General features: G+C 39.3%; 1 protein-coding gene and 1 pseudogene across 1 annotated transcript; both read left to right on the plus strand.

Annotated features, from left to right (window-relative positions):
* Positions 1 to 54,277: 54,277 nt before the first annotated feature.
* On the plus strand, positions 54,278 to 100,444 carry LOC149234950 (protein NRT1/ PTR FAMILY 7.3 pseudogene; annotated as a pseudogene).
* A 477-nt stretch (positions 100,445 to 100,921) lies between these two features.
* LOC149234951 (glycolate oxidase-like) lies at positions 100,922 to 102,073 on the plus strand. The gene is made up of 5 exons (XM_089368414.1): positions 100,922 to 100,950; positions 101,287 to 101,411; positions 101,495 to 101,532; positions 101,686 to 101,763; positions 101,945 to 102,073. The coding sequence occupies exons 1-5, from the start codon at positions 100,922 to 100,924 to the stop codon at positions 102,071 to 102,073; spliced, it is 399 nt and encodes a 132-aa protein (XP_089224540.1).
* Positions 102,074 to 144,179: the final 42,106 nt, after the last annotated feature.

The following is a 144,179-nucleotide window of genomic DNA, read 5'->3' on the forward strand; positions in this document are numbered from 1 at the left end:
GAAACCTTATTTCCGTAAGTAAGTTGGATAATTCTGGTTTTAGATGTATGTTTGGATCTGGCTGTTTTGATTTATATAAGAATACTGATAATGTTGGTTCTAGTATTCTAATTGATGGCTTATATAAATTGAAACTGAATGACACTTATGCGAATTCCTTGTTGAATGTAGTAAATAATGTTGGATGTAAACGTAGCAGGTTGAATGAAAATTCTGCTTTCTTGTGGCATAAACGACTAGGTCATATATCCAAAGAAAGAATGATGAGATTAGTAAGTAATGAAATTTTGTCAAATTTGGACTTTAGTGATCTAGAATTATGTGTGGATTGTATTAAAGGTAAACAAACCAAACATGATAAGAAAGGAGCCACTAGAAGCAGCCAGCTTCTTGAAATAATACACACTGATATTTGCGGACCTATGGACACTCCAGCCTTTAATGGAGAAAAGTATTTCATCACTTTCATTGACGATTTTTCCCGTTATGGTTATGTCTATTTGCTTCATGAAAAATCTCAATCTGTGAATGTCCTTGAGACGTTTGTAAAGGAAGTTGAGAGGCAATTAGATAAAAAGGTGAAAATCATAAGGTCTGATAGAGGTGGTGAATATTATGGTAAATATAATGAGTCAGGCCAGTGTCCAGGTCCATTTGCAAAATTCCTCGAAAGTCATGGCATATGTGCGCAATACACAATGCCAGGTACACCACAGCAAAATGGTGTAGCAGAAAGGCGCAATAGGACGTTAATGGATATGATTAGGAGTATGATGTCAGATTCTACACTACCTAAGAATTTGTGGTCGTATGCTCTCAAAACCGCTAATTATTTGTTGAATAGGGTTCCTAGTAAAGTTGTTCAAAAGACTCTTTTTGAGTTATGGACTAACAGGAAACCTAGATTAAGACACCTGCATGTTTGGGGTTGTCCAGCGGAAGCGAGAATTTATAATCCACATGAAAAGAAATTAGATTCTCGAACGATCAGTGGGTATTTTTTAGGTTACCCTGAGAAATCTAAAGGGTATGTGTTTTACTGTCCTAATCATAGTCCAAGAATTATAGAAACGGGTAATGCAAGATTCATTGAGAATGGTGAAGTCAGTGGGAGTACTAGAAGAGAAATAGTAGAAATAAAGGAAACAAGGGTAAATGTTACATTGCCTAGAATAGTTCCTCCATCTACTATTACTCCAAATGTTGTTCCAGCTGTTGTAGAACAGCATGATGATAATGAACAACATATAAATGAAGAAGTACTTCCTGAAGGAAATGACTTACATAATACTAAATATGCATGAACCACAACAAGTAGCATTAAGAAGACCTCAAAGAAATCGAAGGTCATATATTTCTGATGATTATGTGGTTTATATGCAAGAATCAGATTATGATATTGGAATCAATAAGGATCCAGTTTCGTTTTCACATGCTGTAGAAAGTAAAGAGTCAAAGGAATGGATTAATGCCATGAAAGAAGAAATGAAATCCATGCAACATAATGAAGTTTGGGATCTCGTTGAATTACCACATGGCTGTAAAAGAGTCGGATGCAAATGGGTTTTTAAAACCAAACACGACTCTAGTGGTAATATCGAACGGTATAAAGCTAGACTTGTTGCTAAGGGTTACACTCAGAAAGATGGTGTTGATTACAAGGAGACATTTTCTCCTGTTTCGAAAAAGGACTCACTAAGAATAATAATGGCATTAGTAGCTCATTATGATTTGGAGTTGCATCAAATGGATGTGAAAACAGCCTTTCTGAATGGAGATATTGATGAGGATGTTTATATGGATCAACCTGAGGGTTTTTCTGTAGAAGGTAAAGAACAATTGGTGTGTAAACTTAAGAAGTCAATATATGGGCTTAAACAAGCATCCCGACAATGGTATATTAAGTTCAATACCATTATTACATCTTTTGGTTTTAAGGAAAATACGGTTGATCACTGTATATACCTAAAGATCAGTGGGAGCAAGTTTATTTTTCTGGTCCTTTATGTTGATGACATCTTGCTTGCTGCAAATAATTTAAGTATATTGCATGAGACTAAGGAATTTCTCTCAACGAACTTTGAAATGAAAGATATGGGAGAGGCATCCTATGTGATTGGAATAGAAATATTCCGTGATCGATCACAAGGAATATTGGGATTGTCTCAGAAAGGATATGTCGAAAGGATTCTAGAGAGATTTGGAATGAGTAAGTGTTCACCTGGAATAGTTCCTGTACAGAAAGGTGATAAATTCAATCTCATGCAATGTCCTAAGAATGATGTTGAACGAAAGGAAATGGAATCAATTCCATATGCATCTGTTGTAGGTAGCCTAATGTATGCTCAAACCTGTACTAGACCAGATATCAGCTTTGCGGTCGGTATGTTAGGGAGGTATCAAAGTAATCCAGGAAGGGAACATTGGCAAGCTGCAAAGAAAGTTTTGAGGTACTTACAAGGCACGAAAGATTACATGCTCATGTATAGAAGATCCAATGAATCAGAGGTGATTGGATATAGCGATTCAGATTTTGCTGGATGCATCGATACTAGAAAATCAACTTTTGGTTACCTGTTTATGTTTGCTCAAGGTGCCATATCATGGAAAAGTGCGAAACAGACTGTCGTTGCTTCATCCACTATGGAAGCAGAATTTGTGGCATGTTTTGAAGCCACAATTCATGCATTATGGTTGCGGAACTTTATTTCAGGACTTGCGGTTGTCGACACCATTAGCAAGCCGCTGAAAATCTATTGTGATAACTCTGCAGCAGTATTTTTCTCAAAGAACGACAAGTACTCTAAAGGTGCCAAACACATAGATCTGAAGTATCTTGTATCTTGTTGTGAAAGATGAAGTTCAGAAACAAAGAGTGTCAATCATGCACATCAGGACAAAACTTATGATTGCAGACCCTTTGACGAAAGGGTTACAACCAAGACAATTTAAGGAACATGTTCAAAGAATGGGTCTTGGTTGTATTAATAATAATTGATGTGTGACATTCTGAGCTCTTTTATGTGTTTCTGATATACAATTATGTGTCTCTTGTTTTAATGAAGTAGTACGTATTTTATGTAATTTTAAACAAGAAAGAGTCTTATAAAGATATTATGTTTAATCATTATGATATAAGACATTATGTGGACCATTATGCTGTTTTATATAAATTATGAGTATGAATTGATGGATTGCTGGTATTGTAGTATATGGAAGGGAATGCATTGAATTAATAGTGCACAACTGCCATAACTCTCAGCAATTTATCATAGTATGATGTTCAACACTTAATATTATGAATAATCGGGTCAAGTGGGAGAATGTTAGAAATCTGCAGTTTCTAAATCTTAATGTGACCCGATTAAAAGCATTAAAGCATTAAAGCGTTAAAAGCATTAAAGCATTAAAGCACTAAAGCAGTTTCTAATATAAAGCATTAGATCTTAAGCGTTGAATTGGTATATGATGGACGTACCAGATTAGAGTTAAATAATATATAAAGAATTGGGTCCTTTCTCTCCCACACAAGAGTTGCATTCTTCTCCATCAAGAAGCACATAAAGGAAGTGAGGGCAAGAGGAGAGAAACCGAATTCTGAAGAAGAGGAACAGTCAGGAGTCAGAAGAAAACAGATGGCAGCCATTACATCTTCCCCTGTTAATCAAGGTATGTCATCTTAAACAATAGATCATATTAAGTTCTGTTTGTGAAATATTCGGTATTGATGATCTTTGGGTTGTTAATTGAATTAGTAGCTATATTTTACAGTCGGATCTGTGGCATATTCGATGTGGGTGAAGCACTCCTTGGAGGTGCGTGGATGCAATGTGAAACAAGTTGGGTGCATGGTTTGGCTCCACGAATGAGAGAGGTGGTCGATGGAAAATGTGTTGTTTGAGAAAAGTTCGTAGTTAGAGAATTAGGCAGTGTCAAAGTCCTAAGTGCCAAGGACAATGATGTGTATGGTTCATAAATTGCGGAATTCAGGTTGCATGGGGTTCATGCCATGAAAAAATGAGAACCGCTATGATATCTAGAGGAATGTGATTACTAGAGATGCTAGCAGTGTTTGAGATCATAGTGTTTTTCAATGGATTTATATGGCATACATTGAATCGTGTTTTTAAAGGGCTTCATCGTGGAAGGAAACGAGGTAGTATTAGTCAGCGAGAGAGAACATGCGAGCGCAGAGTATCAGAATGAAATGGATCGGAGTGCGGAGAGGATGGATTAATCTAATGTGAGGCATCCGTACCCGAGGTTAACCTAATGTAAGGCATCCGTACCCCTGGTTAACCATTGGTAAATTCTAGGTTAGACCTAGGTGATGGGTAGATGTTGGGTTAATAGATACCCTGGATAAAAACTCTAAAGGGGGTAAGTGCTAGAGTCAGTCGGGTTGTCTCACTTATAAATTCTAGATGGATTTAGTCAAGGAGCCCCAAGTCAAGTTTAAGGGGGAATTATTAGGTAAAATTGGCTCAGGGTTTAAGTCAAGGTTGACCTAGTTAAACAATTTTGGTTTCAGGCACATGGTATAGTGTACCCATGGTATTGATGGTATAGTGTACCCATGGTATTACTGCCCATGGTATTGCTTGTAATGGAACTTATAAAAGGTTGGGAATACTTCATTGTAAGGTAGGCTAGGGAGGTGAGTGGTGAAGGCTCACTTGTTCGGGTTGGCCAAAGTTTTGGCCAAGGCTAATGAAATTTCATTGGGTTGGGTTTTTCCCTGGAGTTAGGGTTTTCCGGATAAATAGTATGTGTTTAATTTTTATGTGTATTGTTGCTAGTTATTTTATTATTCCTCTCAACAAATCTTTGTAATTAATTTATGTTCTCCGTTAAATTCTTAATAGGTTGCCGACCATTTCAAGTTTAACATGTATGTATAATTCCTTACTTCCATTCAAAATATGGATAATGAGATGTTTTATGTGTGATGTATGAATATATGGTTAAACACTACCCATGGAGAGATTGTTGAGATTACTGCATATTCATGGTAATGAAATTTTTTAATATGCCTTTATGGTTAGGCTGAATTTATGGATCTATGTGATTGTTATTTTTCTTCAGGAATGCATATATGACTATGACTGGTTGCCTAAAGTGCCTCAATTCACTTATTATTGCAAGTTCTTTCACCTATTTGTTATGTCATTCACACCTATATATTTTTATATACTTGTATGTGATAATTTCATGACTATGCACATTTATGTATTATTGTAATGTCATGAGCTTCACAGATTAAATATGGTCGATAGTTTTCTGTGAAATTTAGCCTATGGTACCATCTCTCTGTTTTTCTCAAGATCTTATGCAATTATTTCTATTTGTGCCATCAAATTATTCTATGGTCATGGCATAATACTTTTGAAGGACAAGTTTTAAAATTTCGGTTCTTGTCCCTAGAATTTGGTCTTCTAGTTAAAGGATTTGCCTTAAGGAATTCTTTTAAAACTCTCTGAATTTTTCCTTCTTGAAATTTTGATAGAAATATTAACTTTGTATCCAGGTTTGGATGGTCCCTTGGTAGCATTTGTATCTGGGTTTAGATGGATGTCTTTCCAGACTGTGTATTCGAGTTGGATACCTTTTTTACCTCCCAATGAAGTTGCATCTGGATACACAAAGGGGGTGAATTTCAGTATAGTTTTATGGATCCATCTAGTAGTATGGGCATCTAGCTAGATAGGTAATGTACTCTTTGTAATGTACCATATTATAATTGAGCCATATTTTCATGAAAATTAGAATTATCTTGGGTGGGCCCCGCTTGGGCAGAACATAGGTGCAAGACCAAATTTCTCTGCAAGCAGATGTTTCATCCAAGATCAATAGAATCCAGTGGCAATGGATTTTAACACTTACAAAATGTCTTGGATAGAACCGGGGCCAGGTTTTTCATATAAATTGCATGTGACAAAAGGAATCTAGAATCTGAGGGTGGCAAGTGGTGCACACCCATATGGAGCCTTGGATGTCTGAGAAGCCTAATTTTTCATAACATAATTAAGACATCTAGAGATTTGGGGGTCTAGGGGTGTGTCAAAATTCGATAATGTGGGACACTTGAATTTCCATGGAACCGAATATAATGAGGAATAATTGTACAACACGATAAAGTTGGACTTGGTGGGACCCACTAGCATGGGATGATGGTGTAGGCCTTAGACTTTATAGAAATTATATAAGCAACTAGGTCAATTAGACTTTAAGCCTAAATCTACAGACAAAACCACCACAACCTCGATGGGTTAATAGACTATGTATATAACCAAAGGAAAGGGAATACCTTATAAAAACCATTGGGCATAAAATTCCTTTATGAATAGCCACCATAACCAAGCTAAGGCCCCTTCCTCACGAGATTTTTTTTTAAAATTACATACAAAAAATATGTTTGCTCCTCTCTTAGCATTGTTGACTCATTCAAAGTACTCACGTGACCTTGCTATGGGACCATATCCCTCATATTTAGATCTCAGAAAAAACTTCACCAAGCACACTTCTTCCTTAACAATTTTTCGACTTGAGAAATAGAACTCAAACATGGAATTGGTCTCCATTACTTGTCGCATCATTCATTGATCCAATTTTGGATCTTGGCTCAAAGTGGTTCTTGGCCAATCATCCAATGGAACTCTTTCAATATTTTCATCCCTAGACAGGAACCTTCGACGGGCATCTAGTTTCTATTCTCACTTCCTATCAATTGATGTGTTCTTGGCTACTCAAGGAAAATCCCTATCGATCGATCTTCTGAGAGGATACCTCTGATAAATCAGTCTTGTAATGTTGATAAGTGACAAAACCTCCTTTTGTCTCCTTCTACGGCCATTAACTAATGGACTCTTGTCGAAAGTTTTTTTTTTATTATTTTTTAAAGAAACTAATTCTTGCTTCCTTTAGATCTTCTAAGGAAACAAAGTCCAAGATGAAATTTTCCTCTATCAATGTAACCTTTCTTTGTCACATATACAACCTTCACAATTGTATTATTTTTTGAGTCATACAAAATCCACCACTGTCTCTAGTTACAGAGACTTCAATAAAATCCCATGGCGTGACACAATACCCCTACAGCATTATAATATATGTGCATGCATTCTAAAATAGAAACAACACGATTTCAATCAAGACAAATTCTATCCTAACAACCCACTCATTGAGGAGCCAACTCCTTTGGTAAAATATTTGATGTCTTAGTCAATTTGATTTTACAAATTTCCATGCACCATACTCCCAAGGAACAAAGAAATCATGGGCTCCTGCCTATGAGGTCTTCAACAGTTCTACCACTTTTATGTAGTAATGTGGCAGTTATCCAAGTTGCATCAGCTACTAGATGATCCTTCCACTTGACCAAATACTCGTAGTATTCCCTTCCCTTTGTTTTCATGATCAATCTCTTGTCCATTTTTTTCTCTAGTTGCAAAGGCTTTGTTGTTGGTAATGTCTTCTACCATTGAATTTGTTGATGTCCATTGTCATCTATTGTTTCCATGGTTTCATCAAGTTGATACTTGTGTAGATATACAACATTGAAGACAGGGAAATATCAATTCCTTGTGGTAACTCAATTTCATATGCATTGGCTAAAAATTTCCTAAGGATCTTACAACGACCAATTTTCTTCAATTTTAATTTATTATAGTTCCCTATAGGGAATCTTTATTTTCTCAAATGTGTTAATACTAAGCCTCCCACTTCAAATTTTTTTTCTCTCCTTTTCAAGTCTTCCCTAGTTTTATATTTGAGGATGATCTCTTGTAGTCTTTTTTATACCCACTCATGGATTTCCTGCATAGTTGTAACAAAATCCTCTCTTGCTGCACTCCTTTGTTCTTCTCTTCCCAAGTTTTTGAGCTCATGCACTCCTCTCATATGCATCCCATACATAATCTGAAAAGGACTATGACCAGCCCTTCTGTCTGGAGAATCATATAGGAAAATTCATCCTGGGTAAGCACCTAATCCCACTGTTTGGGATGGTCTCCATGTTACACTAAAAAATGTCACCTTGACTACTTACAGTTAGTATGGCTCAAATCAACAGTCATGCTACCCCTTTTAGGCAAGTCTCATGCCTCTGTTATCCATCTCAAACTCAAAGAAGAGAGAAAGTCTTGTAAAAACTATGTTTATCTCTGGGGTCGCAGGTTCTCTCTAGCCTTACCTGCGGGGACGCTGACCATGTTCACAAGAGCTGCGTCCATGGACGCTCTGTATGTTAAGGGACAGGTGCGTCCTTCTGTAAAAGGCAAAATGCGCGAGTTTTATCTTGAAAAAGTTACTTGTGGTTACTTCTAGAACCTTCTAGAGGTCGGTTTGATGAAATGGATGCGCCTCCAGTTGGTTCATGTATCTCTATTAAGAGGGAACTTATCCCATCAATAAGGGAGCTATCCCACCCAAAGAGGGGGATTATCCCATTGATGGTGGACCTGAATAACCTCTTTACAGCACTATAAATAAAGACATTGAGCCAGAGGGAGAAGAGGTTGGAGCTATACATTTTCTTTGGGTAAATGCTGCAGGATTTAGGTCTTCCATTTAGAACCTTTGTGAGGAGAGATTGTCTTTACTTGATTCTACTTGGAAGTGGGTGAGCTTTGTCAAAGTAGAGGAAAACCCTTGATGGACCCTGGGAGGAACTTGCACAACACCAAGGCCAGGTTGTAAGAGTTTCTTTGTTTCGTTATTAATACAAACTGGTTTATTTTTCTCAATAGCTTGTGTTAATGAGTTATTTCATGTGTTCCTTGGTCTGCATGTTGAATATATGTTTTGTTATATGAAATGCAAGTGCTTGGTAATGGTTTGATTGTTTGTGGTTGCAGGAATTGATGTGAAGGAGGAGCTCATCCGGATCGGCAAGGACGGACTTCAACAATAGCGTTTTGGAATAAGGTAAGCCTAAACACTTGTAGTTTTCATGTTGTAAAAGGTATATTTAGAGAAAGATCACTCCATTTTGTCTTGTTTGTCATTAGAATGTCTTAGACTTCTAGGAAGGTCAGCCGTGTCCGCACCCTTGATAGATTCCGTGTGACACTCCAACGAATCTTCTCATGATATTTCCCAAACTTATATTAACTACCTAATTTTGTGCATCAATGTGAGCGTGATAGGTTTAAATAAATCTCAACTATGTCCCTAAATTTTTCCAAAAATTCCTCCAAAAATGCCCCAAGAATATAGTGTCTCTATTTGAGACAATACTCTTGGGCAGTCCATGCAATCTCACTACTTCTCTGAAGAAAAAATTAACAACTTGGGTAGCATCGATGGTTTTATAACAAGGGATGAAATGGGCCATTTTTTGAGAATTTTTCCATCGCTACAAAGATTGCATTATTACCCTTTTGAGTTTTTGGTAAACCCAATATGAATTCCATACTTATTGAATCCCGCAACCTGTTTGGAATTGGTAATAACATGTACAACCCTATATTTTGACTTTTCCATTTCACATGATGCCAAACTCCATAGTTGTTCACCAATTTTTGTACGTCAATTCTCATTCTTGGCCTATAAGACCTCCCATATGCTTTTATTTGATTGAATTCTCCCTCATCGAGCACTTTGGAGCATATAGATGATTATTTTTTAACAATAATCCTTCTTGAAGCATGTAATCAAGCCATGAACTTTTCTCCTGAATCATTGGGTTTTTATAGGCCTTATAAGCTTCCCTAAAGTTTTTGTCTTCTTGATACAACTCCATAAAATCATATCCCATGACTGGCACTTGACTTTCCTGCAGTATCAAATTCCTCATGCTCAAAGCATCAACAATTTATTAGCTTGGCCACTAATATTATTTAAAACAAAAGTGAAATTTTGGAGATATTTGATCCATTTGACATGATTTTGGCTCAATTTTGGTTGTTGCATAATATACTATAGAGCATGATTATCCGTATACAAAACAAATTCTCCAAAATTGAGCCCTATGATACTATTGTATCCCCCTTATTGTTATTGTTGTGCCCATGTAACCCCCATGTTTTTATTGGTGTGCCCCATAGAAGCCCACCATTTTTATTGTTGTGCCCTTACATTATTATTGTTATGTAGGCTCTGATTATATTGGGACCCCTTAAACTCCTATATATACAAACGAGGTCTTGTCATTTGTATCATCCAAAAATTATTTATTTATGTAATGTAAAGGAGGTTTCCCCCTCAAAGAGGATAATTTTTAATTCATTTATCTATCTTTTTTTGAGTTGGTTGCATAACATTTGGTATCAAAGCTTTCGATTCTAGGGTTTCGCTTCTTCAAATAAGTCATCTTGGAATTTTCGTTATAAATTTTATTTTACGAGGCCTCAGAAGCTGAAATTTCGACCACGTAGAGATGAAATTATGGCGAACTCCATGTAAACATTTCAGATCTTGGTTCACTATATTTTCTGAGATATGATATGGGGAAATTAGGGTTTTTGTAGGATCCAAAATTATGTCTCAAATCGGTGACCTAGGGAAAATCGTAATAACTTTCATTTCATGAATCGATTAAATTTTGTAAAAAGTAGTTGAAATTTCATGTAATGTTTATTTTCATGTGTCAAGTTTAGGGTTGAAGGTTGAAACAGTGACACGTGGCATCCCGTACAACTTCCCTCTACTGAACTAGTCCATAATCAGGTCATTGTGGGAGATTTGGCATAAATATTTCTTGAAGAATCCAATATTGGTCAGACATGTGGGATTTGAAAGAAGACTTAGAGGGATACCACAGGAATAAATTTCGGAACTTGGAGATCCGAAATTACGGAGTTATAACCATTACAAGATCAAGCTCTTAAAAGCAAGATAAAGGCGTGTATTGTTTTTTCTTTAATTGCATAAATTTTGTTTGAAAAATCAATTTGATGTGATTCTAAGGGAATATTGAAGCATATATATCAGTATTGGGTTCTAATATTCCTCCTAAGAAAAATATTTATACACCCATTAAGCCCTTAGAAAGCTCTACTATGATGCATGAAGAGGAATAATTGCAGCATGATATATCAAAATTACGAGACCAAGTGCAACAAATTTCACTCTCACAAAGAGAAACCAAAGATGAACTAAAAGGTGACATGGATGGTTTAAAAGGCGACATGGATGGTTTAAAATGTGACAAGAATGATTTAAAAGCAGACATGGAAGGTTTGAAGGAAGGTTTGACAAATTTATTGCAAGAAAGGCTTCCCGGTGGTGACAAGGTAATCCATGAAAATCATGATGAGGACGAAAGGAATATGAATTACAATTTTAGAGACTCCAATGTGGGGTTTAAGAACCATAATGGTCCAAATACAGATATGAGGAAGCCTGATGGAAAGGATCCTGTAACATGGATACTATATATGGAGCAATATTTTGATCTACAGGATGTGCAACCCTCACAAAAGGTATGTATTGCATCTTTATATTTAGAACCCAATTAGTATGTATGGTATATGTGGATTTGTTCTCATAAACCACTTTTCACTTGGTCAATTTTAAAGGAGGAAATGATAGCACATTATGAAGATACAAAGAGAAACACCTACTTTACCCAATTGATAAATCTCAAACAAAAGGGTTCAATGGTGGAGCATGTTGAAGACTTCCAAAAATTGAATATTAGTGTAAACGATATTCCAAAGGAGAATAGGATTGGTATCTTCATAGGGAATTTAAAAGATAACATCTAACATGAGGTTCTCCTTCGGGACCCTAATTCATTGGAGAATGCATTTAGGGTGGAAAGAAAAGTTGAAATAAAAATTATGGCAACAAAGAAGCCTACCACTCACAACTATAAAGATGGAAGTGTTGTTTCTCCTAGTCTTCCACAACCTACAAGGTTGACACCACAATAATTGGACGAAAAAAGAGCAAAAGGGATATGTTATAGTTGCGATGGAAAATACACTAAAGGTCATAAGTGTGCTAAGAGGATATTATTCTACATAAGTTGTGAAGAGGAGGAACAAAAGGAACAAGAAACATCAAAAGAAGAGGATAATTTTCGGTTTTCCAAAAAAAGGTAAAATGTTTGGTTTGCCAACAAAATAAATTTTAGACAATTAAGACACCATGACTGTTACAACCTTTAGCCATTACAAGTCGGCATTATGAGGAGGTCTCAATGGAATTTATCATAGGTTTACCCAAGTCTGAAGGAAAGAGTGTCATCATCGTGGTAGTTGATAGACTTATCAAGTATGCACACTTTTGTGCAGTATCTCGTCCTTTTAAAGCTTGTACAGTTGCTACTACATTTATGGAAACAATTCAAAAGCTTCATGGAAATCCAAAGATTATATTAAGTGACATAAATCCCATTTTCACTGGAATCTTTTGGACGGAATTATTTTCTTGTCTTGGTACTGAATTAGCTCATAGCTTATCTTATCATCTTCAATCTGATGGGAAAACTAAAGTAGTGAACAAATGTATGAAAGGATATCTTCGTTGCTTTGTATCTGACAAACAAACACAATGGGTCAAGTGGTTACCTCTAGTTGAATGGTGGTATAGCATTTCCTTCCATACAACGACAAAAATGACCCCATTTATGGCCCTTTATGGATATCATCCAACATCCATCACATCATCTTTAAGAAAAAATTCTAAGGTTCAGGAAATGGAAGATCACATCAAGCATCAACAACAAGTTCTCCAACTCTTAAAGGACAACCTCACTCTGGCACAGAACCGAATGAAACAACGAGAAGATCAAAATCACAGTGAAAGAAGTTTTGACGTAGGTGACTAGGTATTTTTATGGCTACAACCATACAAACAAATGTATCTCAAGCAAGCTAAGAAGTATAATAAATTATCACCCAAGTACTATGGTCCTTATAAGGTGTTGCAAAAGATTGGTACTATGGCGTACAAATTGGAGTTTCCTGCATCTTCCCATGTACACCCAGTTTTCCATGTTTCGTGCTTAAAGAAGGTTATCAGTGTCAAGATTCTAGTTCAAACAGTGTTGCCATAACTTGATGAAGAAGTAAAAATTATATTTGATCCTAAAGTAGTCACAGAAACAGGAACCCAAAAACTACGGAATCAATCAATTTCAGAGTATCTCATTAAGTGGAAGAACTTACCTGCTAAAGATTCCACATGGGAGGATGAGAATTTTATACAGAAGCATCCAGAACTACTCAAGCATTTGAGGACAAAACTTTTTTGAAGGAGAGGGGCATGTTAGGTCCCTATAATACTAGTGTATCCCCCTTATTGTTATTGTTGTGCCCTTACATTATTATTGTTATGTAGGCTCTGATTATATTGTGACCCCTTAAACTCCTATATATACAAAGGAGGTCTTGTCATTTGTATCATCCAAGAATGGTTCATTTATGTAATGAAAAGGAGGTTTCCTCCTTGAAGAGGATAATTTTTAAGTCTTTGATCTATCTTTTTGTGATTTGGGTGTATAACATATCCCATGACATGTATTTGACTTTCTTGCATTATCAAATTCCTTATGCTCAAAGCATCAATAATTTTATTAGCTTGGTCACTAATATGCTTTGAAACAAAAGGGAAATTTTGGAGATATTTGATTCATTTGAAATTCTTTTGGCTCAATTTTGGTTGCTACATAATATACTATAGAGCATGATTATCCGTATACAAAACAAATTCTTTAGACACTAAATAATATCTTTGTTTCTTTAGTGCTTGAACCACATTGTAGTATTCTTTTTTATAAAAGTATATTTCCTTATTTACTTGTTAAATTTCTCACTAAAATAGGCTATGGGCTTATCCTCCTAGCTTAACACAACACTAATCGCTTCTCCACTAGCATCGCACTTCACTTGGAAAATCTTGTCAAAACCTGGCATGACCAACATAGGATGTTATGTGATCTTTTTCTTTAATAATTGAAATCCCCTCTCTACTTGAGTAGTCCATCGGAATGAGTATTTGTCCTTATTTATATTCTCCACAATTGGAGCACTCATTCTGCTAAAATTCTTGATAAACTTCGTATAAAAGGTAGCCAAACCATGAAAGCTTCTAACTTCAAAAATATTTTTAGGAGAAGGTCAATCAACAATTTCTGTTACCTTCTCAGCATACATCTTCAAACCATATTTAGATATGAAAAAACCCAAGTAAACAAGCTATGTCTTTAGGAATTAACACTTCATCAAACTGACGAGAAATTTCTATTGCTGCAATTTTTCTAATACATACCTCAAATGTCTCAAATCCTCTTCTTTGTACTAGCTATAAATCAAAATATCATCTAGATATACAATGGAAAACTTCCCTATTAATTTCTTTAACACCTTGTTCATCAATATCATAAAGACATTGGGTGCATTAGACAACCCAAATGGCATAACCAGCCATTCATACAACCCATCTTTAGTTTTAAAGGTTGTCTTCCAGTCATATCCCTCTTTAATTCTGATCTGATGGTTCCCACTCTTCAGATCAATTTTAGAGAAATATTTAGCCCCATTTAAGCAATCCAAAAAATTCATTTATGGGAGGTAAAGGAAATCGATACCTAATTGTGATCTTATTCAAAGTTTGTACACATGTGCCAACCATCATCTTTCTTAGGACTCATCACTATGGGAACTGCACATGGACTAAGACTTTCCTTGATCATTCCTTTATCTAACAACTCTTGCACTCTCTTTCTGATTTCTTCATTCTCCTTAGGGGCCATTTTGTATGCAACTTTATTTGGTAGACTTTCTCTTGGTATTAATTCAACATGGTGACTTATACTCCTCATACGTGGTAACTCATTAGGAAAGTCATATACTACAATGTCATTATACTCATTCAACATGCCTTGAATCTCAAAAGGGAAATCAATCACAATACTAGAAGTAATAATAACTCTCGGTTTAAAAATAAAAGAAAAATTTACCTTATTATCATCCTGTCACAAAACTTGTTTCCACTCAATAACAATGATTTGGAATCATTTCTCATTGATGTATCCTCTTCTTGCAATGGAAACAAGGTATGGTTTACATCATCCTTTTGTAATTTTTGAATGTTTTTTCTTCCAATCATGTATAACACTCTTTCAAATAGCCATGGTCTACCCAATAGAATGTGACACACATCCATGGGCATGATGTCACATAACATTTTGTCCTTGTAGCTGCGTATATGCACTTTTACCTCACACTTTTCACTTACCAATAGTGGATGACTCTTCTGAAGCCATGACACCTTATAGGGTTTTAGATGCTTCATCTTATTCAAACTCAACTTCTCCACCACTTCTGTAGAAACCAAGTTGTATTTACTACCACTACCAATCACCATCTTGCAAAATTTCCCTTGAACTTTACCAACAAACCTGAACAAATCCTTCCTATGAGTTGGTTCAACATCTTCCTTATCTAGTATCAACAACACTTTCTTGTGTTATAAATTAATTAATAGAGTAATATAGTATATAAAATGTCATGGAAACACAAATACAGAAACACATAAAACAAGAGAGACACATATATATGGGGTTCACCAAATTTGGACTACGTCCATAGAGAAATAGTCAGTCCTTCTTTTTATATTATCCAGCAAAATGAATAGATACAACCTACAGTAGATCTGATATAATTTCCTCTTTTCTCTGACACAGCCTCCTCCCTCTCTCTCGCTTTGAATAATCATGCACATTCATAATACAATTCCCTCATATAAACATGTTGGGTTGTGTTATATTCTTTCCATGACTAGCAACCCTAGTTAACTGGGGGGTTAGAGGGGGGGTGGTTAGCTCCCCTCTACGAGGTCCGAGGCAGTGCCTCAGGGAAAAAAAATTTGGACCCTATATTAGGTGGGTGGACCTACCTATGGTTTTGTGCATGGTCTTCACACATGGTTTTGGGCGCGATGGTTTTTGGTCCATGGTATCGGATGCTTCGGCATGTATATATATGTATTGTAACATTGAAAGGAAAATAATGAAAAATCAATCTGGTAGTCCTGGTTTTGGGATCCAGGGGGAATCTCTGTGTATATTTGTTTTATGTGTTATGCTCTCGCTATTGTTTATTTTATGTGTTTTAGAATTCGTATGCAGGTAATTTCTATACGGGGTTAAAACCTACAAAATTGAGGGTCTTCTTATAGGGAAAAAACTTAAATTAACATAAATTCTACCATCAGATCTTTCGCCTAATGAACAACCTAGATTGACTATGAAATTACAATATTTTACAAGGCAATTTTTCATCTATTTTTAGCTTCGGGGGCACTTCCCCCGAACCCCCACCATGGGGGGGGTCATAAAAGTTATCATCGCCCCCCTAGACACCTTTGATAATAATTAGACGAACAACATTTTCGCCCAATTAGGAACATGGATCCATCGTGAATGAAACAAAAACCTTTGAAAAATCAGGAAGATAACTAGGCTCCACACCCAACATCTTGAACAATAGAGACTCCCCTATCTCTGGCATATTTTCTATCTCTTGTACCTTTGGTTCCCCTTATTCTATTGGGGCAACAACAACGGTCCTTTGTCTTACATCTTTGTTCTCTGTAAATTCATGTTCCATGTTTCTAATTTTTCCACCTCTATAACAACAAATCTCTCTTCCTCTACCTCTTCCTCATCCTCTAGAAAAGGATCTTTGTCCTTTGAAATATCCCTCTTGTTGTCATTATGGACATGAGCTACTAGCTCCTACCTTCTATGATGTATATATTCCTCTAGTTGATTGTTGTCCTCTTCCTATAGCAGTGATTTTTCCTCTGCCATATTTCTTCCTTCCAAACCTCTCTTATGCCTTCAAAGCTAATTAGTATGCTTCCTCCATAGTTATGGGAGATAACACACTAATCTCATATTGGATTTCAAACCTAAGATCATTAGTATATTTGGTTTTCTTCTCTGTGGACTCTTCTAGATATCCAACCCTAATGTTTACCTTGTAAAACTCTTATGTATACTCCCTCATAGTTATCAATCTTTTCATGAGATTTTGCATCTGCCTAAATAAAGTAAGTTGATAATCATTTGGAAAAAATATTGCCTCTAAGATTCATGACCATTCTATCCTAGTTGTCAAGCCAAGAGGGTAAATCCATGAATCAATTGTATTTTTCATTAAGAGAGAACAAGAATATTTACAAGGAGAGGGAGAATATTGGGTTTCATCTCCCAATGTCTCTTCATCTTCCAATTTATTTTATTTGTTATTTACAATATGTACATGGATTTTCCTAATCCCAAAGATCAGGTGTCAACATTACCCCCCTTAATTTGAAGGGATGTTGGTGAGTCCAACCATCATTCTGAATCTTTCAAACTTTTCACTTCCAAGCACTTTGGCGAAGATGTCTGCAATTTTCTCATTTATGGAACAATGTTGTAGATGGATTGTCTTGGCCACAACATGATGTCGAAGAAAAAGGTATTTTGTATTGATATGCTTCATTCAATCATGTAATTTTGGGTTCTTAGCCAAGTTTAACTCATAATTGTTGTTAATCAAGAGAGGAGTTGAATGCACTTGTTTCTCCTACAAATCTTCCAGAATTTTCCTAAGCCACACAATTTCCTTTTATGCTTCAGCTACTGCCACATATTCTGCCTTAGTTGTGGGATCTGTTGGAACTAATATTTTGTGTGACCTCCAGGAGACAACTCCTGATCCAAGACTCATAACATAGCCTAAAGTAGATACTCCATTTTATTTATCTCCATTGAAAGTATCCAATCAAGCTGAAGTCACCCACCTATGTATACTTGAGTCCAAAGTCTTGAGTTCCCTTCAAGTACTTCAAAACTCTTTTTGCAGCAAACCAATGACCCTCACAAGGATTTTGCATAAACCTGGAGAGGATTCCAACAACAAATTAAATGTCTAGTTTGGTAGCACTCAGGTAGTTGAGACTTCCTACGAGTTGTCTATACTTTTTTGCATCCTCATATTCTTTTCCTTCAATGGATGTGAGCTTTAAATTATGTTCCATTGGAGTAGTTAAAGGAATACACTCAACCATGCCAAACCTGTTCAACAACTCTCCAATGTACTTCTTCTAAGAGAGGAATATAAACTTTGGATGTTGGGTTACTTCAATACCAAGATAGTAGTGAACATAGCCCAAATTTGTCATTTCAAAACCTTTCCTCAGTTATTTATTTATGGATGCAATGCAGTTATAATTGTTCCCTTTCATCACAAGATCGTCTCCATATACTACAATATATACAATTTTGTTTCCAACTTTGTTGACAAACAAATTTGCATCATCAAGATCATAATGTTTTAAATTGTGTTTCAGAAGATGCTCAGTCAACTTCTCGTACCATGCTTGTGGTGCTTTCTTGAGGCCATATAAGGATTTTACAAGCTTGTATGTTTTTTCTTCCTAACCCTTCACAATAAATCCTTCTGGTTGAGACATAAAAACATTCTCTTTCAGATCTCCACTAAAGAAAGTAGTTTTTACATCCATTTCATGGAATTTCCAACTGTTTTGAGTAGCCAAGGCAAAGAGAGTCTAGATGGTATCCCATTTTGTTTTGTGGGGAAATTTCTCCTCATAATATACCCTTTCCTTCTATGCAAATTTTTTTTCCACAAGCCTGGCTTTATGCTTCTCAAGTGAGCCATTTTTTTTATACTTGTCCTTGAAGACCCACTTGAATCATATTGGTTTGGTTCCCAATGGAGCATCAACCAACTTCCAGGTGTCATTCTTTATCAAAGCATCATATTCTTTCTTCATCGCTTCTTTCCATTCATCATGACAAGCTACTTATTTGAAGGAAGTTGGTTCAAAATATGTAGAAAAGTTTAATTCACAATCATAATAAACATCCATATCAACAAATGGATCAAGATCGTCTACATCACCTCCATTATGTGTGGTTGAGATTCTTGTTCCTATATTTCCAACCTCATTAGGACGAACACTTTCAAGTGTCTTTGTGAGCCATTTTGGAGGACCTTTCTAAGATGGCATGGGTTGCTTAGTTGACTGAGATGGGGTTGAATCAAGGTTTAGCCTCCCAATTATGTCAATCACATCACTCAAAGTGTCATCTTGATTAGTGGTTGGAGCTTCATGAGGAAGAGAGAGTGCTTCAGAAGGAGATTCCCTAGATTGATCCAATATAGGGATACCCCCTTCAAGATGTGGAATCTCATTATCAAACTCTTGAAAATACCTTGCATGTTCAAATCTATCTAAGCGATCAAGTTGTCACTCAACAACATTGTGAGTCTTAGAAGATTCAAGAAAGATCACATCTCTAGATATTATAAACTTCTTATTAACTTCATCATAGAGATGGTATGCTTTGGAGGTATCTGAATACCCCAAGAAGATACATGTGTGACTCCTTGCACCGATTTTGTTTATTTTTTCCTTAGGTATAAAGGCATAACAAGTGGAACCAAAAACCCTATGATGCCTCACCAAGGGAATGTGGCCATACCATATTTCATAGGGAGTCTTGTTTTTTATAGCATGAGATGGAAATATATTCTTTATATACTCAGCACATAGAACTGCATCAGCCCAAAACATAAACTTAACATTATTGAAAAACATCACTGAACGTACCATATTTAATATTGTCATGTTCATTGTTTCAGCTACTCCGTTTTGTTGGGGATTATAAGGCACAGTTGTTCGATGTTTGATCCCATGCTAGAGAAGATATTTTTAAATTCATTTGAAGTATATTATTTTCCATTATCAGTACGAATACAACCAATATGAGATTGTGCATCATTTTCAATACATGCATGAAAGTTCTTGAATGTTTCAAAAGCTTCATATTTTTTCTTCAATAAACAAACCCAGCACATTCTGGTGTAGTCATCAATAAATGTCATCATATGTTTATTACAATTTGCAGAAGAACTAGGCATTGGGACACATAAATCTGAATGAATGAGTTCAATCTTTCTATGTGCTCTGGAATGAGAATCATGAAATGATTGTTTGTTGTGCTTTCCTAAGATACAAGCATCACATTTCTTAAGTTTCCTAGGAATTGTAGGCAAACTAGTAACACTATTTTTCTTCAACAAACGAAGGTTTTAATAGTTCAAGTGCCCAAATCTAGCATGCCATAAAATAATTTATGGAAGTGTACCTTCATCATAATGAGAACTGTATGAAAGGTTATATGCACGAGCAGAGGGTCCTTGTAGCTTTAGAATTATTTATTCTTCTATCCTAGTCCTGACAAGTGAGTGATTTGATGCTTTCCTAGCCTCAACCTTACCATCAAATATGTGAATGGAGTGTCCTTGTTGGAATATTTGGACCAAAGACAACAATTTTCTCCTAAAATGTAGGAGGTATAGAACAACATGTAGAAGAAAGTCTGGAAGACAAGGCAGTTTGATCTTGATGGTGCCAAGACCTGATGACTTGAGTTTTGACTTGTCTGCAAAGTAGACTACTCCATCAACATTGTCAGTGAGTTATTCAAAGAAATCTCTTCTAAAACTCATGTGGAAAGTTGCTCCTAAATGAAGCAAACAAGCATCTTTCCATGAAGCAAGTGAAGCTTTGAATATCTCTTTCGTTACTCCAATGTTGCAATGTGTCACAACATAATGAGCAGGCTCAGGTGCTTTTCCTTTCCCTTTACCACGTGCTTTACCTTTTTCTTCATTTCTTTACTACTCGATTATGTCCCAAGGTAGATTACATGTGGAAGCATCATGTCCATTTTTGTTACACCGTATGAAATTAAGATCAAACCTTTCTCCTTGGAAACGTCTACCCCCTTGCCTCTAAAATAATTCCTTCCTCTTTCTCTTTGACCACCTCTTCCTCTAGAATAATAATGTCCCTAATTATTCTCTTTCTATGCAAGGCACCCAACTTCTTCAAAAGAATGAGGATTTGTATTTTTCCTAAAATCCTTCCCTCTTTCAGCAAACTTCTTCTCAAGGGAGTCAAAATAAATCTCCTTAACTTTGCCACTTGCTTGCAATGACTCAATATAATGTGAATAAGTGGGATATAGTGCCTTGAAATATGCAATGAGAGGAACATCTATTTCAACACCAGTGTCTTTTATGTCATGCATAATGGATCTTATTTCTGATGCTAAGGCAAGAGGGTCATCATTTTTCAACTCAAGATTGAACAACTTGATCATCAATTGAACAACTTCAAGCTTACAGTGTGATTTAGATAATTCCTTCAACTTCTTTAAAACTTCAAAATTATTTGAAAATGGTGAAATATGAAGACTCGCCTCTTCATTTGCTGATGTTGCAATCAAATCATAGGCCTTGTTATTCTTGTTCTCCCAAATGACGAGCTTCTTGTCTGAAGTAGGCTTTTCAGGTGCATTTTATCCTTCTCCTTCACAAATTCATTTCCACAACTCATTAAAAATTAAGGTGTGTTTTATCTTCTTGGACCACTCATGGTAGTTCTCTTTTCCAATAAGAACTACTCCCACTATGGAGACGAGTGATTGCATCATCGAAAAAAATTATCTACTTTTGATTTCCAAAATAATTACAACCTTATTTTTTACTTTCCTGATTAGGTAAAAAAATAATTTAACCTATAAAAGGAAAATATTTAATGTAGGTGTTATGAAACCAGCTCAAGAAAAGATATAAAAGATAGATCAATGCCTTAGAATTAAGCCTCTTCGAGGGGGAAACCTCCTTTAACTTACATAAATGAACAATTCTTGGATGATTCAAATGACAAAACCTCCTTTCTATATATAGGAGTCTAAGGAGTCACAATATAACCCAGCCGACCTAACAATAATAATATAAAGCCACAAAAATAACAATAGATCGATTCTATGGGGCACAGTAATAACACTATGGGGATAATAGGGGCACAAAAATATTAATAAGGGATGCAACTACAATAGTAATGGGGTAATCACTAGTATTATAGGGACCCAACATGCCCCTCTCCTTCAAAAAATTGTTGTCCTCAATGCTTGAGTAGTTCTAGATGCTTTTGTATAAAATTCTCATCCTCCCATGTGGAATCTTCAGCGGATAAGTTCTTCCACTTGATAATATACTCTGAAATTGATCGATTTCGTAGTTGTCGAGTTCTTGTTTCTGTGACTACTTCCGGTTCCAATATAATTTTTCCTTCCTCGTCAAGTTCTGGCAATATTGTTTGAACTGGGAACTTGTTGCCTATAACCTTCTTTAAACATGAAACATGGAAAACTGGGTGCAATCGAGAAGCTGCAGGAAGCTCCAATTTGTATGCCATAGTATCAATCTTTTGCAACACCTTGTACAGACCATAATTCTTTGGTGATAATTTATTATCCTTCTTAGCTTGCTTGAGGGACATTTGCTTATATGGTTGTAGCCATAGAAATACCCAATCACCTACCTCAAAACTTCTTTCACTGCAATGTTGATCTGCCTGTTGTTTCATTCTATTCTGTGCCAACACGAGCTTATCCTTTAAGAGTTGGAGGACTTGCTGTTGATGTTCGATGTGATGTTCCACTGCTTGAACCTTAGAATTTTCTCTTAAATATGATGTGATGGATGGTGGCTAATATCCATAAAGTGCCATAAATGGGGTCATTTTTGTTGCTGTATGGAAGGAAGTTTTATACCACCATTCAGCCAGAGGCAACCATTTGACCCATTGAGTCTGTTTATCAGATACAAAGCAACGAAGATATCCTTCCAAACATTTGTTTACTATCTCAGTTTGCCCATCAGATTGAGGACGATAAGATGAGCTATGAGCTAACTGAGTACCAAGACAAGAAAATAATTCTGTCCACAAATTTCCAGTGAAAATGGGATCTCTGTCACTTACAATAATCTTTGGGTTTCCATGTAGCTTTTGAATTCTTTCCATAAATGCAGTAGAAACTGTACTGACTTTAAATGGATGTGATAATGCACAAAAGTGTGCATACTTGGTGAGTCTGTCAACTACCACCATGATGACACTCTTTCCCTCAGACTTGGGTAAACATGTGATAAAATCCATTGAAACCTCCTCCCAACGTTGGCTTGGAATGGATAAAGGTTGTAATAGACCCGGTGTCTTAATTGTTTCAACTTTATTTTGTTGGCAAACCAAACATTCCGCCACAAATTTTTGAATATCCGATTTAAGGCCATCCCAAAAAAATTCGTTCTTAACCCTATGGTAAGTTTTTAAAAATCCTAAGTGCCCTCCTAAGGGAGAAGTGTGCAATTCCATAAGAATATTTTGTTTTAGTTGGGAATTCTTACAGAGGTATAAGCGATATTTGTACCATAAAGAATCATTTTGCTAGCTAAATGTATCAGATGTACTGGAATCTTGCTGTAACTTTCAAATAAGTGCCCACACTTCTTCGTCATTCTTCCATTCCTCCCTTGCTTCGTTTATCCAATCTGGTTGGATAATAGAAATGGCGCACAACAATGCTTCCACATCCTCATCCTTTCTTGAGAGTGCATCTGCCACCACATTTTGCTTCCCTTTTTTGTAGATGATTTCAAAGTCATAACCCAACATCTTTGTGACCCACTTTTGTTGCTCTTCAGAGGATAATCTTTGTTCTAAAAAGTATTTAAGGCTATCATGATCCGTTTTTACCTTGAAGTGTCTTCCCATTAGGTAGGGTCGCCATTTCTTAAGTGCATGGAGTATTGCCAACATTTCCTTCTCATAAATAGCTTTGTGTAAAAACTTTCCCTTGATTGGACGACTTTCAAAAGCAATGGGTCTTTCATCTTGCATTAAAACAGCACCAATTCCATTTCCTGAAGCATCACATTCCACAATAAAGGTTTTTGTGAAGTCCGGTGTAGCTAAGACCGGTGCTTGGCACATTGCCTCTTTAAGATGTTCAAAGGCCTTTGTTGCTTCTGGAGTCCATGAAAATGCATCTTTCTTCAATAATTTTGTTAGAGGTGCTGCTATTCTCCCATAATTCTTAACAAACTTGCGATAATACCCTGTCAACCCGAGAAATCCTCACAGATCCTTTATGGATGTGGGGATTTTCCATTCCTTAATGGCTTTAATATTTCTAGGGTCTACCTTAACTCCTTCATGAGATACAATATGACCCAGATATTCCACCTCTTGTACTCCAAAGAAACATTGGATATTTTTGCATATAATTGTTTCTCCTCCAATAGTTGTAGCCCCCTGTCAACATGTTCAACATGATCCTTCCAAGACTTGCTGTAGATTAGTATATCATCAAAAAATACTAACACAAATTTTCTAAGGAATGGTTTGAAAGTGGAATTCATCAAACCTTGAAATGTTGAAGGTGCATTGGTAAGGCCAAAAGGCATGACCAAAAATTCATAATGACCCTCATGAGTTCTAAATGTTGTTTTCGGAATGTCTTCAGTCTTCATTCTGATTTGATGATATCCTGAATGAAGGTCCAACTTGGTGAAGTAAATTGATCCATGCAATTCATCCAGTAATTCATCAATGACAGGAATGGGAAACTTATCTTTAATAGTGAGCTTGTTGAGCTCCCTATAATCTGGACACATGCACCATGATCCATCCTTCTTGTGCACTAATACTACTGGAGCAGAGAAGAACTTTGACTCGGTTGAATTATACCAACCTCTAGCATTTCTGCAACCATATGTTCAATTTCACTCTTTTGGGCATAGGGATATCTGTACGGCTTGATGTTTGGAGGAACACTTCCTTGAATCAAATGAATAGCATGATCATGATCACAAATAGATGGGAGACCTTTGGGAGTCTCAAATACCTTGGAATGCTTGTCCAAGACTTTTTCGAGATCTGGAGAAATAGATGATTGCAATGTGGAAACATCTAGCGAACATAATTGTGCAATTACACCCCTTTGTTCCTTTTTTAGAAGCTTTGTCATACCATTAGAGCTAATTATCTTTCCCAGTTTCCCTGCAATACCCCTTAATTCAACTTCCTTTCCTTCCACGGAAAATTTCATGAAAAGTTCTTGAAAATTAAAAGTTATTGTACCCAAGGATTGTAGCATTGGACTCCTAGTACAACATCAGCACCTCCCATTGGAATGGAAAGCATTGGGCTAGTCAATACGGATTCTCCCATTGATAGCTTGATATTATGGCACTTTCCAGAGAAATTTATTGTTCCTCTATTTGCAACCATCACTTGACACTCTGGTGCTGGATATAAGAAGCAATTCAATTCTTTTGCTACCTTACAATGAATAAAATTGTGGGTACTTCCTGAATCAATCAACACTATTACCTTTTTCTTCTTGATTTTTCCTTCTATCTTGATGGTTTGAGGAGTGGTAATTCCCGCCAATGCATTATAAGATATGGTCAGATTCATTTCTTCCTTATATAGGCTTTGTTCCTGGAGTATATCCTCTTCTTTTGACCTTTCTTGCTCCTTTTCTTCTTCCTCTTCGCAATCTATGTAGAATGATTTCTTCTCAGCACACTTATGACCTTTATTGTATTTGCTATCACAATTGTAACAAAGCCCTTTTGCTCTTTTTTCTTCCAATTGTTGTGGTGTCAGCCATATAGGTTGTGGAAGACTAGGGGCAATGACACTTCCATCTTTATAGTTGTGAGTGGTATGCTTCCTGGTTGCCATAATTTTGTTTTCCATCTTTCTTGCTAACCTGAATGCCTTCTCTAATGAATCAGGTTCCCAAAGGTGAACATCATGTTGGATATTATCCTTTAAATCCCCTATGAACACATCAATCCTATGCTCCTCTGGAATATTTTTTACCCTTATGTTCAATTTTTGGAACTCCTCAATGTGCTCCATTATTGAACCCTTTTGTTTGAGACTTATCAATTGGCTAAAAAAAGTGTTGCTTTTTGTATCCTCATAATGTGCTATCAATTCTTCCGTAAAAATTGCCCAAGTGATAATTTGTTTACGAGATCAAAGCCATTGATACCATACAAATTGATTTGGTTCCAAATATAAAGTTGCAATACATACCTTTTGTGTGTTTTGCACATTATTGAGATCGAAAAATTGCTCCATTTGTAATATCCATGTTGCAGTCCTTGCCATCAAACTTCCTCATATCGATTTTTGGAATATGGTGGGTCTTTGATCCCACATTAGAGTCTAAGAAATCATGATTAACATTTCTTTTGTTCGCATCATGAGTTTCCTTTACTACCTTTTCACCATTAGTAAGTATTTCTTGTAGAAACTTTGTCAAATCTGTCTTCAAATCTACCATGTCTGTCTTCAAATCTACCATGTCTCTCTTCAAATCTATCTTCAAATCGTCCATCTTAGCTTCCACACCCTTTATCTTAGATTCCACGCCATTTATCTTAGCTTCTGTTAGCTTTTGTGAGAGTGACATTTGTTGCACTTGTTCTTGTAATTTTGATATATCATGTAGCATTTCTTCCTCTTCTTCATCAGTCATGCTAGAGATTTCAGGTTGCTTACTAGGTGTTTGCATTTTCTTTCCTCGGGTCATCAGTTACCAATAATAATGCTCTACTATGCCCTTTGAATTCCTTCAAAATAAATTTTCAAACCAAGCTTAAGTAAAAATTTAAAAAAATCTACACACCTTTTTTCACTTTGTAGGAGCTCGATATTGCCTCTGATGTATCTCTGTACTTTCTGATCATCCAATTCTGAAATTGTGATCTGTAGTATCCCTCTGTGTCCTCTTTCCAATGCCACTAGTCTGACCCAAATTGGATTCTCCAAGAGAGAGTTATGCGAAATATCCCACAGTGACTTGATTATAGACTAGTTTAGTAGATCGAACTTGTACTACGTGCCACGAGTCACTATTTCGACCTCTGGCTTTGAACAATATCTACAAGAAACTACAGTCTGTCCTCTTTCTGTAAATTTTTACGAAATTTCAATCTGATGCTCAGAGAGAAAGTTATGACGATTTTCCCCAGGTCACCTGTTTGGAATGTAATTCAGGAGTCTACAAAAAGACCAACTTCCTCAGATCATATCTCCGCAAATATAGTGCGAAAAGATCTGAAATTTATACCCGAGGTTCAGCGTGATGTCTTCTCAAATGGGTTTATTTTTTAGCTTCTAAAATGTAGCAGAAAAAAAGTTATAGCGAAAATTCCACGATGACCTATTTGGAGCAGCGAAACCCTGGAATCCAAGGCTCTGATACCAAATGTTATGAAACCAGCTCAAGAAAGGATAGAAAAGATAGATCAACACCTTAGAATTAAGCCTCTTCGAGGGGGAAACCTCATTTACATTACATAAATGAACAATTCTTGGATGATTCAAATGACAAAACCTCCTTTCTATATATAGGAGTCTAAGGAGTCACAATATAACCCAACTGACCTAACAATAATAATATAAAGCCACAAAAATAACAATAGAGGGATTCTATGGGGCACAGTAATAACAGTATGGGGATAATAGGGGCACAACAATATTAATAAGGGATGCAACTACAATAGTAATGGGGTAATCATTAGTATTATAGGGACCCAACAGTAGGAATATATTCCAAGCAGATAAAATATCACCTCTCCTAATATGTCACCACTCACTACACATAATATATCACTCCATACCTACTCATATCACTCCATACAATATATATGCCCCTTTTTAAAATAAAATAATGAATTATATGCCATCATATTCATATAGTGCTCTCTTTATTGTTGATTATATAATGTATGGTACTCCTTTTATTGTATATCGATTCCATAATAATTACTCAATATATGCCATACATTTTTCAACGTGCAAAATAAAATGGCTCTCAACGCACATAAGAATTGAATGGTATATCATATATACCGAACTTTAAAAGAACCAACATACTTATCCAACGCATATTATACAACATCACATATAAGGAAAATGAAATGGCAATCTTCAATGCACAACATTCATGGCACGATATCTCAAAATACAACACAGTATTACGACCATTATAGCATAAAAAATTACTCATCGTAGCACAGTATCACGGTATTCAAACAACGACGAACATACATATCATAATCAACAGATGGTTTGAAGAGGGTTCAACGCATGGTTTTATGCAGAGCTTTAACACACTCGAGAGCTTTAATGTAATTAGTCAGCACTCCACTCTCACCACCAATGAAGAAAGAACAACTCAGTTAGTGCTCCGCGCTCAGATCCCAACATACCCGCAGTGATAAACTAACAGTCGGACCAGTGGTACTTGCTTTCACCCGTATCATGAATATTTGTTGTGTGAACCAAAGAGCACACCCACCATAATACAAAAATATACAACCTACAATTCCACGCAAAGAAGTAATGCAACCAGTGTTATAGCACCATTTACCACACTTGGTATATATGATGATTTTTTTATGGCCTAGGGAAACCCCTCCTTCCAAACTTGGTCCAAATATATAAAAACAATGTTTTATTCTCTGTACGCTACTTTTCCCTGAGATAAAAGCATGTACACACGGGTCAGTTAATACTCAACCCGCGTATATGTATTAAAACACTTAAAAAATTAAATTTCCTTAATTTGGGCGGAGTTCATGGGTTTTACCTGTTGATTCCCTCCTATTGCCCGTGGCCCAACTGTTTCCCAACTAAAAAACTAATTGGGAGAGGTATAAATAGACCTCTATGGGAAGGCATTAAGGGAGAGGAGAAGAGATAGAGTTATTATACTGAGATTATCCTTGACTAAGTCTGATGGATCCCTGTGCCTCATGCACTTCCCCAAGCTTCAGGAAACCCTTGTTTCCTTGATTATAGATATCCTTCCTTTTGCTTGAGATATCATGGTGTTGGTGATGGAAGAAGATTGTTGAAGGCTAGGATATGACGAATCCAGAGGACGGTTCTGCTTGGAGCCAGAGAAAGACTCAGGTGAATTCTCTGCGTGTTATTTATAGCTTACTGCAATAAAAGAAATGTTGTCTTGTTTCCAAAAATAACTATGTCTATGCATCAAATTATGTTTTAATTCATATATGAATGTCATTTTCATGTATGATCAATAATTTGTTTATATGATATAAATTCAATTTCGTGAATATGTTTTACTTCTATACTGCTATGTCTGTTTGAATTGAATGATTTTCAGGTTTGAAGAACATCGGGAGTTGCAGAGGGTCTGAACCCTGTGTGACCTACTCGAACGAAGGAAATCCGGGTATGGTCACTCTTACGTAGTTTGATAATATAAGAATATTGCCTGAGCTGTTTGCGTATTTCTTGTTGTAGTTTGCTTCTGCTCTGTTTTGGTTCTAACCCAAAGCCCTAGGGTGATTTCACCCGTAACAACCAGAGAATAGAGGACTCGGGACAGAGAACAAAACAGAGTATGTGGAAGGAAATAGGAGTTTCAATGGCATAAAGGGACTAATTTATGCAAAGAATTAATGCAACCAGAGAACAAAGGATTCGAGATAGAGAACAAAACAGAGTATGTGGAAGGAAATAGGAGTTACAATGGCAGAAAGGGACTAATTTTGGGCCTGTGCTCTTATACCATTTCAGATCAGGAGGGTAAATCCACGAAATCAATTGTATTTGGCATTAAGAGAGAACATGAATATATATAAGGAGAGGGAGATTATTGGTTTTCATCTCCCAATGTCTCTTCATCTTCTAATTTCTTTTATTTTTCTATTTACAATATGTACATAGATTTTCCTAATCCCAAAGATTAGGTTTCAACACCAGCTCTTAATTTTCTATTTCTTTTTCCTTCTCTTTCCATCTGCATACCATCCCACCACAAAGCTATGTATCCCTTCAATCTAGTGACAACAAATATGACCTTATTTTTTTCATCCATTTCTTTGTATTCAAAAAACTTATCCATCTCAGTAATCTAGTCTATGATCTCCTCTACATTCATAATGATAGTGTAGTTAGATATTTCAGTCTTTAACTTTGTGCTAGAATATTTTTTCTTTTTTTTGGTACACCTTCCGCTTCTTCTTCTATTGATTCCTCTTCTTCTTTGCTCACATCTCCAACTTCAAGTTCTATTTTTCTACTAGTTTCCATGGTTTCCATTCTTTCTTCCAATCGCTACATAGCTCACATCAACTCAAAATTGGCTACATCCCTTTGTCTTATTTGGCCTCCTCTGGCACCTTGTCCAACTCTGCAAGCCATGGTCAACTAATTGTTCCTAGATTGGATGCAGGATCTACTCTGATACCAATTGGTGCACGCCTTAGACTTTATAGAAATTATTTAAGCGACTAGGTAAATTAGCCTTTAAGCCAAAATAAATAGATAGGAACACCACAACCTCGATGGGTTAATATACTATGCATATAACCAAAGGAAAGAGAATATCTTATAAAAACCATTAGGCACAAACTTCCTCTATGTCTAGCCACCGGAACCAAGCTTAGGCCCCTTCCTCGTGGGCTTCCTTTTTAAACTTACATACAACACATATGTCTGTGCTGTTCTCTTAGCATTGTAGACATGTTCAAAGCACTCATATTACATTGTTATGGGACCAAATCCCTCTGATATTTCTCCAAAAAAAACTTCACCAAGCGCATTTCTTTCCTCAACAATTTTTTGACCCAAGAAACAGAACCCAAGATGAAATTGTTCTCTGTTACTTGCCACATCGTTCATTGATCCAATCTTGGATCTGGGCTCAAAGTGGTTCTTGTCCAGTCATCTAATGGAACTCTTCCAATACTTTTGTCCCATGATAGGAACCTCTGAGGGCTTCTAGTTTCTATTCTTGTTTCTTTCCAACTGTTGGGTTCTCAATTACTAAAGGAAAATGTATCTTGGTTGATATTACGAGACGATACCTCCGAGAAATCTGTCTTGTAACATAGATAAGTGACAAAACCTCCTTGTATCTCCTTCTACAGTATTTAATTGATGGACTCTTGTAAAAAAAAAAAATTAAAGGTCTTCACACCACACTCGCTCCAATATTTTATTAAATAAATCAAATACTAATAAATACGTCACGATCATTCCAGATCCATGGAAGTAGGATTAGATGGACCATATTTTTAGAATAATAAAAAAAATTACAACAGTAAGATAATTTCAATGCATTACACAACAATCAAAACAACTTCTATCCTAACAACCCATTCATTGAGGAACCAACTCCTCTAGTAAAAGATTTTGACCTCTCTATCAATTGGATTTTACAAATGCCCTTGCATTAAATGACATGGAAAGTGTCTTGGAAGTCTAGTAATGGTCATGTGGGCACCACGTTGGGATAAAAATTGAAGTGGTACTACTCGAGGTGACATGGTAGGGCCAAGAGGGTCACATGTGGACACCATGTGGTGATCCCTTGCTGATGTGGCTAATATAATTGGTCAAAATTCAAATTGTCATAAATTTCAGTACATGAATCAGAATGAGATAAAATTATATCATGTTGGAGCCTTTGATTTTATTTTACAAATTTTTTGATCATTTTGGCAAGCCAGAGAACAAGGAGGAAACGGGTGGCAGCAATGATTAGCGTGCGAGAAGTACAGTTGGACCACAAAGCACGAATAGAAAGTTGCGAAGGGGTTGCGGCAAGGTGGCAGCAGAAGACAAAGGCAGCCGAGATGACAAGAAGGAGGAGGGGCAGCCAAGGGGAAGAACAGTCGAGCAGGAACTAGTAGTCCAAGCGACAGAGAAGAATATAAAAGGAGAAGGCTTGTAAGGAAGCGAGGTTGGTTGGTGAGGCTGTTGAGGCTGGCATTGCGGAGAGGATAGCTGGTTGTAGTAGACTAGTATAAGAATGCAGAAGCTTAGTTGAGTAGGACCTTTGAGCTAGAGAACGAGCTCGTGAGTCTGTAAACAGGTATTTCTTATATTCACCTGTGGCGAATGCCGAGATGTATTGTAATGTTGTAATGTTGAATTAATATAAAGGAAAGTATAGACTGGTTGAAGAGCATAATGTGTATGAGTATACATGATGTGGTGACCCACTTAAAAATCTTGAAATGTCATGTAAGATTCATGCATGTAGTAGTTTTTGCGTATTAGATGGTATGTTGTTATCTTGAATATGTGTGTAATGTTATATATCTTTTATCAATTGGTGCTTCGGTTGGTGCTTCCTTGACTCCATGACGAACCCTTCTTATTTCTCGTCACGACACGTCTCGTGTGATACTCCTTACCCCTTGGGTAAGGTGAAAATGATGGTGTTTTCCCAGACTACAACGAACCATTGTTGGCTCTCCATGCTTCAACCCAGGGTCTTTTCCCCCTGATGACTCTTTTGTGCCAACATATTGTTAGAAAGCTCTTGACAAGTTAAATGCGGTGGTAGGTGTACTATTTTTTAGTTTTGACGAAGTTGGAAAAAGAGGATTTTTGTAACCCCATCTTCATAATAAACCTCATAGGTTGGGTTAAATTATAAAGTAACACTTTTGATATCATAAATGAGTTCAAGGGGGCGGGTGAGAGCATTACAGTGTCATATCCAAGCCCAAGTTCAACGCTCAAACTGAATGGGTCTTAAATAAGAGAATCTATAATATTTGTTAAGAATTACATAGTGGTATTTAATCTGATAGTTAATTTATATATGCACATGTGTACTAATTTTAGAATCATGAATGAAATGATTGTTGGCATAAAAAATTGTTGATATGTTATTTTTTTTCTAAACTAAATACTATCCTAAGATTTGATGTTTCAACTAGTTTCACATCAGCATTCTTGTTGCAAACACACTAAGGTGATGAGTGAATATGTATATTTTTGTATGATTTAGCCAACAAGCATATGTATATAAAAACACATAAGAAGACACCAACATACAACAAGAAAATAAAGGAATAAGAAACAAAATGGTGTAATACAACATTTATAGATACCAACGTTATGAGGAGGAAGAATAAGTTAGGAAGAGGAATGAGAAAGACTCCCCTGACTAGATGTACACCTTTAGGAGCTTAAGAGATAAATTGAGAAGCTATAAGGCAGATACTAAAAATATTGTCATAGCTCAAGATAGGAATGTGGAAGTAAATGCAGTGATTTTACAAAGTATATTACATCTACAAAGACAAAAGCAACACAAGCTTGGTGCCAACTACTTAGGAAAACACAAACCCGAGAAATTTCCATCAATATTATGGAAATTATGGATTGGAGGCTAATGGAGCAAAAGGTAGTAATTCAAAGAAGATACATAGACAAGAAAGTGAAGATATAGTGAGAGGAGAAATTCCACTCAACACTCCTGAGAGAAGAATAGATGTGTAGAAATTTTGAATAATATAACACTTATTCACAGAGATTATCCTGATTATACACTATTTTCGAAATGCATGCATAATACATAACCTCCTCTACCATTGATCATCAATTTGCGGAATTAAAAAATAATTGCATGCGCACATTGAAACATCAATCACACATATCAACACAGTATGTAATAGGGAAAGCATACAGCTGAAAACCCCCAACTATCTATATATTATAATGATAGAGAACATGTAACAATACATATTACAATACTCCTCACAAGTACTCAGTACTATCTCCACCTGCTACACACAAACTAGCTCAAATATGAACAAGTCACGGGTTCAAATCTCCTCCACTTTTTGCCTGCCTCTACTGCGCAATCCAAGTTGAGAATGGATCAAATCCAAGTTCAATTTCCCTTGGCTTGTACTGCGCAATCCTCATTGGCAATCTCAATCAATGATTGTGCAAATCTCATGCACAACTATAGTCACAATTGATAGTAGTCTCAACCTTTCACCCACCTCTAACACTTGTCTCCACTGAACTATCCATGCACTGAGTTAACTGATGTATTCTTTAGTTGATTTATGAGTTAATAATTAGTGAATTAATTTATAATTAATTCACATCACTCATCACTAGTGTATTTGGCAATTAGACTAAATACAACTAGTTCAACTAAGTCAAACTGAACACAACTCCATGAACTCCTCAATCAACTCCACCAAACTCAATCACTTGAGTTCTAACTGAAGTCCATCATGCAATAGCTCAACTAACCCATAGGAAAAGCGTATTTCCTTCTGGCAGTTGCATGTGCCACATCCGTAGCTCGAACTGAAGTGTTGCAAGAGGATAAGATAATGTTATAGTCCAAATATTATTAAGAGCTAATAATATTCGACTATTCTATTTTTAGACTGGCAGTCTAAAAATAGACTCCGCCCATATGTCTAAAAATAGAAGTCCATCTATTTTTACCAACATGACCAATCATCCATAAATATCATCCTGCAACTCATAGACCATGATCCATATGTCTAAAAATAGACATAGTCTAAAAATAGACTTTGCGCCAAAAATAGCCTGCGGGCCCACTTAGTGAAGGCGACTTCTTTTCACTAAGCTCCATCATCTTGTTGCATTTTCAACAAGATGGTCATTAACAATTATCTAGAGTTGCAACTAAGAGACACCACCAGTAGAGAACGAATGAGAAAAACTTAAAAATGGAGGAATTCAAGAAAGAAAACCCCTTGCATTTGATGGATAAATAAAAAGGATGAAGAATTAGAAGCTTGGCTTTTAGGAATGAAGAAATACTTCAAAGTGCTTTGAAAATATGAAGGCTGGAGTGACCATTTTAAACTTGAAGGGAAAGGATTATATTTGGTGGGAAGACTTGAAAAATGTCAAATAAATTAGAGAGGAGTTGGAGAATATTTAAGAGATATTTCGAAGAGAAGTACCTATCTGAGAGGTACTATGACAAAAATGTTAAATAATTTCATGATCATAAGATGTGGATACTTACTATCAATGAGCATACAAACATATTTTTGGAGTTGTTGAGGTATGTGCCATATATCTAAGATGAGAAAGTGAAAATTCAAAGGTACCTTAGTGGGTTACCACAAACTTATAGAGACATAATTGAGTTTGATGAGCCAAAAAAATTGGACACCCATATGAAATGCTAAGTACTACTATGAATAATCCAATAATAAAACTGAGTTCCAAACTTATTACAAAGTAAGAGATAGGACTAGCTTTAATGGAAAAGGGTATAAACATTAAAGACATCAACCAGGGGGAATGAATGTGAAATTCACCACTCTTGCCAAGGGTGATTTTCAACAAAAATATACTATTGTCAAAAGAGGTCAGTCCACTAATCCAGTAAGAGAGGAATTTGAGGGGTTCAAAAGAGGGGCCATACAATTTTGGACATGTGGAGAAAACCACTTATGAAAAATATTGTCCTCAACAACATCATAATGTCTTGATGTTATAAAATGTGCAAGAAGCAGTAACAGTGAATGATGTGGCTTATAACGTGCCATGAATCTATTCCACACTCGACAATAGGAAGGTCGACCATCAAACTTCAATGATCAAGATGGAAGGTATGGTTTTTAACCAACATGTTTCAATTTTTATCAACCTAGGCTCTAAGTTTAGCTATGTCAATACAAAAATTGTAGATAAGTGCGCCCTACAAAAGAGAAACCATGTGAATTCATGGTTGGTTCAGTTAACCACAAGAACCAAAAGTAAGTTGTTAGATGTGGTGAAATCATTCCCAATGATGGTAAGAAACATGCCCATGTCGGCCTATCTCAACCTGTTACTGTCATGGAAAATTTTAAGGATGGAAAATTTTCTTGAAGTTTAAAAAATTGGCAAATCTCACTAATCCCTAATATGCAAACTAAAAAATGTTTATTGATATATTTGTAAAATTATTCAAATTTATAATGATTTTATATATAGTCTCTATATAATTTTGGCGATTTTTAAGGTAAAATAATTTTATATTCTAAAATTTGGGCGAATCGTCTTTTATAAAATTGGAAATTGGTGAAGCTTTTTTGTGGAAAGATCATGGAAAATTAGCCCACTGGGCGAACATTAGCCCCTAAAATTTTCCATGGAACTTACTGTTGGGCTCGTATGATGTGATAGTTGACATGGATTGGCTAGCAGCTCATAAAACTAAATAGACTACTTTAGTAAGTTGCTGGAATGTCTTGGTGATGAAGGAGAGGAGGTAGTGCTGCAAGGAATAAATAAGCATGTCATCATAAATAAAATATTAGCTTTGAGGGTGAAAAGGTGCAATAGGAAAGGGTGTACCTTGTATGCGGTCTAGGTGACTAGCGAATCATAAAATAGAAGGGACAAAATGGAAGAGCATCTAGTGTTAAGACAATTTAGTGACATGTTTCTAGAGGAAATACCAACATTACCACCCAGTAGAGAAATTGGTTTTTCCATAAAATTTCTACCAGGGTCAACACCATTCTCGAAATCCCCATATCGCATGAGTACACCAAAGCTAGTGGAGGTAAAGCTACAGTTCAAAGAAATGCTAGAAAAAGGGTATATCATACCCAATTTGTCACTCTAGGGAACCCCAATGCTATTTGTGAAGAAGAAGGATGGCACATTATGGCTATGAATTGACTACAAGAAGCTAAATAAAGCCACAATAAAAAGCAAATACCCTCTAAATAGAATCAATGACTTACTTGATCAGTTGAGAGGGGTTGCAGTATTCTAAAAGATAGATTTGGGGTCTAGTTACTATCAAGTTTGGATTAAAGATGAAGGTATACACAAGGCAACTTTTATAACCAAACATGGACTCTATGAGTTTGTGGTGGTGCCATTTGGGCTCACAAAAGCTCCATCTACATTTATGTGTATGATGAATAATTCCCTCATATCATATTTGGACATGTTTTTGTTAGTCCTCCTAAATAACATCTTGGGCTACTCAAAAACCAAAGAATATCATGAAGAACATTTGAAAGTAGTATTGCAATTTCTAAGAGAGAAAAATCTCTATGCCAAGCTAAATAAATGTGATTTCTTACAATCACAAGTTTAGTACTTGGGATATATTGTTTCCAAAAAATAATTTTGTAGTAGAACCTGAGAAGATCAAGGTCATCATGGAGTGGCCTAATCCCTGAAATGTTACTAAAGTTAGAACTTTCATAATATTAACCAGATATTACAAGAGGTTCGTTTAGGATTTTTCAAAGATTGGGTATTCAATCGCATCCATGAAAAGGAAAGGAGTCAAATTCCAATGGACATTAGAGTGCACAACCAACTTGAACTGCTCAAACACTTGCTCATGCATGCACCTATCTTGAGAGTAACTTATCCAAAAAAGGATTTTGTGATTTGCACAAATTCTTTAAAGAAATGGTTTGGTGGAGTCATAATGCAAGAATGAAACATTATTTGTTATGAATCGATAAAATTAAATAAGCATGAAAGGAACTATGTCACACATGATCTAGAACTTGCAACAATTGTGCATGCACTAAAGGTGTGGAGGCATTACTTGCTGGAAATAAAATGTGTGTTGATGTCAGATCATGGAGGGATGAGATACTTATTTGACCAACCTGGGCTAAATTCAAGACAAGATATATGCCTATCCTTGATTATTGAGTTTGAATTTGAAATAAAGTACATTAATGACAAAGAGAACAAAGTAGAAAATGCACATAGTAGAAATCTAGAAGTGGTACATTTGATAGCTGTAAGCACTTGTGAAGTTGATATCAAAGAAAGGATCGAAGAGGAATTACCTCAGGATGAGAATTACTAACATGTGAAGGAACACTTGCAGTAGGATCCAGATGGATCATTGAGAGAGAATTAATCACTCGTTGATGACAATATGTTTAAGTTCAAGGATATATGGTATGTACCTTGCATGGTTTTATAGGGAATTGTTCTTGGTTGGACAAATAATAGCCATCTCAAGTTTTCCTGGAAACTCGAGACAGATAGGATAAGGGATAGACTATTCTAAGGCTTAACACTTTCAGTAATGCAAGAAGTAAAGTAGATATTGAGAAGATAAGAGGAAGGTGAGCCTATGAGTCCTCACATGAAAATTTGTTGGAGTGTTCAGTGTAGTTGGGAAGTGCTCCTAGGTAGCTCCAAAGGCTAGTTCAATCAATGAATTTTCAACAACACCTCCTCCATCTCCTAGCTCCAAAACCCTTTGTCTCAAGGAAGATATTGAAAACATAACAATGTAATTAATTTTGATCCCTTTCTCAATGGTCAAGCCCTCAATTTATAGTAAAAATAGAGGCGATGAAGACTATTAGTTTGTCTCTAATGCAATTTGGGAAAACTATTTGGGGTGGATGATGTTCCCTCGTGATTTAATGCTTTTGTATGCTTTTAAGTGCTTCAATGCTTTTATATGATTTTAAGTGATTTAATTATTTTATATTCTTTTAAGTGCTTTATTTGTTTAGGAAAAAGTTGTAGATGTGGTAAAAGCAATAACTTTCCACCATAAAATAGTTTCAATATGTGAAAAAAGGTGTCACAATGAGTTAACTTGAGATCTTTTGCTCATGACTGGGTGATTTTTTGATAGTGTGTTTTTTGAGTGCAAAAGGTGTATTATAGTTTTAAAATAGGCTAGAGAAAGAGGTGTATTTCAACAAAAATCATAGTGATATCCTTTGAGCTGATGAGGAGGTATTTTCATGGATAACAAATGCCCCCTAAGGTGTGATGTCATACAAGAAGGTGATAGCAGAAATACTTCATAAAATAGTTCAGGAGAGAGAGTAATTAGGGTGCTTGAATAAAAGGAGGCCTACAAACAACAATCATATGCTAGATATAAATGATGTCCTCAGTCAGGCATTCCCATGCTCAGTATTTAAAAAAGAAAAATACATTGTAGATCCATGATAAATCATGTCCACTAGCAATTACAATGTGGATCTATGTCATAGTGTAGTCAGTTTGATATGAGTTATCTCTAAAAATAAAATACGCAGCTTGGGAGAGAAAACAAGGCTAAGTTTTGTAAGCCTCATCTGAAGGTCTTTGTCAGCATCTCAAAATAGTATAACTCTACATATGTGAATGAATGAGCTGATTTCGTGCATGTGAGAATTTGTTAGATTATTGATCAATAATGAAAATCCCTAATAGATGTGAGGAAAGCCACCGATAAGGTTGATGGTCTCCAAGATGCTCAATACAATTTAGAGAGTGAAAATGAATGAGTTGAAGTTGAACACTTGTAGAATCATTTAATTGGGAGTTAATAAGGAAAACGCCCAATCAAACGCTCGAAAACCTACCACTGAGGACTACAAGCTCCAGGGTACTATGATTTTTCTCAACCTGCTTCTCAGATAATTTGTTGAAGTCGATAGTAAGGGATCTGTCGAAGGTGAGCAATGATGAGTCTCACATCAATTGACATAAAATAGTAGTAAATTGATTGATTTGGAGATGTATAGAATAACTGGATGAACTAACTTGGGGAAAAACGACACATGATCAAATGGTTTATAAGGTTAACAGAGAGTAGACAATCACTTGAACAATAGAGGGCATGACACCAAGGAGACTAGCCAGAATAGACTCAAGAAAACCATAAAGAGTGGGATATGAGGACGCAAATACATCAGGGTACCAAGGAAAAACCCATAATGTGGTAGGGTTCAAAGATAAGCTGAAAAATGATATATATGTTGGACGAGTGCCATGTTCAAGGGATGGAAAATATACTACTTCCATAAAACTTTTGACTAATATAGATAGTAACATTGTTCTTTCTTCCAATTTTTTCCCATTCTAATTAAGTTTAATGAGTCCAGAAAGAGTAAACTCGACAGTCTTCTCACTTTTAGAGAGTATGAAAAGAACTTAAAGAATACTCCAGGGGGTATCTTTGTCATGGTTGGTGATCAAGTGCAACAAATATTTAATAGTATACCTGACACAATTCCTTTTTCAATTAGTCTATTGAGTTCAGATAAAGAGATAAACATGTGCTCTAGACGTTCACCTCATTTTGTTATGAGTATGAAGGAGAAAAAAGTAAACTCAATAGTCTTCATAAAATTTTGTACGGTTCAGACGAAGAAACTCTTGGTATATTTTTCAGATTGGACGAGCGAGAAAAAGATAGAAAAATAATGGTTAGACCTTCTTCATGAGAGTTTTACGATCTTGAAGAAGTAAACTTGAGGTGTTTTCAGTTTTACGAGCGAGGAAAATAACATAAAAGAATTCTTATTCTTCTTCATGGGAGTTGTATGAGCCCAAAGAAGTAAACTCGAGGTGTTTTAAGTTTTACAAGCGATAAAATAACCATAAAAAGAATGTTCATTTAAAAGTTTTTTGGATTTTGAAAATTATGTAATTTTTTTTGTTGGATGCAACAAACTGACACAAGTTTTGATATGACATAGTTGTGGCACCAGTTAATCTTGTATTTAATTTGTATAAACATCTGAGTTTTGGGATTTTTGTTGTACTAAAAACTTGATCTGGCGTAAAGGGAAAGAAAAAGGGAAAGCAGCACACCGAAATAAATAAAACATTTTACATAAAGTAACAAAGTACATGTTAGCAGGGTTCTAGGCGTAGTACTTTTTTAGATAGAACCCCATTTGGGGATCCATGAGTCGGTCCCCATTAGTGTTTGTAAGTGCATAGGCTGCTTTATAAAGGACTTGAGTAATAGTGTAAGGACCAATCCAAATGGGTGGAAAGGTTCCATCCCCAAAAATATTGTCTAACTTTCCTTCCAAGTATAACTCTTGAATAATTTTCAAAGAGAAAGGGATAAGATCAGGTTGATTAAGGGATGGTATTTTAAGAGGATTCGTGTTTAGTGAAGATGGGAAAGAAACTGAGACATGATGGTGGAACTTATCCCGAGGTCACTCAAATAGAGACATGATCTCCATAAAATCATCGTCATAGGGAAAGACAATGTTGAGAAGATAAATAGAGGAAGTTGCAGTGGAAGAGTCTATAGTACCATGGGCCCCAACCAAGGAAGAAGGAGATTCAGATGTAAATTAGGTATCTTGATAAACTAGATCCGTTGGTGACAATGGCATGTGTTCTCCAAAAAGTTCAATGGCAAAAGAGGTCAATATGATCCATGGATTGGTAGATCTAGCAGGTACAATAGAGATCATAGAAATGGGTAGAGGGACCCGAGGTAGGGGGAGAGGGAAACACCATAGAAATAAAGAATACTTGAAAAGTTTGGCACTAATACTAACAAAAATTTTAGGAGTACCACCTACTAAATGAATTTTTCTAGAATTTAGCGATTGAAAGTCAAGGCTACAGAAAGACAGTTGGTCCATAGTCACAATTTTTCCTTGATGAGGAAAATAGATGAGTTAGAAAATCGAATAGGCAATAGATTTCATGGCATAATTCCAACTATGACCCAACAAAATATTATAGTCAATAGAGCATTCAAAAACTTCAATATCAACCGAAACAATATTCCCCTTAAGAGCGATAGGCAAAGTAATGGGATATTCCTTAGGGGCGAAAGTATGGCCATCAAAATATTTAAGGGAATTTTATAATGGAGTAAGTGGGGCGAACCCAAGGAAAGCCAACAGGAAGTAGCCATTACAAGGGTAGATGAACCTTAATCAATGAAAATACAGTTCATGGCTTTGCCTCTTGCTTGGAATTTCTCTTGACATGTAGGTTTATTGATAGGTGAGGTGTATTGTTATGATTTATCCATGTCGAGGACAACTAGATTGGAATCCAGAGGGTCAGCCCCACCTATAGTCGAGAGTAAATATTTACATTGCACAAGAAAAATATATAATAATTCAAGGGAGGAAATAGCACAAAGGGCCTATGCGAGATCTTCTACAATGTTGTAGTTTTGGGCATTGCAGGTAACAGGTTTTTGCGTAGTTCAGTGAACTGCCCCTTTGGGGGGCGGAAATAACAAGGTTGGAAACGGGTCTCTTGGTATGAATATCATTAGGTGGAGGAAAATTAGAAGTCGACGGGGTATCCAAAGTGTCTAGAACAAGGTTCCCTTAGTTTTTAGTTCACATTTGTAAATCAACCATATAAAAATTATAGAAGGTAGATGATCCTTCTCTAGGAGGATGGGGATGAGAACCACCATTTCACCCTTGTGGAGGTGGGGTGGGTTCCCAACCAGATATTGTTTTTTATTATCTTGTTGGGTAGGGAAAGGGTTGTTGAGGATAACAAGAGTCCAAGAAATATCCCTTTGTGCAAGGAAATCAATACACTCTTCTAAGTGAGGACATTTATAGGTTAAATGGTCCTCAAAGAAAAAATTGCAAGGAAACTTCATAGTTTTCTCTTTTACCTTGTCATATTTAGCAGTAGTGACAAGTTGAGCTTGGGTATTCTAAGTAGATGTTTGCTCCTCAAAAGGAATGGTCTTGTTCTTGTTCTTCTTTTTCTTTTCGCTAGATTATTATGTAGACTACATAGATTTAATCACAGCAGATGGAGGAGCAGTAGTGTGATCAAGTGTAGTTGAGGTTAGAGTAGAAGTAAAGGATAACTTGGCAGTTTTCCTGCTCAACTATGTGACATCGGTCCCACAGGTAGAACCAATGAGGATGTCGGTGTGAGGACCAGGTTTTTGCATAACAAGAGTATTTGAAGCATGAGGTGCATTAGGGATAAGGTCATAAAGCATGCCTGACTTAGAATATATGAGATCTAAGTTTTGGGCACGATGAACGACCGAGTCTTCAGTAACAACTCTAGACATGGAAACATCCTTCACAATAGGAGGCAGAAGGGACTTTAATCTAAAAGAGGGACCTTTACTAACCTATGTCTATGTCTCCATTCACGGATATGATCAGATATTTGGGTGGAAATGTTTCAGCGTAAAGTATTCAAGAGTTATGTTATGGTTTCATAATAGATCAACAATTGGATGTGTTTTAAGAACTCCATAGGGAGGGTGTTAAAGTTATTAACAGAAGTGTGAGGTAGTTTAGTATACCATTTGGTTGTGTTTCTATTCAGGATTTGTAGGAAGAGTTAGAGCCAGATACTATCGTCAATCATTGAGTTCGACACACACAAAATATGATAAGTGTTGATATGTGTAGTTGGGTAGTCTCTCTGCTTTCCCTCAAACTTAATAATATTGTCTGCGATAATTTTATGAGGGATAAGAGGCCAAATAAAGTTATGATTGATGGGATCATTGGTCAACTTGTACAGATTTGGTATATCAAGAGTATCAAAAAAATGAAATGGATTTGGTGTATTTGAATCATTCCAAGGAAGAGCAGGGTGACTAGAGGGACCAGGAGATCCTCCCATAAATGGGTTTCTAATTGGGTACACAGGTTGAGAAGGATACTAATTTCCTTGAGGTGGTGTCAAGGTTCTATACATGGATGGTCCATAAGGCATGCCCCCAACCTGAGGAAAGGTACCAACGAACTAGCTTCCCCTAGGATAGAAGTTTCCCCCAGTAGGTAATGGTGTTTGAGTGGGGAAACCCTAGGGAGAAAAAGTGGGTATGGGAAATGGAACAACACTAGACACATAAGACAAATTGGGTAGAGGACCACCATCGATGGCATAACAACCAATAGGAAATAGATCAATTAGAGAAGTTCATGATTATACCACAAGTTTAATAGGTGGATGAATACCCCCAATATACAAACAGGTTCTAGAAACATTTCCCCCACTCGGTAATGGAGGAGGAGCTGCACTAAGAAATGAATTCCAACTAAAAGGATTATTGAAGGTTGTTGAATTGGTAACACCTAGTGGGGTGAGGTTCGGAGGGTTAGGAACCAACATGAATGGAGTTGGGGCAACAGAAACAATATATTATTTAGCACCACCCAAAGTGGGTGTAGCTAGGGTTCCTATATTAACAATAGGTTATATAGTGGGATAACTGACAACAAGTGTGGAATTTGGTGTAGGTGGGTTTGATGGCGATGGAGCAAAGGTGTCCAAAAAATACCACAATTCACTAGAATTTGTCAGAGTTTTTAAATGGGGAACCGATGAAGAAAAAAAGGAATCAGAGTGACTTGAATCAATATAGGCCTTTGAGGATCAATAATTGGAGGATTACAACAAGGTTCAAAGCCTTCAGTAAATGGGTCCTCCAGTTATCGAGGCCCTGGGTCAATATTTTGAAATTCAGTGTTTGAAACTTGAGACAAACTCATGACTAGAGGGGGAATCAGATTGACTTGTATATGCATCCATAGGAAATGGGGGAAGGCCTCACAGGCGTCTAGACTAATGAGGTCTTTTGGTATCCAGGGTGAAAAATATGTGTGTATTAGATTTATTAATTGGTGATGTGTATATATGTGTTTCACAACTTTAAATAAGTACACTCTCAGTAAAAAAACAACACAATCTTAAAAGTAAAAAAGAACTCTAAGAGATTAGCAAGCAGTTATAATTTTTCTGATAGTTGCAACTAGTTGGTGATGGAATCCAATTTTGAAGGACTATAAGAAGAAGTCAATTTTGAAAGAGACAGTTAAAATTACTCCTAATATTCACCCGAACCTCAATGTGAAGGGTCCAAACACTCTCATGGAGTTGAGTACCCTCCCAAAAAACCAAAGATGGAGTAGATTCATTCCCCAGTCACCTTGTGTATGTTTCCCTAATATTTTGGCCACTACTCTTTACCTACAAATCACTGTTACTACGGGGGGTTCACAATCATAGGCAACATGTGGTGTGGGAAAGATATTTGATTCCCTGACTCATCTCTGAAATTATTGAAGGAATCCCTAGTACATAGAATGTCCATTGACATGCACTCAAATTCATGCTACCTAATCATACACTGTGATGTTACCTCGTATGTACCTCAAAGAGGGTATAGTAGGATTTTCAATCATTAATGACTCTAGTTTGGTTTGTAGCCATGGGGGGTTAAGCTGTACATCCTAACCCATGACCCAAGCCTAAACTAATATGTGTTTTTCCTGTGAAAAGAGTTGTTGATCAATTTTATTACGTGATTTATTTTAAGGTACTTCTTTAATGTCTTTGGAAGGGGATTTCATGTATGAAATCATGAGACTCTGATTCAAACATGTAGATCATGCTCTTTCATATTTTATTTCAATGAGAAATGTTGTCTTGATGGAGCCTGACCCAGGTTCAAAGTTAATTGCGCCAACCACCAAAACCCTAACTACTCGCCCTTTCAGAAACAACCCATGTATTATAGGCCGCAGTCTCACACGAAGCAGTATTGGGGGATGAGAAAACTAGGTTTCTACATCTAGAGGCCTGTGTGATAGGTTCCTGAGGCTCCTAGGTCTTAGTGTTGTCTTCGCGAGCCCTAACCCTTCTGAAACAAATAATTACCATAATTCACTTAAACAACATCTAGATCTTCGTGAAGGCATTTAATTATTCATGACATGTATAAATTGTTCTGATCTACCACTTTCGCACACAAGATAAGAATTTATTCATATAAATTGCAATACAGAGTGAAATACAGAAAAATGCAGAAGTAAGAATAAATACGCAGATGCACAAATATTGTATCAAAATGGTCTTTATTAGATGTAATCGTTTAAGTACAGACTCTTTTTCATTTTGCACTCAGCTGCAGGGGCCCGCGCACTCAGCCTGCGAACTTACCAAGGTCTCTGCACACTCAGCTGCAGGAGCCTTCCCCTTCGCCTAAGTACTGGAAACAAACCTTTCCTACCTTAGCTTACTTTCTCTTACCAAGATTTCTATCAATCAGTTACTTTCTAGACTCACTATGACTCTTCTATTTATAACCCTTGTTTTTACAATACCATAGTCCACAGACCATGGGTGGGTCTCAAAACCTTCCTATCACCTACCCACCTAAGGGACTAAAGCCCGTTTGACTCTTACTATCTTCGCTCTCTATTTCCACATATCGTGGAGACTTTACATCTTTACAAAAAGGACTTACGCAATTTAACAAAATTTAGCCCCAAGGACCCCATCCCAACAATACCCCAACACAATTTGGTGACTCATCCTCGAGTCACTCAGCTAACACTTCAATCTTAGCTTGGATTTCATGGAAATCAAACTTCAGAACTTGCAGATCAGTTGTTCCTTGCATAGCTACCTTCTGCACTTCCTCGACTAATTTCTCTATAGTGGGTCCTTCAACTGCGAGGCACATTATCCTGTGAGTCTATTATATGCCCTTTAACTTGTTTTGTACTTACAGAGTGATTTGGTTGGCTTCCTCTGTCCAAGGTTGGGTTTTGGCCCTAATAATGGTCTCTTTCTGGCACAACTCTTCAATTTCAATATGTATCTTCTTTCCTTCCTGTAACCATGCGAATCATTGTACAAGCACCAAAGTGCGCACAGTCGACCTTATCTCATCAAATTGTTGTTGTTTTTCTCTAAGGTCAGTGTCAATCTTTTGCAGACTGTGGTCCTCCTACATAGATTTCCAGAGCTCCATGTCTTGTTCAAATAATTATGTGCAGTCCTTGACTGTTGCATCTAGTGTGGCCATTCCCTCCTTGATAGCTGATCCCAAACCACTAGCGGAGTTGTCGATTGTAGCTTCGATTATAGCTCTGAAATCTGTAGTTGTAGCTCAAATAGGACTCGATTGATTTCATCCTTGGAATCCTTAACCACGGAAACCAGCTTTTGGATCTTTTGTGTTGATTTGTCATCCTCTGAAATGTTGATTTCAGGAAGCTCATTACACGCTTATGTAATCACTGCTTCTAAGTTCTGGTAGCGCATGGTAAATTCTTCCTTCTCTTTCATCACCTATGCCTTTTCTTGAAATATCTGCTGGTTATTATTCTTAACTTAATTAATGACCATCAGTGCATGCTGCTCCCTAACCCTCAGTTCATCTGAAATGCCTTGGTGTAGCTCATGTAGAGTCTAGATAGGGAGTGTCACGAGGTTGATTCCTATACCCTTGATCTGTGAAAGTTGGGTGTTGGCCTCTTCTGATTGAGCGCACAGGACCCCATCTAGAAAATGAATCACATGAAGATCCAAAGTTTGATTAGTGTCCAATACTGTCATTCTCACTTTCTCCAAGATCACTTGAATCCCGCCCGCTTGACCAATGCTCGCTTATAGTCGCCCTGTTTGGATATGCAGATCGCGCAGATCCTTCTACACATTTCCCAATGCCTACTGGTACTGTTGCTCAAACTAGGTCCATAACTCTGTTGTGGTGTCCCAAACCTTGTCTTTAATCTCATCTAAGTCCCCTTCAGTGAGGACTAGTGGATCCACCTGGGAGAATATTGTGGACTTCTACTTCTTTCGCGGTCCCGAGGTGGTCTGCTTCAATCTTTTCTTGACCACAAAGGGGGTTCCCTGCTCCACGCCCTTGCCTAGTCCTGGGTGTGTTGAGAATCAGAATCCTCAGCCTCTATTGTATTTTCCAGGGTCGCTTGCTCTTTGTTAGCAGTTGCCTTAGCAACAACTTCCTTGTCCGCAGCTTCCTTAACAACAACTTCTTTCTGTTGCGCAACTTTCTCCTGAGCTGCAGCCCACTGGGCCTCCTTTTGTTTTTTTGTTACTGAGGTCTACACGGTCGTACCTTCCATTGCCTTGCCTGTTCCTATGCCTAGATCAAATGGGTAAAGCCACTCCCCTAGCCATTTACCAACAATTTCTTAGACATTCGCCTCACCAAAAAGATAAGGCAACTTAGGCCATATCTTCTTCGGATCCCTGCGCACATGAATAGATACATTATGGAAGTCTACTTTGAACTCTGCATGCAGCTCAAGTTGATCGTATAAGGTAGGTGACAACCTCCGTCTTTGGCTAATCATCGTGCACAGATCCATCTCCACTAGCACCCAAAACATCTTGGTCTCAGTGACCTGCACTGCGTCTTTTGTTGCCCAGAGTGAAGCAAACTTCACTACCTCTGGAAGGTCTGGGTCTTGAGGAGGAAACTGACTATCCTCTGGCATCCTCCATGCTACTAATATGATCAATAGTAACAACCAAACATAATGAAATGTCTTGCCCTCATCCTGGGCCTCTCGACAATTCGCCAAAAAGTCCTTGCACAGGTATCGAGCCCAGTTGTACTGGACTCCTTTGGCACATTGTGTAGCCAAGGAGATCACTTGCATCAGAAGCTCGTCCATGTGGCAGTTCTGCATGATCTTGCATGCCAAAACCTACACGGCAAACTCCACCGCGGGGTCTGAAATGGAGCAAATGGAATATCCGCGCAAATTTTTCATCAATCCAAACTCGTTGTTGATATAATCTTTGAGTTGCTTCTCCTCTGTTTTCCCTCCAAATGCCTCTGTTGGATCCACACCTTGATAAGGCAACAAGGTGATCTGGTGGATCAACATATTAGTGATATGGATGGGTTCTCCTAGCTAAAGACACCCACCGTGCAGTAGGGTGAGTAATTGTTGATGAGCCCAAAAAATGGACAATTATTTGGGCTCATTCAACCTCCTAATTTGAATTAATCCACCATTCTGATTAGTTTATTGCATGTTTTTTATTATATTTATGCTAATAGAGTGAATTTGGTTAGTCATTATGCCAACAAGTCTAATGGGTGCTTTGTGTAGCCTTTTTGGTCAATTTGGAGACAAAATTGAAGGTCTTAATGAGCACTTGGTAGCCAAATTCGTGGGAAGACAAGGGAGAGGATTTGTAGGAAGGTGTCCCCTTCATTTATGGGCCCTTACCTCGAATTCTCCACCATCAGCTCAGAGTTCAAAGGCCACCAAATCAATCAACACAAGGGCAGCCAAGCAAGTCAAGTAGGACTGCTGTTAACTACAAGTCTTGGGCAGCCGAGTCCCTAAACTTTAGGAGGACTGTTGGGTCCTCAATTTGTATAAATAAGAAGGCTTAGGGACTCATTTTGGTTAGCCAGTGGATGTTACCTAGTTAGCCAGTAGATAGTAGCTAGTGGTTAGTCATTTTTTAGCCAATAGTTAGCTAGTTTGTAGTTCGATTTTTATGCAATAGATTAGCTTTGCTTTCAGCTCATTTTCAAGTCCTTCTTGTGGATAGTTTTGATGTAACTCTTCATTTCTTGATCAATAAAGATGAATCCAGCTTTGCACCAGCTCTAAATCTCTCTTTGGAGGCTGTAGCTCTTGGGGTTGGGCCCATCTCAAGCGCCCAGTACCTCCTTTGTTTATCTTTATGTGTTTTGCTGTGTTCTTAAAATAAAATCTGCTATCTAGATTTAGATCTTTCTTTGTCATCTAGATTTCTTTTGATGGTTAAAGTAGCTTTTTATGTTTGGAATAGAGTGGTAGGATTTAGTCATGCATTCAGATCTTTTGGATTGTTCTTGCTCACGTGTTGTACATGGTTTCCTTGCAAATAAAGTTGTTGTCCATTCTTGCTACTGTTAGCTAGATCATATTAGGGTAGCATAACTAGATCTTTGTTTTCTTGCATGTCTTTGTTTGTTCAGTTCGAAAAACCACTTGCAGAGTAATTGCTATCCTTCCTTACCTTCCCATACTCCATCCAACCTACCTGCTTCATCCTTCACTTATAAACCTTACCTTACATTTGCCTCATCCACTTACTTTGCCATGATTCTCATCTTCTTGTGCAACATCACTTCATCCATCCTTGAACAAATCCAATCGCTCCTTAGCCTCATCCACCAAGTCCTAGACCTCTTCACACCCCTATTTCACCTCCATACTCATTCCTCCATCTTTTTCCCTCCATCCATGCTCCAAAATCCCAATTCGAAACATCCTATAGAAGAATTACAGAATATCCTGTAGAAACCCCTGCAGACTTCCTGTAGAAGTTCATAAACACGGTTGCATGGCATCCAAACTTTGTGAAACTCTCGGAAAGAATGTTAGGGATCCCTTAGACCCTCTCTGTACCTTCCTAACCTCTTCCATGCATTTCTCCTCCTTGATCCACCTCTGCACAGTGAAAAGCCAGTTAAAAGCACATGCATGATAATTCTAACAACTTAATCAAAAATACAAAAAGATGTTTTCTTCAGATAGTGATAACTTAGACACATGCATTTTACCTTCCTAGAAGTAATGGCATCTCTTTTCGTAGTTTGCATTCTCTCCTTTGCATCAGTAGGACTAGCTGGTAGAATTAGGGTTTGCTAGGGTTTGCGTTTCTTTTTGGCTTTCAGTTTCATTTTGCAATTAGATTAGCTTCCTTCGAGTGAGATTTCATCCATCAATTAAAAAGCTTCTTCTAAGAGCTCATAGAAGTTGGCTTAAGCTCCTAGTGGACTTGTGCCAGCTGACCAAGTGACAGCTGCGGCAAGAGCTAGTACTTGTGCATACAGCACCATCGCTTCCAAGTTTGTTACGAACTACCGGGTTGATAAAATTAAAGAAGGGAGTTCCAGGAGTTGTAGCATTATTGCTACAATACTGGGGCTCACCATATTTTTGGCGCCGTTGCTGGGGAAGCGTCAGAGTATTGGTGATTGCCGCTTTTCTTCTATTTTCCACTATAACCTTCTGCTAAGTAGTTTATTTCATTTCCATTATGCAATTTCGTTTATGCAAAAGTAGATTAGCATTTCCCGCTTTCATAGATTAGCATTTCAATTCCGCAATTTCATTTCTGCAAGCATAGATTAGCATTTCAATTCCGCAAGCGTGGACTAGCATTTCATTCCTGCAATTTCATTTGAGCAAAATAGATTAGTCATTTCCTGCTTTCATTTCAATTCCGCATTTTCATTTTAGCAAGATAGTTAGTTGCAGTTCAATCTATTTCAGTTTTGCAGGTAGAAGTAGAAAAAAAAGAAAAAAATCAACCAAAAATATTTCATTTCATGCCTTGTAGGAGTAGAGATAAGTTAGAAAAATGATTTCACAACCCCCCCACTGCTTCACACAGCCAACATTCTCTCTTCTTCGATGGTTGTGATTAAAGAACCCCTGGGTGGACATCAAGGCATATTTAAAGAACCTCTAGGGAAGAAGAAGAAGAAACCATTCCTCTGGAGCAAATGGCTACAAGTAGAAATGTTGGGAGCAATAACTTGTCCAAGAATGAGTTTGCAACTCAAATGGAAGATTTCAAGAGTGATATGAGGCAGTTTCTTGCCATGCAACTGGATACCTTACAAATCCAAAAGAAGCAAGAAGAAGCCAAGAGGGCTTTGGCCATTTTTTGTCCTAGATGCACTAGAAAGCATCCTAGGAACGAATGTCCAATACACTCTCTAGAAGTGTGTTTCATCTGTGAAGAATACCATCCTACGAATCAGTGCCCTTCCTTGCCTGGACTTAAAGTTGCATATCAAAGAGTTAAAGGAGCCACTGAATCACTCTATTATATGAACCAAAGGAGGCCACATGAACCTAGATCTTACCAGCAGGAACTGCAAGGGACACCTGAGACCTATTATGACCCCTACCAAGCCACTTTCATGCCTTCTTGGGGTCCCCCTGCTCATCCTTCCTGGTTCACACCTCCTCCTTGTTCCTTCACAGATCCATATTATGCCCAACCAGTTGCTCATTCATTTCACTCTTATGCTCAGCCACAGCCTCAGTGGAATGCACCTTATCAGGAGTGGAGGCACCAGTACCACTTTCATCCCGCTCATTTTCCTCCACCACCTGCTCATCCAGAACCATCGCCTCCTCCTCCACCAAGGCAACCACAAATGCCTACCCAACCACAATGCCATCCATCTCCATCTCAATTTCACACCTCCACTCAACTACCCGTACCATTTCCAAAGCCATACCATGGAGTAGCTCAACCCAATTGCAAAGCTGAGGCACAACATGTGCAAATGACTACTCTTGAGCTCGATGATCTTCACCATAGCTCAGGAAGCGTATTGCAAAAAAGAGACTATATTGAAATCATTGAAGGACCACATCAGGCACAAGAAGATTCAGAAGAGGAAATCAAAGAACCATGGGCTTTACTTGATGAAGAGAAGACATCAGAATCAGAGATAAAGAAAGATCCTTCATGGTTACCATCAAATATTCCATGGATTCAAGAGAAAGATCAGCAAAAAGAGGAAGATGGGAAAGTCATGTTAGAGGGTGACATGAAACATGATCCAGATCAGCAAAAGAACCGAGGATATCAAAGCTATATTGAGATATGGTTTCAGATCGTCACTAAGTTGCAGCGGTACTCTCTTCCTCAACTATGTTTGATCCCTTCAAAGTCAAATCGTTTTGTCTCTAAAATATGGATACCTGTCAAAGAATGCATTTCGAGCCTTCACATCATCTTGTCTCTAATCTCGATGTGCACATTGCTCCATTGGAAGTATTATTATACTTGAGAATGAGTTTGTTTCTCAAGTAGGGTAGGGTAGAAAAAAGAAAAAAGAAAAAAAAGAGAAAAAAGAAAAAGAAAAAAATGAAAAAAGAGGAAAATAGAAATCTAAGGTGAAAACCTCCTCGGAGGCACCTTAGATTGGCTCATTGATTGAAAACCTCCATGAGGCGGTCAATGGGTTGGAAAAAAGAGAAAAGAGAATAAGATCTTTGGGTGAAAACCACCCTTGGAGGCACCCAAGGCAGGCAATTAGGGTGAAAACCTCCATGAGGCGCCCTAGTTGTTTTTCAAAAAAAAACAAAAGAGAAAAAGAAGAAGAAAAATAAAACTAATTCCATTGGCTAATTGCAGGTTGCAAGAAGGACGTTTCATGACAAGAGGAGCACTCAAATCAAGGTTAAAGGAATTTTTCTTGTGCCTTCTACAGGAAGCTCTGTATTTCTACAGGAAACATCCTGTAGAACCCTTGTACGAACCAAATTCAAGTCTAAAATGGAATCTGATGGTGGAAATCTGTTGATTAGGCCTACAAGCACTTGTGTGTCCATCCCTTGCCTTTCTCCATCATTTTTTCCACCTCATTGTGCTTCTCATTGTGCTTCTACAGGAACTTCCTATAGAAATTGTGGGAAACTAGACATGGATTTCAAAAAGTGGTTTGGCAAACATGGTAGCTTCCTCAAGGGTTCAGAAGCCCTCATGCGATCTTCCAACTCCTCCTCCATCATCTCCATACCTGCATCACAGCCCAAGCTCAGTTTTCCCTTCCATGCAAACACATGCAAAGTGCCTTGAAGCAAAAACACATAGAACATAATTTGTTTTTGCCATAACTTGAAAACCATGCATCCATTTGACAAACCGTTTCATGGGGAATTGTACAAGGGTGATGGCAACATGCTCGAGCAGTTTCAGGCCATTCTGGTGCGCGGTTTCCAAGAAATCAGCCTCCATCACCATCAGCAATTTTTGCATTTTCTCCATATCCGTGCATCCGTTTCAAAACTTGTTTCACGGGGATATGCATATGAGTGATGGTAACCTACCCAAGCAGTTTCGGCCGATTTCGATGCGCGGTTTCCGAGAAATCGATCTCTGAAATATTCAGCCATTTCCCATTTTTCTCGAAATCCTTACATCCATTGATCACGATTTTGCTATGGGAGGTGCATCATGATGATAGGAACATGCTCAGCAAGTTTCAGATCAATCTGGTTTACCGTTTGGGAGCAATGGAGAAAACAAGTTCTGGTTCTGTGACAATGCAGCAGCAGCAGCTTGAACGTGCAGATTTGAACGTGGAAACAATTGCCTGGAGCTTAGATCTTTCTAGAGGACACCTGCACAAGAAAAAACAACCAAAAATCATCAGCCATGCCCTCATGCAACCAAAGGATCCAAGCATGCAGCAGCAAAATATGAGCATGCAGCAGCAAAAAGCTTCACAGCAGCCATTTGACTTCAGGTACGTGACTAAAACCTATTCCTCTATTGCATGAATCTAATTCAAGAAATGCATGAACGAATGGAATGGTGAAATTGAGCCATGAATATAGGAAGGTTAACTTGACATCTAGTTCTCTAGCACTCACGAGAAAATCACGTAGCATGCATGGATCAGTCATGCACGTGAGATTTAAAAAAACACAGACAGTGTGGATATTCTAAACTACAGTGCAACTAATGGTAAGTGATTACAGGCAGAGAACAAATAGTTAACCACTGAAGTTCATGATAGCACAACAGTTTGCATGGGCTAGCACACGTCTTTGCCACCTCACTCCACCAAAAATCACGCAGAAATCAATGAGCGCTCAGCTAAAATTCATAGACTGTTATTCAACTTGCACTTGCAACATGTTCAACTGAAGTATACATCCTCTGCTTCCACAAAATGATTAACCTATCGTCCTCCGCTGAGTTTTTATACCTGTTTTCGAATTTCTCTAGTGCATCGGGCTCACGCAAAGGCAGAATAACATTCTACAGGAAATGGGTGGGGTCTTCTACAGGAAGTACAGCATAGCCTTCCGAAGCAGTCTGACAGAGATGGAGGATACAAGACAAGGTGGGATGAATGAAAATCCAAGGGACATGGTGTTGTCAGACAATGATGCTGGACAAAACACAACTGTTATTGCATCTTTTCAAGAAACACATGTTGATTCTAGATAGTCAAAACAGCCTATTTCAATTCCAATATTGGGAGAAATAAATGACGGCCATGCAGGGAGATGTGTAACAGAGGCTACTCAGCAGGATGCTTTTTTTGCCAGAAATGCAAGGACCATCAACATCCTCATTGGATGAGAACTGCAATGAAGACACAGGAAACTATGCTGCTGAGAAGGATGTCGTGATGGCTAACTTGCAAGGATGTCCAGGACCATTGGTGGATGAACGTATTGAGATTAGTAGTTTTGAGGATTCTTCACAGCCTTCTCAGAAGTCAAAGGAATCAATAGAAGCACAAGGGATCTTAGAATCACTATTGGATAAAAGCACCGAGACTATAGAGGTTCTACAGGCAGAGGTTCCTTCGGGGGACTTTCAGGGAATGCCAGAATTTATATTAGCTAAAATTAAAGTTGAAAAGACAGAACAGTGTGTTGCAAACACTTCTATGGATGTTGACACGCAGGGAATGCCTGAATTTGTATCAGATAAAATCAGTGATGAAAGGACACAAGAACATGTTGTCATGATATGTGTTGGAATAAATGGTGAACTGAACTGTTGGACAAAAATGAATGAAGAGTTTTGGCCAAAGATATCAGTCCTTCTAACAGTGAGGAAGAAGAGCAGAAAGGGGGAGAAGATGAAGGCTGCCACAGCCCAGTTGAAAGGAAAATCGCCCACAGCCAAGCAAGATACAGTGGTGTTGTCTGTTTCTACAGGAAGCCAGAAAACGTAGCTACAGGACTTTCTACAGGAAGTTTGGAAAAGGGAAGCAAAAGGAGAAATCGGCCGAGATTTCAGCTAGGGAGGCCACCAGGGCCATCAAAGATGAGGAGAGAGATTGGTTGCTCAGAGGATGAGCAACACTTTCAGTAGGGGGGTGATGATGAGCCCCAAAAATGGACAATTATTTGGGCTCATTCAACCTACTAATTTGACTTAATCCACCATTCTCATTAGTTTATTGCATGTTTTTTATTATATTTATGCTAATAGAGTGAATTTGGTTAGTCATTACACCAACAAGTATAATGGGTGCTTTGTGTAGCCTTTTTGGTCAATTTGGAGACAAAATTGAAGGTCTTAATGAGCACTTGGCAGCCAAATTCGTGGGAAGACAAGGGAGAGGATTTGTAGGAAGGTGTCCCTTTCATTTATGGGCCCTTACCTCGAATTCTCCACCATCAGCTCGGAGTTCAAAGGCCACCAAATCAATCAACACAAGGGAAGCCAAGCAAGTAAAGTAGGATTGTTGTTAACTACAAGTCTTGGGCAGTCGAGTCCCTAAAGTTTAGGAGGACTGTTGGGTCCTCAATTTGTATAAATAAGAAGGCTTAGGGACTCATTTTGGTTAGCCAGTGGATGTTACCTAGTTAGCCAGTAGATAGTAGCTAGTGGTTAGTCATTTTGTAGCCAATAGTTAGCTAGTTTGTAGTTCGATTTTTATGCAATAGATTAGCTTTGCTTTCAGCTCATTTTCAAGTCCTTCTTGTGGACAGTTTTGATGTAACTCTTCATTTCTTGATCAATAAAGATGAATCCAGCTTTGCACTAGCTATAAATCTCTCTTTGGAGGCTGTAGCTCTTGGGGTTGGGCCCATCTCAAGCGCCCAGTACCTCCTTTGTTTATCTTTATGTGTTTTGATGCGTTCTTAAAATAAAATCTGATATCTAGATTTAGATCTTTCTTTGTTATCTAGATTTCTTTTGATGGTTAAAGTAGCTTTTTATGTTTGGAATAGAGTGGTAGCATTAAGTCATGCATTCAGATCTTTTGGATTGTTCTTGCTCACGTGTTGTACATGGTTTCCTTGCAAATAAAGTTGTTGTCCATTCTTGCTATTGTTAGCTAGATCATATTAGGGTAGCATAACTAGATCTTTGTTTTCTTGCATGTCTTTGTTTGTTCAGTTCGAAAAACCACTTGCAGAGTACCTGTTATCCTTCCTTACCTGCCCATACTCCGTCCAACCTACCTGCTTCATCCTTCACTTATAAACCTTACCTTACATTTGCCTCATCCGCTTACTTTGCCATGATTCTCATCTTCTTGTGCAACATCACTTCATCCATCCTTGAACAAATCCAATCGCTCCTTAGCCTCATCCACCAAGTCCTAGACCTCTTCACACCCCTATTTCACCTCCATATTCATTCCTCCATCTTTTTCCCTCCATCCATGCTCCAAAATCCCAATTCGAAACATCCTGTAGAAGAATTATAGAACATCCTGTAGAAACCCCTACAGACTTCCTGTAGAAGTTCATAAACACGGTTGCATGGAATCCAGACTTTGTGAAACTCTCGGAAAGAATGTTAGGGATCCCTTAGACCCTCTCTGTACCTTCCTGACCTCTTCCATGCATTTCTCCTCCTTGATCCACCTTTACACAGTGAAAAGCCAGTTAAAAGCACATGCATGATAATTCTAACAACTTAATCAAAAATACAAAAAGATGTTTTCTTCAGATAGTGATGACTTAGACACATGCATTTTACCTTCCTAGAAGTAATGGCATCTCTTTTCATAGTTTGCATTCTCTCCTTTGCATCAGTAGGACTAGCTGGTAGAATTAGGGTTTGCTAGGGTTTGCGTTTCTTTTTGGCTTTCAGTTTCTTTTTGCAATTAGATTAGCTTCCTTCGAGTTAGCTTTCATCCATCAATTAAAAAGCTTCTTCTAAGAGCTCATAGAAGTTGGCTTAAGCTCTTAGTGGACTTGTGCCAGCTGACCAAGTGACAGATGCGGCAAGAGCTAGTACTTGTGCATACAGCACCGTCGCTTCCAAGTTTGTTACGAACTACTGGGTTGATAAAATTAAAGAAGGGAGTTCCAGGATTTGTAGCATTATTGCTACAATACTGGGGCTCACCAATTGTCTAACACATATGGAGTTAATGTTTGTACGGATGAAGTGTAGCACCTAGAGCATGTTCAGAAGGCCCACTTTCTCAACTCCCATAACCCACTTCATAGGCTTTAGTCGCGTAACCCCAGTTTCCTCATAATAGATTTTTGCCAAATATTTATTCGGCGCAAGCTGAGGGAATTTCTCGTGATCTCGCAAGTCCCAATCCTTCACCTTGGGCGACGTGATGTGTCCCGACAATGCGCCCTCAAACACCACCTTCTTTGGAAACAATGGTGTAGAGATCATGAATTTGGCAGTGTCCGGGTCTTTAGGCACCTTGGTTGTGCCATTGCGCAGTGGGATGTATTTCGAGAGCCGATTTATAGGCTCACCCTCATCGGCATCCATCTCCTTGATGCCTCCACAAATTTCTTCTTCATCTAAATCAAGGGGCTCATGTGGCTGTTGTGCTTTCTCCATTTTCCCCTTCTCATGAATCTCTGTGGGAATTTTTCGTGGTGATTGCCTCACTGGAAGTTGTTACAGCTTTTTTCGAATTTTTATCAACTGCATAGGGCTTAGGTCTAAGAAACCTAGGCACCGTAGTCAGAACTCTCATAGGAATAGAGGACGTTCTTTCAGCGGAGGGTGTGGCTTCAGAGGGTGCAACTTCGGTTGCGGGTGTAGTGGTCATCATTCTCTCAAGGATCATCTCTCAGCGCCAATCAGGTAAATTGGTGAACTCTGGTCATGCTAAACTGTCCTCTCAAACCTTATCAGACATACAACAATCATTCTGGTAGCAAATATTAAGGAAAACTTGTTGAAAGTAAAGTGTTCGAATGTTGGTCAGCCTGCCATATTTATAGGAAAATTTGAATTCGAATCCAAACGTTCCCTCCAATTTTCTATCATTAAGGCATCTTTGGTGACAGATTTCCAAATATTTTCACCGTAAATTCGCCCTCCCCACTCTTCCTAACAGAATTTTTTTTGTCCAATCATCTACAGTGCATTCAACAGCTACTTTTTGACCCGTCTGCGTGGCACAAACCTCCATGGCATAGCTCCCCTCGGCGCCCTACATTCTTCCATCGCGCAGCCCTCTTACCTCGTCTTTCCAATTTTTGAGCAATGTATTTTATGGTCATGTACTTACTTACAGCTGCCTGGAGTGCTAAGACTATACTACCATCACATAGTCATTGCGAAGGGGCGGGATCACCCTTGTACAACTTCAATCGACTTCCATTGACTCTACCTTGAAACAATTCTCCATTCAGCTTCGCGAGTTGAATTGCACCACCATCTGTAATTTATTTTACAACATAGGGTCCAAGCCAATGCATTTGAAAATTTCCAAGAAATTTCATAAAATCTTTGTCATATAATAAGACCAAATCTTTAACCTGGAAGGTGCGCTGCTTTATATGTCGATCATGCTATGCCTTATTGCGCTCCTTTTTCACCTGTTGGTGAAATCCTGCTAAAAACTGATCCTCCTATGATTCCATCAGTTGTGTGAGGTGCTCCTCCATGGTCTCACGATCAGCCATATCGGTCAGTGCTACAATCCGTAGACGTGACACAATATATTCCATGGGCATCACATCCTCCTCCCCATAGACCAACCTGAAGGGGGTTTCGCCTGTCATCTTTTTACAAGTACTTCTATAAACCCATAGGACTGTTGGTATGCGCACATCCTAATCATTTCGCTTCGCGTTGCAAACCTTCATTAAAGCGCTCTCTAGGATTTTGTTGAAGGCTTCAACCATACCATTAGCTTGAGGGTGATAAGGCATACTTTTTTGATGATAGACTTGGAATTCTTCAAGCATCACGACAATCGTTTCATTTAAGAAGTATGTGCCCCTATCACTCATTAATATCTTAGGGCAGCCAAAGCATGACAAAATAAACTAAAAAATAAATTGCGCAGTAGTAGATACTCTACATTCCTTTATCGTTTGTGCTTCCACCCACTGCGTCAAGTATTCAGCTGTTGTAATAATATATCACGCTCTATTATTTTTCCCTGGTGGTTGGTTCGGACCCAAAAAATCAATCACCCACTTAACACCTACAAATTTATTTGTGGATTTAAGGGAAATTCATCCCTCTGTGATGGTCTCCCCATCCTTTGGTAAGCATCACATGCCCTACAATATGCTTTGGCATCCTTATGTATCGTTAGCCACCAAAGTCCTGCATGTAGTATCTTCTGCGCTGTCTCTCTTCCTGCATAGTGGCCTCCCGCTACTCCACCATGTGCTTCTGCGAGGATGCTTGGTCGTTCAAACTTTGAGACATATCAGTGCATTATCTCATCGCATTCCATTTTTATAGGTGTTCAGCGATCACAGAAAAATCAGTCGCGCAAACCACCAACTCCTTTTATTGTGTAGAATATCCTTCTAGGTTTGTGCCAGTTGTTAAAAACTAGATTATATCAGAAAATTGATTGTCTGCAAAACGAACAACAAACAGTTGCACATCAAGCAACCCTTATTCCAAACTAGTAGGTTCATCACTAGTCTCAATCTTGTAGAGATGATCAGGACCATCATTCAATCATCTAGGCTTCACAGTTACCTCAAACTCATACTCCTAAAAGAGCAACAACCATTTGTAGATATTCCCCCCCCCCAAGCACAGGGTTATTAACGAGGTATTTTAGAGCTTAAGGTTTTGTTTACATCTTCAAGTGTGCATCTAACAGATAGTGCCGGAATTTCTGTAACGCGTACACCATAGCCAGTGCTTCGCGCTCTCTAGTCGAGTAGTTCTTCTCCGCCTTTGACAACTTCCTACTCGCAAACGCTATAGGATGATCAATATTGCCTTCACCGATTTGGGTCAACACCACACCTAGTGCAATACAAGAAGCATCTACATGAACATGAAACTTCTTTTTCCAATCCGAAAATAACAAAATGGGCACAGTGACCATTTTTTCTTTATAATATCTAAAATGTTCTGACACTCTTCATCCCAGTAGAATGTCGTGTCTTTATTCAATAGTTTCTCCATTAGCGCAGTGATTTGCGTATAAGCCTTGATAAACTTTCTATAATATTCTGTATGGCCCCATGTCGTGCATAGCTGTGTTACATTCTTCGGGGCCTCCAAATTGACAATAATAGCTATCTTGGCAGGGTCTACCATCAATGTCTGCTTGCAAACCACATGACCTAGCAATATCCCATAAGGAACACAGAAGATGCATTTCTTCAAATTTAGGGTGATCTGATGTCTATGATGGGTGTCCAACATAAGGCTCGACTTGCAACGTGGCACTTTACCAACCCAAAGACAATCCAACCATCAAAGTAAAATTCTAAGAATTTGTGGATGAATTCCTTAAAAGATGTTATTACTACCCATGAGAAGATCGCAGATGCATTCTTCAATCCAAATGGCATTATCGTATATTGAAAAAATCCCCATTCTGCCGTGTAGGTGGTCTTGCTACAATCCTTTGGCGTGATCTTGATCTAATGGTACCCCGAGAACCCATCAATGAATGAATAGGTTTCCTACCCTCCAACATTCTCCAGGACTTCATCTATAAATGGCATTGGAAACGGGTCATGGATGCACACATCATTGAGCTTCCTTAGATCAACACATATCTGGATTTCATCTTGTTTCTTCTTCTCCTAGACTACCATAGGACTTACCTAGTCAGGTTCTTCCACCGACTTAATTATCCCAGCCTCTAGCATTTTGTCCAACTCCTTGCGCACTTTTTCCTTATACTTGGGATTCAAACGATAGGTTCATTGTTTTACAATCTTCGTGTCGGGCTTCAAAGTAATATTCATCATGCCTAGATCCCCTACTATCCCCTTCAGATCTAAGAACTTGGTGGGAAACAAGTCCTGGTATTCGTGCAATAGTTCTGCGACCTTATCAACTGTATCTTAATCCCAATAATCACCTATTTTAGCAAACTTCGGATGCGCGTCTAATCCAATGTTTACCTTCCTAGTCTTCAAGGGTTCTACTATGTTAGGGATTTCTTCTTTAGGTCCTTCAACTTCGCGTTCTCCCTCAGACTCTGGAATGCTGATATTTCTGTGATCATCTTCTTCTTCTTTTGCAGTCAAGTTATAGCATTCTAGCGCATGGTGCAGTTGCGTATTCCAGTCTGGTTGAACCCATTCTATTGAGTCCTTAGGCATTGTAAATATCGCAGCCTTAATTTCTTGGAGCACTTCATCAATACATTCAAAGCCATCCTCAAATCTGAAAGTTAACAAGAAACTTTCTGTTGGGCATGGAATCTGTAGAGCTGTAACAAGGGTCTCTTTCACCTCTAGTTATCCCACATTAATAAGTCAATCCGGGAACGCTTTGTTATTGCAAAGAGTATCTCAATCCGAGGCTATTCGTCAGAGTAATGCTTAGTAGTACAGCGTTCAGAAAATACAAGAGTAAAGGGATGCTAAACTATGACTAAATTACTCTTAAAAGAATAAAATCACACAAGGCAGCTTATCAGTCAAGGGTGCGAAAGCGATAACCTATCCCTCTAGAAACTGATGGAAAGGAAATTAGAGCATGGACCATAGGTCTGGGAGCTAGGCAGCGACTGCTGAGGCTAACTACAGCCTTAGACCTTCTCTCACACCAAAGCAGCAATTGCAAGTAAATGGAACGGCAGAAAGTAAAATGGAACAGCAAACAGGAAATGGAACAGCAAGTCTAAAATGGAACAGCAGTAAATGGAACAACAATCAAATAAACTAAGTCTCGCGAGTCAGAACTAAACTTGCTCTATTGAACCAAACTCACATTCTGCAATAAAATAGCAATCTTCTCTCTTAAGGCAAATTGGATGGAATGTACTTTATGGAACAACACTCACTGATGAATTATGGAACAGCAAGAATCAACCATATATACACACAACACGCTAATATAGTAATCTGATGATTAAGGAGAATACGACTATGTTTCCAAATAGAATAACATTACTTCCGGATTCCAATAATTGGGATTTCAAATGAATCCAATAACAGTAATATTCAGTACAAATGCTCTGTAACAGAAATAGTTGGTTTAGACTAATAACACGCAATCAACTCTGAAAAGATTCACTCATACAATACAAAGTCGCTACATAAATTTCTTGAAGAAACCATTAATGAATTAATCGTAGTAGAGCATGGAATAGCATATGAAAAGCATGTCAGATTACTGAGCAATAAAGATAAGCAAACCACGCAGAAATCAAGTTATAATGATACAAAAGCAAGTGTTCTTCGGAGCCGGGCCCGTAGCTTCCAACGGTACACTGCCTTAGATTACTCCAGACGCAAAGATGAAATAAACACCAAGTATTTTATATTAACGCATCAACAAACGTACAGCAAACCAAGTCTCAGTGAGAGTCGATGATCAAAGTTTAGTCTGAAACTGAAATTTACATAAAGAAAAGTCTCCTTGCTTAACGATGTTGTTCCTTTTTATAAAAGTAACGGCGGAGATATCTAGGTAACAAAAATAAGTAAAACAGCGATCCCTCAAGATCAAAGATCCTGAGGGATTCGCCAAGCTGTTAATCCTTTACTTTTATTTCCCTTTTCCGCCGAATTGGTATCCCTTCTTTCTTTCCTGGGTCGTTCTGCTTCGATCTGTTCGATCTCGTTTGCATCCGGTTCCCTTCGAGAGGGACAACAGTTATTCCTCCTTTGTCTTTCCCTTTTGAACGGCAGTTCTTCGTTTCCACCTTTTCCTGCATAGAAAAATGACAATTATGAGCGATTAAGCTTTCCATACTAATTCTCACACATTCTATTAAAATTATTTATTTCTTTGAGTTCATGATGCAGAAAAGGTTACAATTGTTACTGAAATGTCACTAAATTTTTTGGCAAAAACATACCTTTCCAGTGCTCCACACACCCCCCTGCTTACCCTGTTTCATGCCCTCATGAAAACATTATAGTTGACATGCAAGGCGGTAAGAGAATAGGCTGGAGAGGGAACCTCGTGTGGAGGCCTACAACCGTGATGAGCAACTAGATCATTAAAGAACTGATTTGTTTGACCTTCAGGCATTTCATACAAGGCCTGATATCCGGGTGCAGGGTGCCAAATGATTGGACTACGAAATCGATACCCTAACCAGGATGGCCCTGCTTGCAAAATACGCTCGCCATAAAGTTTCAATCGGCTGGCAGCCTAGCTCAAAATTTTCGTATTTGAACGGTTCCCTGAGCTGGATGTTTGGGTTAGAAATCCGGTATCGGAATTTTGCAGCATCGATGGCGAGGTCTTTAATAGTCAGAAATATTCTAGACTGTGCCGGATTAGGTCCTCGTGCATGGGTCCTAATGTCTCCATAACACCCGGGGTTCTCATAAGGTTCCTATGTGCTCTCCATAACAGCACTGGGTCTCTAAGCTCGGCTCTCACCCATAACTCTAGGCTATTCTCCTGTCTCTGAAAAGTGTTATAAGCTCTGAGCCATTTCAGCTGATTAACCCCGACTGAAACGAAGGCTTGCAATTGTATGTCCCCAACAAAAGGGCCAGGATTTAAATCAGTTTCTTGGTCTAGCACGAGGTTATGCAAGTAAAATTCACACAATAATCTTTGAACCTTAATTCCATAATGCTTGCAACAATCTATGAAATCATTAACAGTATTGATTTGTATAGGGGAACCCGCCCTAACAACTTTTATCTTTAATCGTAAATATCGTTCAAGCAAAAATAAAGCATAGTTTTTAGCAGGGGCCCTACAGGCCAGAACGTCATTATACAAAGAACACACAGTGTCCATCTACCTAACAACAATATCTAATCGACGAGTTACCTTGGCAACCTTTTCTTCCTCCTTTTGCCCCTGGCTCTCGGACTGACTAATATCCCGAAGTTGTTGTTGTAACTCTTCATATTTCTCCCTTGGGACTGTTTGTTCTCTCAGCTGTTCAGCTTCTTGCTGAGCTTGCTTCATCATCTTGTGCAAGGTTCTTGTTTTTGGATCCTTTTTCCATAAAGCCGTAGAGGCCGGGAGTTTTACCTGAACCTTTTTGTTATGTTGTTTGGAGTTCAGAACCCGAATTACCCCTGAGGGTGGTGCCTCTGTTTGGATCTCCTTATTCTCCTTTTCTTTCTTAACACGAATGAAAGGTTGTTGTGGTTCCCCTGTTAATGGAACATCATCCTATCCCTCTGCCTCAATTGGAACGACAGTTCATTCTTCAGTGTCAATTGGAACATCAATCTGTTCTTCAACGTCATTTAGAACAACAGTCTGTTCTTCAACATTATTTGGAACAGCAGTTTGTTCTTCACTGGCATTTGGAACGGCAGTAGGTCCTTCAGCGGGGTTTTGACCAACAGGGCGGCTATAAGTCCTTCGTCTTCTTGTCCTACGGGATTTTGCTGCAGTGGCCCTTTTTCTTTTCCTTGTGGTCCTTCGTATCCTCAGATTGGCTTTCAGAATCAGAATTTGTTGCCAGAGATGGGCTATAGTGTTCAGAAACCTCTGTTGTTTCCTCCTTAATTTCTTGATTTCTATTGCCTCAGCAGAGGGCTCATGACTAGCCCTTAAAACTGCTCCTACTTCGTCCAGAATTCCTTCTGGTGCCTTGGGAACAGATTGTTCCCGATTGGTGTCTCTTATTTCCTCCTCATGAACGGGCAGGTTTTCTTCTCTTGCCTTTTCTGCATGTGATTCCTCAAGTATTTCTTCCAAGACTAACTACTGGAAATGTTTTTTCGCAGAATTCGGATTCGGATGAGGAAGAGCACCAATTTGGACCCAATAGATTGGAAATGATGTTCCTGCATGGATCGAAATGATAAATTATCATATTTTCGTCCATGAAATAATATTTAGGTACTTGGAAAGTATTGAAAGAATTGTGGAAAATGTCCGTCGGGGAGACCTGCTGGGCTGGAGGGTTGGCCATACTCCCCCATATTGGCCAGGATTGCGGCCAATTCATCTTCGCCCACAGGATCTCGCGGCGGGCTGCCCTCTGGCTGTACTACTTCCTCCTCCTGATTGTCCTGCTCAGTGACTACCTTGGAGTGTTCAGCTTCTGTTTCTGTTTCGGAGTGCACGTCTCCCTCCTCGACTCCTTCTCCGGCTTGCTTAGCCTCGCCCCCAGATTGTCCAGCATTTTCTTCGGAAGGTCCTCCTTCTGGTTCTGGAGGTTTGTCTGTAATCTCGATTGGCTGGCTGGTGCTCTCCCGGATATTTTCCAGCCTCCCTCGTATCCGAGCTAGCCGGGCTGATTTTCTTGGTCTCTCAGGTTGTTCAGGTGTACTAGCAACAGGTTTTTCTGCTACCAATTCTCTGCGTTTTTCTGGTCGTTCCGGTGTACTTGAAGAATGTTTTCGTTTTGGAGCAACATGTTTTTCTGCTGCCAATTCTCTGTGTTTATCTGATCGTTCTGGTGTGCTAGAGGAATGTTTAGGTTTAGGGGATGGTGCAGCCAATCCCCCCTCGATCAATGCAATGAGCTCCTTCCAGCTGCTCTGTTGTTGAGTGAGACTATGGCTCACTATCAATCGAATCAATCCATGGTGGCTAACAATTGTTTCTACGTGCTGTGTCTTTTTCAGGCTTCGGGCCGCATCATGCAATAATGAATTTAAAAGTGCAGAAAGATTTACAGAACATTTTTCTTTCAAAACAGGTAAGAGTTTAAGATGACGTGGTTTTACCACGTCTTTCCTTCCTTCATAAGTGATGTATCTCTGCACTATCTTTGCTAATTCGGTCCAGGGTTCTCCTAACGTTGCTGGCAGAACTCCCTTCCCCTTAACTATCAAGCTTTGGCCTTCATCTTGGAAAATCTCCATAATCTTTTGTAATCTTTCTTTCTTCAGCGTCCATACAGGTCTGCCGGCTGGTAGTCCTGAGACTTCTGCAATTATATCATCAGTGACCGCTATCTGCCTCTCTCTTACTATGGAGTAGTCCTCCTGCAAGTTTTTCAGAAACTCCAACGCCACTGTTTCGTTTGATTCTTGTAGGCGACTGAAATAATTCAGCCATCCTGCCTTTTCTAGGATCTCCCGGGCAGTAGCGGAGACTGTCAACTCCTGAGGTTCGCTTCGGATTGCCTTCCCCCCATGGTTCCACTAAGAATTTCCAATGGAACAGCAACTGTCTATGTTGTTTGAGATGCAGAGAGGGTGATCGTCGCAAAAGAACAGAGTATGCAACAAAAATGGATTGTGGATGGCAACTTGCGTAAAATAGAATTATCATACCGTTAAACCATGCCATACCTTCGTACACTATCTTCCCCGAATGGTGTGCTGACACGTAATTCGTGGAGTAATGAGGTTACCTTCCCCCCCGCGATGTGATAGGTTGTCCCAGCCGTCAAATAGAGGAACAACAGCCATTGTGTAACCAAGTCATAAAGGAACAGCATATAAAATTATGCCATGTTTTAGATGGACAACGAAATACCGAAATCGAGGCAAAAAGGTGGATCGCATTTTACATAAGAGCCTGCGTGATATGATGCGAGGCTGGGGGATGGGACATCTATCAATCGTACGAAATCTCCAGAGGTCATTGTCAGTTCCTTTGCCATGATTGGTGGTAATGAGTGTTCATGCGATATATACATCGGGACATAAATATGACTTATTCATAGGATATAAGAGACAAAGAAGTATTGATATCATACCTATTGGTGTAACCATTACGACTTCGATACCATTAACATAGCTCTGCTGCCGACAGGTGTTCATAACCTTGGCAGAGTTGTTTATTTCACCCCCGGAACCATGATCCTTTGTGTGTATTTTGAAAAGTATTTTGTCAAAATGCAGGCCATTATGCTGGCTTGGTAACCAGGTAGCCATAATGCCATTCACAAGGAAGGTGCGAAACGTGGGCAGGCCGGCTCGTGATGAGACCCCCTGTTCCAAGGTCTGTTTATTTAATGTACCTTTTGGACCATATCCCTGGTGTGGTGGCCGTAATTGGAATGCCACTTCGCTTCCATCCTGATGATCATGGTAAGCTGGCTCTTGATGAGACCCCCTATCCTGCATTTGACAATTGGTAATCCATATTCATTTTTTTCTTTTTGCAAAGCACTTTTTCTTATTTATTTACACATAAGGGTGGTTCAGCACTCCTTCAGAGTGGGAATGGTGGAAGAAGTCTTATCATCCCAACAGGAAGATATAAATCCTCTGCTCTTATCCCTAAGTAATAATCAAAGAAATTTTTTAGGGAAATCGTCATGATAAAGATAACCAACCAAAGCAATGGTAATAAGACAATGACAACAGAGATGAGAGGTAAGTGTGTCCCTCCTCTTGTCCTCTTATCAATACTAGGCCCTATAAAGATAGCGATCTATGATCCGCTGACTTCGGTATGTCGTGATTTATGTACATTGCATAAGTGCATAGATGTATCTTAAAGACTGGAGAGAACATGGGCGAAAAGCATCCTCAATATAAATCATCACAGAAAGCAAAAACATGGCGATGGTTTTCCTTTTGAAAAAGGAACAGCAGAGAAGAATCCATGCAAACAAATACTTAAGATGTCGTTTCTTTAGAAGGAACAGCCGAAGATCACGAATGTTGTCCCTTTTGAAAAGGAACAGCAGAAAATCACAAATGTTGTTCCTTTTGAAAAGGAACAGCAGAAACTCACAAATGTTGTTCCTTTTGAAAAGGAACAGCAAAAACTCACAAATGTTGTCCCTTTTGAAAAGGAACAGCAAAAACTCACAAATGTTGTTCCTTTTGAAAAGGAACAGCAAAAACTCACAAATGTAGTTCCTTTTGAAAAGGAACAACAGAACATCACAAATGTTGTTCCTTTTGAAAAGGAACAGAAAAAACTCGCAAATGTTGTTCCTTTTGAAAAGGAACAGCAGAAAATCGCAAATGTTGTTCCTTTTGAAAAGGAACAGCAAAAACTCGCAAATGTTGTTCCTTTTGAAAAGGAACAGCAAAAACTCGCAAATGTTGTTCCTTTTGAAAAGGAACAACAGAACATCACAAATGTTGTTCCTTTTGAAAAGGAACAACAAAAACTCGCAAATGTTGTTCCTTTTGAAAAGGAACAGCAGAAAATCACAAATGTTGTTCCTTTTGAAAAGGAACAACAAAAACTCGCAAATGTTGTTCCTTTTGAAAAGGAACAGCAGAAAATCATAAATGTTGTTCCTTTTGAAAAGGAACAGCAGAAATTCGCGAATGCTGTTCCTTTTGAAAAGGAACAACAGAAACTCACAAATGCTGTTCATTTTGAAAAGGAATAGCAGAAACACAGAAACAGGCAAATGTTGTTCCTTTTGGAGAAGGAACAGCAAAGACATGTAGAATGCAAAAATCAAAATTAAAAAAAGAAAGATCAATGAAAATGTTAAGAAAACGTATATACAAAAACTTATGTACAAGTTATAGAAAAAAAAATGCATTCCTTACTGAATTATAGGTGAGGAATATTTTGCTTCCTCTCCTAAAATTTCCATATCAGTGTCTCGTCGTAGCTGCTGACAGAAGGATTCCCGAGTGAGTAGCTTGCGATAGAGACGAACTCGGTGGCCATTTACCTTGAATGCATATCCAGAACCATCGATTGTGATCAGAGTGAGGGTCCCATTATCATGTACTTTCTGGATTTCATATGGTCCCAACCAAAGAGTTTGCAGTTTCCCCGGGAAGTCCTGAAACCGAGAGTCATATAACAGAGCCCATTCCCCTTCGTGAAAGACTTTGTTCTTGATAAGTGCATCATGCCATTTAGCTCGCTGTTGTTGAATAAGTGTTGTATTCTGTAATGCAGAGAGCCTGATTTCATCCAATTCATTAATCTGCTGTAATTGACTAATTTGTGCCTCACTTAAATCTAGGCCAACTTCCTGTGCAGTTTGTAACGTTTGGATTTCGAATTCTATGGGGAAAATAGGTTGTTTTCCAAACACTAATTGATAAGGTGAATAACTGGTGGTACTTCTCCATGCGGTTCTATAAGCCCACAGTGCTTCAGGTAGTCGGGCGACCCAATCACGCCTATGTGAAGCAATGGTTTTTGATAAAATTGATTCTATTACCTTATTGCTACTTTCTACTTGCCCATTCGCCTACGGGTGATATGGGGTAGTAATTTTATGCTGGACATGATAATTGTTAAGTGTTGCAGTTAATTTGTTTCTGGCAAATTGTGGTCCTCCATCTGTAATTATTTCTCTCGGAAGGCCATAACGTACAAACAAGTGGAACAGGAACTGTATTACAGAATCTTCTGTAGCTCTAGGCAACGCTTCGACCTCAACCCATTTGGTGACATATTCTGTGGCCACCAAGATATATGTTCTCTGATTTCATGATGGGTTGATGGGTCCAACGAAATCAAGAGCCCATCATTCAAATGGTTCAATGACTAATTGTGGCCTCAGAGGCATTTCGTCGGCTTGACCAGGTCGTCCTACTCGCTGGCAGCTGTCACAGGCTTGGACAAATTTCTTCGCATCCTTGAAAATTGTAGGTCATTAGTATCCTGTCTGCAATACTTTATGTGTTGTTCTTTTTTCAGCAAAGTGTCCCCCGCATGGTCCGTCATGACAGGCTTTTAAGATGTCGAAAATTTCATCTTCTCGAATACATCTCCTAATTTGCATGTCTGCCCCTGTGTGGAACAAATAACCCCCAATCCACGAAAATCGAGTACTCTTCTGAACAATCTGCTTACGTTCATTAGGGGTTAAGTGTTTTGGTAGCTTACCTACTGCAAGGTAATTGGCCACATCAGCATACCAGGGTGTTTGAACGGCAACATCAAACAGGTGCTCATCAGGAAATTGATCTTCCACTGCTGCTGCTTCAATTGATTTTGGTATTCGTGAGAGAAAATCAGCTACAGGGTTTTCCTTGCCAGGTCTATCCTTGATTGTGATATCGAACTCCTGCAATAAGATCAACCATCTAGTTATTCTAGCATTTGTAACAGGCTTATTTGCTAAATATTTGATAGCAGAATGATCTGTATATAAAATAACGGGATAGCCTGTGATATGATGTCTAAACTTATTGACAGCATGTATTACAGCCAGGAATTCTTTTTCAGTGACAGTGTAATTTAATTCAGCAGGGGATAAATTTTTGCTGATATAATAGATAGCATATGGTTTTTTATCCTCTTCCTGCCCAAGGACTACACCGGTTGTTGTATCTGAGGCATCAGATGAGATTTGAAATGGTAAATTCCAATTTGGTCCTCAAAGGACTGGAGCTGTTGATACAAGATTTTTTAATTCCTGGAAAGGACGGTCGCATTTTTCTATCCACAAGAAATCAACATTACCAGTTAGTGCATATAGAGGTACAGCAATGTGTGAATAATGTTCTATAAATCGTCTATAATACCCAGAAAATCCAAGAAAGTTGCGTACCTCTGTTTGAGTAGTGGGGGTGGGGATGAGAAAAAGTATTTGAATTTTAGCCAAATCTACCTGAATGCCAGCTGTTGAAACATAGTGTCCTAGAATAAGCCCTTCAGTCATCATCATATAACATTTTTCGTGTCTTAAGCAAAGCCTGGTAGCAATGCAACATTGTAGGACTTTTTCTAGAGTGTCTAAAGCTAGATCAAAATCATCTCCATATGGTGTAAAGTCATCCATGTACACTTCAAGTCCATCATTTATTAAATCTGCAAAGATGCTAAGGACAACCCTTTGGAATGTAGCAGGAGCATTACATAGGCCAAAGGGTAGAACTCGATAGGCAAACATTCCCCAAGGGAAAGTAAAAGTAGTTTTACCCTGGTCTTCAGGGGCAATCTGAATTTGATTGTATCCACTGAAGCCATCCAGGAAAGAAAAGAATTTCTTTCCTGCTAAAGTGTCCAATACTTGGTCTATGAATGGGAGAGGGAAGTGATCTTTTTGTGTGGCTTTGTTTAACTCCCTGTAATCCACACAAATCCTCCATTTCCCATTCTTTTTGGGTACCACCACAAGCGGAGAGACCCATTTACAATCAAAAATAGGATAGATAAAATTAACATCTAAAAGTTTCTGAAGTTCAGCTTTTACAACATCTTTTAGATGAGGGTTGAGTCTTCTTTGCGGTTGACGAACAGGTCTTGCATATTTTTCTATATAAAAAATGGTGGGTGCACAATTGGGGATCAATCCCTTTCATAACAGGGTAATCCCATTCAAATGCTTCTTGATACTTTTGTAACAAATGGATGAGCTTTATTTCTTGGTCCGGTGTAAGGTTGGCATTGATATTTAAAGTCTTTCCTGGTTCAATTTCCACTACTTTTCTATTGGCAACAGAAGTCACAGGTATTGTTTGGTCATGCGCATCTTTCAAAGGATCTTCTTCTAGTTCGCTATCGAATGCAACTTCTAGCATGAAACACTATGTGTGAGATCTAGATTCAGTTTGACTAATGAAATTATTGATGGCATCGTCTTCTGTTTGGTCTTTAAAGTCTAGAGCCTTCTGTACAGTCAATGGGGATCTGATATTGTCAGTAAGGTATGACACAGGGTTCTGGTTAGTTTTTATCATCATAAGACTTGGCTGTGCTGGAGGGTATATAACTAGATTTTTAATACCTGGTCCTCTGGTTATAGTCATATTTCCCTGCCGGCAACCAATGTAAGCATCGGCGGTAGCAAGCTAAGGTCTACCTAGAATTAGCAGGTGTCCATCCAGTCGGGTTTTTGGATTAATTACCAGGAAATCGGTTGGGTATTCTCAGGAATCTACAGAGACCATGACATCGTATAGAGTACCTTCTGGTCGAACTACAGACTGGTCGGCCAATTCTAACAAAGTAGAAGTAGGTTCTACCGATGTAATGCCGAGCTTTTGGCAAGTAGAAGTTGTCAAAATATTAATTGCAGCTCCTAGATCAACTAAAGAATTAGTCAGGGTCTGACCATAGATTTGAACAGTTGCAATTGGGTTTCCCGGATCTTCATATTTAATGGGTATTCCTGATAACAGGTCAGATAAAGTACCGACTACTTGGACTCTTGGGTTAGTGGTTGCATTCCTCCTTGATTTTTTTATGCACAATTCTTTTATAGTTTTTGCATATATAGGGATGTCTTGAATGGCTTGGAGGAATGGAATTCTTATGTACAGATTTTGTAACTCTCCCAGAATGTCAAAGTCTGGATATTGTACAGGTCGTGGTATGACTAATCATTCTGGGAAGGGAGGAGAGGATGTACTTGCTTGATGATGAGTCTGCTCCTTATTTACACCCTCTTGTTGTAACGGTTGTTCTGTTGGTAACTTATCTTCAATGTGAACTGTTTTATCTCCCTCTGTTTCTATTATACGTCCAGATCTTAACTGAAGATCATTGCACTCCCTCAGGTCAGGTCCGATTTCTGATGATTCTATGATTTGGAGGGATTGGACCGGTCTATTATTTGGATTGGGATTGGGTTGGGCTGGGAGTTGCAGTCTCAGATTAGACTGGGGGTTTTGTTGTAAAGCTAGCAGAGTCGGTTAAGGGAGCGGAATAGTTCCTGCTGGCTGATATGTCGATTTTGGCCAGTTTGTCTACCAGGGTGAACCTTGTGAAGTAGGGGGGTTCCATTGTGGAGGATATGGGTTATTCTGCCAATATGGTGGGGCATAAGGAAAATTCGGCCAACCAAATTGGCTTGTCTGATTCATCCACGGATTTGGAGAAGGAAACAGTTGTGATGACCAGTTCGGAAATGGGGGTTGAGATTGGTTTTGCCACATACTATATTGCTGAGTATTATACTGCGGAGGCTGGAAAGAAGAAGTTGGGTCTGAAAACATACCAGATTGCCTTGGTTGCCATTGGCGACGCTGGTTAATGAAGTATGCTGATTCTGGATCTTCTTCCCCTTCCTTATATACTACCTTCAATCCAGGAAGCGAGGGGCAGGTCTTAGTAAGGTGATCTTTTGTACAGATAGCACATGTTTGAACTGCATCCAGTGGACATTCCTTGTGGCTATGTTTTCTTCTACATCGGGGGCAGAAGCTCGCCAAATTCTGTTCTACCTCCATCTGCTTCTGTTTAGCCTGCACAATATCAAGTTGTGTAGTTAATGTCCCCAGAATATCAGTTTTAAAATTTTCTAATAAATTTCCAAGTTCTACACGTGTTACTCCTTCTGTTGATATTTTGTTATCTCTGACAAACCGATCATATTTTGCTGGTTTTATCCTTGTGCTGCCTCTCGAGCTCCTGATACATAAATCAATGATGTCAGCAAAATTCTCTTGATAAATATCCCCTTTTCCCATGATATTTAATGTTTCAATCCATTGTTCCTTCATGCCTTTGATCAATACAGTTTTTAACACATTATCAGGCAGAGGTAGTGATGCATAGGGAGATCTTTGTAAATTATACTGAAAACGTTCTACGTATTCTTCTAATGTTTCATTTGGTCTAGCTATCATCTGAAATATTTCATCTTTCAGTTCTCTAGACCTACAGTAATCTTGATATTTCTTTAGGAAAGATTCTTTCATTTGCTCCCAGTTATTTATAACTCCACCACCTAAACCCATAAACCATCTTAAAGCCGCCCCTTTCAAAGTGGAGGGGAATAATTTTAATTTCTGAGGGTCAGTGGTGTAATCATATCCTCTGCATAGCACATCAAATTCAAATAAGAATGCATCGGGGTCCTCTGATGTAAGTCCATGAAATGTAGGAATGTGTTGAAGGGGAATTGCTTTCATAGGAGCATTTGTTGCAGAATCCACTATAGGATATTTTAATGTAGAGGTTTGAGTATTTGGCTGATTTTGCGCCATGGGATCGAATATGTGCCAATAACCTTCCGGGATTTATAGGAGGGTATTCATAGGCTGAGAAGGAACGGCCTTGACAGGGATTGTTTTAATAGCACTTCCTTTTTCTGGAATAATGAAAGTCCCTGTTGTTTGAGGAGATTGAATTCCCCCAACAATTATTTTTGCAGTGCTCCCTTTATCTGGGCTATTTAATGGCTGAATTATCCTAGGAGGAGATCTTGACTCCCCAACTTCCCCCGTTTCCCCTTCTCCTTCACAAAGATTGCTTAAATTCCCTTCCTGCAGTCATTCTGGAATAGAATTTTCAATTTCTTGAAAGTCCTGTTCATCAGTCTGACTATGCACCTCAGCGAAGGCTACAGATGGTGATCCTGTGGCCTGAAGGGAGCTAGTAGGCTATTTAGAATCGATTTTCCTGGGCCTACTGATGGCTGAGATTCAGTTTTCTTACAGATTTCGTCTATGAAGGTCGTTCGGCCAAGGGTCACCGGCCCTTTGGATTTTTCGGGTTTGAATGGAGGTTTGATACTCTTTTCTAGCTTTTTCTGCTTAGTCATGCACTCTATAAACTACTAGATCCTATTCAACCCACAATTCTGCCAGGAAAGCGGACGATGGAGCAGGGCTTTTACATGCTCCGTACGCAGGTTCTTACCTTCCGTTTTTAAAATCCAACTCTCCCCTAGCAGATTCATACACTACTCTGTAAAAGACAAATGGTTATACTCTTTCCCCGGCAACAGCACCAAAATGTAGAGTTGTAACAAGGGTCTCTTTCACCTCTAGTTATCCCACATTAATAAGTCAATCCAGGAACGCTTTGTTATTGCAAAGAGTATCTCAATCCGAGGCTATTCGTCAGAGTAATGCTTAGTAGTATAGGGTTCAGAAAATACAAGAGTAAACGAATGTTAAACTATGACTAAATTACTCTTAAAAGAATAAAATCACACAAGGCAGCTTATCAGTCAAGGGTGCGGAAGCGATAACCCATCCCTCTAGAAACTGATGGAAAGGAAATTAGAGCATGGACCATAGGTCTGGGAGCTAGGCAGCGACTCCTGAGGCTCACTACAGCCTTAGACCTTCTCTCACACCAAAGCAGCAATTGCAAGTAAATGGAACGGCAGAAAGTAAAATGGAACAGCAAACAGGAAATGGAACAGCAAGTCTAAAATGGAACAACAGTAAATGGAACAACAATCAAATAAACTAAGTCTCGCGAGTCAGAACTAAACTTGCTCTATTGAACCAAACTCACATTCTGCAATAAAATAGCAATCTTCTCTCTTAAGGAAAATTGGATGGAATGTACTTTATGGAACAGCACTCACTGATGAATTATGGAACAGCAAGAATCAACCATATATACACACAACACGCTAATATAGTAATCTGATGATTAAGGATAATACGACTATGTTTCCAAATAGATTAACATTACTTCTGGATTCCAATAATTGGGATTTCAATTGAATCCAATAACAATAATATTCAGTACAAATGCTCTGTAACAGAAATAGCTGGTTTAGACTAATAACATGCAATCAACCCTGAAAAGATTCACTCATACAATACAGAGTCACTACATAAATTTCATGAAGAAACCATTAATGAATTAATCATAGTAGAGCATGGAATAGCATATGAAAAGCATGTCAGATTACCGAGCAATAAAGATAAGAAAACCACGCAGAAATCAAGTTATAATGATACAAAAGCAAGTGTCCTTCGAAGCCGGGCCCTTAGCTTCCAACGGTACACCGCCTTAGATTACTCCAGACGCAAATATGAAATAAACACCAAGTCTTTTATATTAACGCATCAACAAACGTACAACAAACCAAGTCTCAGTGAGAGTCGATGATCAAAGTTTAGTCTGAAACTGAAATTTACATAAAGAAAAGCCTCCTTGCTTAACGATGATGTTCCTTTTTATAAAAATAACGGCGGAGATATCTAGGTAACAAAAATAAGTAAAACAGTGATCCCTCAGGATCAAAGATCCTGAGGGATTCGCCAAGCTGTTAATCCTTTACTTTTCTTTCCCTTTTCCGCTGAATTGGTATCCCTTCTTTCTTTCCTGGGTCGTTCTGCTTCGATCTATTCGATCTCGTTTGCATCTGGTTCCCTTCGAGAGGGACAACAGTTATTCCTCCTTTGTCTTTCCCTTTTGAACGGCAGTTCTTCATTTCCACCTTTTCCTGCATACAAAAATGACAATTATCAGCGATTAAGCTTTCCATACTAATTCTCACACATTCTATTAAAATTCTTTATTTCTTTGAGTTCATGATGCAGAAAAGGTTACAATTGTTACTGAAAAGTCACTAAATTGTTTGGCAAAAACATACCTTTCCAGTGCTCCACAGAATCCCCCCAAGGCATGTTTTGGCAATAAAAGCCCAAGTTTTGACCTAATCTTGTTGTAAAGCTCCACGAATTCCAGGCATAGGGTGCGAAAGTATGATAGAGTCACAAGGTTGTCCGCCCTAGTTTTGTAATGTAATGTCGGCTGGATAGACCTACCCATGCTCCACGGACCATGGGATTGTATAAATAGAGCGAGGCTCTAAGTGTAAGAGAAAAGAGAGGAAAAAATGAAAATAGAGCATGAGAAGTCTAAGTGATTGAGTCGTAGTGTGAAGGGTGTCTTTGGGTCGTAGATTAGGAGAAGGCTTTGCAGTTGAGTGCGCAAAGGCCTAGTAGTCCGCAGTTGAGTGCGCATACCCCTGCAGCTAAGTGTGCAGGGCGATTCGAGTCTATAACCGTGGAAAGAATCAATAAAGAGAAGTTTGGTTATAATTCTGTGTATCTAATCTTGGGTTAATGCATGATTGATATAACTTGAAAATATATTGTTTATTTACTGCGCGCACCTGTATGAATTTTTTATGTTGTTAAGGATAGCTCAAAGCACTCAAGTAGACAAAGATAATTAACGAACATTTGAATATAAGAAATGTCTGGGGTAATAGTGCAAAACGCGGCACAACTCCTGGATAGGGCTGTGTGAAGGCAGTGTATCAGGTCGTGAGGAACAGGAAGGTACACAAAGCAACCTGCACGCAAGGAGAAACCGTGGACCAGTCGAACTCATCAAACATCTCCAGGGTGCGGAAACCTGGTTCTAGCACCATCCCATACTACTTCAGGTGAGACCTCAGTCCGCGCTCCGTAGACTGTTGCTGAAAGGGCCAGTAGTACCGGGATTTGTTTGTCTAACTAACTCTAAACCTGGGTTAGGCCCCAACAAGCCAAAAAATTGTTCTGTTGCTGGGACTGGGATCTGCATAAAGATACCTGATGTCATACCACTGGAATCTAACAAAGAAAGGAACTGAGGAGCGGTTGGACAGAAAGATTCATGAGTTCGCAGCGCAGAAAACAGGAACCCGTGATTATCAAAGGAAGAGTGGTTATATTGCTACTTGTATCCGGATATCCACGAAATTTTCTTTGCATCCTTCCCCACTGAGTTGTACGAGTGGATCGCGAATCTAGCAGATAGCCAAGGAAGGTGTAAACTCGACAAATCTATTGTGTGGACTCCAGAGTTGGTGCACAGACTAGAAGCATCAGAAGATAGGATCATGTGTGCTATCAATCACTGGCTGGATCGAACCATCAGAGGATTCATCACTGAATTTGCGGTAGATACTTCAGTCAGCTATTGTGAGGCAGAACGACACTTCCTTAAGGGATTGTGAGGTAAGTACGTTAAATCTTTAAACACCTTGATTAAAATTCTATTGTTTGAAAAGCGGGTTATGCAAATAGATTGATGTTTGGGGCTTTGTGGAGTCGGAGGATCTATAGAAATTAAGGTAGCACAGAACTAGAAACTAGCCCCTTGATTTGACCTCTGCGCGGAGCTGAAGAAGAACTCACGAAGGTTTGACCAAGAAGTGCGATCAATCTGATAAAGCAGAGAATTCCGCACATACAACCCCCACCCACACCACCACCAGTTTCACCATCTTCACCCCCGACTTCACCCGTACCACCTCCGCCGCCACCGCGAAGCAGTATGGCCAGCGCGATAAAGCTACTAGTGTTCAAGGTAGTAGAGAATGAAGATCCGGACCAATTTTGGTTAGTGGTAAAAGCGGTATGGGAAGCACAGGGTGTCACGGACGACAATATAAATAAGGCAACATTGGTCAGCGCTCTGCAGGATCGCGCACTGACCTGGTATATTAAGCATTCCAATGACAATCCAAATGTGGGGATAACAAATATCCAAGCTACACTAAACAAGGAATTTAGCATACCAAAATCGGAGGCACAGTCGATCATTGGATTCAAGGAAATCACAATGCTACAAGGAGAAACCCCGTGGGAGCTGGATCAAAGATTGAAGTGCACAATTTGCGAAGCGAACATGACACTAACAGATGGGCAACATCATGAATGGTTTGTAGCATCATTAACGCCACATTTACAGAACGCGTTGTCGCAACAAAGACTAACAACTCAAGCTGAAGCTTAATTTGGAGGTCGCGATGAGATTGCATGAGACTCCGATAAAAGATCCAAACCTGGGAGTCCAGCAAATTCATGCACAGTTGAAAAACTTATGCCTTGAGATGCAGAGTTTAAAACAAGACAGGACGGCTTGTCCAGAAGTGCACGATGAGGTATGGTGCGTAAAATGCAAGGACCAGGGGCACGACAAGGACCACTGCCCAATGTTCGCAAATTACCTTGCGGGAGGAGGACCAATTCCATTGAGACCGAAGGCACAAGTAGGACCAAGGGCGGCACCTGCATTGTGGTACGCAATTTTTCATATAGGAGGGAAGCATGCTACAGATAACTACCATCTATTACAAAAGTATACGCAGGATTCCCAGCAGTTGTTCTACAATTTCTGCAGGGTTAGTAGGCCATGATGAGTGCACCTGTAGAACTTATGAACTGATGATGGTTCAGACTCCTACCTATAGAGTTCAGGCCAAAGCACAGGCCCTTGATCAAAACACAGGAATAGTGCGCACCGGATTTTAGGGACATGGATGAGGCCGAGGAGGAATGGGACCAGGAAGAGGTCACGGCCAACTGATATGTTACAATTGCGGAGGGCGAGGACATTATGCCCATGACTGTACGAATCCAATGCGACCATCGTGCTTGTATTGTACATTATTCGATCATGAGACAGAGGATTGTCCAACACTGATAGCGAGGTTCTGCGATAAAGGAGCACTCCAACCTCCCCCGACTCAAAACCTGCAAATGATGAGGTCTAAGCCGCGCGAGGAAGAACATAATGTAAATATCGTGCTCTGAAGCGGTATTACGATGGGGGATGACAAGGGCAAGCAGCCTGAAGAAAGTACCTGGGTTCGCAAGGCTCCGACGAAGGAACCTGAATTTGATCTGGAGTGCGCTAAAGAGACATTCATGGAAGCTAAGAGGAGCTTCGCGGATGCCTCCACTTCAGGAAGTAAAGACAGACTGGAACCAGAAATGGACCCATCGATGCTCACTACATTCTTAGAGACATGCATGAAGCTATTGCGCAACAACAAGGCTGTGAAGGGGCATCAAGAACTCATAACTAGATGTGTTGTGACCACGCCAGGAGAACCGCGTGTAGTCCGAAATCTCAGGAAGCACACGACGCAAACAGGAAGGGAGATGAGATTGACCACGCAGATTGGGAAATATGAGATGGATCAAGTGATTCTGGATCTAGGATCGGACGCGAATGTCTTACCAAAGCAGACATGGGAGCGTATGGGCAGGCATGTGCTGCAATGGTCTCCTATCCAACTGCGAATGGTGAACCAGCAAAACATCCTACCTATGGGAAGATTGCATGGAATTATAGTAGACATCGAAGGAGCGAGCACGATAGAATATTTCAAAGAGATAGAGATTGTTGATGACAGCAATCCCTATCCCACATTACTGGGAATAGATTAGGCCACTAACATGACTGGAGTGATAAATCTGAAGAAGCACAAGATGATTTTTGAGAAAAAGTCACTACGCGTAGTGGTACCTTTAGACCCTACAGAAGGATTGTGCTACACAGAACCAGTGCATGACAATGACAGCGACGACGATCTGGACTGCATCTACAAGGTAACCGTGCGGGAGCAAGACTGGGTAAATCCCACTACAGATGGTTGAATCTCGTGGGAGGGCGAAAGCTCCTGCACATCAAATTCTGACGAAGAGATAGAACGATGGCAGAATCGGTTACACGAGGTAACCACGCTCAACTGTAACATGATGATAAGGTAACTGCACTTCGTAGCTGATCCGGATCTTGGGAGGAGGCCCCCAAGATCTAAAAGATTGAAATGGATCTTGGGGTAGAGAAACCCCCAAGATCTGAAAACTTGCATTGCCAGAAGAAAAATAGGAGAATGCCCAATAAACAAAACCACAAAGAAACTTTTTTATTAAAACCGATAATAACTGTAAAGGCTACATTGTGGCGGACAATCTGTCCTTTTACAAAATTTGACTTGTTACTTATAGTATTTTTCAGTTACAATACCACGGGTGAATGAATACCATGGGTGGATTTTACAATACCACGGGCAGATGCCATTTACAATACCATGGGTAAATTCCATGGGTGAATGAATACAATGGGTGGATTTTACAATACCACGGGCGGATGCCATTTACAATACCATGGGTAAATTCCATGGGTCGATGAATAATATGGGTGGATGAGTACCATGGGTTGATGCCATTTTCCATTCAGATCATTCCTCCCTCCTTAAGAAGCAATGGTCCCCATTGCGTAAAGTTCCCTCCTGCAAAGCCTTTGTTTAATATGAAGATCCACTGAAGATAAGGGTTTTACGTGGTTAACCCAAAACCCTGATAAATGAAGATCCAAGGATAGAGATACCTTGTAATGCTTGTGACCAACTGTGATTCTGACAGTGTGTGGCCTAGCAAATGGACTTCGATGAACTTTGGGTTTGTGGATGACCCATAACCATGAAGAACGAAGATCTGAGGATAGAGATACCCTGTAATGGTTGTGACCAACTGTGATACTAACAGTGTACAGCCTAGCAAATGGACTTCGATGAAGTGTGGGTTTGTGGATGACCCACAACCATGATGTTGGTTGTTGATGAAGTAGCAAGTGCCTACATAGCCTGGGGTGGGAGGGCACATCTCCAAATAACCCAAGCCGATTGTTGCTATGTTGAAACTGATGAATGTGAAGCAGGTGCCTACTAAAGTGGGGTGGGAGGGCACGTCTCCAATGGAAACCCACTCCGAATGCTGCTCCAGAATTAAAATGGACATAACTCGGCCAATATAACTCAGAATATTTATTATAACCTGTTTTTGGAAGTAGAAGGACCATTTTGCATCTTCCCATGTGATGGAAATCCTTATCTGGGCACTCTGAGATCTCAGATTTGTGCTGCAACAGTTCCGCCGTCACAAAAATTCTGATAAAATAGCTGATTTTAAATCAGCGATATCTCCCACATCCGGACTCCAATTTGACCCATTTTTTTTTTGAAATTGGGTGATTTTTCGAGAGGAATCCAGATCTTGTATTTGATTTTGTAAATTTTGTACCAAATGTTTCAGATCTGATATGCAAAGTCGCCGCCCAAAAAAAAATCCTGCAAAAAAAAATGAAAAAAGAAAAATTATTCCTGCTTGACCCAAGAAAGTGCTATGTGGAGGTTGTAGCACATGCCTGAAGTTTGTTGAATATTGCTGCAAAATTTGAAACTGAAACATGCATCAAACCCTCGTTCCCATGGAATCATAACCTGCTCCGATACCACTGATCCGGATCTTGGGAGGAGGCCCCCAAGATCTAAAAGATTGAAATGGATCTTGGGGTAGAGAAACCCCCAAGATCTGAAAACTTGCATTGCCAGAAGAAAAATAGGAGAATGCCCAATAAACAAAACCACAAAGAAACTTTTTTATTAAAACCGATAATAACTGTAAAGGCTACATTGTGGCGGACAATCTGTCCTTTTACAAAATGTGACTTGTTACTTATAGTATTTTTCAGTTACAATACCACGGGTGAATGAATACCATGGGTGGATTTTACAATACCACGGGCAGATGCCATTTACAATACCATGGGTAAATTCCATGGGTGAATGAATACAATGGGTGGATTTTACAATACCACGGGCGGATGCCATTTACAATACCATGGGTAAATTCCATGGGTCGATGAATAATATGGGTGGATGAGTACCATGGGTTGATGCCATTTTCCATTCAGATCATTCCTCCCTCCTTAAGAAGCAATGGTCCCCATTGCGTAAAGTTCCCTCCTGCAAAGCCTTTGTTTAATATGAAGATCCACTGAAGATAAGGGTTTTACGTGGTTAACCCAAAACCCTGATAAATGAAGATCCAAGGATAGAGATACCTTGTAATGCTTGTGACCAACTGTGATTCTGACAGTGTGTGGCCTAGCAAATGGACTTCGATGAACTTTGGGTTTGTGGATGACCCATAACCATGAAGAACGAAGATCTGAGGATAGAGATACCCTGTAATGGTTGTGACCAACTGTGATACTAACAGTGTACAGCCTAGCAAATGGACTTCGATGAAGTGTGGGTTTGTGGATGACCCACAACCATGATGTTGGTTGTTGATGAAGTAGCAAGTGCCTACATAGCCTGGGGTGGGAGGGCACATCTCCAAATAACCCAAGCCGATTGTTGCTATGTTGAAACTGATGAATGTGAAGCAGGTGCCTACTAAAGTGGGGTGGGAGGGCACGTCTCCAATGGAAACCCACTCCGAATGCTGCTCCAGAATTAAAATGGACATAACTCGGCCAATATAACTCAGAATATTTATTATAACCTGTTTTTGGAAGTAGAAGGACCATTTTGCATCTTCCCATGTGATGGAAATCCTTATCTGGGCACTCTGAGATCTCAGATTTGTGCTGCAACAGTTCCGCCGTCACAAAAATTCTGATAAAATAGCTGATTTTAAATCAGCGATATCTCCCACATCCGGACTCCAATTTGACCCATTTTTTTTTTGAAATTGGGTGATTTTTCGAGAGGAATCCAGATCTTGTATTTGATTTTGTAAATTTTGTACCAAATGTTTCAGATCTGATATGCAAAGTCGCCGCCCAAAAAAAAATCCTGCAAAAAAAAATGAAAAAAGAAAAATTATTCCTGTTTGACCCAAGAAAGTGCTATGTGGAGGTTGTAGCACATGCCTGAAGTTTGTTGAATATTGCTGCAAAATTTGAAACTGAAACATGCATCAAACCCTCGTTCCCATGGACTCATAACCTGCTCCGATACCACTGATCCGGATCTTGGGAGGAGGCCCCCAAGATCTAAAAGATTGAAATGGATCTTGGGGTAGAGAAACCCCCAAGATCTGAAAACTTGCATTGCCAGAAGAAAAATAGGAGAATGCCCAATAAACAAAACCACAAAGAAACTTTTTTATTAAAACCGATAATAACTGTAAAGGCTACATTGTGGCGGACAATCTGTCCTTTTACAAAATGTGACTTGTTACTTATAGTATTTTTCAGTTACAATACCACGGGTGAATGAATACCATGGGTGGATTTTACAATACCACGGGCAGATGCCATTTACAATACCATGGGTAAATTCCATGGGTGAATGAATACAATGGGTGGATTTTACAATACCACGGGCGGATGCCATTTACAATACCATGGGTAAATTCCATGGGTCGATGAATAATATGGGTGGATGAGTACCATGGGTTGATGCCATTTTCCATGGGTGAATGAATACAATGGGTGGATTTTACAATACCACGGGCGGATGCCATTTACAATACCATGGGTAAATTCCATGGGTCGATGAATAATATGGGTGGATGAGTACCATGGGTTGATGCCATTTTCCATTCAGATCAGTAGCAACAGAAACGAGAGGCCTGCCTACGTATGACAGGCTAAGCGAGGTAGAGGAGTTCCTAAACAAATTTGAAGAAGAAGAAGTGCCGGAAAAACAGCGTTTTGACGCTCTAAAATGGGTACTGCACGCTACGCCCACAAGGTGGTGGGGTATGCACCAGCAGAATTTTGAGGACTGTCATGAATGTAGAAGGATGATGTGCCTATGATTTGGGAAAACTTAGCCTAGGTTAAGAGACAAGTATGACGAACAGAACGGCCCACGTGCCCACCTTCCCATATGGATACATGCATATGGTGTGCAACTTGCACAAAGGCACACCATCCACACGGTAGGAAACATGATCGGTAAGCAGGAGAGGGCAAGACAATGGCACGAAAAACCCCTCCATTTGGGACCAGGAGGTATGGTAAGATCAAGCGCGCAGAAGGTTATCCATGTGGAAGCCTTTGACAAAGTGTGAAAAGTACTGAACGGAGTCTACAATGCGAAATGGACTGACTAGGACCTGCGCATACCAGTAGTTCTATGGGCGTATAGGACCACGTGTAGGATCCTGACTGCGCAGGCACCGCCAAGGCTGTAATATGAGATGAATGTTGTAAGCCCTCTAGTACTTGAAAACCCCAATCCAACACTGGTAGGGACGACGGTTCATGAAACCTTGGAAGCAGAAATCTAACAGGGAAACCTTAGACTCCAAGAACTTGAATAAGAAAGGGTATGGTTAAGGAAGAAAAGCACCCTGGTGAACACGAAAGTCAAGAAGCTGGAGGACGAGATAAAGGAATATTTTCTCGCCGAAAAAACTAAGATGGTAAGGCAGGGTGCATAGGATCATGCTGACAACTTTTAGCACTATCACCATGAATTGATCAATCTAATGCCTTGGCTTGGACCGCATATTGCTAAGCATAGTGACCAGGGTAGCGCATTGCAAATTGTGAAGTGCGTGATGCCGACCGTAACAATAAAAGGTAGCGACTCTCCAGGAACCATGACAGAGGACCGGATGGAACTTTACATGGGTGGTGCAGCGACCTGACTAGCCAAAGGAAACACAGTCTTAGCGCTCCAAGCAGTTGAAAGGAAGCGCGAGACTATAAACTACTCTGTCTGGAAGTTGTGCGAGGTTGGAGCTGCGCGCAAAAACAAAAAGTCACAAGGTCCGCGACCACGCACGGGGGGTTGCGCTGTCGCACGGGTTGGTTGGAAAGTGACCATTGAGGTCACTATTCACGATGGGATGTGTTAGCACCTAAATCTGCCTCAGGCTGAAGGAAGGAAAAAATTAGGGTAACCACAAACCACGCTCAGTCTGGTAGCTATCCCTACCAGAGCAGGAGAGGGCTCTCTCCGTGCCACGCTCAGTGAATGGATAGTCGAAAAAGGTTTGAGATCACTTACAATGAAATATTTACCTTAAGCTAGTACGTGAATAGGGATTCTGGAAATAATTTTTATGAATGACCGAGCTTCTGGGATGTTATGGGACCGACGCTCAACAAAGAATAGAGAATTTAATACAAAGGCACAGATTATTCCATGAGGCAAGGTAGGCAGAAAATGTAACAATTTAGTTTGAGGTACCGTGGCATGAAGAGATTGCTGAAGAAAGTGAAAAGGGCATAGTGACATGAATCCTTTTCAACAGAAGAAAAACACTGAACACGAAATTTTCCCACAGGCAGAGCAATAAAATTGAATTCTACCTAATCTCACTCAGAAAATTTCACTAGAAATGAACATGAATCGAATTATGAAACATAACAGAATACATATGAAAACATAAGAGACACATTTGCTACACTCACAACCATAAGAATCTCATGAAACAGAGCCGTTGCCTTTCATTAATTCTCTGTCAAAATATACAATGCAAAAATAAAGTTTCTTTCCCACAGTCTCCCAGGTGTTACAAGCCAACCAACCCTTTGCAAATAACTTGCATACAATATATAGAATGTGTGAGGAAGAGATAGAATGCCCAAGGGTTGGGAAGTTACTCGAACCATTGCGAAATGGAGATGGAGAGCCAACCATCAGCTACAGGTGCAGCACTTACAAACATGACATTTGGCTAGGGTGACCTTTTACCTTCCTTCGCCACTTGGATAGAAGCCAATCTGGAGAAAAAACACTTTAAATTCCACCTTTGATGCCAAAAAACCGAATTGTAGATGACCGGGCCCACTTGGAGAAGTCACAAACCGAAATTTCGCGAAACGGGAGCAAATTGGCAATTTTTCCTCTGTGCGCCGTGCCATTTTCTCTGTGCATCGCGCTGCTTTGGGGCCTATTTTGGGGCACTTGCAGGTGTCCAAAATGTGCCCAAGTGGGCTTATCGGAAATCATGTTCTGTCTACTTTCTAACCCAACTGGAATTTTTGAATTTTGTGCTCATTTTCCCCTCAAAATCTCCATTCTCCCAAGACTGCTTTCTGTGTGTCAAAAAAGTGGCAGAGAGGCCATTTTTGGGTGTTTTTTAACCTTTAGGAGACCCAGATCTTGCCCAAATTTCTTGCTCGGACACCAGTAGTCGTAATTTTCCATGTTGAATCCAAAACTACAAGCCATTCCTCATTTGGAGCTCTAGAATTTTAGCGTCGCGCCAGTGGCACGGCGCACAGGGAGAAAATCCTTGTTTTTGCCCAAAAAATTTCCATGTGACTAAAAATTCCCCAAATTTCTTGAAATTTGGGCTGGAGGTTCTCTATGGGGTGCCATGCTGAGCCAAGGAAGCCTCAGCCAAGATTCTAAGCCTATATTGCTCTTTTGCCTCTTTTTCCCTCCTTGTTGCTTTCCTCAATTTTTCTTTTAAACTCTTTATTCGGGCCTTGGCGCTCATGTTTCATGCCCTGTAATGAAATTCCATGTGTCTCAACAAAGCAAGGTCTTTGTCGGCCTTGTCTAGCAACCTCTCCAAATGCATGCTGACCCTCTCAAGGTTGGCCTCCCTATCCTCATTGATTTCTTGCTCCAAAGATGTGAGCTCAACCCTTCTTCTTTGAGCAGCTTGGCGATGCTCTCGAATTTTTTGCAGCTCCATGATCGCCTGCCGGTCCTCAAGCTGCTTGTTTCTCTACTCGAGGTACTTCATGTTCCACTTGGCCCTCTCCAAGTCAAGGGACAAGGCCTCAATCTCTAATTTCTGTTCCTAGATGACCTCTCTAAGCTCTGCATTTGTTGGCTCTGTATCGGTCTCATCATCGTGAAGGAGAACGAACTCGGTCTCTCATTTCACCTGATGGCTCTCTTGAAGGCCCCTCACCATGCGCTGGCTCCTTACCTCTGTTTTAGGAGAAAACACAATCCTTCTGCCTCTTTGATATGTATTGGTCACCTCAGTCCTAGGTGCCTTGGAACCTCATCATTCTTTCTTGATGACCCAACCTCCATTGACTGTGGTGACATAGTTTGGTGTTGGCTTGGTGAAGTAGTTATATGCATGTTCAAAGCTGCCTCAATGAAAGTGTCCCATGTCATGTTATTTTTTTTCAACTGATGGAGAACCATAACCTTTATCAAGCTATGATTAAAGAGATTGGGATAATTCACTTTTCCTTTCAATTTCACCTTTTTAGACATCTTGGTTAAGCTCCTATACAAGTAACTACTCAAATTGAGCGACTTGGTTGCTGTAAAGTGCATGAGCAGCCTTATGTGATATTGATGCAACCTGGAAAATTCTCCCTCACATGTGAAGAATTTCATGACAGCCTTCATTAATGGTGCATATATCTCCAAAAAATATCTAAATGGGAAAACATGTGAGTGAGTTTCTTTATATTATGATTTCAGTTAGGGTTTGTACTCTTCTAGGTCTAGGTTCATGTCCTTGAACCAATTTTCACCATGTTTTGGTATGCCTGTAGCTTGAGAGATGGAATCTACTGAAAACATGAAATCATTCCCTGCAATGGTGATTTTGTCTTCCATCAAGGTGAGGGAAAATACACATCGGAGATTCTCATGGTGAAAAACTTGTTCTTGGCCTTTTTCTTGCCACATGTTCTTCATGGTGCTCAATGTTATCATGGTCCACCAATTCCTTTCCCTTCATCTCTTGTTTCTTGACTTTGAGTTGTTCTTTCTCCATAGGTCGATGTTGTGCTTTAAGCTGACTATTTTCTTGATCAAGGAATGAAATGATAAATTTGGCCCTTATCAAATTGTCCTTGACCTACATGATCTAAGAATACTTTTCTTTGATGACTTGTTGTATGGATTTATGCTCATCTTGTGCCTCCAAGTCAACTAGGTCAAAATCATGCTCAATGAGCTCCTCATCATGCAAAGAAGCCTCATTATGTGATGGTGATCCCTGTTCTTGTTTACTTTCGCCAACAGCTTCTCTAAGTGGATGTGGATCCTCTCGAGCCAAATCTCTCAATCAGCCTCTATCTCCTGCTGAATAGGTGTCTTCATGTGGTTGTCTTTATGAAATTTGTTGCATTCAATCATAGGCATATAACCACCATATCACTCATAAAATTTGATAAACAAGTGATGTTATAGAGCCTACCTTGCAATTTGATGGGCTTCGCAAGAAATTTGAGGCAAAATGGCACAATTTCAGGCCTTTTTTTCCCTATGCACCACGCTCTCTATGTGTGCCACGCCAGTGTAAATTTACACTAGAAATTTCCTCCTAGTGTGCCGCGCTCGTTTCCAGGTGACTTTTGGAGGCCTTACTAGTGTCCCAATTGGGTTCAGGATAGTGCGTTGAAAATTTCCTTGAGTCTACTTTCCAACCCAATCGGCATTTTTCAATTTGGAGTTCATTTGCCCTGTCAAAAGTCAAATCTCCCAAGACTAGTCAAAATGTGCCCAGTGAAGCTGCCTCAAGGTAGAGTGTTGTTACAGCCAACTTTTGAATGCCTTCCTCAACTCCAAATTGAGCTCATGATAGCTCATTGGAAACATATTTGTGTCTAGTTATTATTTGACTCATCAAGCAAGTCATTTGACCAACTTAGCTAGGAGAAAACTTGATTTTCCCAAGGTCACGTTAGAGGTGCATCAATTCTCCCTAGGCAATTGTATTTTTGACATTTCTATAAAACCATGACACCTGTGTAAAAAGAGAAGGAGGTTTTTCTTCCTTGGCCTATTTTGGACAAAAACCTCTCTCATTTTGCCTAAATTCATCTTTAATTTCTCATAAACATCATTTGAGTGAAACCTACCCCGATGTGTGGAACAAGGGATTTGTCGAAATGAAGCGAAATGAAGGGGATAGGGAGCTTCTAAATTCTTTAGGAAATTTTTGGAAGTAGGGAGGGATGTTAGGAACTAGCGGAAAGTGGAATCTCTGAAATTGAGTGAGGGGAAGGGGTCAAAAAAGGCAAAACATAGACCCAACCTAGAAAACTGCCAAGTTGTAGCAAGAAACTAGGGTTTGTGCGAAAATGAGGAATTTGGGTAATCTCAGTGATGGGAAGTGTTTGATAAGGTATTTTAAGGATAGGGGAAGGTGTATGAACATCAGGATACAAGTTTTGCCGATGATTTGACCATCCAAGAGAAATTGCCTTCAAAACCCTAGGAGAGGGAAATGACCATACCTAGGTGCAACTGAAGCATGAACGAGGTGTAAAATGACCCAATGGAACCTGACATGATGATGGAAACCCTCAGAATGATGGTAGACTCAGCTGAATAGTGACATAGACCAACATTTGGACAACTTTTCCAAGGGTAAAATCAAACCCTAGACCTAATGCCTAGTGATCAAATTTTGCTTGAAGACTCACTGAAATGACAAAATTTGACCTTGACACCTTAAAATCACTTTGTAAGAGCATGTTTGATCACTGGAGGAAGGCTGCAAAGACTGACACTAACAGGATGCTAGACTTGAGGCCAAATGGAGTGGGTGATAGAAATTTAAGACGTGATTTATGGGTAAGATTTGGGAAAATATGCCGCCAAGAAAGCATTAATGAACCGGAATTGGGGGGAACAGTCAAATTCGAATTCAAAAAGTGCTATAAAATAAAAAGGGATACCCAGCAAACAAAACTTGGTCATTTGCGAATTGAGAGATTGAGCAAAGCCCTAAGTGTAGTGAGCTGAGTGTTAATTGAGCCCCTAAGTTCGCAATGTAGATATTTTGAATAATATGACACATATTCAACAGAGATTATCCTGATCATACAATTTAAGCGGAACATGTATAATACATAATCTCCTCTACGTTGATCATCAAATTACAGAAGCAGAAACATCCACAGGCACACATAGAAGCATCAATCAAACTCATAAACACAGTATGTATCCCGGGGAAAGCATCTCGCTAAAAACCCCACACTATCTGTATATTATATTGATTGAATCATGTAACAATACAAAGCATAATACTTCTCACAAGTATCTCCACCTGTTACACACAATACAGCTCAGATTTGATCTCCAAATCTCTCCCGCTACTTGCCTGCCTCCACTGCTCAAACCTGCTCGAGAACTGATGAGAATAGCTTCCCAAACTCGATTTTCACCTGCAAAATAGTCACTCACGCTTTGTGGACGTGAGCAAAAGCAATAATATCATGAAGATACGTGAGAAAACTCATTGGCATACTCAATCCTTTGATTGTGCAAATCATCATGCACAGCTATAGTCACAACTGATAGCAATCTGATCCTCTAACACCTGTCCCTGCTGAACTGAACATGCACTGACATGCAACTGAGTTAACTGATGTATTCTATAGTTGCATTATGAGTTAATAACTTGTGAATTAATTAATAACTAATTCACCCAACTCATCTTTAGTCTATTGATCAGTTAGACTAAATACAACCAGTTTAACAAAGCTAAACTGAACACAACTCCATCAACTGTACCTCCAGTCCACTAAACTCAACTCACTTGAGTTCTAACTGAAGTCATGCATGCAACAACTCAACTGACTCATAAGAAAAACGAATTTCCTTCTGACAGCTCCATGTGCCACTTCCGTAGCTCAAACTGAAGTGCTCCAAGAGAATAAGATTAAGTTTATAGTCCAAATATTATTGTGAGATAATAATATTTGACTTTTCTATTTTTGACTTTGATCACTCACACTGTGATCACTCACACTGTAATCACTCACACTGTGATCACTCACACTTTCATCAAAAATAGAAGTCCATCTATTTTTCCCAACTTGATCAATCATCCATAGACATGATCCATATGTCTAAAAATAGACATAGTCTAAAAATAGACTTGCGCCAAAAATAGCCTGCGGGCCCACTTAGTGAAGGCGACTCTTTTCACTAAGCTCCATCATCTTGTTGCACTCTCAACAAGCATTTCTTGTTGCACACTTTTCAACACGCAAGTGCTAGATTTCCAAACAAGTATGATGGCAACTGCTCAGGATGTTATCGACATAACAGAAATGACCGCCGAGGAGGTCGCGCAAGCCCTGGCTATGGGGGATGTTCCAGAAGGCGCCGGGATTGTGGCAGAAATCCAAAAATCACCGTGCACGCCAAGACCCAAGAAGGAAAAACAAGCATTGGTCCTCGTACGTGTGTCCTCGTGGAACCCGCTACACACCAAATTGTCAATGGAGGAGAAGGGGAAAGACGTCACCATAGAGACGGATGAAGAAGAAGAAGATCTGGAGGATCTTATCATCATGGAGGAAGAGGATGAAGGCATGGAGGAGGACACTCAGCCTATGCACCATGCGACAAAATTGCCTGCCTATGTCCCCCCACGAAAAGGGAAGGCGAAAGTGCCCAAGGACCTGGATGAGACCAAGAGCTCGCTCCAGACCCTGCTCCTCCCAAATAATATTATGTTTGAAGACACGCACTTGGGACACGTTCCGAGCCTAAAATTTGAAGATTGGGACCTTGCTGACCACGAGAAGTTCCCTCACCTGGAGACAAGGAACCTCATGAAGCCCAAGCAGAACACCACGGTGGGGGTTACAGAGCTAGAGCCGCAGAAGTGGTTGTGCGGAGTGGAGAAGGCTGGACTACTGAATTTTCTTTGAGTGTCGCACTTCCACCGCACACTAATAACCATTTTCGTCATCAGGAAGTTGCTCTGCCTGGTGCATGATGGGTGTTTGTGGTTGGAGGAGCCCATCCCCATCACAGCCGACCTGATTCACTGTGTCTCTCGGCTTCCATGCAAAGGAGAGAACCCCGCGGACATATCGAAAGGGAAGGGCAGTGACATGACCATCGCGGAGGCCATGAAGAAAAAGTACAAGCTAGAAAAGAAGAAAAGGGGCTACGCCATCTCCAATATCAAGGAGAAAGCAGTGCGCGTGGCAACCCAAATCTTGGCAGGAAAGGTCATGCACAAGTGTCACACAAACGATGTACCCATGCCAGTGGTAAGACTGGCTGAGCAGTGCACGGAGGGGGTCTAATTTAACTGGTCTGAATTCCTCTGCAAGGAATTTTTTTAAAATTTCCACGAAGCTCAGGAACAAGGCAAAACATTGCACTATGTATGGTTGTTGCTGTCCATAGTACTCGTGGCTGGGGAATTACCAGAGGACAGTCAATTCCCCATAATTGACAGGGATTTATTGGAGGCCTCGAAGTACGTTTCGCTTTGGGCCACAAAGGATGCTAAGAGGATATGCGATAGCAAAATATTCTGGGCGTTCATGGAGATGAACCTCAAAATGGGGATCAACCATAAGCTGCAGTTGTCACCCACTGTTTACAACAGTCTGCAGAGTTTTGCAGAATTTAAAGCGGACATGCATAACATTTATATCTGGGCGCGCAAGGACCTAACTAAACAGTGGAAAAAGCTACCCTTCGTAGCCACCAATGACATTATTTTCAATGTATTGGAGGCATGGCCACCGGAGTGGCGTGCCCTAGACATTAGAGAGATCGAGAAGTCAATGGTGATAAGAAGAAAGACGAGGCCAAGCTCGCATCACACAGTTGGCCGAAATGTGAAGGAAGGAAGCAGTGGCAGCAGAAGTACGGGTGGTGCAGGACGCGGTACAGAAAGCTGTTGATCAGGAAAAGGTCGCAACAGCACAAGCGACAGCCGCGAAAGCGGGCAAGGGCCACACAACACAGGGGCAGGAATCAGAGGAGCAGAGACAGAAGAAGGAGGCGCGGACCGACGAACTGCGTCGACCCAGCTAAAGCACCAACACCCAAAAAAGTGGGTAGGGTCACGTAAGAAGTTTAAGGCATCAAAGTTTTCCATTGACCCGATCACCCTAACCAAGGGTGATCTACATGACATTGGCAAAACAGTGCACGATGTCACCTCTTAGGCTCTCCAAGATTTCATACAGGAGAACCAAATTGTGTTGGGGTCCCTCAGAGCATAGTTGTAGGAATTACAGGCGCAGCCCCCTCAGGTTGGTACCCTTTCGGCCAACCTCGCAATCAGATCCAAGGCAACAGAGCAGATGTTGCGTGTGCAGATGACAAACACCATAGTGTTGCTGAAAGGGGAACTAGTGACATCAAATGAGGCCGATAGGCCTTCGTTTAGCACACTGAAAGGTCTCGGTATTAATCTAGCTGCACTCCCGCACGAGACCTTATATGTGTTGCAGGATAGGATAACTGTAGAGTTGCGTGTTAGGGAGAGTCACACACTCCAAGTCCTCAGTGAGCAGAAAATAAATATGGAACAACTAAGCCTTCAGTGCGAAAAATTGGTGTCGCAAAATCAACAGTTGGTACAGGTGATAAATGACGCTTTCCAAAGCATCCTGGAGCTGGCCATCCCAGTAGACATACTAGTGGAGGCGCGGATCCACAGTTTAGCAGCAGGGGTCCACGAGGCCAGGGAGGAAATGACAAAGGTTTAGTTGGAGCTAAATCTTCAGATCGTCAAGCTGTGGTTAAAGGCGTAGCCTTCCACTCCCCCAGAAGTTAGAGAACAGCGTACTATCGCTATCACAGTGGGGATGAAGGAAATGGGAGGTGCAGTGCGAGACTACATCAGTATGTTGGAAGAATCACTTGAGGTCCTCTCAACTCTACAGGAGAACCCCAACATCCAGCACTTAGAGACATAGGTGAGAGAACTCCAACAGCAGTATGATAGTGTCTGAGGAACTACGCAAATAGTGGTCCTCACTCAGAGGCTTGCACAAATGCAGCAGGCTAAAGCACTAAAGGATCAGGTGGACGTGGCACGACATAGGGAAGCAGTCTTGAAGGTGCATGTTCAGCCTTGGATTGATGAGGCCTTCACCATCATGGTAGAAATCGAAGGCAAGCTCGCACACATGTAGGGGATGCACACATTGATGGAGAGAAGCACTCCCGACACAAAAGTCTCGGAACAACGTATGCAGCAGATCCAGGAAGCAACAGCTCAGTGCGCTACTGACCTCTGCGTAGTTCGAGAATAGTTGGAGGGACTCCGCGCAAAGATTGTTGCGCCGACAGAGTGACTTGAGGGTGAGTCACGATGTTTGTGTTGGGGGCTTGTTAGGCATGGAATCCCCCAACGCATGTTTTGGGGCTCAAAGACCAAGTTTTGACCGAATCTTGTTGTAAAGCTCTGCGAATTGTGAGCACGGGGTGCGAAAGTATGATAGAGTCACAGGATAGACCTACCCATGGTCCGTGGATCATGGGATTGTATAAATAGAGCGAGGCTCTAAGTGTAAGAGAAAAGAGAGGAAAAAAAGTAGAATATAGCATGAGAAGTCTAAGTGATTGAGTCGCAATGTGAAGGGTGTCTTTGGGTCGTAGAGTAGGAGAAGGCTCTGCAGCTGAGTCCGCAGAGGCCTAGTAGTCCGCAGCTGAGTGCGCGAACCCCTGCAGTTGAGTGTGCAGGGCAAGTCGAGTCTGCAACCGTGGAAAGAATCAATAAAGAGAAGTTTGGTTATAATTCTGTGTATCTATTCTTGGGTTAATGCATGATTGATATAACTTGCAAATATATTGTTTATTTATTGCGCGCACCTGTATGAATGTTTTATTTTGTTAAGGATAGCTCAAATCACTCAAGTAGACAAATATAATTAACTAACATTTGAATATAAGCAAGGTCTTGGGTAATAGTGCAAAACGCGGCACAACCCCTGGATAGGGATGCGAGAAGGCAGTGTATCAGGTCGTGAGGAACGGGAAGGTGCGCGAAGCAACCTACACGCAAGGAGAAACCGTGGACCAGTCGAACTCATCAGACATCTCCATGGTGTGGAAACCTGGTTCTAGCACCCTCCCATACTACTTCGGGTGAGACCTCAATCCGCGCTCCACGGACTATTGCCGAAAGGGCCAGTAGTAGCAGGATTTGTTTGGCTAACTAACTCTGAACCTAGGTCAGGCCCCAACAAGCCAACACTTTCCTTGAGGATATCCCACTTGGTTGTTCCATGGCGTAGCTCTGCTTTCAGTTACCAATTCATCGGAATGGTATCCAAAGTGTGACAAAATATGTGCCCCCATTCAAGAAGAGGACTCTCTCCCAATGATTTAGTCCACCGCGCCAGATGCTCGCGCGAATTGTCTTTCCCAGTGTATTTCTCTATCATACGGGTATTGGCATACGTGAACCTTTGCTTCATCATTCGCTTGTATTCTTTCCAATATGCGAAGCTATCCTTATGCATACCCCACCAATGAGAAGGCATAGCGCGCAGTGCCAGATCTAATGCCTAGAACCGATGTTCTTTTGGCACCTCCCTTTCTAAATTATCAAGAAATAAATTAACATCATCTAAACCATCATAATGAGGTAGATTTTGTACCTCTGTGGAAATGTAGCAAAGCTATTTTGTCAACAAGTTGCATTGCAGCGAGGAGACTTCGTGTAATCTATTCTGCCAATCCTCAAGATCCTCATTGGAATCTGAGGTGCAGGAGATATCTCTATCCCATGCAATTTGTCTATCTGTTGTAGGATTGATCCAGTCCTCATCACGCGCAGTGATCTTATATATTTGATCCAGATTGTCCTCTTCTTCATAATCGCATACTGGTTATATATATATATATATATATCACGCACCTTCAGTTGGATCCAAGGGAACAATTACTCGGAGCTCCTTCCTTTCAAATGTCATTCTACGCTTCTTAAGATTAATATCTGCATCCATGTCAAAGGCCTAATCAATGCCTAATAGTGCAGGGTAACGATTACTATCATCCACTATATCAATCACTTCAAAGTCAGCCAAGGAACTTTCTCCTTAAATATCCACTGTAACCCCATACAGGTGCCCCATAGGAATGATTTTCTATTGATTTTCCATGCGAAAATAGATAGGAGAATACTGCAGCACAGGTCTCCCAATTATTTCCCAGGTTTTTTTTCGTATCACATTCACATCATATCATAGACTAAGAATTACTTGCTCCCTTTCGTACTCTTTGATCTGCGCAGTTTGCCTCATTTTGCAACTTGTTCATTTCGTACTACCTTTCTATCCCGTAATAGCTTCATACAAGTCTTCAAAAAGGTAGCTAATCGCAAAGGATCTACGTCTTGTGCTTTTTTGTTTCCGCCAGACTTCTCCTGACTTCCTGAGGTAGAGGCCTTAGCGAAGATCTTTTTGGCTTCCATAAATTTTTCCTTAACCTGATTTAGATCAAACCAAACTTCCTTCTTGATAGCCTTATGTACCCATCCTTCAGATTCCGCCTGCTTTCCCTTAGCTTCTCCTATGGAAATACCACTTCCCGTTACTATATTAATGCTAGGCTCTTCTTCGCGAGGCTCTGCCCTCATCATCTAAATATTCTGCATAGCTGGTTGAGCCTTCTTCTCCTGCATCTTGGCTATTAGTACTGGGAAATCTTCTATAACGTGATCAAATTTTCAACAATACTGGAAGGAGGGATGCATTGGATTCTAACAGTCACGTGCAAAATGTCCTGCTTCTCCACAATTATAACAAATTAGTTGTCCACGGACCCTTCTCGCCCCTCCTCCTCCTCCTCTTCCTCGGCCCTAGAATCCTTCACGTGTTACACCCATGCCCTATTCCTGAGGCCGATTTTCCATCTGCATTCTATACTTAGGTGTTCATATCATCATCAATTCATAGCTCTAGCAATTGTGCTCATCATGCCCAACTGACTTACAAAAAGTACAAAATAATTGTTGTGGTTTCTGCACAAACTTTTGTAGGAGATGACAGTTATCAGTCGCATGCTTCCTAGCTATTTGACAGATAGCGCACCATAAGGGTACTCCCACGCTCAATCCAATGATGTTTTCTGATTTTAGAGGAACAAGACCTCCCCCAATGAGGTAGTTCTGATAAACAAGGCAGTGGTCCTTATCATGACCTTAACTCTTACACTTCAGGAACCAAACTTCTACGCACACCTCAAGCTGGACTTCCTTTCCCTTCTTCAGGCTCTACAATTCCATGTTCAAGATCGCTAGCTGCGATTGAATCTACTGTAACCCTATATCCATATCTTGCACTGGTGAAGTTTCTAATCTCATGGAGATCTCCACTGCTTCTGCTTGTGTTCCTATTTATGTTGTGACAATAGTAATCTCATATGCGGCAAGAGCAAATAAATGTACCAATATCTATGGTGAGTATATGCAATAGTCATATTAGCCGGATGAATCATACATTTTAATCTTTAATCAAAGTCCCACATGGACTCATTTACCCTCTGCTGAATCTCCTTGAGCTCTGTTACAGATTGGGCCTGAGATTTGGGATTCTTGAACTCACTATTCAGCGCTTGTTGATTTTCTAGCATAGTCGCGTTGGGCTTATCTGTGCAAAACTTGATGTACCAACTCAACGCTCTATCCTGCAGGGCTGTGACTAGCTGCACTTTCTTCATATTGTCATCAGTAATCTGTTGTGTTGTTCATACAGTGTCTCTGACGAACCAAAATTGTTCGGTGTCTTCAGTTCCCACACCCTTAAACATAGGCATATTCATTGTGTTCACCATATTAAATGATGGAGGTGGAGGTGAAGGCGAAAGTGGAGGTGGAGGTGTAGGTGTGTGAGGAAGAGGTGGAGGCAGAGGTGGAGTGGTTGGATGAGGTATCCCTATGATACCCTCACTCACGAGCTATAGCACACTTCGCGGTGTTCTCATAATATTACCTTTGTTGTCGCTATCAGAAGAGCCTAACATCGGACTTTATTCGAAGCTTGATTCTTCGTTCCTTCTTAATGCTCTCCCACTTTGCGTAGTCCCAAACATCAATTTAAAGGCATAACCTATTTTTCACACAATAGCATCTTAATCCAGGTCTTCATAGATTTCAAGTACTTACCTCTTGGTCCTTTGAAGAACATGTGGTCTGCTTCACTATAGCCATTGGAAAAATCGATCACGAACTTAGTGTTGAATCCTCCCAGAATACAATCGCTCCAGTGGTCGACAGCTCGCGCGATGTTATTTTCTGAAACCTCCAAGCGCTTTACCAGTTCAGGGGTCCACACAGTAGGGACATCAAGCTTCCACATACCCTGACTATCCGCCAATCTAGACAGTCACTCGTGTAATTCATAGGGGAAAGAGAAGAAGAATATTTCGAGTTCATCTATGAACATGTATCTATTCATCCACTCTTCCTTCGATAAGTGTGGATTTCTATTCTCCTAAGCTACAAACATGTGTAGCTTCTGATCGATCCACTTCTTGATTTCCTTCTTAGTTGGGAACCACTTATTCAACATCACACATTCCTCAAACAGATCTCGTTCCCAGCGACAGAACCATTTGTTGGCTTGATGGATCCTAACCTAGGTTCAAAGTTAATTATGCCAACCAACAAAACCCTAACTGTTGGCCCTTTCGACAACAATCCGCGTAGCGCATGCTGCAATCTCACTCGAAGCAGTATTGGGGGATGACAAAACCAGGTTTCTACATCCAAAGGCCTGTGTGATAGGTTCCTGAGGCTCCTAGGGTTTAGTTCTATCTTTGCGAGCCCTAACCCTTCCGAAACAAATAATTACCATAATTCACTTAAACAACATCTAGATCTTTTAAGTTGAATCTCGGAGTATCCACAGTAATAATCATACTTGTCAATGTTTCAAATCCCAATAGGGATCCATCATCAGGACAATTACTGAATGATGATAGAAGAAGAGCTTAGTGAGAGGATAAATAGTAGTAAGATAATTTGATTTTAAGGAGATGAAGTCGGCTTAAATTTTTTATTTTTATTTTTATTTTTATTTTTTAATTTTATTTATAACAATTATTAACCATGTTTAAAGTTTTATTATAATCTTTATAATAAATTGTATTTTATTTTTATTATTATTATTATTAAAATATCTTTTAATGAATAGTTTTTTTAATTATGCCGTAAGGCATTCCCTCTGAGAAAGACATCCCTAAAATGTGACGTGTGCGATCCTGAGCCATTGATTATATGTGTTAGATGATTGGAGTGTTTTCTGTCGTTTGTTTAATCTGTTTTTTTCATAGAAAAATGGTTTTTTTCCATGGTAATGGGCCATGAAAGGCCAGGTTTGGCCTGCTGGCAATGAGACTCTTCTGCTGGCGATGAGACTCTTCGCAGAGACTTCCTGCTGGCGATGAGACTCTTCGCAGAGACTCTTCATGTCTTTCTTCCCTGCATGCATAGCCTTGTGTTGTTATATCAATATTTGTACTCGTTTCACCCAAGTATTTGTGGCAGCGATTCTGAAATGGAGGTTGAAACTCCCATCAAATGCTCATAAGGACCTTTACGAGCTACCCAGTACAGAAAGTGCAATCAGCAGATGCCGAAAGATACTGCACAGTGAAGGATTAAGGTATGTGTATGCGTAACCCCAATATGAATATGCTAGCCATATAAGCACCCTTTCCATTCCTCTCAATATTCAGTTCACCATCTCTATGTCTCTATGATAATTACTGTACCCTACGCTGGTTTTTCTCTTATTTCCATATTGATGGATTATATTGAACTTGAATTGGTTTTAAGGTTCCTTGACAAGGCAGCAATAGAAACAGATAATGACACAATGGAAGTGGAAGGAAAGAAGTCCATGGAGACTTTGCACAGTGACTCAAGTGGAAGAAGTAAAATGCATCTTGAGGTTGCTTCCTATCTGGTTGTGCACAATCATTTACTTAGTGGTGTTCACCCAAATGGCATCTTTGTTTGTGGAGCAGGGTGCTACAATGAACACCTCCTTGGGTAGTTTCAATGTTCCAGCTGCTGCAATGTCCATGTTTGATAGTTTCAGTGTTGTAGTGTGGATAGCTTTATACAGGCGGGTGTTAGTTCCTTTTGGTTATAAGGTCACACGCAATCCAAAGAGTTTCACCGAGCTACAGAGGATGGGAGTGGGGTTGATCGTGGGTATGCTCACCATGGTTGTTGCTACTGTAGTTGAGATTTATCGGCTGAAAGAAGTAGACAACAAAATCATACCCGACAGTCCACTCTCCCTCAGCATTTTCTAGCAGATTCCTCAGTACGCTCTGATCGGTGCTTCAGAGGTGTTCATGTATGTGGGTTAGCTAGAATTTTTCAATAGTCAGGCCCCTGATGCACTCCGAAGCTTTGGAAGTGCCCTGTGCATGACCTTAATATCGTTTGGCAATTATGTGAGCAGTTTGTTGGTGACAGTCGTAATGTATGTAACAAAGAAGGAAGATAGACCAGGTTGGATACCAGGAAATCTGATCAAGGGGCACAGGGATCGCTTCTACCTATTATTAGCAGCCCTCACATCAACTGAATTCATTGTCTATATTTTGTGCTCCAGGTCCTATACCAACATTGCAATTTACAAAGAATCTACTGAGGACGAAGAACCAGCTCATATTAAATAAGTGTTTTCCTCCTTCGTTCGCACGGTTGTGTGTATGGATGCAAGGGCTTACTATTGTAAGGTGGATCTATAAACTAGAACAATCACTTTGAACCTTTTTATTGTAAGCTAAAAAGCTTCGAAGAGCTGGCCTGAAAGGTCTTGAACAGAGAGAGCACCCAATCGTCATTGAAGGCGAAGAGGGGTAAAAGAAAAAGAGAGGCCCTGCTGATAGAATCTAAGGTACAGGAGTTGAAGGTGACACTGCTACACCAACTTCATGCACTGTAAAGTGGATTCTAATAGTGAAAGAGTTTTAACAATAAATTAATTTGTTCAGAAGTTTAGTGCATTTAATTAATTGTTCTCTTACGCTTACAAACATTTAAATCATATTTCTGACACACAGATTCCATGGCAATGCAATTTGGGGATATCATGGATTGAACTGCTTCCTATAAGTTCTCACAGATTCCAACATAATGAAATTTGGGCTAACATGGATTCAACCACTTACTACAAGTTCAAGTTTATATTCAAGAGTATTTAAATCAATAAAGCTTTGCTTTCTTGAAGTTCAAAAGACAAAGCCATTAGTCTGTCTCTTTATTTCTAATCAAGTTTATATTCAAGAGTATTTAAATCAATCAGGGTTTGAAAAAGATGTACCTTCAGCTCCCGTATCTATTTTTTCACCATCTTTATGACTGCAATCAGATTAGATAAACATTGAATAGCTATGATTTTCAATTTTAGTCACCCTGTCTTGGGCCAAACTTTTGAACATTATGGCACCTCTTTCATTACAAGCATCAGGGGAATTGACATTATTACAAAGATTTTGGTTGATGTTGTATGTATCAGGTTCCGTCCTCGTATATTGGTTGATGTAACAAAGGTGGATCTGAGTACCACTGTCTTGGGATTCAATATATCAATGCCTATTATGATTGCTCCAAATGCCATGCAAAAGATGGCTCATCCCGAAGGTATGCATTAGATTATTGTATTGCAATTAACATCCTATTTTGATGCATATATTTTCTGAAAGTGAATCCATCATCTTTTACAGGAGAGTATGCTACTACAAGAGCTGCTGGAACTATAATGGTTTGGGCATCGGTCTTCTCTTTGTGGGATCGATCTTCTGAATGTTTTAATTTCCTTCTAGCTATTAAGGATTTAAGAAATTATAATGATTTTGGATTTTGAAATAGTTTGTTGTGTTGATAAAAAGTTGAGGATTGGACATATTTGTTGTAGATGCTTTCTTCATGGGTTACATCAAGTGTTGAAGAGGTTGCTTCAACTGGACCAGGCATTTGCTTTTTTCAACTTTATGTAAGTTTATCATTTCCACCCATATGATTTTCTTCCCATGTTTTCTGAGATGTAATTGAGTTCATATCCATCCAATTGTATTATAGGCTCCTAAACCAATGGTAAGATTAGTTATATTGCGTTGGGTTTACTAAATGTGGATGTATGAGTGGTGTTAAAATTTAGATGTCATTGCTGGCAGGTTTACAAGATTAGGAATGTTATTGCACAACTTGTTAGAAGAGCGGAGAGGACTGGTTTTAAGGAAATTGCACTGATTGTGGACACACCTCGACTTGGGCAGAGGGAGTCTAACATTAGAAATAGGTAGTGAAAATTAATTCTATTTTAGATTTGCTGACAGGACTAGGTAGACACGTGGGATAAATCTTATATTTAGAGTATAATCCTCTTTAACGTTATGAGTTCGTACCCATGTTTTAACACTTTCTCAGTTCTCAATAAAAATCAGAACATTGTGGAATTCTTTTAGGATCAGAAGCGACGCTAGGGTTAGAAAAAGCATTTAGCACCTATAATGTATCAAACTTAAAATAAGTCAGAAGTCTCCATTTTATCTGGGATTCCTCTTTGTTCATCCCTTGTCTGACACTGAGGTATCTAATGTTCTGAAAAGTCTCATTGTGATATCCACTAACAGAAGGCACGGGTCTAAAAATTGTTTAGTTTGAGTTTGTGAGCAGGATGTGAAATGGTTCAATTTGTTTCTGCATGGTTGTTTTTTATTTTTTTACAAAGATAGCCCTTCAATTTCTTGCATATTATGAATTTCTTATGGATTCCACAATCTCCCCTGTTTAGCTATTGTACCTTTAGCTAATTACGTCGTAAGGCGTTTCCCTTTGAAATGAATTGCCCTAGCCAATTCTGTGTCCTATTGTTGACCGTGGATTTGTGGTGTTAGACGATTGAACGAAGTTTGATCGTTGATCCTCACACTATGCTTTTGTCTTCCAACCCAATGGCCTCTCTTTCTTCAGAGTTATTGTTCGGGGATGTTTCCTCTGGAGGTATTCGAGCTAGGGATTCATGAGACAGAATCGGTTTGTTTACAAGTTCAGGTGTCCGGTCTTTGGCCTGGTTTCGTCTGAGGTCGGCTAGGTATATGTTAATATCTGATTATATGTGTATTTTCGTGCCGCTCGTTTAGACGTTCTTCACCACTTTCCACTTATTTTCGTTGGAATCCAGAGAGTTCCAGCTTTTGTTGAGAGATCTGTTTTTTTCTTTTTTTGAAAACAATGTATGTGTATTCGGTGATGTTTTGGATTCAGGTAGTTATCGTTTCAGACAATAAGATAAAATTCCATTTATTTACTCAAACTCGATTTTTGTGACAATGTTCGTTAACTCTTTCCTTGTAGAAAGTTCAGTTTTTTCAATCATTAATTGTTCTATATCTGTTTCTCATCTCTGTTAGAAATATGGTGTCTTTTCATTCTTTCAGTAGCTTACATCTGCACAGTTTCGTCAATTTTTGTACTTACATTAGTATAAATTTTAGTTGGTCGTTTAGAGTTTCGTTGCATGTTCTGTGACGCCCTTTTTTTCATTGTGAATATAAAATTTTCTTAAGGGCAATATTCATATTTCTGGTAGGACTTTGATTTTACTTGGTTTGAATTTCATGTGCTATTTATTATTCTATGACTTTTGGTCAGTATTAATTGTATAGTTAGGGTTTGTTATATTCTCACGCTTATGCGCATACTTGGTTTGTGATATGTGTACTTCTCAAATGTTTCAGTTATATGAAGAATTTGGCTCAGAAATATTTTTGAAATTTGCCATCTCTATGTTCAATGTGCTTTCTTTACAGGTCTAAGGGTTCTTTTGAACTAATTGAGATAGTAATGTTCGTTTCAATGTAAGGACCATGTATTACATAACGTAATTTCGGTGATGTACATTTATTAAGCTCCATGGTGTCATTTGCTTCTCACAATTTTAATCTGTTTGATGGACAGTAGGTTTTAGGTTTTGAAGATCTATTGAGGAGTGGTATTTGCAGTCTCTGCTCTAGCCAGGGAATGAAGGACTATTCAATCGGCATGGGTGTTTAGAGGGGAAAAAAAAGTTGTGGCTGAACTGGAGAATTTGCTGCTAGAAGCAACTGGTCGAACATCTACCAATGATGGAAAGCAAAACTGAAATCCTGCGAAAGGGAGACTGGAAAATTCTGATTCAGATGATGGCAGTGACTCGAAATACATTGATGACGATGATTCAGATGATGCTGGGACAGCAAATAGGAAGGCTTCTGGGTCAAGAATGCCCCTGAAAAAGAATGTGATTCTGGTGATAAGGAAGATGATGACAGGGGTCGTCATGATGATTCCGATAGTGAATTATCCATAGGAAGTGATTTATTCAAAGATGATGAAGATAGGGAGCAGCTTGGGAAAATGCCTGAACTAGACCGGGAGTTGATTTTGGCAGAACGAGCAGAAGAAAGGGATAATTATTTAATGCGTAAAAGGGCTCGCCAAAACGAGATTATAAATCAACAACGGAAAGAAACAGGGCCTCCATCTTCACGGATGCGCTCTTCTCTGAAATCGACAAGGTCTGTAAAAGAAAATGCTTTGAGTGAATTGGTAGCAAGGCGGCAGAAAGCACAGGATTCTGACATTCAGCGTAATTCGGTACAGTTGGGATTCGTATAGTCAATCTGTTGTTTGTCCAAAACTGAACCAAACCAAATCAAATTTTAACCCAAAAAAATCATCTTCCCAAGAAACCCTAAAGAATTCTTAAGAAAATGCATTTTAACTTTCAAGCCACCAATGAATATGTTATTTGCCCATTTCTTCTCCCTGTCTCGCCAATGCCTGTCACTACTCCCTCGTTTAGGAGCTAGCCATGGGAGATTTCAGGTTACTATGCTGCTGCTGATGCCTAGAGAGGTTTGTCTATTTTGTTCATGTGTGAAGTCTCGAGGAGACTGCATTTGTAGTTGGGACATTGTTTCCTGCACCTTAAAGGCCTGCTTAGACCTTCATAAACAAAGTTACACTCAAATGAAGCATGCCAACCGAGCCAACATACTAAATAAGTTGCTTCCACTAGGTATTTAGTCATATATTCTCTATTTTCTATGTGCTTTTTTAATTTTTATTTTTCAACTTGAAAGGGTGTACCTAATGTCTGTGCATATCCTTCTTACTTCCAGAACACCTAGAACAAGTTACATGACTTGCATTATCAAAAGTAGAATCACAACACACACAAACAAATACATACGCCCACCAAGCACAAGAAAATAGTGTGATGGCTATCAACTTTTTTAAATCAAACTTGTAATACTCTCAATAATAAATCTAATGTTCTTTAGAGAAGACCTGCTACTCTAGTTTTTGCTGGGTTTCGTACAATTTATGGTGTATGATAAGGAAATGCATTTCTTGAAGGGATTGCATCAGAAGGCTCAACAGACCTTTGAGCATTTTTTTAGGGGTTTATGTTATCCAATCATTAAAAAATTTTATAAAATTAGTCTGGACTATCCACATACCTATTTTTTTTCAATAAATTTGAAGTGCATGTTTTTGACTTTAATAATATGTATACTCCTGAATTTTATGAACTGTAGTTTTGTGGGCCAAATGTTTTCTATATTGTATGGTATCCAAATTTGAATTCAGATTCTGTCTTGATAACTATCATTTCTTAGTATGTTTTTATGAATATATTGCATTGTAAGTGTTCTTTCTCTTCTTACATTGGACAAGCGAATACGGCTGTCTTTGACAATGTGAAGTTGTTGAAGATGCAAAAATTCCCTTGCTTTACATGAGCCAACTTGACCTTCAATAGAAACGTTGTTGAACAGAATGAGAAGTTTCATGTTTCTTTAGAGAGCATCCAGAAAGGCTTGTGTAATTCCTGCATTGTTTTGGTTGATGCCTTGTTGAGGAATCATTGAGACTCATCATGGTTTTGTGGTCCAATCAGAACCTATTCAATACTCACCTTCATTGACTATATTAGTCAAACACAAACCCTATCAAAACTCTCAAGCCAGTAGGGCTCGGGCACAATGTTAGTTCCTCAATATGGTGATCAAAGTCTGTCATCAACATTATAATTGTCTTCACGCATCCTTTTTCTAAATGAATCTATATTACATGCGCTTGAAGAACTAGCTTTGAAGTCTCTATTCTCTGGCAATGTTCAGGTCTAAGTTCATGTAGGTAATTCTATGTTCAAATTATACTTGCATACTAGAATCTTATATTGGTGGAAGACCGTTACTCAAATGTCTGCCAAAAAAAGCACCCATTCTGACACACCACCTATGCAGAGGAAGAAGCCTCACAACTGTTTGGGCTTCTTTTCTCTATCATGGCTGGGGAAGTAACCAAGAGTAAATATCTTTGTAGGCATGAAGTCCAATAAAAATAATGTATAAGACATATTTGAAAACCAACAATTGCATCTAAAATGCAAAATATGTTGCCGGCCTTTCAGAAAATGTGGAGTCCAGCAGAATGTGAGGCCAGCTCTATCATTGAAATTCAAACCAGATATGAATCTTTCAGTCTTACGGTATTATGGGACAATAACATCATTGATATATGAACTATATATCAAGCTTTCAATCCTAAAATATAAGTGTTGGATGCTTCACTGCAAAGCCTAGAAGCCTTATTTCAAATGTAACAACTGGATGATGCACAGAAGTTGATGCTAATAGAAGTCCGTATGGAGCGACCAACCCTTAACATGGTGGTGGGCTCTTGTACAAGAAGCCTTATTTCAATTATAACAACTGAATGATGCACAGAAGTTGATGCTAAAAGAAGTCAGTATGGAGTGACCAACCCTTAACATGGCGGTGGGCTCTTGTACGAGACTTAGTCAACTCAAATTCACCTCCTACACAAACTTTGATATGCTTCAAGCAAGAAATGCAAGATAGGTTATACCTGAAGGGGAAAGCATAGGAAATCATGAAAAAATGGATTCACGTAAGGAAAGTACCTGGTCAAAGGCATCAAACAATATTTTTGATGGCTTCAAGTCCATGGTGATGAACATGGAAGTTCCTCGAGTCACTTCTCAGAGGACTCTCAACCAAAATATCCAAAGAAAAATGGACCTGCTTAGTATAAATGCTTTGGATAATGCTTTACAAGTAGCTCTCTAGTTTGAGTCCAAAGCTTCAGAAGAAAATGTACTAAACCTCCACCAAATAAAGCAAGGTTCTCAAAGCCTTATCTTTTAGAACTGTCTCTATTAGTAACTCAGAGCAGCCTTTAAATCAGGGAAATGACAAAGGTAAGAAAAAGTATAGTAGTTACCATAAATATGCATGCATGATTACTACAGGGTATTGCTCAAAAATCTTGAATAACATAGAACCAGTGTTATTGGAACCAGACTGGAACTGGTGAAACCAGCCGGTTTGATCTTTTTGACACCCAAACGGGTCTGGTTCGAGGTCTGGAACCGGAAATGGCCAGTTTGGTATTGCAGTGGCTGGTTAGGTACCAAACTGGCCAATTCTGCACAATTTGAATAAAGATGTTCCAAACGTAATTATTTTTTAGAAAAAAACAAGAATTTTTGAGTGGGGTAGCCTAATATTCAAGCCTATGGCTTTAGTATTGCTTATGCAATTCATAACATTACCATGAAATGACTTTGGATGTTTGAGAGTAGTTCTGACCTCATTGAATTTTATATGGAGAAAGTAAAATTTTAGATCTCACTCAAAATTTAGTAGATTTGACAACCTTTTTCAAGATTTCAAGATTGTGGGGATTGTGACATTTCCGTTGGATTTTGTTATGTATGAGGGTATGAACTAGTAATTAATCAAGAACACTAAGTTCTCTATGTACTAGTGTTAGTGACATTGGTTGATGAACTCTTCTCTCAGAACCCTACTAAAAATGTACCCGTCACTGAAACAAAATCTTGACTTGAGATGCTACTTTTTTTCTATCTTATTTTAATGCTTAGAGGGTGATATTGATGATGGAGATCCTAATATAGACAATGATTTTGATTATATGTAGGTATTTGTTGTAACATGATTTTTTTTTTGATGCTAACGATCATCTGGACCCTGTTTGATGATGTTTTTTCGGTTTAGAGATGGATTGTACTACCCTGTTTGTTGATGTTTTTTCAGTTTAGAGATGGATTGTACTTGATGCTATTTTTGTTATTTGCTTCTATAGGACCTAGATAATGCAAGGGCCACACAATTTCCACTGAAGCGTCCACTTGGGTTAGCCTCTATGTTTTGGATGATTACACAATAGATAAAATTGGCCAGCACTTATCAAAAATTCCATTCAGCCAGATAGTCGATGCTCAATCCTACTTTATATTTTATAAGCACAACCAATAACTCCACGAGGATAACATGATCCCTATTTAGCAAATACACCGGCTACCTGCTCAAATGGCTGGTACCTATAGTCATAGCCCTGTATGGATAAAAACTGATGACTATGAGTTACGTTGGCTCTATACATTGATGACAGTTTCTTTAGCTTTGCCAACAATTATTTCACTCTAGTATAGACTAAATGGACACTGGAATTTCCATTATCCAGAAGATGGAATCTTACCCAAGGCATTCACAAAAGTTGTTTCCAACCCACCACTGGTTGAAAATAATCTCCATCATCATAACAAACTTTATGCCCATAATATGCACAAATGGTAACACATGATACATCTCCCAAACCAATAGAGTCCAACTAAAGTCTAATCCGAGATCCTCCATTCTCAACACTTTGTACATAAAAAAACTTGTTTGTAATCGGCCTCTCTTTGCGCTTTTTGGGGCAATTGCTAGTTATATTAAGTTACTTGAAAAATCGGTCTCCTACAATGTATTTTAGGTATCTGAGGAGGGAAACGGTTATTTCCATTGATTGAGGAATCATTTAGGAAATTTCAGTCTTGTAGAAAAGATTTTTGTTGGTTCAGCCTGGGGCCGAAACTTTTTCGTTGTCATCTAATTAATGAATGCATTAGGTTGACCATAACAAAATATCCATTTTCAGAATACACATTATCGTCCACCCTTGCTTTCAACAATGCCCATTCACATGTCGCTATTCTTCCCCACTCTATGCCTTACGGCGTTTCCTTTGCAACATAAGGTGCAAATGCTAGTTTTATTATTATTAATAGATTTTGTATAATGTTATTATAATGTGACTAATTTTGTAATGATTAATTAGTTTAATTAGATGAATGGATTCTATTAAATTTTTTAAAGTTATTATTGTATCTTAATTCTAATTTGTTAATTAATTAATTGATTAATAAATATAATAATAATTAAATTCATATTTGATAATGATAATTAATTCTTTCCAATTTTATTATTAATAAAAGATTATTTTATTTTATTTTATTATATTATTATAATAATATAACTAATTTTGTTAGATTTAATTAATTAATTAATTAGTTAATAAATATTATAATTAGATACTAATTATTATTGTAAATGGTTAATAATTAATATTGATTCAATCTATCTTATATTAAAAATAAAATAATTAAGTATCAATATTAATTATTAATCATTTACAATAATAATTAGTATTTAATTATAATATCTATTAACTAATTAATTAATAAAATCTAATAAAATTAGTTATATTATTATAATAATAAAATAAATTCAATTTATCATTTATTAATAATAAAATTAGAAAGAATTAATTATCATTATTAAATATGAATTTAATTATTATTATATTTATTAATCAATTAATTAATTAACTAATTAGAATTAAGATATAATAATAACTTTAAAAATTTTAATAGAATCCATTCAACTAATTAAACTAATTAATCATTACAAAATTAGTCACATTATAATAACATTATACAAAATCTATTAATAATAATAAAATTAAAAAAACTATTCATTAAAAGATCTGTTAATAATAATAATAATAATAAAATACAATTTATTATAAAGATTATAATAAAACTTTAAACATGGTTAATAATTATTATAAATAAAATTAAAATTAATAATAAAAATAAAAAATTTAAGCCGACCTCATCTCCTTAAAATCAAATTATCTTATTATTATTTATCCTCTCACTAAGCTCTTCTTCTATCATCATTCAGTAATTGTCCTGATGATGGATCCCTGTTGAGATTTGAAACATTGACAAGTATGATTATTATTGTGGATACTCCGAGATTCAACTTAAAAGAAATGAACCACAGATGCCTAAAATCCAAAACATCTAGATCTTCGCGAAGGCATTTAATTATTCATGACATGTATAAATTGTACTGATCTACCACTTTCACACACAAGATAAGCATTTATTCATATAAATTGCAATACAGAGCGAAAATACAGAAAACTACAAAAGTAAGAATAAATACACAGATGCACAAATATTGGATCAAAACAGTGTTTATTAGATGTAATCGTTCAAGTACAGACCCTTTTTCCCTGTGCACTTAGCCTGCGGACTTACCAAGGTCTCTGCGCACTCAGCTACAAGAGCCTTCCCCTTCGCCTAAGTACTGGAAACAGGCCTTTCTTGCCTTAGCTTACTTTCTCTTTCCAAGATTTCTATCAATCAGTTACTTTCTAGACTCGCTATGACTCTTCTATTTATAACCCTTGATTTTACAATACCATAGTTCACAGACCATGGGCGAGTCTCAAAAACTTCCTATCATCTACCCACCTAAGGGACTAAAGCCCCTTTGACTCTTAATATCTACACGCTTCGCTTCCACAAATGGAGGAGACTTTACATCTTTACAAAAAAGACTTACAAAATTTAACAAAATTTAGCCCTAGGGACCCCATCCCAACAAGAAATAAATCTACAAGGAGAGAGAAACATAAGTCATTTCCAAAAATAAACAAGCTCAATGCAAATTCCAACACACCTTAGAAATGCAAATAATTATACTTCAATTACGTGCACACTAACGAACTTAACAATTAAGAAAAATAAGTAGAAAGAAATATTTTTATTTTATTTTTATTTTAATGATGCAAACTAAGTTGATCTTCAAAATAAAACACGAATGCATCAAGAGTAATCAAAGTCCAAGATAGTAGGGACCTCAAAACAAAAACAAGCAAGAAATTGACAATGAAAATCACAGTAAAAGTAAAAAATAGAGGTCTTGGGGTAGTAACATAAGTAAGAAAGCCAATGTAGTGCATTACAGGAAGAGTTAATGCATTGGATATAAGGGATAGGTTGCGTTATAACACATTGATGTACACAATAGACAATGTTACAGGAATTTTACTCAAAAAATATATTCTAGGTCAAAGACAAGGGCTCATATCTACTAGACTAATATGCATGCAAACAAATGATTGGAATTCAAGCACTAACAAGATTAGAGATAGGTAATGTAGGAGAGAAAAGCAAACCAATAAGAAATACGCTCCCTAGTGGAGCTTCTAATTATGTTATAAGGAATTGTGCTTGGTTAGACAAACAATAACCCTCTCAAGTTTTCCCGGAAATCGAGACAGACATGGTAAGGGGTAGACTGTTCTAAGGCTTTAATGCGATAAGTAAAGAAAATATTGAGAAGATAAGAGGAATGTGATCTTGTGAGTCCTCACATGTATATCCACTGGAGTGGTCCAATAGATGAAGTTGCAACAACATCTCCTCGAACTCCTAGCGCCAAAACTCTCTCTTCCAAGGAAGATCTTGATAACGTAATATTGAAATGAATTATGGTCCCTTTCTCAATGGCCAAGCCCTCAATTTATAGGCAAAATGGGGGCTATGAAGACTATATTTTGTCTCTAGTGAAATTTGGGCAAAATATTTGGGGTGGATGATGTTTCCTCATGCTTAAATGTTTTTATTCACTTTTAAGTGCTTTAATGATTTTAGTTGCTTTTAAGTGCTTTATTTTTTTAGAAAAGTTGTAGATGAAATAAAAGTGATAACTTTCCACCATAAAAGAGTTTCCTTGTGTGAACAAAGGTGTCACAATGAGTTAACTCAAGCTTTTGTGCTCATGACTAGGTGAGTTTTTTATAATAACAATGTAAACTTTGAAACGGGAACTGATACTATTATCCGTTTCGTAGAGATAGCAAAAAAGTGACCTGATTTTGAAAAGGGGTGATGCAGAACACAAATGTTTTTTTAGAGCATAGTTTTTGGCACTTTAATTTTTTTATGTACATTACGTTTTAGAATGGTAGTGATTTTCATGCTGATTTTAAAAAGTGGGTATTCTGCATCAGACCCTTTTTTTAAAAGACCTATTTTTTGACTTTAAATTTTCTAATGTATGAAATGTAAATAATTATTTTGTAAATTTGATAATTTTTGAAGTGGTTGTTTTCTTCATATTTTCTTGTTTTTTATTTTAATTTTAATTTTTTTGTAGTGAGGTTTTTATTGTTTTGCATTTTTAAATTAGAAGGTCGATATTTTGAATTTTCAATATTCTACATATTTATACATCCTTAATTAATTTTTCAATCCACATGAAATAATTGTTTCTAAAAACAATATTTTTTAACAGTGGACATAAAAATAACCATTTTTAACATAAATATAAATAAAAAACTACACGTTTTGATAATTTTTTGCTAGAATTGACATGTCAAAATCACAATTTTTATACGAAAATTTTAACTAAAAATGGTTAAATAATAGTTTTTTTTATGAATTTCATGTCAAAAAAATAATAATAATCACTTTTTTTTTCAAAAAATAATGATTAACTTAAAAATCAATGTGAAAATCATATATTATAAATATTGAATGCATAACAACCTTAATTGAGTGTTTATTCTTCTCATAAAATGTCAAAGTCAAAACATTGCAAAGCTTGATTTCCAAGCATAACTTAAATTTAATCAACAATGTCACGTAATCCAAACTCTTCGTCCTCTAGAGTTTCATCATTGTCTTCTTCCACAATATTTTCTGCTTCCTTTTTCTCATTTTCCTCTTCTAATGGATCTTTTATGTCTGCGAATATCCCAATGTATGTCTTTCCAAACATTCCATGTAATGGTGGTTGGGATTCCTTTTCCTTTATTTCACACGTGATTCACTAAAGTCCCCTTTCTTCAACCCAATTTCTTGCATTGCATCTAGAAGAAATTGAAGAGCATTAATTCTTTGCTGAATGAAATTGCACTGTACTGGATCTTTTTCAATTGCAATGCAATTTCTTCCTTTTTGAAGACAACATGCTAGTGTTGTACCTAATTATCAAGCACAAAATAAATAATGAACTAAATTGGTACAATGACATATTAATTAAAAAATAACATATTGAAATTCAATTCCATATAATAAAACTTACCTGAGCCAAAAAATAAATCCAAAACCCAATCTCCTTCATTTGAACATATGTCTATAAGATAGTTAATCAATAATTGTGGTTTTTGATAAATTTTAACTATCTCTCCTTTTGCTTCTTTGTCTTCATATGTTAGTTTTCTCACAACAACATCATAAGTCAATGTTTGGCTATGACTCTTTCCGTCTACCCGATTAAAAATCATAGACATATGGCTATCATCTTTTGCCCAACTATCAATATGAATGAACTCACAATCATTTATAAATTGTTGATCTTCATTGTTAAGAAGATTTGACTTTTGCCTGTAACATGAAATAATAAAAGTTCAATTAACTTGTACATAAATGAATTTTTCAACATTAATCAAATATAAATTGTAAACGTCTTACCATGTAAGCTGCATCCTTGAATTTGTTTTCCCCTTGAAGCTTGACAATATCATTGCCAATTGTGTGTCTGAATGAAATGTCACAAATCTCCATAATGGTGATGATGTGACTTCTACAAATCTCACAACCACTTTACTAAGAGCTTGATAAGTATAAGGGTCACTATCATAGTCAATGTTTGGAATATAGAAACCATGGGGAATATCTACAATAACTAGGGCATAATCTGATCCAGACTTAACTAGGAACACCATAAAATACAGAGATAACCATAAAGACAAACATGCAGCGGAAATAATACTTCCTTTCATTACTGTAAAATACTGAAATATGCTTACAAATAGAAATGGAAATAACCCAACTAGGGCGATGGTAGCTTATCTCTTAGAAGAGATGTGTCGGCTACATGCCTCTGAACTATTCTCCAAAAAAAATTGTGTTACAATGAGGCTCGAGGGCCTATTTATTGTTGAGAAACAATGGAAAACCCTTCACATTCCAAAACCTAACCCTAGAAGATGAAACGCCAAATTGTGGGCCCCATTTTTGGGTAAGTTGGTACATCAACTTCCCGGGGTCGCGAATTGGTCGTACTATCTCCGTTTGACGCGCATGATAGCCCATTGGAAAGATCTCTCCGAGGACTACGACGGAAAAGACGATTTTTAGACAAAAAAAATTATGGCAGTGGATTTCCCAAAAAATGTCGTTTAGGGCCTCAAAACTGCTCCGGAAGTTTAGGACCCGAAAAAACTGCTAAAAATAGTAAATTGTGCTATAATTAAGGAAACAGAAAAACTGAAAGAGACAGTTGTGGGGGTCCAAATGGGATAGGCGGGTGGCCACCAACATCCACCTGGATCATTCCTCCCCCCTTAGGAAGCAATGGTCCCCATTGCGTTGAGTTCCTCCCTAAGATGAGGAAGCTTCTGCTGAGCTGGGTCTCTGGTGAGTTGTTCTGCAATCTCTGATGTGTCCAGAAATGGTGGGGAGCATGGTCGGCGATGGTCCACATTGAACACTCGGTGCAAGCGAAGGAATGGAGGAATGTTGTGCTTCAAAGCATTGTTTCCCGTAGCCTTATTACTGGTGTAAGGACCATGTCGAAGTGGTCTGAGTTTCTAATGGGTTCTGGTAAGGCGCTCCCTCGGCAAATGTAACCAAACTTTGTCGCCCACCTGAAACTTGTGTGGTACCCCTCTGGGTAAGGAGAAGTTGTTCCTGTGTTCTGTCACGACTGTATCCCTCTATTGTTGTTGTTGTGTGGAGGAACCCTTCGCGGGGGTCATGGATGTAGCAACGATCTTCCCCTTACTTTGGGAGCGAACCAGACAGAAAATAAATTTCCTAGTCTGTGAGATGAGCTTGCTGCCTTTTTTAGCAGTGATCAAAGAGGTGGCGGTAGGTGGGGCTACCTCCGGTATCCTGTATAATGAATTATCCAAAGAAATGATGACAGCACGAGGCCTTGACTCATACACAGCATGTCGCCTCCACAAGTATGGCTGGCCTAATAGTACATCACAAACATCCAGAGGTGTAACATCACTCAATACCTCGTCTGTGAAGGGCTTGATGCTGTAGGGAAGGCGGCACTGCTGGCGAACTTTGAGATCTCGTCCTTCGTGAAGCCAACCGATACTGTACGGTTGTGGGTGTGGTGTAGTTGGTAGGCCCAACCGTTTCACGACCTCTGCTGAAATGAGGTTCTTTTGGCTGCCACTGTCGACAATGAATTGCAGTGGCGAACCCTTCACCCACATCTGTGAGTGGAAAAGACGTTCCCCTTCCTCTGGATCTTCGGGCTCATTTTTCTAGATCTTGGTAGTAGCAACAGTGGCGCTGGGATCCGCATCAATGATCTACTTCCCTTTGTCATTCCCCTTGTTGGGTTCTGACTCAGAGTCGGAACATGCATCTGATTCGGAAGCCTTCAACTCGGCCACCAGCGACTGCTTGGTCTGACACTCACTTGTGTTATGAGTGGGACTCTTGTGGAACTCACACCACTTTCCTGTGTCCTTATTTGGCTTCGTGGTGTTGTTCTTTTCTTGCGGCTTCGACGGGTTGTCTTGGGTCACCCCGCCTTGGCTTTGTCCTTTGGGCTTTGGATTTGCAGATCCAAAGTCTCGCTTCTTCTGTTTGAACTTTTGCTCGATTTTGACAACGTATCGGTATGATGTGCTGAGTGAGGAGATGTTCAAGAACTCCATCTCTTCCTGGATGTATCTGTGTAGGCAGCCGCGGTATTTGAGTACCAGATGCAGCTCAGAATCTTTGATACCCAATTGTGTGCAAAGGGTATGAAAAATGTTTGTGAACTCTGGCACATCTTAGTCTCGTCGCTGCCGCAGTGTGGTCCATTTGATGTATTTTTCCTCATAGCTTTTGACAGGGTAGTACTACTCCTTGATGGCATCCCGGAAGTCATTCCACGTGGGTGCGGCTGAAAACAGTGAGCCTGTACTTTCATCCTTCTGTACACAATAGGTTTCCCACCAGTCCTTGACGTGGGGGGCTGCTTTGAGAAGAGCGAAAAAAATCTTTTCCCGACTTGAAAATTCATGAACAGAAAAATACCCATCAAGCAGATTTAACCATTTATCTACGGCATCTGCGTCTATTTGACCCTCGAAGATGGGGATTTCAAAATTAACTTGTACCTTAAACGGTGTGGCATTTCCAGAGTAGCTATTGGAAGCTGATGCATCGCCTCTAGGTAGCCGCTGAAGGATTTGGGCAAAGTTGTCCATCATCGCGTTCCTTTGTCGCTCGAGGGCTTCTTCGAGCAAGATTTTGATAATATCTCCTGCCCCCTCGTTTTTCTTCTCATCCGCCATGGGAGGTCGTCGAAATTTGCGAGGCCAGTCTTGCAAAGGTCCGACCAATTCCAGACCTAACTCCTTATATCCCGACCTCGTTGGGGACATGCAAAGAAAAACAGAGAAAAAGCAGACCACTCTGATACCACTGATCCAGACTTAACTAGGAACGCCATAAAATACAGAGATAACCATAAATACAAACATGCAGCGGAAATAATACTTCATTTCATTACTGTAAAATACTGAAATATGCTTACAAATAGAAATGGAAATAACCCAGCTAGGGCGATGGTAGCTTATCTCTGAGAAGAGATGTGTCGGCTACATGCCTCTGAACTGTTCTCCAAAAACAACTGTGTTACAATGAGGCTCGAGGGCCTATTTATTGTTGAGAAACAATGGAAAACCCTTCACATTCCAAAACCTAACCCTAGAATATGAAACGCCAAATTGTGGGCCCCATTTTTGGGTAAGTTGGTACATCAACTTCCCGAGGTCGCGAATTGGTCGTACTATCTCCGTTTGACGCGCATGATAGCCCGTTGGAAATATATCTCTGAGGACTACAACGGAAAAGAAGATTTTTAGATAGAAAAATCAATGGCGGTGGATTTCCAAAAAAACGCCGTTTAGGGCCTCAAAACTGCTCCGGAATTTTAGGACCCGAAAAAACTGCTAAAAATAGTAAACTGTGCTATAATTAAGGAAACAGAAAAACTAAAAAAGACAGTTGTGGGGGTCCAAATGGGATAGGTGGGTGCCACCAACATCCACCTGGATCATAATCCCTTTTAAGTATGAGTTTAGCAATGTCTTCATAGTCGCCTTGTATTACTTGATATTGAATAGTGTCTAGCCCATTCGAAATGAAATGATTAAGAGTTGGATCAAGTTCAACATTCTTAATATGTTGCTTCCTCAGTCTTTCGATCTTTATTTTTTCAATAAAGGTTTTGAAACTATCTGGTGCTCCATTATCATCCTTCCTCATCTTTTATAAAATAAACAAATATATGTGTAAGTTATAAATTAAAAATAGTACACAGATGAATAAAAATGAATGTATAAATCAAGATACCTTTTTAAATGAAAGATAAAAAGCTTTTAATGTTGATGTAGAACTTGAATCTGGATAGTTGCATACAACATCATCCCAACTATCTTCATTCAACAATCTAACCATTTTTTCTTGAATTTTCATGTAAAATTTGTGATTTCATAGATAAAGTAACAAAAAGTTAATATAATGATATGTATAACAAATACTACCAAGAACAACATGTTTTATTTAAAAGATAATTATAATCTAGAAATAAATAAAAATAATTCAACAAACTTACTTTTGAAATTCTTCAGACATTTCCTCCAATGATAATTCCCCTGACCTCACACGAGATAATATTGTTTTGACATTTTTTTCATTTTTCACTCCTTGCATCGCCCTCCAAGGTGTGACAGTCATATCGTCTAGAAGTTGCTTCATTTGAGGAGTTGATTTACTGTTGCTACATATCAATGTCTTAGACTTTTTGACCCTCTGGTTTTTAATGCCAATCTCTTCCCACATGCTAAAAATCTCATCAATCAACTTCCAAACATCTCCAGTTCTAAATGCCAATTGGAAAATGTTATCAACACCTCTGAATAAATCACTATTTTTGTTGTCTTTTCCACCTTTTGAATTGGTTTTCTCTTCAACTTGATAGCCTATTTCCATACAACATTCCTTTCAGAAATCTGCAGTAACATTTATCCTATCCCCGCCACATTTTTCTTGAAATTCACTATTAATAAATCTAACCCTTTGGATGAAAGTCATAGACATCCTATATTCATTATCTGAATTATGATCCCATGCCACTAACTTTGCTTCTATATCTGATAAACCAGCATAAATGATACATTTCATTGTTTCAAAACGTGGGTTATTAGGATATTCCTCCATCAATTGTCTTTGAGCTTCTACAGAATGGTTCCCCTCAAGCACATAATAATTGTATTCAAAACATTTTGACTTATCAAATGCTTCTTTGTTGATAACTTTGAAGTGGATCAACAAGAAGCACATAACTAACCACAAGAGCATATGGATTGTACCTCATCAATGTCTTAAAGTTGTGAACATGCAGATGATGTGGCTTTCTGATTTGATATTGACATTGTCCTTCACTTGCCTTATAGGTTTGTATGACATTAAGCTGAAATGTACGACCACCATTAATTAAGTTTCTCTTTGTCAAATTCTGTCGAATGGCATTTTGTTTTGTTTTGATAATGCCATCCTCTAAATCAGCTCCTGGTGTAATGATTTCTCTGCTTTCTTTTGAAGTTTCACTAGGTCCTTGGTTGCTGGTAATGACTACAAAATCTTCAACTTTACTTTTCTTCGTCATAACATTCTCAACAGATTTATTCTTGGGCATTGTTACTTTTGGTCTTTTACGACCCTTCTCAGTTCCAATGTCATCTTCAGTAATGGCAACATATGCTTCATTGTCAGTTCCAACTTCATCGTCCTCAAAAGTAACTTGTTTACCCTTGCTAGATTTATCCACCAGAGGCCTTTTTTTCTGATTCTTTGGATGTAGTTTTGTAGCATCATCAATTACTACATTTTGCTTGTTTTCCATATCTTCTTCTGACACTGAGTAAAAACTGCTGACAACTTTCATGATATCATGCTCTATGAAATGAATGCCTCCCAACCTAATTGAACAAAATTCTGCCAAACAAAATATCATATGTCAATAAAAACAAAGTTAAAAAAATATAGCGAGACACTTTCAAGAACGCAAAATACAAATATAAATAACAATACTTACGATGTTTTGTGTCATCTCATTTACGATTTGTTTACACAACTTTGTAGATACCTCTCTCGTGTCATAAAATGAATATGATAGTCAGTATTTAATCCTTTCATGTGACTTGGGAGCTTTTGTAAGTATGTAAACAACTTCAGTGTCCGGTATCGAACACATATTTATGACTCTTCCCATCACCTCAAAAATTCCATTGTCATTCGGTATATCAATATATAGATATATATTCACATTTTTGCTTCCTCTTTCTTTCACATACCAGATTCTTGATGGAAATTTCACCTCTTTTGAATTCTTCCAGTCTGAAATCATCTTCTTATCACTTGAGGCACTTGAAAGATTTGTAGCCATGAGCTTAGGTGGAGTTCATTCACCAATGTTTCTTGAAGATGCACCTTTAAGAGTCTTTGGTCCAGAAACATTCACAGAAATCTTCTTTGATGCCATTTTCTTGAAAAATAGAAACACTAGTAAATAAAAAAAACATATTAACTTAAATTAACAACGAAAATATATCATAATTTTTTTATTTGTATAATCAGAATCGCCCAGCCACCCCTGACGGGCGGTCGGGCAGGTCGGCGTCGGGTGGGTGGGTGGGCAGGCGGGAGGTCGGGTGAGGGACGGTGGGCCAGGTTGTACAGCCGGGTGGCTGAGGGCGGGCGGGCCGGGTGGGTTAGGGCGAGAGGGCGGGCCGGGGGGGTGAGGGCGAGAGGGTGGACCGGGTGGGTGTGGGCGAGAGGGATGCGGGGGTGTGGGCGAGCGGTGGATGGGGGCGGGTGGGAGCGAGCATGCGGAGGTGGGGGAGGTAGGTGCGGGTGGGAGGGCGGGTATGGGCGGGGTGGCCGGGTGAGGGCGGGTGGCCGGGGTGGCCGGGTGAGGGTGGCCGGGTGAGGGCGGGGGTAGAAATTTTGAATAATTTAACACATATTCAATGGAGATTATCCTGATCATGTACTATTGCGGAAAACATACACAATACATAAGCTCCTCTACGTTGATCAACAATATAGCAGCATCAATAACAATAAAACATCAAGAGCATTCACACATTAACACAGTATGTATCCCGGGGAAAGCATCGCGCTAAAAACCCCAACTATCTGTATATTAATGATTGAGTCATGTAACATTACACAGCATAATACTTCTCACAAGTATCTCCACCTCTGTTACACACAATACAACTCAGATCTGATCTCCAAATCTCTTCCACTGCTTGCCTGCCTCCACTGCTCAATACCTGCTCAAGAACTGATGAGAATAGCTTCCCAAACTCGTTTTTCACCTGCAAAATAGTCGCTCACTCTTTGTGGACGTGAGAAAAGGCTAAAATGTGGGCAAAATACGTGAGCAAACTCATTGGCATACTCAATCCCTTGATTGTGCAAGATCTGATGCACAACTATAGTCACAACTGATAGCAATCTGATTCTCTACCACCTGTCCCTGTTGAACTGAACATGCACTGACATGCAACTGAGTTAACTGATGTATTCATTAGTTGTATTATGAGTTAATAACTTGTGAATTAATTAATAACTAATTCACCCAACTCATCTCTAGTCTATTTTCCAGTTAGACTAAATACAACCAGTTTAACAAAGTCAAACTGAACACAACTCCATCAACTGTACCTCCAGTCCACTAAACTCAACTCACTTGAGTTCTAACTGAAGTCATGCATGCAACAACTCAACTGACTCATAAGAAAAGCGTATTTCCTTCTGACAGCTGCATGTGCCACCTCTGTAGCTCAAACTGAAGTGCTCCAAGAGAATAAGATCAAGTTTATAGTCCAAATATTATTGTGAGATAATAATATTTGACTTTTCTATTTTTTGACAGCCAGTCTAAAAATAGACTTTGATCACTCACACTGTGATCACTCACACTTTCATCAAAAATAGAAGTCCATCTATTTTTCCCAACTTGATCAATCATCCATAAACATAGACATGATCCATATGTCTAAAAATAGACATAGTCTAAAAATAGACTTGCGCCAAAAATAGCCTGCGGGCCCACTTAGTGAAGGCGACTCTTTTCACTAAGCTCCATCATCTTGTTGCAATCTCAACACTCCCTCTCGACAAGATATGGATTATCAGCAACCCCTATCCTGCCTCGGTGGTACTCGAATTTTCTCCCGGTGAGAGCCTTCGTCAGAATATCAGCATCCTGATCCTCCGTTGGAATGTACGAAAGTAACATGATCCTCCGCTGCACACAATCTCTGATATGATGGTACCTGATGTGCTTGGACCCGAAAAACATGACCAGGATCATCCTCATCCACATAGATCTCTGCTTCCTGCTGTACCAAGAAACTATTGTCGATCCGACACTGAAGACCCCTCCTGATGTGCTCTTTCTGTCCGTTGGGCTCCCTGCCCAATCTGCATTCGTGAAGACACATAGCTTCACCTCATCCTCCTGTCTGTACCAAGATCCATATCCCGATGTGCCTCTCAAGTGGCTCAATACATGCTTGCCCGCCTTCTAGAAGAGCTTGGTAGGCTTAACCATAGCTTGTGAAAGTTGGTTAACTGCATAGCATATATCAGGTCGTGTATTGACCAAATACATCAGCGACCCCACCAACTGTTGATAAACAGTGGCATCCACTTCTTCTCCCGAAGTGGCATCCTCCTTCCTCCAACCTCCAGGAAGAGGAGTATCAACAGGCTTGCAGCCATGCATGTTGAACTTCTCCAGTATCTCCCGAGCATACTTGCCCTGAGAAACAAACAGTCCACCACTGCGCTGCCATATTTCCAATCCTAGGAAATAGTGAAGGAGGCCCAAATCCTTCATCTCAAACTCTGTAGCAAGATCCTTCTTGCATGACAGTATCAACAGCTCATCACCCGTTAGAATCAAATCATCAACATACAGTACAATGATAAGCAACTTACCCTCCACCACAATCTGGTATAGGTTCGGATCCGCCTCGCTCTTGGAGAATCCAAGTCCTGTGAAATAGCTGTCTATCCGTGTGTACCAAGCACGTGGTGCTTGCTTCAACCCATACGGCGCTCTCTTGAGCCTGCACACATGCGACTCGCTGCTGAAGACTTCAAAGCCTTCGGGTTGCTCAATGTACACCTCCTCCTCAATGACTCTGTTGAGGAACGCAGTCTTCACATCCATCTGATGAATGTGCCATCCCATCTGCGCTGAGAGAGCAAGAATTGTCCGTATGGAAGAATACCTTGCGACAGGTGCAAAGGTCTCCTCATAATCAATCCCCTCAATCTGTGAAAAGCCTCGGGCAACAAATCTTGCCTTGTACTTCTCCACACTCTCGTCAGCTGCCTGCTTAACTTTGTAGATCCATCTCGAACCTACCACTGATTTCCCTTCCGGTCTAGGAACAATCTCCCATGCACTGTTTCTGACAATAGAATCATACTCTTCCACCATGGCGTCTACCCATGCGGGATCCTCCACAGCTTCCTCGAAAGAGGATGGCTCAGTCACAACACACTTGCTCATAAGAGCCATGTATCCAGTGTACCGATCAGGTGATTGTCTCTGCCCGTGTTGGGCTGTAGGTGGTCCTACAACTTTCTCTGCATCTTGAGCCAGTCGCTCAGCTTCTTTCAAGTGCTTTCGCCCTCTGATGGTTGGCGCTGCATGAGTGGTCTCTTCCACTCCATGAACCTCGTCCTGTGGCTGATCCATGTCCTGAAGCTCATCCTTAGGAACTAATAGCTCCTCATCTGCATGCAAGTGTAGCTCCCTCTCAAGCGAACACTTCATGGCTTTCTCCTCCTGAAATTTTATATCCCGTCGCACAACAGTTTTACCACTGTCTGTCAAATACACACGATAGTTGTGGGGCGTATCAGTGTACCCCACAAATATCCCAACCTCTGCAGTCGGCTCCAACTTCTTTCTGGCATCCTTCGTCACATGCATGTAAACGTTAGCACCAAAAATCCTCAAATGAGAAAGATCATGCTTCTTACCAGAATAAGTCTCCTCAGGTGTACTCATGCCAAGTATCCTATGAGGAAAACGGTTCTGCACATAAACTGTTGTATTGCATGCTTCCGCCCACAAGTGAAGGGGTAGGCCCTGATCATGCAACATTGCCCGTGCAGCACCCACAATTGTTCTGTTCTTCCGCTCAGCTACCCAGTTCTGCTGTGGGTTATGGGGAGCTATGAGCTCTCTACGAATCCCTTCTGCCTTGCAGAAATCTTTGAACTCGTCCGAGATGTATTCACCACCATTATCGCTCCTAAGAGCCTTCACCTTCTTCCCCGACTCCTTCTCGACCAGTGCTTTGAATTCACAGAACTTTGAATATGTCTCGCTCTTCTTCTGCATGAAGAAGATCCAGCACTTACGAGAGAAATCATCAACAAAAATCACATAATACCTGTGTTTTGCTGTCAAAGCAACTGAGAAAGGTCCACACAGGTCTGTGTGAATTCTCTCAAGGATCGTCGTGGCGCGACTATCCTTCTCGTGAAAGGTGGTTTTCACAAACTTCCCCAAAGTACACCCCTTGCACTGATCTGACTGCGCAAGTGTGCCTTTAGGAAGCCCTGTAGTGATCTGCTGCAGTATCTTCAAGGCTCCATGGTGAAGGTGACCCAATCTCCTGTGCCACAACTCGCCATCATCCCGGCTCACCAATCCTTCTGCCTTGCCTGCCATTGTTGCGCATCCATCTACATGCAACTGATAAAGGTTCCTCACTCGAACCCCTATCTTCCGGGTCTCACCAGTTGTCTTGCTGCGCAGGAAGGCCTTTCCCTTGCTGAAAACAACATCATACCCCTTGTCTTCTAACATCGCCACTGAGATGAGATTCTTCTTCAATCCTGGAACATGCATGACTTCCTTCAATACAAAGGGTTTACCAGACTCCCTCTCAAAGGAAATGGTACCGATACCGGTTGCACTGTATCTACCATCATCGCCCATCTCGATGTGCACTCCAAGATCTTTTTCCTCCAGATCAGAGAACAAATCTCTATCTTCCGTCATGTGAAAAGACGCACCACTGTCCAGGAACCACACTGATCCCATCACACTTGAAACCAAGCATGCGATCAATGAAAAATCAAGCTCAAAATGAGAATCTAAGGCCTCTCCCCCTGCAGATCCAGCAGCTTGCTTGTTCTTCTTCTTCTGTGGACAATTTGTGGCATAGTGTCCATGCTGGTGACAGTGAAAACACTTCACCTTGGACATATCCTGCTTCTTTCCTTTCGCTCTAGACTGAGAAGCTTTCTTGCTCTTCCCTTTCTTTGCTTTTGCAGCCAAAGCGCAATTCTCTTCATCAGATACCTTTGATGAAGATCCATTCTCACCTTTATTGTTTCTGAGTTTATCCTTGAGCGCCAGGTCACTCTTGCTTTGGAATAACATTTGCAATCCGTTGAAATACATTTCAACAACACTACTGCAAATTCGATTTTCCACCAGCTCCAAACTCAACTGCTTCCGATCTAGAATTCGTGAGAACAAAATATTTCTCGTACAGAGATTGACTGTATGGGCTTTTACCGGATATTTCACCTTCCAAAGGAAGGATGAATCCAGAGGCTACCTGGCCCGATTACAGGCTCTGCCTAGAGAAATAGAATGTAAACACTTCCTGAATAGTAGATCTGATGATCAACAGCTCCGATACCATGTAGAAACTTTTTCTACAATTATCTAGCTCGTTCTGATACCATGTAGAAATTTTGAATAATTTAACACATATTCAATGGAGATTATCCTGATCATGTACTATTGCGGAAAACATACACAATACATAAGCTCCTCTACGTTGATCAACAATATAGCAGCATCAATAACAATAAAACATCAAGAGCATTCACACATTAACACAGTATGTATCCCGGGGAAAGCATCGCGCTAAAAACCCCAACTATCTGTATATTAATGATTGAGTCATGTAACATTACACAACATAATACTTCTCACAAGTATCTCCACCTCTGCTACACACAATACAGCTCATATCTGATCTCCAAATCTCTTCCACTGCTTGCCTGCCTCCACTGCTCAATACCTGCTCAAGAACTGATGAGAATAGCTTCCCAAACTCGTTTTTCACATGCAAAATAGTCACTCACTCTTTGTGGACGTGAGAAAAGGCTAAAATGTGGACAAAATACGTGAGCAAACTCATTGGCATACTCAATCCCTTGATTGTGCAAGATCTGATGCACAACTATAGTCACAAATGATAGCAATCTGATTCTCTACCACCTGTCCCTGTTGAACTGAACATGCACTGACATGCAACTGAGTTAACTGATGTATTCATTAGTTGTATTATGAGTTAATAACTTGTTAATTAATTAATAACTAATTCACCCAACTCATCTCTAGTCTATTTGCCACTTAGACTAAATACAACCAGTTTAACAAAGTCAAACTGAACACAACTCCATCAACTGTACCTCCAGTCCACTAAACTCAACTCACTTGAGTTCTAACTGAAGTCATGCATGCAACAACTCAACTGACTCATAAGAAAAGCGTATTTCCTTCTGACAGCTGCATGTGCCACCTCTGTAGCTCAAACTGAAGTGCTCCAAGAGAATAAGATCAAGTTTATAGTCCAAATATTATTGTGAGATAATAATATTTGACTTTTCTATTTTTTGACAGCCAGTCTAAAAATAGACCTTGATCACTCACACTGTGATTACTCACACTTTCATCAAAAATAGAAGTCCATCTATTTTTCCCAACTTGATCAATCATCCATAAACATAGACATGATCCATATGTCTAAAAATAGACATATTCTAAAAATAGACTTGCGCCAAAAATAGCCTGCGGGCCCACTTAGTGAAGGCGACTCTTTTCACTAAGCTCCATCATCTTGTTGCAATCTCAACACATTAACCATATAAATGCATACATAAACAAGATTCAGAGATATAAAATCATATGGAGGAAAAATCAAATAACTTTATTGATAGAAGTAGTAGAAGAGAGGATTACAACCAAGCTGTCTAATCCAGCATCATCCTCCCAGCATGAAAGCCCTCTTCACCTCATACAAAGCAAGATAACCCAACAATGTCTTCAAAGAGAAACCAACAACACTTCCTTGCAATTACAAAATTCCAGCCTCTGGATCTCTTGGATGAGGGATCCATATATAGATGTTTTCAGGAGAGTGATTCAGCTTCTGGGATTTTGATTAGTGTCAATTCACTGATAGTTCTTGGTTCCACTTGGAGATTTTAGATCTCTTACTCATCCCTGGGCGAATTCAGAGAGGCAAGTGTCATATGAGCAATTTCTAGAAGATTCTCTGGGTTTCCACCTAGCACACTACTTCTTCCATTTGTCTGCTCTCACTCATCGCAACCTACAAAAGGGCTTTCCAGTATGCATCGCACCCCTCGTGTGTAATGGGTGAGATGCATCACACCCTATGCATGGAGCAGTCTGTATGGTCCTATTTTGACCAGTTCTGAGTAGTTTTTCATGGAGAACTTCTGGGAGATGATGTAATCAGCTGACCTTGTTCCTTTAGGGTATGAAACAACACTTTTAGGGGTTTAGAAGCCATTGGTTTATGGACATATGTGATTGGGGTTGCAGTGCCCAAATATGTCTATAACAGTTGCCCCCTAAAGCATGAGGTCGTAAATCCTTTTGATGTCGGGTGAAATGCTTTATAATGAGGATCCGAGGTTTTTCAAACTGGAAGGTGACCTATAATACGATACAACACAATACATTATCTTCACAATATTTTCATGATCTATTTGAGGCGGGCATTCTCATGCTCAGCTTTATAAATTCATATTCATGTACATAAGACAGACAATCGTCTGTGTGGCAGAATGATGATTCTGGTAAAGCCATCATCCTTTAGTTTGGATGGTTATCTGTGCAGCTGTGATGTACATTTTATGTCTTTATTTTCCTGAATATATCACAGCCCGGATGGATGAAACTAGATTTGGGGTCTTCAAACTCGTTCAATCTTTGCCCAAAGTACAAGTCGATCCATGTGAAAAGATGTTCTAATGTCGAACATGGAAAGCCATCGCCTGATTACCAGCCAGTGATGTAAGTTGTTAACAGGCACGAGAGGAATCACCGATAATGATGATGACCCTCAAGGTACTGCAATACAATTCACGTGGTGTGAATACATGCGCTGATGTCGAACACCACGTAAAATCTTTCGGTCGAAGGCCATTGATGTAAACCTGTCGCTGGAAGTGAGAAACTTTCCATTGAGGCATGCAAGCTTCAAAGTACTGAAAGGGTTGTCCCTAAGTCAACTTCTTGGATAATGAGTTGATGTCGAAAAGAAGTGACCCATCGTAGGAGGGCCTTAATGAATCCCACATCTTCGACATGGAACGGAGCAAATGATTTTGTGGAGGTGAAAACGATCTGTTGATACAAGGTTCAGGGTGGCCGTCATGAAGAATGGAGAGTGAAGGTATTGCAGCAGATCAGATGTTGGCTAGGTTGGTGAATTCTCTGAGCAACTTCTCTTGAACATATTGGCGACACTGAAATGGACTGGTATCGTTAACCCCAAGGTGGATGGTACAGTGGACCAATGGTGATATGACCGGTGAACGGAATAACCCAACCCAACTCAATCATGGTTACGGAGTGAAAGTGTCATGTTCAAGAGCGACCTGCTACCAATGAAGCTATTCAAGTTTTCTTCCCTTTTCCCCAGTCATTGTTGACTAGTACCACTTTATTTTTGTCAAGCTTGAGGAGGATAACATATGCTTGTTCTATAATTTTCCCTTCGGGCAAACCCGTCGCTATGTTTTAACGAGCCTAGCAACAGTGAAACTCGCTCTTGTCTGCATGGACAAGTTTGTCGCTATTGTTTTAACGAGTTTAATGACAAAGATAACTCGGTCCTTTTCAATTTTAGAGAGTCTAAAAAGGGATGTAAAGGCAACTCCAGTGGTCCTTTTTCGTAATGTAATCCCTTAAGTCCGAAAAAGTGTAAAATAATACGAAAGGGATGACTTTTCGATAGTTTTAATGAGCCGAACAAGACAAGCGCTAGGTCTTTTTTTGTAATAATCCCTCAGGTCCAAAAAGATTAAAATCTAGAGGAGGGATGGAACTTCCGGTCACTTTAGTGAGCTGGAGAGGCCAATTTCTTGGCAATATTTTCATATTTTACGAGTCAAATGAAAAGAGCTTAAAGGAGACTCGTTTTTTGAGGAACTTTTCAATCACGTCAATGTAAAGAAGGTGGCTAATAGAATCACTCATTACAGCTGTTCCTCAAAAGGGTAAACAATCAAATGGAGGCGTATGATTGACTAACAAAGATTGGAGGTGACGGTAAGAACACAACCAAGGTTCAAAAGCTGATAGTCATGCGATCGCAAAGATTATTTACTGAAGGTGGGGTTCATTTTTTAATGAGCTTAAACTCTATGGGAACACTTGCTCATTGCTAGGTTTATTTTTTGACGAGCTTGAACTTCGCGTAAAATTTCTCATGGCGAGGTTTATTTTTTAAAGAGCTTGAACTTTGCGTAAAACTGCTCATGGCGAGGTTTATTTTTTAACGAGCTTGAACTTTGCGTAAAACTGCTCGTGATAATAGTCAGAGACGTTGATTTCACCATTAACACTATGTTCTTTTGACAGTTGTGCTGCCTGTTCAATTACTCCATCAAATTGATTAGAAATGTGAATACTTGCTTGAAAAATGAGTTTAAACAACAATATTTTACTTGAACTACGTGAATAGTAACATAAAAATAGTTTTTACCTCTCATTTTACCATTTCATTCAAATTTGGGATTTTTGGAGCTCTGGATGTGTTTTCCCCCTTGATTTTCACCAGTTGATTCTGGGAGATTCTGTGGACTATTTTCGGCACCGTCTGGACCAGGTAGGAGCTAACCCTGAGCTCTTCAATTGCATTCTTTCCTTTTTTGATTTTGATCATGTTTTCCTGTTCTTCTGGGCCTCTGGGGTTTGAACAATTCGTTCTCTCCCCATTGCACCTAATGTACATCGAAAGGTGTGATGCATATTGAGCTAGCCATTGGGCAGTAAGGATGCATCTCACCTAGTACACAGCTGGGGTGTGATGGGCGCAAAAAGGAAAGTTAATGCACCATTTTTTATGGAAATTTTTGCCTGTTTTTTCCTGAATCAGGATCCTAATTCTTCTCTTGTTTGTTTTTTAGAGATTCATTGGATCAAGATGGTCGTTACATGGCATGAACGCGAGAATGAAGAAGAGGACATGGTTTCTTTACATGATCCGGGTACGGTGACTGCTTTGCGGAACTGTGGTTTTCTAAAATTCTTCCGCATATCCAGCATGAGGCAACAAATCAATTTGTTGCAATATTTTCTCAATGCATGGGATCCTTCCAACCAAGTGTTCCAGAGTGTTCCAGATTCGAGGTAAATCCATCCCTTTGACAGTTGAGGATATCTACTTCTTGACCGGTTTATCGAGGCGTGGTGCCCCTCTCTCACTATCAGGATCCGCTCATGGAGATGAATCTGTGAGAGATTATATTTGCCAATTCTGTAGAGATGGATCTCAGCGAAGCAGGGACGGCAAGATCAATATTCGTGATGTCACTGACCAGTCCTTGAGAACTATCTTATTCACCTTTTCTAGATTGGTTGGTAGCGCGGCTCTTCATTTGGCCAATAGGTCTTATATGCAGTATGCTCTAGAATGCCTTGAACCAAAGGTATTCAACTGGTGTGATGCAGTAGTTATGGTTATAAAAGAACAGCTCACCAAGGTGAAGAATGGAAGATCTAAGAACTTTGGTTATGGTTCTATTCTCACCGCCTTTGCCTTGGAGAAGATCCCACTGATACAACCACAGTACATTTCACTCAGACCATCAGTACCAACAGAACCACGGATGTAGAGATGGGTCGATCTTATGGCTAGACATGCTGGTCAGTCACAGATTTAATTCTCTGATGCCTTCTTTGAGTCGTTCAACCGTCAGAAGATGGTATTTTCTGGGTATCCATATGTTGGGATGGATTTTCCGGGGTGACCCAGATTTGGTGTTGCCAGCCGGCGAGTAGTGGGGTGTTATAGGTAAACGTTTTGACCATATCCCTGTTTATTGTTTTTATAATGTTCTTATGTCTTTTAAATGCTATCAAGACTAATCAAACTCATATATTCATGCAGATATTGGACCCATGCGACCAGGAATGCGCCCAAGGGTAGCAGCTGCCGTTCCAGCAGGAGAGGTTGAAGGGAGGGTTGTCCTCCGTGATCTAGACGTAGTCGAGACCCTTGTAGTATTGCAGGATCATATTGAGGGTCTCACCCTTGGTATCCAAGATGTGAGGACCAACAAGTTACCTCTGAGATTACAGCATCATACTATTAGCATGTCGAGTTGATGGACTAGGCTCTTACGTATGATCGCACAAGTGGTGACTTTTTATCACTAGCACCATTAGTCTAGGGTGCTTCTCTGCATTTTTGAGTTTTTGGGTCATGTGACTGGTTTTGTCTCGGACACAGAACATCTTTGATAAACTATAAACAGTTATATATATTTTTGATTTTCGGAGCTTTATTTTGGTTAAGTTATATGATCCTGATGCAAATGTTGATTGAAATGTTTTCTTTCATAAATGTTACAAATGTCTATCTAACACATAATTTGCTAATGAATCAGTTAATGTGTTTCAGTTTCTCGAAATGTGTTGATATTGAATAGAATCAAACTACCTTTCCAAAATCCTGACCCTTAGGAACATACGATAGATAGCTGGATTTCGAACAGAATATATGCCCGTAAGCTGTAGGATGACAAGTTGTGAGTCTAGCCTAACAAAAAGTCAGCGTATATTACGTGCGATGGCATCAGAGAGAAGTTCTATCAACGCGCTATACTCAGTGATGTTGTTCGTTGATAGACCAATACATACTCCTCTGAAACTCACTAACTCACCGCTTGGATCAAAAATGGCCCAGGCCGTAGAAGATAGGTTCCACGTAATACGACTAGCTCCGTCGGCATATCCAACGAATGATTCCAATAGGTTCGACATCTGCAACAAATGCAAGAATGGATTACCTAGCCAAAATGATCACTCTTGACGAAAACAAAAATGTAACAAAAGCATATAAAGAGGTTGCTACACTTAGTCAAGCATAGTAACGCTTAAGGTACAACCCGTTTCGAGGTTGCGCTAGTGGAATTCCATCGTAATCTACTAGCTCGTAGGCTCCTTTTGCTAACACTCGTTTAATAATGTAGGGACCCATCCAAAAAGATTGGAACTTACCTGCTCCCAATTTATCGGATTCCTGATCATAAAGAAAAACTAGGTCACCTTCTGAGAAGACACGGGGTTTGACATTTTTGTCAAACTGCGCCTTAACTCGTTTCTTATGGGTTTCATTAGCCAAGGCAGCGTCATGACGGGTTTCATCCAATTGGATTAGTTCCAAGAAATGGACCTCTTCCTCTAAAATTCTGGGGAGAAGGTCGATTGCGAGCTTGAGAGATGAAATCTCACATTGAATTGGTAAGACGGCTTCCAGGCCATTCACCAACTGAAAGGGTTTAAACCCGGTAGCATTTCTTACCAAGGTTTTGTACGCCCACAAGGCTGAGTACAGGATTAGGTGCCAACTCCGTTTGTGGACTCTGATCATCCTTTATAGCATGCGCTTTAGGACTTTGTTGATGGCCTCAACTTGTCCGTTAGCTTGCGGATAATACGGAGTAGAACTGTGGTGGGACAATCCTAGTTTGGCAGCCAATTCGACCATCATGTGATCGCAAAAATGTGATCCATGATCTGTGACTATAGCCTGTGGAACACCGAACCTAGAGACTATATGATTAAAAAATAAAAGAGCAGCCATTTCGCCGCTGTTGTTTAATGTAGGCATCGCCTCGGCCCATTTCGTAAAATAGTCAACTGAAACTATGATATACCCATGCCCCCCGGCCAAGGTGGGGTTACATGTCATGAAATCTATGCCCCATTTGGCAAATGGCCCAACAGCAACTACTAGTATTCTGGTTTTGCGGTCGAAGATTTGACAAGCATGGCAACTTCTGACTATGGTTATGCAATCTTTGAATATTGTTAGCCAGAAGTAACCTACTCGTAAAATCTTTTGTGTCATAGCGTAACCATATTGATGCCCCCCACACGCGCCTAAATGACAATCATTCAGGACTTTTTCAGCCTCCTCATGGTGTTATCGGGAAAACTAGTGTCCATTCAGAGCTGCTAGTCCCACTAAGACGGGTAGCTATCTTAGAAACAAACAGATTAAAGTTACTTGTGTTTTCCTTTATGAAAGATAGATGAGAGAGAAGCAGAGAGTACCAACCTCAGGCTTTCGCTAGTCTCCTTGCTTGTTTCCTCTCTCCCTTGATAGAGCTTTCGCCACTCCTTTCTCACTTGTCCCGCTTCAAAGAACACCTGTAGAGTCAAGGTAGAAAAATACCATCAAAGCATAGAGATCTATACCCATAAATAATGTAGGATCAGATGAACATTAACCATATAGATGCATATACAAACAAGATTCAGAGATATAGAAGCATATGGAGGAAAACTCAAATAGCTTTATTGATAGAAGTAGTAGAAGAGAGGATTACAACTAGGCTATCTGATCCAGCATCATCCTCCCAGCATGAAAGCCCTCTTCACTTCATATAAAGCAAGATCACCCAACAATGTCTTCAAAGAGAAACCAACAACACTTCCTTGCAAATTACAAAATTCCAGCCTCTGGATCTCTTGGATGAGGGATCCATATATAGATGTTTTCAGGAGAGTGAGTCAGCTTCTGGGATTTTGATTAGTGTCATTTCACTGATAGTTCTTAGTTTCACTTGGAGATTTTAGATCTCTTACTCATCCCTGGGCGAACTCAGAGAGGCAAGTGTCATATGAGCAGTTTCTAGAAGATTCTCTGGGTTTCCACCTAGCACACTACTTCTGCCATTTGTCTGATCTCGCTCATCACACCCTACAGAAGGGATTTCCAGTATGCATCGCACCCCCCGTATGTAATAGGTGAGATGCATCGCACCCTATGCATGGAGCAGTCTGTATGGTCCTGTTTTGACCAGTTCTGAGTAGTTTTTCATGGAGAACTTCTGGGAGATGATGTAATCAACCGAACTTGTTCCTTTAAGGTATGAAACAACACTTTTAAGGGTTTAGAAGCCCTTGGTTTATGGACATATGTGATTGGGGTTGAAGTGCCCAAATATGTCTATAACATTTGCCCCCTAAAGCATGAGGTCGTAAATCCTTTTGATGTTGGGTGAAATGCTTTATAATGAGGATCCGAGGTTTTTCGAACTGGAAGGTGACCTGTAATAAGATACAACACAATACATTATCTTCATAATATTTTCATGATCTAGCTGAGGCGGGCATTCCCATGCTCAGCTTTATAAATTCATACTCATGTACATAAGACAGACAATCGTCTGTGTGGCAGACTGATGATTCTGGTAGAGCCATCATCCTTTAGTTTGGATGATTATCTGTGCAGCTGTGATGTACATTTGATGTCTTTATTTTCCTGAATATATCGTAGCCTGGATGGATGAAACTAGATCCGGGGTCTTCAAACTCGTTCAATCTTCACCCGAAGTACAAGTCGATCCATGTGAAAAGATGTTCTGATGTCAAACATGGAAAGGCATCGCCTGATTACCAGCCAATGATGTAAGTTGTTAACAGGCGCGAGAGGAATCACCGATAATGATGATGACCCTCAAGGTACTGCAGTACAATTCATGTGGTGTGAATACATGAGCTGATGTCGAACACCACGTAAAATCTTTCGGTCGAAGGCCATTGATGTAAACCTGTCGCCGGAAGTGAGAAACTTTCCATTGAGGCATGCAAGCTTCAAAGTACTGAAAGGGTTGTCCCTAAGTCAACTTCTTGGATAATGAGCTGATGTCGACAAGAAGTGACCTCTCGTAGGAGGGCCTTAATGAATCCCACATCCATGACACGGAACGGAGCAAATGATGTTGTGGAGGTGAAAATGATCTGATGATACAAGGTTCAGGGTAGCGGTCATGAAAAATGGAGAGTGAAGGTATTGCAGCAGATGAGACGTTAGCTAGGTTGGTGAATTCTCTAAGCAACTTCTCTTGAACATATCGGTGACACTGAGATGGATTGGTAGCATTAACCCCAAGGTGGATGGTACGGTGGACCAATGGTGATGTGACCGGTGAACGGAATAACCCAACCCGACTCAATCATGGTGACGAAGTGAAAGTGTCATGTTCAAGAGTGACCTGCTACCAATGAAGATATTCAAGTTTTCTTCCCTTTTTCCCCAGTCATTGTTGACCAGTGCCTCTTTATTTTTGTCAAGCTTGAGGAGGATAACAAATGTTTGTTCTATAATTTGCCCTTTGAGCAAACCCGTCGCTATGTTTTAACGAGCCTAGCGACAGTGAGACTCGCTCTTGTCTGCATGGACAAGTTTGTCACTATTTTTTTAACGAGTTTAACGACAAAGATAACTCTGTCCTTTTCAATTTTAGAGAGTCTGAAAAGGGACGGAAAGGAAACTCCAGTGGTACTTTTTCATAATGTAATCCCTTAAGTCCGAAAAAGTGTAAAATAATACGAAAGGGATGACTTTTCGATAGTTTTAACGAGCCGAACAAGACAAGCGCTCGATATTTTTGTGTAATAATCCCTCAGGTCGAAAAAGATTAAAATCTAGAGGAGGGATAGCACTTTCGGTTGTTTTAACGAGCTGGAGAGGCCAATTTCTCAGCAATCTTTTCATATTTTACAAGTCAGATGAAAAGAGCTTAAAGGAGACTCATTTTTTGAGGAACAAGTGATGTTTTGGATAGCAACTGGTTCCAGGTAAGGTTTGGAACATTCCAATCACGGCAGTGGAAAGAGGGTGGCTAATAGAATCACTCGTCACAGCTATTCCTCAAAAGGGTAAACAATCAAATGGAGGAGTATGATTGGCTAAAAAAAGAGTGGAGGTGATGGTAAGAACATGACCAAGGTTTAAAAGCTGATAGTCATGCGATCAAAATGGTTATTTACCGAGGTTGGGGTTCATTTTTTAATGAGCTTGAACTCTATGGAAACGCTTGCTCATTGCTAGGTTTATTTTTTGACGAGCTTGAACTTCGTGTAAAACTGCTCATGGTGAGGTTTATTTTTTAACGAGCTTGAAATTTGCGTAAAATTTCTCGTGCCAATCGTATAATAAGGATGTCTCATCGATAGGTTCATTTTTTAGGGAGCTTGCCCCATTCGAAACTTTGCTCCTGAGCCTTTCTTTATGCAAGCTAGGAACGACCAACCTACGAGTCTAAAGGGTTGAGAGCCTACAAACTAAGAAATAAATGGTCGCTTTTCACTTGTATGCAAAAAGGTTTGCATGCCCCCAGGTATAATGAAATAGAGTTTCCAGATTACCATACGAACGTTCTTGCATTAGCAAGATTGTTTCATCCACATGTGCAGACAAAACACTTCCTTGGATCTGTCCATCGAAATGGACGAAGGTGATTCTAGCTCCAATCACCTAACCTTTGATGGAGGAATCCTTTTCTAGCCTGATCCATTATCCTAAACGGACATGATTGTCAGACTAGTCATATTCCTACGCAGAAACCTATCTTATATCTGGGGTTTTTCTGCTGAAGTAGATCAACGTGCATGCCTCTTGGGTTTCAGTCATAATCACCGAATCACTCGCGATCATCAGGTGGACGGAATGGAGACTGATCAGACATTCCTTGTGCAAAAAGACCAGTTAGGGATGGCATTTGACTAATAGCTATGTTTGAACTAGGGAACGAAATCTAGTCTACGGGCTGGACCACTCTGCCTTCATGTGGAAAACACATCACTCGAAAGTGAAGAAACGATAGCTCCCATGCTATAAATGTAGTCACGCCCAAGGAGTAGATTGTAATCTAGAGGTCCTTGAACTACCATTACATTTAGATGAATGGTTTTCCTTCTCAAAGTTATAGGCAAATTTGGAAGGATCCCTAACAGTCGACTGGTTCCTTTGTTGAAGCCTATCAGATTTTGAATCTCAGGCAGAAGCGATGGCAAACCAAGCGCTTTCCAAGCAGTTGAGGAAATGATACTCACAGAAGCCCCTTCATCTACAATAGTACCGACCATGATCATTCTGTAAGCTTGTATTGTGATTCGGAATGGTACATTAGATGGTAGGCGGGGTCTGCCTAGTAGATTCCAATCGAAGGAAACGACTAGATTGCTTGGAGGTGGGACCAAATAAACAACTAGATACATCTCTAACGAACTTCCTTCCTGCGGTAAAGGAATGGGTAGATTGCCCCCATGTTCATCAAAGTCTGTGTTTATGAAAATAATTTGAACGGTGTCATTCTCATTCCCTTTGGTGACAGTATCATCTGAAGGTGGGTCCTCTAAAGACAAGATTGGGTCGACTGTCGTCTCGACCTGTTGACTTTGGTCCAGTGTGGACTCAGAGGGTCTATCTTCAATGATAGGTGCTTCGACTGACAACAATGGTGTATCAGTCATATTTTCAACTAGCGATGGACTCAGCAAGAGTTTCTTGTATCCAGGAGGAAGTCGCTGCGGTGATGCAGGACGATTATCCAAGTCTCTTTTAGCTTCATCTAAGAAGGGACAATGGTGGAGGGCATGATTGCCTTCACATAGTCTACAAGGAAATTTGGATCTTCCTTTTTGTCCATTGACTTCATTTTCACTAGTTGACGGTGTGATTTTAACATGATCGTCAGCGGTTGAAGACACCGGATTGTGCAAGCGGGGAGATCCGTGGGATGCAGGGACAATCTCAATGATAGTGGTCTCCCTTGCAAATGACACATGGAGATTTAGGTTTGGAAGGTGCATTGTGTGGATTTTCGCCAGATGATGTACGTTGCCCCCTTTTGCTGTTGGGTTCTTCTTCTCCTTCTCCTTCCCTTTCTTCTTCTTCTCAGTTACTTGGTTTTTAGCGTTTCTAGCTTCACCAAGCGAAGAGGAAGAAGGAGAGGGAGAAACAAACGAAGTAGAAGGTTGGGGAGCAACTTCATCTGGTTGTTGATTGGATTGCTGAGGAATTGTGGTGTTTTGAATGATAGAGGTCAAGAAAAGCCATACCGGCAGGCCAATTGTGAGTCCTGGAAGGGACAATGTGGCCATGTTTGGAGCACCAACATCCCCCCAAGAGGAGAAGGGACTAGGATTTCCCTCAAGGGGAAATCCTTGACTGGTAGACTCCATTTTTCAACCTAAAGACCAACGAGGGAATAGTGACATTATTCCGATTAAAATAAATTTTATGACGCTTTGACACAACTTGCTTTTTCAATTTTTAAGAGTCGAGAAAAAGCTAAAGATGACTCTAGTCGCCTTTGATTTTTAATGAGCCTGAAGTGACAAGTGCTCAGATGGACCTTTTCTTTTAAGAAGTCTGAAAAGGAACGAAAGTGACTACTCTAGAAATCTAGAGAGAGGGATTACCAAACCAATCGCAAAACTGCAGAATACTTTTTACAGTACGACAATCAATCTTCCCAAATGTTGTGTTCAATGCATTGCGATCGATAGGGCAGCAGACACGGCTTCCTAAGGATAAAGGATGTAGCCTATTGTGGTCTCCCAATATATACCCGACGGTACTTGGGAGCACAAGTTTGTACTGGCACTTGTCATCTCAAAGAGGAGGAATCACCCAACCTACGATGAAAGCGATAGTTACCAGGCTTTATGACGCCGGAATATGTCTCTACCCTAGACTTCTAAATGTTGTGCGTTAGGTTCCAAAGTGTTTTTATGTTCATTGAAGTTTATTTTACAGTTGATATTTCTTAAGAAGTTTGCCTTTAAGGTTCACCGCGTGATGTAGATATACAATTCCTAAATATGCAATATAAGATGATAAACAGTCGTTTACTTTCTTTTTACAATTAAAATTCTAGCTACTAAGGAAAGAGAAATGAAATTCTTTCTACATAGAGCAGAGAGCACACACTAGATGCACTTTTCCTAAATCAACTTCAGCATGCAGTCTTAATGCAAATGCACATGCATGTATTGTTTTTCAGTTTCCTTAATGTGAGAATGAAAAAAAGAAAACAAAGTATAGATCTAAACTATTCTATTTCAAAGCGACAATACTAACAATTTTCTTTTCAAAAAATGAAAATAGGGTCAAGACGACACTTTGCGATTTTGAATTTAAACTGCTTGCAACACTTGAAATACTAATGATTCAAATCAAATACAATGGCAAAAGTGTAATCGACTATCTAAAAGAGGAATGCTTTGTAATACTCTTTTTGTTGACTGAAAATGACACTTGCGACACTTTCAAATCAAAAGACAATAGTTCGATTAAGCTACTATTTGCACAAGAGAACTGTAAATGATGAAAAATACATAAAAAAAACATTCACAATTCATTCTGATGGAGGCTGAATAATGCAAAGGAAGATGGTTTCAACAGAGATATACTGATCACAGACAGAAAAACTACTGAATAAAGCTGAAGACAATGAAGAAAAAACCAAAATTTGGAGGCAGAAACAACCTCATCTGATAATCGCACCTATAACACAGGGAAACAGGGATGCATCTCACCTACAGCACACGGGAGGTGCGATGCATCCAGACTGCCAAGAAGAGGCAATGTGATGGTTGAGGGATGAGACTGAGCTTGGTTTTTGCTCACAATTTGCAGCTAAGTTCAGGGGTTTAGGCTGAGCTAGTGATAGGCCGTAAACACAAAGTATAGGGGCTGATCTAATGAGGTTATTTGAGCTACCACCAAGGCAATTAGGATGTTTGCAAGCTAAATATTTAGTTCATAAACCAACCTGGAGATTGACTGAAGCAACATTGTTATACTTTGCAGTTGCATAGCAAAATCAGTTCGAAGGCTAGCTGGCTTGACTTTAGGCTCCGTCTGTGGCTTATAAAGCAAGCAATCAGTAACAAAACAAACAAACTATTCGCTCCCCAGTGGAGTCGCCATTTTGTTATCGGGAAAATTGGTGTCCATTCAGAGCTACTAGTCCCACTAAGACAAGTAGCTATCTTAGAAACAAATAGATTAAAGTTACTTGTGTTTTCCTTTATGAGAGATAGATGAGAGAGAAGCAGAGAGTACCAACCTCAGTCTTTCGCTAGTCTCCTTGCTCGTTTCCTTTCTCCCTTGATAGAGCTTTCGCCACTCCTTTCTCACTTGTCCCACTTCAAAGAACACCTGTAGAGTCAAGGCAGCAAAATACCATCAAAGCATAGAGATCCATAACCATAAATAATGTAGGATCAAATGTACATTAACCATATAGATGCATATACAAACAAGATTCATAGACACACAAGCATATGGAGGAAAACTCAAATAGCTTTATTGATAGAAGTAGTAGAAGAGAGGATTACAACCAGGATGTCTGATCCAGCATCATCATCCCAGCATGAAAACCCTCTTCACCTCATACAAAGCAAGATCACCCAACAATGTCTTCAAAGAGAAACCAACAACACTTCCTTGCAAATTACAAAATTCCAGCCTCTGGATCTCTTGGATGAGGGATCCATATATAGATGTTTTCAGGAGAGTGATTCAGCTTCTGGGATTTTGATTAGTGTCATTTCATTGATAGTTCTTGGTTCCACTTGGATATTTTAGATCTCTTACTCATCCCTAGGCGAACTCAGAGAGGCAACTGTCATATGAGCAGTTTCTAGAAGATTCTTTGGGTTTCCACCTAGCACATTGCTTCTGTCATTTGTCTGCTCTCACTCATCACACCCTAAAGAAGGGCTTTCTAGTATGCATCGCACCCCCCGTGTGTAATAGGTGAGATGCATCGCACCCTATGCATGGAGCAGTCCGTATGGTCTTGTTTTGACCAGTTTTGAGTAGTCTTTCATGGAGAACTTTTGGGAGATGATGTAATCAGCCAACCTTGTTCCTTTAGGGTATGAAGCAACACTTTAAGGGTTTAGAAGCCCTTGTTTTATGGACATATGTGATTGGGGTTGCAGTGCCCAAATATGTCTATAACACATGGGTGAGGCACCTTCGCAGAACTGTATCGATACCGCGACGGTAAAGTGTATCATCGACGATCATGTAGTCTTTTGCTTGGTGTCGAGTACGTCATTGTTCAGAGCGAGAGGTATTAGGCCTGTATGTTTGGGTTTGGAAATAGATGATTATATCTCCGTAACAAGGATCGCTTGACGATATCAGAAACAAAGATTCATCCATGATTGTTGCTTTGGATGTTGAATCATTGGACGATGATGGGAAATCACATAATAACTCCACGAAAACTAGAGATTTCTTTGATTTGGATTTTACGAATTTCAGATCAAACTCTTGCAAAATAGCTATCCATTTTGAATATTTACCCCCAAGTAACTGATGCGACAGAATGTAAGTCATTGGGTTGCAATCTGATAAAATGATGGTTTTGTGAAAGAGGTATAGTGTCGAAATCTTTGTACTGCTTGAACAGCTGCGAGAGCCAACTTTTCAACATAGGAGTATTTTCTTTCTGTATCATTTAAGTTTCAGCTTAAATAATAGATAGGATGTTCAATTCCATTTTATTCTTGAACTAAAACCATTGCGATGGTTGTATCTGATGCAGCTAGATACAGGTTAAAGTCTTTTTGATAATCAGGAGCGTACATTAATGATGCTTTTATTAGGGATTCTTTTAGAGCATCAAAGGAAGCTTGTGCAACCTGATCCCAGTTGAAGGGTACTTCTTTTTTTAAAAGATGCGTATAACATTTAGCAAGTTCCGCGTAATTTGGAATGAACCTCCTCAGAAAGTTTGCTTTCCCTTGGAGTTTCTGAATCTGAAGCAAATTTGAAGGTGAAGGCATATCGATGATTGCCTGAACCTTACATGGGTCGAGTCGAATTATGTACTTTGAAACTACAAAGCCAAGTAAATAACCAGAACTGACACAAAACACACACTTGTGTGGATTGAGTCATATCTTGTAGTGTCGGCAACGTTGAAATATAGCTCTCCAATGTCGCGGATGATAAGTCTGCTTTCGCAAATGAGCCGGAAGATCATCAAGGTATGGTTGAACGATGTTCTTGATGTCATGAAAGGCATAATTCATAGCCCTCTGAAAATTTTCCCCTGCTTTCTTTAAACTAAAAGGTAATTTGTGGTAGGCGAATGTGCCCCATGGACATATAAATGCAGTCTTTGACTGGTCCTGTGGGTGGATATTTATTTGATTATTCCCAAAAAATCCATCCATAAATGAAAAAATTTCGCATCCGGCGCATTCATCAATTATCTGGTCGATGAAGGGTGTAGGGTAGTTGTCCTTTGGACAAGCTTGATTTACATCCCTGTAATCAACGCACACTCTAATTGTTCCCTTCTTTTTCATCATAGGAACAATATTCGATACCCAATTAGTTAGGGGAACTGGGTAAATGAAACCAGCATGTAAAAGTTTCTCAACTTCTGCCTTAATGGCAGCGGATTTCTTTGGGTGCACCTGCCGAAGTCGTTGTCGTACCGGTTTGACATCTGGATACATCTTGATTTCGTGTTCAACTATGCTCCAGTCAATGCCTAGCATTTCTTCGTATGACCATGCAAAGACATCTCTGAATTCGCGAAAGAGAGCACAATATATTTCCAGTTCTGAAGAAGAACAAGATTTTCCGACATGAATATTCTCTACAACATTAGGTTTGATCGAGATATTTATGGTGATAGTTTCTTCAATATTGGATGGATTTTGCTCTGAATCCACCATATTTATAGTATTTGATAGAAAATCAAAAACTGAAGGATGATCAAGGTCGCTAGAATAATCTTCGTTGTAATTCGGAAGATGGGAACGATGGTGGTAATCTTCCCATGGTGCCTCTCCTATCATCATCGACTGAATAATTCCTTTGTCTGTAGAATGTAAATGCGACCAAGGATCTGAAGAGGTGCCATATTCTTTTGACCTATCTACCCAAACACTCAATGAGCGTTGATTTGGGTTTGCTACCCAGGCTGAGAAAATTGATTTCTACAAAATCTCTATTAGACTTGGAGGCAAAACCTATTGATGATCTATGCTAACAAAATGTTCAGAAATCTTCTGAATGGAAGATATCATATTGCAAGTTCCTATTGTTGTCACTTCCATCAGATTATTCGGAGGTGGTAGGGAAAAACTACCCATCAAGGTAGGGTTCTTTCAGTAGGTCTACTCCAAGATTTTGAAGCGAATGAGAACTTCCATGGATCATTGGAATGCTTCCTGTAACTTGTGAACTGTTGGGGAGAAAGGTTTGTTGATCAATGATCGTAATTCCTCCTTGGAAAGGAAATGCAATCTTTCTAAAGTAAGTTGATAAAACAGTAGCCATGGCATAAATCCAGGGCCTTCCTAGTAAGATATTGTAATCGAGGTTTCCATCAATAACTTCGATGTCAATTTCTACTGTCTTGCCCCCAGTTCAACTTGTAAGTTACTTAAAATCTCATATGGGGTGTATGTTCATCCATCGAATGCTTTTAATGTCGTTGATGATCTTGACAAGGGTGGTGATCCTAAAGTTTTCCAGCAACTCATTGACATAATGTAGGTAGATGCCCGCTCATCAATAATTGTTCGATGAACAGTTTTGTTGAGGGCTTTCACTTGGATGAGGAAAGCGAGTTGAGCTGGTAATTGAGCTTCAAATCCTTTATGATTAAAGGCCACAAGATTAGAATCCGTTGGGTCAATGCCACCTATTGCTGATAATAGAGCCTGCTTTTGGGAGGGGCAATTTTGCAGTACTTCAAGTGTCAACATACTGGACAGTGATTGGGCCAGGTCCTCTACTATATTATAATTCTGTGTTGCTCGAGCACGAGGATTAAATGTCAATTTGTGTACTAGGAACTATGGGTGGCACAAATTCAGTTGAAGTTGTTGTCGAACTACTAGGTTGATCTACAGCCTTGTTGTTCGACAGTTGTGGATTCCTGTAATCTTTATTCCTTATCGATATCAAAGCATCGTTTTGCTGCTTCGAAATGGACAACATAAGCACTTGGGACAGGGAAGCATTGTCGCTAGCAACCAGAATGGTTTCTGGGTTTGGAAACGGATCCGTTAAGACTGCTGAGGTTTTTGAGGTCTTAAAAAACTTCTTAACCTCAGCTTTATATGGACAATCTCTCATCCAATGGTCCTCATCGCATATTTGACATGGTGAAGGAGGTTTATTTTTCCCAGAAGGGTTTGCAGAATATTTTTCAGGAGAAAAATCATCCTGTTTTTTATTTTTTCTTTTCCCTTTCTTCTTGCCCCCTGGCTGCTTCGGTTCTTTGCCTTTGCCGGTCGACACGGCATTAACCTTCGAGGCAAGAAGTTCTTCATTTGCATTTTGACCAGAAACCGTACGGGTTTTCTTAGATGTAGCATTTGCAATTTTTGTGCTGGTAGTACATATCACGCCATCACCGGCATGAGAGTCTTTGTTTGATTTAGCCACATCTTTTGTAATAGAAGGTAACAATGACTTAATAAACCATTCAGCTAGCAACTGATCAGGAACATATGTTTTTACCATTCTACGATGACTTCGCCACTCATGAATATGATAAGATATGTGAATGGCTGTCGTCTGCTTAAAATTGGTAAGAAGCTCTATTCCTGTTTCGTACCTTATGGGTAACTGAAAATGGGTTTAAATGGTGGTGGCAAGGGCGCTGAAGTTATCGAATGAAGCTCTAAGCAATTCGATGTACCATTTTGTTGCCGGACCAGTTAATGTTCGCTGAAAAAGGCGAAGCCTAATCGAATCATCATTGAGAGTGTTGGACGAACACCACATATGAAAGGTCATAACATGATTCGACGGATCTTCACCCAGATTTCCATTGAATTTAGGAATATCTGACGGAAGTTTATGAGGAATCATTGGCCAGCAAGGGGCGTAAGCAATTGGATCATTTGTTAGTTGATTCAGATCTGGTAATTCCAACGTTGTGACGAAAGGCAACTGTTGATTCAGGTTTGGTGAAGCATACCCAGGATAAGATGGTATTGC

The sequence above is a fragment of the Pinus tabuliformis genome, chromosome 8 (genome assembly GCF_031772625.1).
Source record: "Pinus tabuliformis cultivar Carrire ecotype Pingquan chromosome 8, CPIR1, whole genome shotgun sequence".
In the NCBI taxonomy this organism is placed as follows: domain Eukaryota; kingdom Viridiplantae; phylum Streptophyta; class Pinopsida; order Pinales; family Pinaceae; genus Pinus; species Pinus tabuliformis.

Coding starts and splice junctions, on each gene's coding strand:
- LOC149234951 (XM_089368414.1), top strand. CDS start 100,922: ATGGATTCAACCACTTACTACAAGTTCAA. Junction 100,951..101,286: donor ACCACTTACTACAAGTTCAA/GTTTATATTCAA, acceptor TGTATGTATCAG/GTTCCGTCCTCGTATATTGG. Junction 101,533..101,685: donor GAGCTGCTGGAACTATAATG/GTTTGGGCATCG, acceptor TATTTGTTGTAG/ATGCTTTCTTCATGGGTTAC.